General features: G+C 33.6%; 5 protein-coding genes across 5 annotated transcripts; 2 read left to right on the top strand and 3 right to left on the bottom strand.

Moving 5' to 3' along the window:
- Positions 1 to 45,435: 45,435 nt before the first annotated feature.
- LOC123670140 (teneurin-a) lies at positions 45,436 to 90,526 on the top strand. The gene is made up of 23 exons (XM_045603645.1): positions 45,436 to 45,563; positions 52,268 to 52,327; positions 58,294 to 58,541; positions 68,862 to 68,981; positions 69,074 to 69,745; positions 69,845 to 70,039; positions 70,122 to 70,331; positions 70,476 to 70,661; positions 70,768 to 70,914; positions 71,021 to 71,228; positions 75,642 to 75,761; positions 83,034 to 83,198; positions 83,450 to 83,624; positions 83,742 to 83,984; positions 84,095 to 84,322; positions 84,419 to 84,609; positions 84,733 to 84,968; positions 85,112 to 85,840; positions 85,919 to 86,322; positions 86,463 to 88,348; positions 88,444 to 88,597; positions 88,681 to 89,035; positions 89,149 to 90,526. Exons 1-23 carry the CDS (start codon positions 45,436 to 45,438, stop codon positions 90,138 to 90,140), a joined length of 8,052 nt encoding a protein of 2,683 aa, XP_045459601.1. The 3' UTR covers positions 90,141 to 90,526.
- Positions 90,527 to 95,405: 4,879 nt separating this feature from the next.
- LOC123670334 (transcription factor SPT20 homolog) lies at positions 95,406 to 110,171 on the bottom strand. Its single transcript, XM_045603834.1, has 18 exons — positions 110,136 to 110,171; positions 109,789 to 110,037; positions 109,098 to 109,253; positions 108,447 to 108,686; positions 105,420 to 105,641; positions 104,933 to 105,085; positions 104,245 to 104,551; positions 102,751 to 102,890; positions 102,598 to 102,680; positions 102,460 to 102,520; positions 101,400 to 101,648; positions 100,877 to 101,002; positions 100,222 to 100,354; positions 98,858 to 99,090; positions 98,278 to 98,445; positions 97,411 to 97,609; positions 96,799 to 96,915; positions 95,406 to 95,491 (listed from the first exon to the last, which is right to left on the bottom strand). Exons 1-18 carry the CDS (start codon positions 110,169 to 110,171, stop codon positions 95,406 to 95,408), a joined length of 2,958 nt encoding a protein of 985 aa, XP_045459790.1.
- Positions 110,172 to 124,780: 14,609 nt separating this feature from the next.
- LOC123670332 lies at positions 124,781 to 125,556 on the bottom strand. Its single transcript, XM_045603833.1, has 2 exons — positions 125,308 to 125,556; positions 124,781 to 125,104 (listed from the first exon to the last, which is right to left on the bottom strand). Exons 1-2 carry the CDS (start codon positions 125,554 to 125,556, stop codon positions 124,781 to 124,783), a joined length of 573 nt encoding a protein of 190 aa, XP_045459789.1.
- Positions 125,557 to 126,326: 770 nt separating this feature from the next.
- On the bottom strand, positions 126,327 to 127,161 carry LOC123670139 (signal recognition particle 9 kDa protein). The gene is made up of 2 exons (XM_045603644.1): positions 126,787 to 127,161; positions 126,327 to 126,448 (listed from the first exon to the last, which is right to left on the bottom strand). The coding sequence occupies exons 1-2, from the start codon at positions 126,925 to 126,927 to the stop codon at positions 126,353 to 126,355; spliced, it is 237 nt and encodes a 78-aa protein (XP_045459600.1). The 5' UTR covers positions 126,928 to 127,161; the 3' UTR covers positions 126,327 to 126,352.
- A 1,551-nt stretch (positions 127,162 to 128,712) lies between these two features.
- Positions 128,713 to 141,702, top strand: LOC123670137 (brain tumor protein-like). Its single transcript, XM_045603643.1, has 9 exons — positions 128,713 to 128,820; positions 132,099 to 132,267; positions 135,456 to 135,600; positions 135,682 to 137,071; positions 138,088 to 138,368; positions 138,470 to 138,658; positions 139,185 to 139,353; positions 140,379 to 140,611; positions 141,440 to 141,702. Exons 2-9 carry the CDS (start codon positions 132,155 to 132,157, stop codon positions 141,542 to 141,544), a joined length of 2,625 nt encoding a protein of 874 aa, XP_045459599.1. The 5' UTR covers positions 128,713 to 128,820; positions 132,099 to 132,154; the 3' UTR covers positions 141,545 to 141,702.
- Positions 141,703 to 144,179: the final 2,477 nt, after the last annotated feature.

The raw sequence follows: 144,179 nt of genomic DNA, 5'->3' as shown, positions 1-144,179 counted from the left end.
AAGTTAGCGTACTTTAAGTACTACGTCGTTGTTAGTTCCTACGAGCGGACGAACGCATTCATTAATTTCGTAAACAAAGAATTTATCGATGTCGTATAATTTTATGTTCTAAACAAAGGCTCGTCAAACATCCACGTCGCCTCCCTCCTCCCCACGCCGGCCCGATACACCCGCTGTGATGCACTTGTTACCAGCATATGTCTACACGTGCGTTTGTTTATGTTCCCACTGTTTGCTATAGGCCTTTCAGTGTTAAATAAATCTTTGAAATCGATTACTCTGTACACAACCGAACTATTTTAAAATATACAAATGTTTTACTAAACATTAAATTGCCGTTTGCTCCTAAAATTGTCAGTAGTGACGTCATTTAAATAAACTGATATTATTTTAATTGAAAATGTTACATAGTATCGCCATAAACAAGGGTGATGCGGTAACGGTTTTAAAATCAATTGGTCAAAGTCATTTAACGTATTCATACATTGACATGTAGATCCTTAGTATACCATTGTCATGTTAGATCCCCACTGTGCTTCGTGCGCTACATTTAGCCCGTCGATTCTATTGAATAATTTCTTATAACAAACTACCTGTCAACCTCCATCATGAAACAGCACTATAAAATTATCTAAAACATTGCCGTTTAATGGAACAGTCGACTGTGTTAGCAGCCATAGGAAGTGTTTAGGTCAGCGGCGACAAGATTTTAAAGTCATAAAATTAAGTTGCGGACTTCCTGGGGCAAGTAGAACGCGAGATCCAATCCGAGTTTGCAAACAAGAGAAGTTGTGAAGGCGCGCGGTGGTGTGGGCGCCGGGTGCGGCTCGCAAATGGATATCGGCCGCGCCGATAAGATGGCGTCTCCTGCGACTTCTATTTAAACAGACAAAACACTCACAGATTTAATGTTTTATTTACTTATTTTTCTCGAAGACGATTTTAAAAATATTTAAAACAAAGCCGTCGAGACGATTTACTATCGCTAATTTTAACGGGAATGGGTTTTTAAAAGCCTCACCCGTTATACTTTTCCTAGCGAGTGGTGGCCGGATTATAAGAGCTTTTAGCTTTACGACTGCTTGTAGGAGACCACGACATGGTTATTAAGGACTGGTATATTCGACAATACGGGAATACAGTTCCGGTTAAATATTAATATATGAGAATTTTACTCAACTCTACTAGGAATACGGTACTAGTTTCTGTTTGGTCTTGTTTGCTACACGTACCTGTTTTAATCCTTTGAGCTCTCACTTGCCTCCATTTTGCTTGTATATTTAAAGCGATTATTCACGTAAATTTAATAGTATATTAGGTACAGATACTTTTTTTAGGTACATGCTCAATAATTAATTTCTTTATCTGTATTTAGAACAATTACTTTATTATTAGCTGCATACATAGATTTGCTTATGATACATGACTATTGTTAAGTATACTATCACGGATAGACCTATAAATATATAAGTTTGCGAAAGTATTATTTCATAATGTAATCAGTAATTGCTTTAACGAGTCCGCCTTTAATTTGTTAGGCGTTTTAAACGGCTTTACGCATTTGAATCGCAAATTTCTTAGAATATTTCAAGAGGGTCGCTGGCGTTTTAAGGGCATTATTTCTTCATAAAATTCAAGATCTCCATAGGAATATAGCGCAATATTTTAAAATAAGGGTTAACACGGCACAATTTAAACTGCTAAAATATAACCAGATAGAGCATTTTACACTAGCTGTGCCCGCGACTTCGTCCGCATGAAATTTCCGCATGGAATTTAAAAAAACATATTGTTCAGCTCGCAGAGTTAAAAAAAAATATTTGTTTAAATAAAAGAAGCCTAACTTACTGCTTATAACATCGGCTATCTGTCAGTGAAAGTCTCGTCAAAATGAGTCCAGCCGTTTCTGAGATTAGCCGGAACAAACAGACAGACAGACAGGCAATAATTGTGTTTGCTCGCAAACGAAATAAACCGACTTCAATTTCATCGACAAGTAATACAAAACGCACTAGTCGTCACTACCATTTTCGAGGGTTTCTCTCGATTTCTCTAGGATTTCATCATTCTATCCTGGTGTCCATATATATATATACGGTCGAATTGAGTAACCTCTTCCTTTTTTGAAGTCGGTTGAAAATTGTAAAAAATGTCATTTTGGTATATGTACCGTGTATACATCCATATCCATTTAGTAAAAAGCGGTTATTTTAATTAAAGTGCCGGTATGAAAACTGTCACACATACAGATCACAAATTTCAATTTCTTCTGACGTTCTATGAACTAATTCAAAATAAGTGGTATATTTTTACTCTAAAAATCGTAAACAAAATAATAAATTTATATATAAACTGAAAAATAATGAAAAACCTAAAAATAAGCATTTACTTTCTAAAAAACTGGCCAAGTGCAAGTCGAACACGCGGACCGAGGGTTCCGTACAAAAATTATTAAAAATATTTATATTATAAGATGTACTTAAAAATTTAAGCTTTTTGCAATTTTTCCTTTATCTGTGCTATAAGACGTTGCTTTGTACCAAATTTCAAGATTTCAAGATTCTGAGTTCACGGGAAGTACCCTCTAGGTTTTGTTTCCCTTGCGAGTGTCGAAAATTTGCAGCATAAACGACTGTATCTTTTGATTGTGTTGGCTTAGAAATTTGATTTTTTCACAGATCCAAGGACAGTAGACCTGAGTATTTGATTTGAATTTCAGCTTGATACCTCCATGCGTTTCTGAGAAAAAATATCTTGATAGACAGACGGACGTCTAGAAAATATCAGCCTCCAATTCGGACTTGCTATCAACCGAGACAAGACGAAGATGATGATAGTGGACCGGGCTGAACAAAGTGGAAGCAATGTACACAAAATAGCTAATTACGAAGTGGTACAGAACTATATTTACCTCGGCTCCACTATATCAAGTACTGGAGGATGTGGCGACGAAATAAGGCGAAGGTGCGCCATGACCAGGTCTGCTGTGGAACGACTGGGAAAGATTTGGAGAGACAGAAGGATCACCAAGAAGACTAAAGTCAGGTTGATGAAATGCCTTGTGTTTCCAATCTTTCTCTATGGAGCCGAAACTTGGTCTCTGAAACTGCAGGATCGCCGTAAAATCGATACATTAGAGATGTGGTGCTGGAGGCGCCACTTAAAGATCCCGTGGACGGCGTTTCGCACCAACGTATCCATCCTCAGAGAACTTCGTATCAAAGACAGACTATCATCAACTGTACAACTACGAATACTGAAGTTCTTTGGGCACATCTCTAGAAATGAAAACTCGATGGAGAAACTAGTGGTGCAGGGCCAGGTGGAAGGCAAGAGAACACGCGGTCGGACGCCAACCCGCTGGACAGACGTCATCACAAGAGCTACTGAGTCCACCATGGTCCAGTGTACTCGCGACGCCTCCAACAGAGGGAAATGGAAGCACATCGCCAGGAGAACTACCCTCGAAAATATTATCAACCCACCAAACACCCCACTATGTACCTCGTCAGCGCAGCCACGACAACTCTGACAAGAGTGTGCGACTAAGAAGAAGAAGAAGACAGACGGACATCAAAGTGATTCTATAAGGTTCCGTTTTTTTGCTTTTGAGGTACGGAACCCTAAAAACCAAAGAGAACACTTGGGATCCCTGTCAAAAACAGCATTAATATTTAACTGAATACTAAAGTGAAATGAAAATTGAACCTAGCATGAATAATTATGAATGTTTCAATAATTTATTTCAGTATGAATGACAATTTAAAGGTACAGCCAAATTGACGGATACTATCAACACAATATAAATACCATTAGTAACAGCATTTTGATGATATAAAAGTATTATATTAATTAATATATAAAATTATGATAAACTGAAACAGCCGGAAATCACTTCAGCCCATAGCAGTCCACTATTGGATATAGGCCTCCACAAGTTCGCGCCAAAAATGGCGTCAACACATGTGTGTTGCCCATAATCACCACGCCGGGCAGGCGGGTTGGTGACCGCAGGGCTGACTTTGTCGCACCGATGACGCTGCTGCCCGTCTTCGGCCTGTGTATTTCAAAGCCAGAAGTTGGATGGTTATCCCGCCATCGAATACAAAACAATGCTAGCCACTCAATATTTTCAAAAAACTCGATTTTATGAATCCTTTTTACGCAGACTAATTTTTTAACTCAAGTTAAAAAATTTGGGAAATAAAATCATAAATTGTCTAAAAATTAAAAATACAATTTCTATGACTTTTAAAATTGGCTATCTATGTACCTCATCACATATATGTTTTGTTGTTTAAACTGTTGATACGTGATCAGCGACACAGTAATAAGTTTAAAAATACAGAAATAAAATCATTAAACTTCCCATAAGTACTCTTTATTTTTAAATTAGTCTTTATTTCACAAAAATTAAAAGTTGTTTCAATTTGAATGATGGACATCATTTTATAAACGAGCGACAATGCGAGCTGCATTTTAAACAAATTACATCAAAATAAAAGCAGTCGCCATAAATAAACGTACTTTTTCAAAATTGAGTTTAGGTTAAGAGTTAAAAAAAAAGTTTAATTAAAATAGAAAAGTATTAATATGATTCACAAAAAGTTATTTGAAATGGAATATGTAAATCATGAAGTTGTTTTTAATCCTAAATCATAGCGATAAAATTAAAAACTAAATTGTTTGTTTAACATAAAAATATCACAAAAGTATCAGGAACATGTGATTTGTAAAAACCATGTTATAGATTTTAATATATAATATTAAAGATAGTATGTTGTATAATTACGATTACTATAAATAGTAATAGTACTTATACATATAAACAATCCTATTACGCGTTTAATACCCTCGCCATCTTCACCTTTTAAATAAAAATACAAATAATAATATAGGAAACAGTCTGAATAGTGAGCTCATAAAGCCTGCAGCGTTAGTTATCTATTCCGTTGTAGTCAAAGTGGAAAGACTAAGTTTCCCGGGGCGCAGGAAGCATCGAGTCGGTCGGCAATCGGACGCACATCCGCGACGTCACTTTGTCGATCCGTATTTGCCACTTTAATCTACTACTCTATGAGTTCTGCTAAAGGCTGTTTTTATAGGTTACCGCTTTAGATATAAAATTGCTATTAAATATAATTCTGTAGAAGATAGCTATTAAATCTAATTAATCTCATGACCATTGAAATCGTCTTTCAGAGTATAACTATATAGGTGAAAATGTATGATTATTATCTTTATTGTATACAAACAACTCCTAAATTTTTATTATTATATACCTTAGTTTAAAAATTAGATGGTCTTTACATCCGTATCATCGCTATCATCCGTGTCGTGATTTCATTAATATAAATATTTGTACACACGGGCCTGCTAATTTGAGTTAGTAATATTTTTTATATAATAAGCATATTAAATATTAAGAAAAAAATTATTATTTAATATTCTTTGAGTTCAGATATAAATAAAAAGGTGAAAATCAAAATTTATTCGCTTATTTATATATTATTTCAGTGGCTCAGCTATTCGTTTGCTAATAAGATTCGGTTAACGTAATATAAATGCAAAAAACGAAAACTGAATTTTCATCAACGGTTTAATTTTGTTGACATACATCGCATATAACAGAGTTGATGTCAGCAACCCTTTACTTTAGTCCCCGAAGGCGTGGCTCTCGTGGAACAAACAAACGGAAGCGAAATTGAGAGGAGCGCCCGGAACTGGCGGTATACCTTTTCATTACAGAATCCCTTTTTAATTACCACGGTACAAATAAAAAATTGTATTTTTTTATTTCAAGTAGGCGTAATTGAAAAGGAAATTGCCGGTCTGCGCGGCCGCGCGCGGCGTCGAATGAAACTTTAATATAATACATAGAACCCTTTGATGTCCGCATTTCGCTAACATTGAATGATGAATCACTGAAACAACATTATGCATGAATATTGTAAAAAAATATTCATAAATATATTCATTTCAGCAAAGCGGTTGACAGCTAAATAATATTTTTAAAAAATCATAATAGCAGAATTCGTTACAATAACGCCAGTCAAAAAGAACTTCAAAAACAAAATTATTCGCTTATGAGCATAAAGACTTTTCAGAAAAGAAAATGTTTAACCTAAAAGTGTTATAAATTACTTGAGAAATAATAAAAGGAGGAAAATCTTCCATCCGCAAACGTTTTACAAAGATACCCTTGTGTCAACGCAGATAAATGTCGCTTATTGAGCGATCTGCAGTCGACGAAACGTGACTCTAACAATAATTCGACGGAATTTCGTATTATAAATACATAAAAGCAAAATATTAAGGGTAATCAAGGTAAATAAACCGATAATCGTTTTGTATCCTGTATCTGTATCGAGAAAGCAAATCTGCTCAAAACAAGACGTACTGGCTAAATAATATTTTGTACAGTAATTCGGCCATTTTTAAAAGGAATGGCACTGTCTATAAACTATTCTAAGACATCTATACATATAACAATAATATGAAACAGAAATACCAAATTAGTGCAATACATAATACAGTTTGTAAACTAAATCTTATAATTTAAGTACAATATCAAAGTAATCATCTTTCAGTCGATAAAAAACGAATAAGAGTGAATCGGTAAAGGTAAGACATACGGTCATAAGGGAGATAATAAAGCGTTGTATTTTCATTCTAATCCGTAGTCGAGTCGGGATGAGTCGGGGGATTTGGGGGAGGCTCGATATCTAAAATTACAAGCCTGTAGAGTACCTATCTCGAGGTGAGCTCTCCGTTCCTTTATGTTCAACTGCCATTTTCAGACACGGCTTCGTTAAAACTATACTATGCACTTATAATGAATGAGAAGCGATTTCGTAGTAATAACAATTACGTAGCCTCCAAAATCCATTTCTTTGTTTTAAAATCTCTCAGTACTACCCTACAATGTCATATCATTTTATACCTACTTAAAAAGGTTAACAATTTTATATAATCTCGTAATACACAATTTCCATAAAATTTTGTACTCCGACGATCTGGAATTATATTCATACAAATCTCAAACGTGTCTAAAACTCTAAACAAATATCTATCTGTCGTATAAAACATTTTGTGACGAGCGGTGATTGACCCTGCAACTAGAATAGCAATAACCAGCTTTATATATGAAAACTATTAAATAAAATAGACATTAATCATCATTAATAATAAAACTGGCCTTGAATTGACTTTCAGAAAATAAGTTACGCCTCAGCCTGTAATATCCCACGGCTGGGCATAGATCTCTTTCTCCATGTAGGAGAAAGACCAGAGCATAATCCACCACCCTGCTCCAATGCGGGTGGGCGGATATATTCCCTACTGTGAGTAACGATCGCTTTCAGGTGCACATGGACCGACGCTTAGGTACACATGATAACAACCGGGACCGACGGCTTAACGTGCTCTCCGAGGCACGATAGGGAGACCCACAAGGACTGCACAAACACCCAGACCACGGCAAACATCTGTATGGCCAATACAAATGTTTGTCATATGTGGGGATAGAACCCACAATCGTTAGCGCAACAGCCACAAACCAGTGCTGTGACCGTTGCGCCAACGCGGCATCTAAGATAATAGCACGTAATTAACGTGATTATATTCTATCACTATTAGTAACTTCTCTTCTCTTTCCTATTATATTTTTCTTAATTCTTATTATTCTATAATGAGTCACACACATGAGTTCACGCATTTTTGGCGCGAACTTGTGGAGGCCTATGTCCAGCAGTGGACTGCAATAGAATGGAATGATTGATTGATGATTATTATTCTATCATTTTAATATTTACAGAGTTTTATATATCTTTAAGAAACTCTTTAAAAATTTTAATGAAATGAGAACCGAATTTTAATAATATTCTAAACCTTTTTGGGGCATTATTGTAGTGTTTTATGATCTAAATATAACCGCAATGTGGCTGAAGCCATGCCTATCGGGTTGTCAAGGCGTGGCCGTGCGGTCGCGTGCCAGTACAACATAAGGCTGCGCGACTTTATCACTCGCTGAAACCTTATCAAAAGGCACTGGAGCTAAAGTTACGTTCACATCTGCGACGTAATCATGTGTAAATTATTGCACTTAGCTGCATATGAAATAGGCCACTAACACGAAATTAGTCTTTATTATTAGTAATGACATTTTGTAAGTTGCAATATGTTTCTTTAGTTTTTCAATCTTTTAACTCTAAAATAGTTTCCAAAAAATTTTAAAACAATACCAGCTGTGCCCGCGACTTCTTCCGCGTGGAATTTAACAAAATAGTTATTGTTTAGTTCGCAGAGTAATAAAAAAAATGTAATAGAAAAGTACTAAGTTACTCTTTATTACATCAGATATCTGCCAATTAAAGTCCCGTCAAAATCGGTCCAGTCGTTTCAGAGATTAGCCGGAACAAACAGACAGACAGGCAGACGGAGAAAAAATATAAAAATAAATGTTATTTTGGTATATGTACCGTGTATACATCCATACATATCACAAACAGACACTCCAATTTTATTTATTTGTATAGATTCATATCAATTATAATTTGTTTATTGACTTAAAAAGTAGATATAGGTACAAATTTATAGGTAATAATTTTATATTATAGGTTATAATAATTTTGGCGATTATAACCGCTTAGAACAAAGCAACTGAATCGAATGTAATAAAAATCACTTTAACATGAGGCAGCGACGTCAACTGATGTATATCGGCATTGTGACATACGATGCGGCTCCGATATGTGTCACAAGGGAGAAGGTTGTGGCATCGAACCGGCTATTATTTTTGTACGACAATACACAATTGATTGTTCTCTACCATGTCTATGAGTCACAATACAGGTAGTGTAATTTGAAGACGCTATCAGTTTTGTATCTCTCCTAAAAGGATTTTAATTTATGTTCGTAGTACTTTTTTATATTTTTAATAAATCAACGACTAATACAAAATATGAAGCCATTACTTAAAAAAAATACTTCTATAGATGTATTTATTGATTTCAAGCTTTAATATATTTTAACTGAAATACATTTCAAGCTAAGCCTAGCAGATTAAAAACAATAAAACAGTAAGCTTTAATATTATTAATTATTTTTACTAATTCGTTTAAATAAATAAAGTTCTACTCAATGTAATGTTATTTTTAAACTAAAAACATATTTAAACATGTTTACATATAAAAATCTTCTTAATTCATTCAACCTGCGAAGTTTTATAATTACAAGGAGCGTAAATAATTTGAAAGTCTTAATGCACCATATAGAAAACTCTTAATACATTACATATAAAGAGGAAGCTTTTTAAACGACGCTGATGTTTACGGTACTTGATCAGTAGTCCCGGTAAATATCTCCGTCAGATATTATGCACGTTTCGTATGAAACGTTACTAGTGATGCGTGAAAAATGGCGAAAACGCGAGCGACGGAGATGCGTGTCTTTTAATGACATCGTCGATATCTCGCGCCGGGGAGTAAGTTTACACCCCACTTTTTATTATTTCAACTTCACCTTTTATTTCACAATGCGACTTTTATAGCTCTTATGAATTTTTTCGTACAATTAACTCTCACCCTCGCGTAAATGAACGCTTGACAACCGCCTGTTAAGTTCTTTTGTAACCGTAAATGATGTAATTAGTAACACGTAGCGAGCAAACTAGTCCTACAAATTTCATGTGCTATAAATTGTTTGGCTTTATATTCCTGTATACGAAGACCAAATTGATGTGAGACGCATACGTACTCTACTAAATTAATGCTATTCAAGTGTCACTTATAAACTATGCCTAGGCGACACCGTGGTACATTCAAAGTTTCAATGATTTAGTTGGCTATTAATTACTGCGGTCGAGACTATATTTCCCAAGAATTAATTCTTATTCCATGCAACAAAATAATAATTACATAATTTGTGTTTAATAAAAGTATGAAAAATAGAGGAATTAGCAACATTCTCGCAAAAATTTAATCTAAATAAAGTAACTTCAAACTAGTTATCTTCGTCTTCGCATCTATATCTATCTATCTTCCAGTTTTACAATGCCTTCACTAACTTGATGGCTCTACACGACGTTGTTTTTACGCAGCAAGTAATAAAAACAGCTCATTTGTTAGTGATGAATGATAGGAGCGACGTCAAAAACGTAATTGGGTGTCGAAGTCTAGGGCTAAAAGCATACACGTGTTGCCGTAGATCGCCATCTGATAGGCCATTGTCTACGTTTTATCTCAGCAAGCTGTACACAATAAATCGTGCATGTCGCATTGTGTCGGGTTAAGTGATGTACTCCGGTATCGAGGTGCGTGAAATATCGTCCCGGAATGTTATTAGAGCGCGGAATACCAAATCGATCGGCATTCTCCGCACAAATGGTGCTTTTGTCAGTCGGTGTCTAAGTTTGGTAAAAGAAAGAGCCTGACTCGTCGTGGCTTTTGGAAAACCGCAAGACTAAAGATATAAATGGAATATTTAAAAAAAACATCTTCATTTGCCACGCTGTGATTCAGATCTTATTGATGTTATTATTACGTTTATTATTGTTTGTCCTAAATTATGTATCATCCTTAATTTTATTATTAATTATTAAAGATGTTTCATTTGCTATAAGTAAGGGAAAGGGTCTGTATGCGTCTATGCTCGCGTAGTATTATGTAAATGTACCTTTAGGGATAAGTAACATGCTTTTTAGTGTATGTACTCGTAGTTTAAAGCTCAAAAATAAATAACAAAATGATTTCAATTAAAATTATAACCATGAACAAATTTTTGGTTTTCTATAGGTATCAATGTTTTTCTCAAATTCGCTGAAACAAAGATTACAAATCCTATTATTTCGTAAAAATATTGTGGTTCCATCCATATCTATACATATTCACGGATAAGTATAGGTACGTTTTGTAATCTAGAACATCTGTCATATTAGTAAAATTTATTCGTAAATCTTTAAAAACACGAGTGTGCTTTAGACCACACGACTGAAGTAAAACTAAACTTTACTCTTTCGTTCTTTCTATCCTCACTAACTTAAATCTCCCTCTCAAATTCCGTTCACCTCGCCCGATCACAATTTTCGTAACTCTCTCGTTACACATTCACCAGCTTACTCATCAAAACATGCGTGCGTAAAGGAGTTTGACCTCAAACAACATATAATTTCTATTAAAGTTCAGTCAGACTACATAATTATATGTCTACATAACTATAGTCTATACACTATGTACATGACTTATATATTTATTTACTCTTTTGCAGTGATTCATCGAAAATCGAACGCATTGATGCACAACGTTCCTTAGTTACGCCACGTGCCCATTACGTGCTCGACTGCCCGCAGTAGCCTATTATATCGCCTCAGGACATTAATTAGGTGTCTCGCATTAATACGGATGATCAGTAGATCAAATAAAAAAATTACACTGCCTAGTTTTATTAATAATTTTAACCATCTCAATGATACGATATAAATCAACGTTTAAATCATACGAAACAAATGAGGATGTATTTATTAGTGCAAGATTTATTACCTCTCTTATTATGTAACGTTATTTATTCTTCGATAATGAGATTGGATGATATTATGTTTAAAATATGTTAAAAAATCTCATGGACGTTTTACTTTTTCGTGCATTCAAGTTATAAATTTGTCGGTGGTTTTGTAAAGTGCCTATGTTTCCCGCACACACTCAGATACTATTGTAAGCCGTTTCTTATTTTTCCAACTGCACCGTTCACGCTCCATGATAATGGGAATTTTCGAAATTGCAACAACACACGGACACACTTTATCCGGTGCAGAAGCAACCGCTTAAATGTTGCTCTTTTTATGTCTCTTAGTAATAAAGGAATGCCTAAAGTTCTATTATTCACTATCTTTATCCCTCAGCACTAAACTTAGCGTGTTTTTAACAGTTTCTAAAAAAGGTACGCTGCACAATCGTTACGTCAAATTAATAAAACATTGATCGATATCAATATCGAAAGATTTCAAACTTTATATTACAAAAATAATGTAATGTAAATGTTCTAAACTAATGTTGCAAGATGACGACATGTTTTATTAATAGACCAGGTGTAAAAATTATTAGTAGTTGTTCCGGTCATATTTTTGATATAGTCACAAAAATTATAGTGGTCGGTACAGGTACAACGAAAATTCTATACACATCGTAAAATACTTTTTCATTGTATTCAAATTTTACGTAGATTCTGTAGTTTCTGTGAAACACGGTGATTGCAATAAAATGTTAAACAAATTTTCTGTTCCTTACTTCATACATATTCATGCCGAGACTATAGATACAGCTTTTCTTTTCCATTTACAGAAAACAAAAGAATATAAATATTCAAAAATAATCGACCATTCTTAATTTAAATCGTTATTGAACAGACCACCTGTGTATTATTCAAGGAAGCATGGCTTAGTCGGAAACGGAAGCGCACGCGTAGCCATCTGCCCTCTACGACCAAAACATCCTCAATAAACCTTAGAAGTGTGAAACACCTAGAGGGTTTCGGTTGAGTGGTCACTAGCATTGAGAGTCATATTGAACTTCAGTATTACGTATATGATTAACTAGCTGTATGTACCCCGCGGTTTCAGCCGCGTTAATTTGAGGAACGATGAACGAACCATTAGTTTCTGAGATTAGCGCGATCACAAAACAAACAAAGAGTGTAGCAGTATAAGCACGGGTCAGATGCCCCTGGGGGAATTTATGTCAAAATTTTGATGACGAAATCACCGTGTTAAGAGGAACATTTCCCTAGGTTACCACACCTCTGAATGCGCTAGTTTTTCAAAAAAAAATTTTTTTCAAATTTTGAAAAAAATTTTTTTTTCTCTTGCAATATAATATTTATTTGTAATTTTTCTACCAATCGCTAGATACACTAAAGAAGCATTTAATAAGGTACTTTTGAAGTCTTCGCAGCAATTGATATATCGGAATATCACAAATTCAAAATTTTAAAATTTTAAATCTCACGTATTTTAAGAGACACTATCACGAATTTTTTTGTATAAATAGCCCTTACTACGCTCTATAAAATATATTTTTTTCAAAATTTTCTCTAGGGTAGATCAGTGTTAAAAAAAATATTATTACTATCCTGATATGAATAATTGAGGAGCATCTGAGCAAGTAATACTGCTATAATTTTTAAATGTAATTTTAATATTTACGATATTAATAATTATAACAGTAAGAAATTGATGTGCGATTTTTGTTTTTTATGTTTAAATTTTTTTTATAATTCTTAATGATGAACTTTTACTTGTTTTATGCATTAAGTTGTATTTCTACTCAAGAGGCATGAAAATTAAAAGATTATTTTAGCTACGTCTAAAGAAATTCTTTTAGTTTGTGTTTTATTTGGGAATGTTTTATATGAGGTTAATTTATATGTATATTGTTACTATTTTAGTTCTCGGTTTATTGTTACATTTGTTTCGAGCGAGCATCTAGTCGTCGCTCCCAATACGCGACATTTTTATCACTCTGCATTTTTATCAACGAAGATAAATAGCTAAGATCACATGAAATGTTACTATTTAAATACAATGTCACTATGTTACATTACTGCGTTTTCGCCTTTAAATGTTAGTTTTAAATAATTTATTTAAAATTATTTTTATTCAAAATCACAGTATAAAAATATTAGAATCACTATATCAGAATCACTAATATTGAACTATATGGCAGTCAACTTCGTAATAAGATGATTTCGTATCAGCAGACAAAAGAAACATACGTTTAGACCGCGAATTCAAGAAGACAACAAAGTAAACAAACACGCATCAACTTGTCGCGTATTGGGAGCGACGACTAGATGCTCGCTCGAAACAAATGTAACAATAAACCGAGAACTAAAATAGTAACAATATACATATAAATTAACCTCATATAAAACATTCCCAAATAAAACACAAACTAAAAGAATTTCTTTAGACGTAGCTAAAATAATCTTTTAATTTTCATGCCTCTTGAGTAGAAATACAACTTAATGCATAAAACAAGTAAAAGTTCATCATTAAGAATTATAAAAAAAATTTAAACATAAAAAACAAAAATCGCACATCAATTTCTTACTGTTATAATTATTAATATCGTAAATATTAAAATTACATTTAAAAATTATAGCAGTATTACTTGCTCAGATGCTCCTCAATTATTCATATCAGGATAGTAATAATATTTTTTTTAACACTGATCTACCCTAGAGAAAATTTTGAAAAAAATATATTTTATAGAGCGTAGTAAGGGCTATTTATACAAAAAAATTCGTGATAGTGTCTCTTAAAATACGTGAGATTTAAAATTTTAAAATTTTGAATTTGTGATATTCCGATATATCAATTGCTGCGAAGACTTCAAAAGTACCTTATTAAATGCTTCTTTAGTGTATCTAGCGATTGGTAGAAAAATTACAAATAAATATTATATTGCAAGAGAAAAAAAAAATTTTTTTCAAAATTTGAAAAAAATTTTTTTTTGAAAAACTAGCGCATTCAGAGGTGTGGTAACCTAGGGAAATGTTCCTCTTAACACGGTGATTTCGTCATCAAAATTTTGACATAAATTCCCCCAGGGGCATCTGACCCGTGCTTATACTGCTACACTCTTTTTCAGCTATATAATATTAGTAAAGATTGAAATACTGAGGAGTACACATAAGGGCAACAGATCCTTATTATACAAACTAACATTACAGCTAGTTGGTTTGTTTACTTAATGTAATCAAAATCGTTACATTCAATTAAATTTATTTTGGAGAATTGTCATTGATCAAGCTTTAAGGCTATTCAGACTCCAAACTCTCTCAAGGTATACACTATACTTATGACGTAATATTAAAGCTGTGTGTGTGCTGTAGGTAACATGAATTATGAAACCTTTCGAAAATAAAATAAATTTATTTATTAATTTTAAGCAAATGAGGTCTTGAAAAGCTATTTTGAGAGTTATACAGTATTCTTTAAAAATATTTTGTATTAATATGTCGACCTAGCGGAAAATTCAAGTTCAGAAAATTCTTAGGACCTTGACTTAATCTGCACGCGATTCTCAGAGGTTGTTATTTTAAATTTTTATTGTTGCAATAACAATGAGGCGTTCTTAAGGGTAACATATCTTATCATTTAGTCAATCAAAGGTTTAAATTGCACTTATATGTGTAGAAAATTGATAGTTTTTTATCTAAATATAAAATGTAATTTTTTGCATGTAATACTTAAAAAAAAAAAACAAAAAACCATTTGTAGTTTTTCTCAAAGCGTTTATTGCAATTATTGCAACCCAGTTATTATAAGAGTTATTAACGAAAACGTGAACAAACGTATTACGTATTAACAAGTACGACTTTAATATGTTTCCTAGTGTTAAAAGTAAAAAGATCATCAATAGTTTAATCAGTTCAAACGACAAGGCTATTTCAGTGGCTGTATGTTATTCAGCGTCACGTACGACGCGACTCTAGTATGCAAAGGGCGCTCGCAATGCGCCTCGCGTTCCTCTCCTAACTTCGAAAATTGACTTTCTATGGAACTTCTCGTTTCCACGTCAACTTTCCACTTTTACTCCAAACAATATGAACAAAATACGAAATATTTCAACTTTTATAAAATCTATTATAATATTACAATGTTGTTTTGTTACTCTTTTATTCTATTTAACTTTGGTAAAATCAGGAACTACCAAGTAAAAAATATACAATAAAACGTAAATATAGGCGCGGAGGACATATATTTTACTGATACACCAACTTTTGAGATAGATCCTAGCTGTTAACAAATTTTAGCGTCTCATATTTGTCTATTATCTACTCATACTTTTTAACAAAACGTAAACAAAATTTGAGTAAAAATATTTAATGAACAACCAAGTAAATCGTACTTCGGTTTGCTTGCAAATAAATGAATCGCTACAGTATTAGACGTCATTATCGATGGCATTCGACTAAGTGCACCAATTTGCATGTGATAGTGAGGCTCGCTTTTCTAGTACCTTTGTAATACCTATCATTATAGTTAACATTTCTTTTACTTATTGATTTGTATTTTTTGTCTATTTATGCAAAGAATGGCATTCACATTTCAAGACTAAATAAATAATAAATAAAACTATCTACAAATCAACCTACTATTTGTGTTTTGCAATGACTTTTTGTATTGACTTCAATTATAATACTATAGTTTAGTCCTAAAACAAATTTGAAGAATTTGCTTTGTATCTACCTCAGATTAGCTGGTAGGCAGGTAGGATGTCCGATCAAACAGTAAATTCAGCACGTGCGGACCGGCGGGCCGCGCCGATTCGATTTGCTTCGTCGCAATAGTCACACATTCAGCTCCCGATGGACCGTGTAAGTGCTGCATTCACTACCACTATTAATACCACTCCCCGGACCTAACCGGACCCTCATCGAGTTCACTTAATCCTCGATCCGGCAAAGATTGCCCTTCGAACGCGACCGTACCTTGCAAAACATAATAGAGTCTCACTGTTAAATGCCGCATGTAATTTTCGGTTTGCGATTGTAATTATCTATACAAAACGCCGTTACAGGGGAAGAGTTCAATTATCGCGCGACGCTACATCGGATTGATTGATTGGTTTCGACCCTGTTTGTATCCATCAACTTGATAGACACACGACGCCATCGCAATCTATTGTGAATTACTAAACAAGTTTTACATAATAGTGTAATGACATCCCAGTATTGAAAAGGGCAAAAGACGCCTGTGACATTTGTCTCGCATACGATGTACCGCTACACATTATGTGACTAAATGGTACCGTTTTAATATTTTAAACAAACTTCATGTAAACATATTACACAACTGTAACACATACAAAAACAGAATAAATTTTATAAATAGTTTTTCATTTCCATTAAAATAGTAGTAACTACTGAAAAAAATATATAAGAACTGTACTTATGTCGTATCTTCAACTTGTTTGTATTTTAACGTTCTCTATCTACATGACGGACGAGTGGATTCTGTCAGAGGAGTTGTAAAACTAAGGTGGACAAAGGAATTTAACCAATTTAATGTTGTCTATGCCTATTGCCTACGAGTAGTTCTCGCGCTCTTAATTTGAAAATAGGCGCCGTTGTGTAACCCAGGCGAAAATAATATTTCTCAATAATTTCAAACTACTTATGAAGACCATCTGTAGTATAATTTGCCATGAACACAACATTGCCACACTTTGAATTATATTTAAATGGCCGTTAAATAGTCATAACCGACGAATTGATGACACACTTATTATCTAATAAAGAAAGACTACCGCTTAAAGTAGACGTTGATCGCTTTTATTATTTATAACCTAGATTTTTTATATTAATGGTTCAATGAACTTATGGAATACTCGATAGCCGTTTTAGTCGAACATACTGTTACGTAAAATTATCTTAAAAACAAAGGAAAATGTTAATTATATCGATTATACGTATTACCTTGAAAAGTCGAACTTAAAGAGTAAAGTCGAACTTCAAAAATCCAGACGGTCATACAAACATACGATGGGTCGCTAGATTCATCAAAACGCCCCACTTTATGCTGTATATTATTACTGCTTTATAGTGGCAAGTGCGTCACACTTATGTGCTAAATAATGCCCGTAGTAACGTTGCGGGGCTGTGGCGGTAAATGAAATGTTACTTACATTTATCTTGCTCGTTAAAATATTTACGACTATTTACCTTCCAGTCATAAATTTCTGAGTGGATATTTTGATGGCTATATTGTAGTTTGAATCATTACTTCAAACGTGAATTATATATTCATCTTATGTTTTGTTGAGAGACCTTTCAAACTAAAAGATACATTAATATTAATGGATAAAACTCTTGACCCATACAATACATATGATTTCAATGCTAGCTTCTTTTCAGACTACACATAATCTTATTTGAATATACAATTCCACACTTTCTCTGTATAACTATTAGAAAATTTTATTGATCAAAAGGTGTCTTACAACAATATTTTGTAGAATAAAATGTCTTAAGAGTAAATCATATTTAAATTGCTTTCATTCTAAAATATTAAAGTTTTAAAATAATAATGGCTTTAAACTTGTAGAAATATAACTTAAATCAAATAAAAAGGATTATTAATATTATTTGTATTACTTTAGTTTGTGTTTTGGTAACATTATAGTAAAATATATCATATAATATTAATATTATACAAAAGTCTCAGCTACTTCTTCACAGCGGAACCTACAAGCCAAAATATCTAAATGCTATAGTAGCTTCTCACTATAATAATGTAACAATATAAACAAACAGTTGTTTTCAAAAACTGATTCTTCTGATTTAGATCTATGAGAAATTTTTATTAAGATATTTGTAAAAATGTGTATGAATTAAAAAACAATATTAACATATAATACTATCTATATCATATAACGTGTAATCGTAAAATAAGATATTTTAATAAACTCTATGCCCAAATAAGTTTAAAAATAAGTATTTTTCAAATTTTTAAACTATATAAGTATGTAAATTTGAATATGTACCAAAAGTTGATATAAATATTTTTATGCGTTTACACGCAAAATTAATCAAATCACAAAGATCGATAAGTTAAATGTTACGTAGTATAAAAATAGCTTATGCTGTTCAGGGCTTCAGGTGAATAGTTAGTTATGAGAGAATAGGCTATACGTAGAATGAGGGTCGACGGCCATCTTGTATCACGGGGTCAAATTAAATTAACATGCGGTTTGTGCAGACGTATTGTGTTTGTAGCGCAGCATTGTTGTCACCCCTAATTATACAGGTCCGTTGATCGTATGAGATTAGACGAAGGGATTAACGTAATGTGCATCGCCGATTTAAATTACCCTGTATCCAATTACATAAATCAGCCTCATTTTATATTTACCTTTACAAAATTATGGGAAAACGGCAACAGTATTGTATGTCTTCTTCACAGCATATTATATTGCTCATGCTCCATTGTTATCATACATTTTTTTGACTTCTATTCCACATTATATATCATCAATCATTAAACTTTTCAAATTTATACATGGTTAGTTAATAGAAAGAATAATACGTTAAAGCAGTGTTGATAAATCTTTGAACTTTGTTATAAAATTATCGCCTCGCAAAGATGGCAGGGCTAGACGCCACGTCAGCGCAGCACGCTAGGAGTTTAGCATATCGCTTGAGCTCGCTAAATCCCACGACATAATACAGACGTTCGCCCCTAACTCCCTGTGTAAAAGCCATTATCGAACCCTAATACTATTTTAAAAAATGGCCATCTTAAACTGAATGGTCGCATGTTCGCGCACAGACACTTAATAGGATTGGATGGAGATGGCGAAGTAATAAAGCGTGTTCTGTAATGTATTTATAGGAGATACCAGCACAGTTTCGCAGCGCTGAACGCTTTCAAGGTAAATGTATCTTTCGTGATCACCATCAAGTTCTTAATTGAGACTCAGCTCGGTGTCTTGAAAACAAAGCCTTCGTTGAGTATGATTTTTTATAGAAAATGAAAATACTCTTGTCTATTTACTTGGAGTTTTTATCTGCGCTTTCATTATTTCTCAGTTCCGTATAAATTAAAACTTTATCGTGTAATTCAGTTTATGTAAAAAGTTTAAAACGTCGTAGACGCAGACCGCAAATCAAAACATTACTTTTCGCATTCTTGTAAAAAGAACAGTGATTTATCTGTTACACTTTACTATCAAGATTATAAATATGCTACTATATTAAAAACAGTATATTTAATTCACGTAACAACAAACAATATAATAAATAGTTACAATAAACTGTCATAAGATTTTGTATATTTAATAATATATAAACTTAGCTAATTACTAAAATGGAGGTACTAAGTTGCGCTAAACATATTCTACTCGCATAATTAACTCTCGCTAAACTTGCGTAACAATAAATTTTCACCACTTTTTTGTATTAAATAAGTTGATAATTGTATCGAAGTAATTTGATACAAATAAAAAACCTAAATATTTATGATTTTATTCTCTTTTTTATTTTGATGAGCTTAAAAAACTATAAGTACCTAAAAATCTTTTATCGATAATAAATTGAATATTACCAAAAAGCGAATGAAATCCTAAAGAGTAGGAATGAAAGCAAAGAAAGTATAAATAACTTAATTGATTTTTGCTTCAGCGGCATTTGCAAATTAAGGAGACATTCAAAGGCAGATTGGATTTGTAAACATCAAGCGGTAACATTACTCTGATACCAAAATAAACGAATGTAGATAATGGACGGCAGGATCAATACAAAGTAATCGCGAGCGGATCCAATAAGCTCAACCAAAACAACGGGGGGTCACAGCGAACGGGATCGGAGCCGACTACCGAGTACCGAACATGGGGAAACAATATGGCGGCATGCAAATAGCTCGGCCATTATCGCACCTGGGCAGCGCGAGCCGCCCGACGAGTAAACAAGATTACGGGAATTGAATGGCTAATTAGGGAAAAAGAAGCGGCCCCAGTGAGCTGAGTTATCGCACCTCGTCTCTGCCATATTTCACGATGCTTAAGTCGCCTTTATTGTTAGGCCGCCTCTTGTTAAGCTAAAGAGGCTTGTTAGCTTATCTGCAGAAGTCTAGGAGTGCATTAACCACCGTCGCAGCCCCGAGCTCAGATTTAATGCACTACAAATATACTAATATAAATTAAGCTTTCAAGCGGTAATATAACGACGCCCAAAGGGTGCTATTTTTTAATACGACAAAACCCACATATTTACTGATTAATTTGTCACATCGTAAAGAAATATTTTTGATAGAGTTCGTTGCGTGGCAATATACGTGGAATTTTATGAGCCACGCGATGATAACTAAGTTACGCGACAATATAATCCCTAAATGATGTGGGCTGCGGCCACTCTACATCAAATAAGAAAATACTTAATCATTGGTCAATTAATTAATTAGTGACTTTTATAGATAATAAAATAAACATATTTACGAGTTGATTTCGTTAATCCAATGTTATCAGTTTAATTGTGTGTGCCTCTGGCGACGACGGCGCCGCGCCGCTGCCAGCTTTATGTCGCCGACATATCTAGTATATTATGAGGGCGTATTTTAAATTGCTTTTACATTATCAACATTTATATTTCCTATATATTTTTACGTTCCATAAAACTAATTACGCTTAGTGTTATGAACAAGACACGTCGTTAAATATAAACGAATAGTGTAATAGTCGGTAAATGATAATAGTACAACCGTGAGGCAAAACTTGCTACGGTGTTGAGGACTTCGCTTAAATGGGCCAAACAGGAAGTTGCTTGCAGCCGCAGGGTCATTTCGCAGACTTCAATACTTTTTTCTCTTACGCTCTTAAATGTGTTAGTACAGTTACTTCTTTCAGCAAATCTCGACAATGTTAATACTTGCTAAAATTCTAAAGATGAAATTGTATGTATACGGTATGTCTTGTATACGGTACCACACTCGTATTTGGCCCTTTGCAAAAACAATTTTATCCTTTCACTAGTTTACTGTATACGTTTTAAACGTATTCTACTTTATTATTTCAAAAATTAATTCAAATATCTCTCGATTTTCATGACTGTTTATTTAGATTTTCTGATTTTCTATTGTCAATCTGAGAATGAGATCGTGTTAACGTAAGTATTCTGTCATATAAACGAAGTATATATCGCCGTATTTCTTCAAACACATGAAGGCCTAAATTTTTAATGAATACTGCTTGAAAAAAAAACGAAAACTTAAACAAATACATAAACATTGAAAAATTATTACGATACATATTTATTACTAACATTATAAATTATATGAATAAAAGTTCTCGCTGTGTCTTCATCGCGCATCATTTCAAAATATCCATTATTTTATATAAATTACGATTTGACATATTTTGTTCCGCCCTATTAATAATTCCAATCTTTGGTAACTTTAATCACGGATATGATTTAAAGAGGTGTATCCGGTTCGGGCACGCCACCCGTAATTTAATTACTAACATGTAGAGCCTGTCACCGTGCCCACACAGAATCCATTTTCATACAATATTTATGAATAAAACTAACATGGGCTATTTTATGATGTAAACTATGTAATTAATCGATAATGACTGCTGCATTACTAATTTGTTGATACTTTGCTTCTCTTTTTCTTTGCATTTTCTTCTAGATGAAAAAAGAGGTTAAATATATTCTAATTTATGATCGTGTTTTGAACAGTAGCAAGTGACTGTTATAATCACAAAACAGCCTAATAACATAACTTAATGAAAGTTAATTTATATCACATCTATGTTTGGATAATTTATTATCCCCACAGTTTATATATCAATTGATGCTTAAAACGTTTAAATATAGTTTTGCGTTTATATGTATAGAATCATTGTTATTGCTCCAGAATTCGAGGCGTTAGTTCTATTTCATTAAACAATAGTTCTAAATAACCAATTTTATTATACTTTAATAAACAATAAACGCCTTACACTCAACGGCCTCAGGAAGAATATTTAATGTGTTGGGTTTCAGATCAGACAAACATCTACATGATGGATACAAATATTTGCTGTGAGCGGGTATCGAACCCGCGATCGCTAGTGATCTTGATCGCTTGTAATTCTTGATCAAAACAAAACCAACCAACTGAAAAAGAAACATTATAATATTTCTATGTTAATAATATTTAAAAATGAATCTGACAGCTTAAGATTTAATTTGAGATAGTTCTCGCTGGTAAAGCGGTGCGTAACATGAAGAAACCACCGTTTTACGGGACCCGCCTATAGGATGTGAAGCAGCATAGATAGGTTATAGCTTCTAGAAAGAATGTCTGCAGATTCTTACAAGCGAAATTCGTTTCCATGGTGTGTCAGCTTTAAAAACCATAAACTATTTTATTATATAGTTTATTTATTTATTTATTACTTCTTGCATACATATAATAAAACACTTTTACGTAAAAAAAAGGAAAAGAAAACAACAGTACAGAAATAAAATTATACAAAAGTAGTTAAAATGACAGCATGCAAAGGCGGCCTTTTTGCTTTAAGCAATGTCTTCTAGACAACCCCAGGTAAAAGTAGATTATAAGTAACAAAGTGCGGGATTGTGCAAAAGTAGATAAATATAAATAGAATCAATAAATAAAAACATACATACACATATAGAAGAATAAGATAAACATACAAAATCATGAGAATAAATAATATGTTGTATATTGTAAAGTCTTCGACGAAATCTTCTTCGATGATTTTTTTTAAATATAATACGGTATTTTCTCCGAATAATTTTAGTTATAAAAAATAGTTACAAATAATATGAATAAGCGAAGCGTTATTCTTTTTAATCAAAATGTGTTTTACTTAAGCTCTTCTCAATTTTCTAGTTAATAATAAGGCACGCCGACCGGGTTTTGAACTGTAAACTCTTAATTACATATTTTAGGCCCGAAAGTAAGCCTGATTTAAACATATTTAGAATATTATGTATATGTAGACGTTGCTAAGATATAATTATGATCCAAATTTATCGTGCTATTGTAACTTTTTTTTCTAAAATAAAGTTAAACATTGGCCTCTCACACACTGCTATTTTACAACCATACCATTACCAAAGGTAAACTTACCTGGCATTGTAAATACAGTCAAATGAAGATTTGTCTATGTATGTGTATGTGTTTGTGCGTGTGTGTTTTTTTTTTAACTTTAATACATACAAAATCCAAAGTAGCATAATAGCGTATTTAGGTACTTAGCTAAAAACTAAGTTGCGCTATTTACGAAAAGAGTAAGCCCACCGCACGACGGATCTTATTCATAACTTTATGATTTTTAAAAAATGGCGCGAACTCATGTGCGACACATGGTTTTTAAATTTTTCTCAAAACCTAGCCCTTTCTTTTGTGTAAAGATTTACTTCATATAACATCAGCAAGTTAAACCTCAATCAAAGTTTGACCAAACGCTTTGGATCCTATTTACGATTATTAGTACATACAGTTTAGCTATGCAACAAATTTTGTATATATATAGAATCAAAATATAAATTCCATAGTTTTGATATAAACCTCACACTATGGAGATTCAACTTAAGATGTAAATTCAAAATACATAACGTAATCAAGTCGAAGTGGTCTTCAAAACAAACTTTAAACTATAGTTTCGTTTCGGTCTGTGATATCCCACTGCTGGGCATAGGCCTCTCCCCATGTAGGAGAAGGATCAGAGCTTAATCCACCACGCTGCCTGCTTAACGACCTTGTACCCGTGTCGGGCCGGGATAGGAACCCGGTCCTGCTAGACACGGCGTCGTCGGGATTGTTTAGAGGTGAGCCGGACAGTCCCCATGGAGAAGAAGTCTGGCCTTTTCGACGAGGTCAGCCTGTCGCTGGAGGGATCCTGTTGCCTGCAGATCTGGGACCCTCCAATTAAAGAGGCTGAAGGCTCCCGCAGGGGTTTTGTTCGGTATTTCACCCACAAGTGCTGAAGTCGACATACGGTCTAGGAATGCCTACCCGGACATCCTGGATATCACCCGTAAATGGGTTCCCCTGCAATACCAAAAAAAAAGGTATTCCCTACTATGAGTAACGATCGCTATCAGGTACACATGATAACAACCGGGACCGACGGCTTAACGTGCTCTCCGAGGCACGATAGGGAGACCCACAAGGACTGCACAAACACCCAAACCACGGCAAACATCTGTATGGCCAATACAAATGTTTATCATATGCGGGGATTGAACCAGTGTGCTGTGACCGTTGCACCAACGCGTCGTAAAACTATAGTTTAATAATCTGTAATCTGTACGATTCTACGACAAATATAAGTTTGTACACACAATAATTGACATTGCTCTGGTGTAATGCCGCGTGTGCGTTCGACGGGGTTCACTTGGTTACGTTATTATTTATTTATTTACACATAATAATATTGCAAACATTAGGTTCATGCAGATCTTAATAATCTAAGGCGTTTACAAAATTTTGGCTATATCAAATCTTTGGGCTCAATATACCGCTTTGCCGCTCTGCGAAACACAACAGGCGTTGAAAAAAATAAGTGTACAGTTGGGTCCCATGCCAGCACACCATTAAACAGCAATATATACTTGTGGGTCTCCTTACCGTGCCTCGAAGAGCACGTTAAGCTGCCCGTTCCGGTTGCTATAATAAACACTTAACAGCACTCGTTACTCATATTAGGGAATATATATGCCAACCCGCGGTGGATCAGTGAAGATCGGAGCCTATTGCCAGCAGTGGTATGTTAGAGGCTGAATCAATCAGTCACAGACAATATTGTAAAATTTACATAAAAACGACAAACATTGTATTTAATGTAGAAATCACCGGTTCTGAAGTTCAGATAATATTTTAATTTTTTTTTAATCATAATGTGCTTTATAACTTTACATTGTAAAAGTAATTGAAAACCACATTTTAATAACCTAAAATAACAACACATTTATCCATCACACACATAATAATTATACATCCTAAAAACTGCCTTGTTAAAAAATTTATACATGGTCCTATCATTCTTTTTATTGCGGTTTACAATTTTAAATCTGTTCGTTAATTTTTTAAACTTCTTCTGACCCGCGGTTTGGAAAAGCCAAACACTTTGTCTAGAAGAAGGCACAAAGTTTCATAATTTCTTTGCCGAGATAAGAGGCGAAAGTTCACGCAGGAGCGGAGATTTATGACATCACCGTCGCTCCTTTCACTAAATAATAAAAGGCCTGCTGTAAAACGCGGTGGGGGCATAAAACTTTTACGTCCATACAACCCGTTGGAGTAAGTAAACGGAGCATGTAGGGCGCGTCGTGCTCGAATACCAAATCTCCATAAAAGGCAATCAGTGTCTTTACAATAGTTCGTTGTCGCATAAATTGTACGCCAACATATTTCTTACCTTTACCCAGAACTTAACAATATTATCTTTTTAATGTTAATGTAACTTCATACATTAAACATACATAACACATATTTCAAAAAAAATATGTATGTAATATATAATTTACTTTGTCAAAGCATAATAGAAGATTAACGTTATAGAAACAAACGACACTTCATACAACAAACGTCAAACTTACATCTTGATTTTATTTCATCGTGTGCAGAATACAACTTACAAAAAACTTTTTTATCCTCATATTAAATTCACTAATCCCGAAGTCCCATTGAATTATGTTTTATTACATTTTTTACAACATAGATTAGTTTTGTTGTACATAAATAACTGCTGTGAATACAAGAATAACAGCCTACAATTGTATTTTTTTATACAGGAGAACACGAAAAAAAATGCAACTCAAAAAAGTCTTAAAGGTAATATGTCAGATTGGATCATTGAAATTTATATCATATTGTAAAAATCTAAAGTTCATTGTTGCATGTTCTTCTTCTAGTATAAGTTTATACGCTGTACGTGCCGGAGTTCGTTGAAACTTACTACTACAAGCTATTGAATGTCGGCCTTAATTTAAACTTACTATGGCTTATTAACAGAATTAGGAAACTAATTGTTGACTATTTTAAATTAAAATTTTATGAACAGCAAAAAAAACTTGAATCGTTTTATAACTAAAACTTAGCATCTGTATTTCTTCATTGCACCATTACTCCATTCAGACAATGCAAGAACACATATCGGTTTAGTTTCCTATAACATGCACGTTTCTTATGAAGATTCTGCAAACCGTCAAGTAATAATACAAAAACAAAGAACATGTAAACCCCGGGGTCTTATCCTTAAATGAATTTAAACCTACTACCAACAGATAAAACTCTCTCTAATATCTTGACACAACTACAAAAAGAATAAAGCAGCGTCAAAATCGTTCTCTTTTTTAAATTTTGAGGTTTTACATTTATAAATATTTAATAAACTCATTTTTATGTTTAATTTCAATATGGGTTATTCTTGCGTTTCTGTTATCGCGTGATTACTGAAGGGACCGACGGGTGACAGACAAAATTCTTGCTCGACATTATGCAGCGTCATGGGCTTTCAATAGAAATGCTTCGATTACTTATTTTTTATCATGCGACTTTTTTTATGCCCAGTTAATGTCGAACATCCCTGGAGGCTTTGAAAGACATATAGACAAGACATACTATTACCCAAAAACATATTAATCGTTTTGTCTTCTACTGGTGTGCACTTTTGTTGTGTTCTCCATTTCATATGTGGCTTTATCTCATGAACATACATGAAATTATTTTTGATATACGTCTTAATTTTATTACGTACTAGCTGTGCCCGCGACTTCTTCCGCGTGGAATTCAACAAAATAATTATTGGTTAGTTCGTAGAGTTCTAAAATTAAAAAATTAAAATAAAAATAAAATTAAAGTAGCCTAAGTTACTCCTTATTACTCCAGCTATCTGCCAATGAAAGTCCCATCAAAAGCGGTCCAGCCGTTTCAGAGACTATCCGGAACAAACAGACAGACAGATAGACAGACAAAAATTACCGTTTATACATACATATGAATTAATTAAAAGCGGTTATTTTACTATTAAAAACAAACACTTCAATTTTATTTCTTTGTATAGACTATTTGATAGCTAGCTAGCATAAAAATGATAAAATGTAAGAGATTTTAACTAGGAAATTAATATCCAATTTAAATTATTTAATTTTATCGTAGTTAGTACTTAAAGTTCACTGCCTACCGAACGATAACGACACTTCAATTTTTTATGAATCCGTATCTACTTCTTATTCATTTCCTTTCATGATTATTCGATAAACCGTTTAATTTCAAAATAAATTCTGATAAATTGGAGAATACCTATTTATAGAGTTATCATAAGTAGATGTTGTTTGAGGTGGGTTAGAAATCACAATAGTGCGTCGAATTTCGGGTGTAAATACGGAGGCGATCAGATTGGAACGAAGACAATACTTTTACGGCGGGGTGGCGGGTGTAGGGGAGCTACTAGGTATTCGTAATGGTAGATCGAATTTCGTATTTGTTCGTGGAGTCGTTAACAGCACCTTCACGGTTGTTTATAAAGAAAACAGAACCCTTTAGCCCACATAGGGTTCAGGGTGCGGGCGGGAAAACCCGACCCTACCGAACTAACTAAATCCGCCATAAATATTAAAATAAATTTAATATCAACGTTACGAGATATGATTAACCTTGTACAGGTTATGTCGGGGAATAATGATACATGTTCCAAATAAATTTATCCGTAATTGCATATCAGCAATATTCTATTATAAATTTGTAATTGTATTTTTTGAGACAGTTTTCTTAAATATTTAAATCATGTTCATTAGTAGTTTGAATTAACTTGCGTTATTTTTTAACAGGTTATTATAACTAAACTCAATTATTTTGTATTTTTAAATCTTGTAGTAGATGAAAATTCAAAAGAATTTGTTTCAAAGAATATATGTAGTAACTATCATTATCATATCATTGCTCGTCGGTTCTTTGCGTCAAAAACCACAATCTCAACCACACCTTAGCTTCAGATTGAACTAAATGATTCATTTATTATAAAAAATACTATTTAAAAATGCATGAAAATTCTTTTAAAATATTGGGTACATTCAAGTAAAAAAAAAATAATTATATTTATTTCATAGTCACTGATTATTCTACCTAAAATAGTTACGCACTTAAAGTATATAGTAAAACTCATCATACCATTCTTTTTTATTCAGTATTATAAAGCACAAGCAAAACCATAAATATCTAAGAAACAGTTATATACAATACTAGCTACAATTACCTTTTTTAGTATAGATAATACAAAATAATTCTAAAACCATAAAAGAAGTTTACCTAGATTTGAATCACTGAAATAGTTGACATATCTTAAAAATATGACACATGGTAGCCCTATTTATACGTTCAAAGTATTCGTGTATGAAATTTTACGATATCCTTACGTCTTGGTACACGATATGTCCGTGTAGGTACATACCAAAAAGTCGATGGCGCGTGAACGAAAGTCACGCGCCAAGGATTTCGTACCCACACGTCCCGGCTGTCCGTATGCTCGTTTTGCCTGATCATTCTACAGCAGCTTTTACGTACAAACTATGTTTTATTAAAGTCTCAAATTCTAGCTGCTAATAACTTTCCGTCCACTTGCCTTAGGCCTTTCAGCTAAAATAAATCTTCTAAAAGTTTAAAAAGTTTAAATATTTTCCTTAAATATTTTAGCTTAATTAAAGTGTTACCTTTTTTATCTAATTTATATAATTCTCAAATGATTGCAAATTCCCTTAAAACAATTAAAGTTTCTGCTATCGTTCACTGTAAAAGACGCAAACGTGCTAATGGTATCGTAGAGCCTAATTTTGACAATAATGTTTACTCACCTTGCTACACCCAATCTTAAATGTACATAATACTGTATGGCCATTATATACCACATTATCGACGCAGAAATAGTCATAATGGATTGGGCGTTTTATTACGAAATTGGACTCGTAATTTGAATATTATGCACATTGAAAGCTGGTTTGGGGTAGTGCTTTCTGTGTCACTTAAAACAGCATCTTTCTCTAGCGTATCTCTCATCCACTAAAACATTACTATTTATAATTCAAGTTATTAGAAATGTTCGTTATAAAATGTAAAAAAAAATATAATTATTAATAATTACTATGAGTAATTATTTGTTTTCGTATATTTTTACTGCATACTTATATAATTGTATAACATAGTTGATAAAGATGTGTGGACTTAGTGACGCTGTATTTTATCGCACATTTTACTAATTTTGTACTAAAACACAATTTATATATTATTTTTCAAAAGAGTAAAAACAATATAAAAATTTATTTTTAAAATTTTAATTTGTAAAATGACGATTCGAAAGTGCTCTTGGAACCTATTTGAATAAAGCTGTTTTTAATTTTGATTTTGATTTATACTCGTTTTTTAATTAATTACTCTTTTCATAGATTCGTAGAAATATCGACAAGATTATATTAGACAAAACGTTAATGAAACAATAATCGTGTATAAAATCTACATATATTTTTACCGTTTTAAATTTAAAAATCAAATTTTAACATGTCTATTATGTATGTATGGTTGTATGTACGACAACTCCTACGCGACACGAAGCAATAGAATATGATGATCGTAAATGTTTAATTTATGCATATTTTTTCTTCATCAACGAAATCGTAAAATAACTGTCAAATACATCAGTATTACAAGGCAAGCCGATATTGGAACTTGAATTGTAAATAAAATGAATAATAGTATTTCTTACAACGAATAATATTTTTCCATCGTTGATATTTACAGTGTAACATTTTTTCAACAGAGCTGGAGGAGTTTGTCTCATTTATTTTCGCTCATGATAAAAATCCGACATTTTGTGTCAAGGTTAATAATTTTATAATTTAAAGAAGATAGTATAAGTCATCTTTGTTGCGCAATATTGGAGCCATCTAGTTTTTCCTTAAGGATTATTACATTACAAAAAATATTTTACATTAAAAATGCGAGAATACTTATAAAGCTTACCTTACCATAAGATAACAACCGCTCTCGTGTAGTCCTATGCCCAGCAGTGGGGTGTTACAGGCTGAATCTTTTTTTGACTGCGTTTATCTATTTCTGGCCTGTTTTGCCGGTTTTGACGGATGACAGTATCTAAAAGATAAAAGTTTGTAACATATTAATATTTTTTTAATTGAATTATACACAATTTATTAGGTATTTTTATTCGTTTTCGACATGAATCTAAAAGTTGTAGTTTAATCAAATGAAGAGAAACAAGTCCAAGTTCCTTGACACTTTAAAGACTATTCGTTACTTATTTACAAGATAAACTTTATCCACAACCGGCCCTCAGTGGTATTTGTCATGTTCTAACTGATAGATTATTTGCGCAAGGCAATGACAATATATAGTATTTTTACACAGTATAATATGCATACACATTCATATCTATATTCTATATATGTTCATTTTTAATGAATAGTTGGTAATTAAAAAGTCAATAATCTTTTCCGCTTATTGTCATATTTTATGAAATAACTTGACGCCGCGTTGGCGCAACGGTCACAGCCATGGATTGTACCTGTTGCGCTGGCAGTTGCAGGTTCGATACCCGCACATGACAAACATTTGTATTGGCCACACAGGTTTTTGCCGTGGTCTGGATGTTTGTGCAGTCCTTGTGGGTCTCCCCACCGTACCTCGGAGAGCACGTTAAGGCGTCGGTCCCGGTTGTTATCATGTACACCTGATAGCGATCGTTACTCATAGTAGGGAATATATCCGCCAATGGATTAAGCTCTGATCCTTCTCCTATATGGGGAAAGAGGCCTATGCCCAATAGTGGGATATTACAGGCTGAAGCGTATGAAATAACTGATATACCGTCTTTGAAATAAAAGCGAATGGTGTTTTGAAAGCCAGCAAAATCCACGAACGAAATTGCAAAAAAATGCAAATTATTTCTTTTATTAATGATGTCAAGGTAAAAATGAAAATAAAACGAGACGTAGACGATTTAAAAGTATATTTTTCTCATTGAAATTGAAAGTCCTGTTTTCCCTGTATTTCAGCACAGTTTAGTGGAACAGCATAGGCTTTGCACATGCGGTGTCAAGATCACGTCGCTGTAGTGTCGCGCGTCGAGCATCAGCACCGCGCGCCCGCGGGTGACACGCGTCCCTCACCCCGCCACTCTCTACCCCCAACCCTCACACCACGCATGCTCCAATTATAATCTCTTTAGGGATGTACACTGTCGATTTACCCTATCTTTTTCAAATGAAAAAAAAATTAAAGTACGCTTCTTTGAATCATAACATTTCGATTGTCGTAACAGACTTCGATTTTCTCAAACTCGTTGTCGACATCAAAACGTTTTATTTTGAAATAACATCACATTTCATATTAATCTATTGACGATGACATAAGATACAATAGAGATAGAATTGAACACAATATCTGTGATATCTACGCGAGAAACAGACAGAGTTAAATGTGATAACCACCCGCGGTGAACAACTCGATATCTCGACAAGGCATAGGGCTGCATTATCCGATCGTGTAGAGTGCGCGCGCAGTGGCGTCGCGAAGAGGGCATCAAATCGCCTTCGGAGGGCGGCCGGTCCGCGCGTTCCCGCTGTCTACCGCGCGGTCACTCGACTCAACACCTCGGAAGGCGAGAGGTACACTCGGTGCACGGTGCACGACCTGCTCTGCGGTCACTGACCGATACCGTGCGAGTGGTCGCATCGTCTCGACCTCCGCCCTTACCGGTGCACGCCGCGACCGAGGACGCCGTGAGCCCCTAACGTTTTCTGGTACTTTACTGGCACTGGCAGGTAGCGCCACCGATAGCGTGATACTCGACAATTCTCCGTCGCGCCGTTCGATCGTGTGTCCGACTTTAATTTGTTTTTTATTGTTCTTAAGTGTTTATTATTCTCCTAAACTGTGTTTCGTAATGGTATGCTCCGTGTAACACGGCGCACGAGAGCTCTCGTGTATGTGAGTTACGAGCCTCACGGGCATAGCAACATAGCGTGAGTTTTTTATGAACTGCTCCAATTTATTTTATGAATGACAATTTCAAATAAAAACGTACGATTCGCTTGTGTAAAACGATAGCAGTACAAGCGCTATATACACCTACCTATGTTAGCTTTACTCATGTATTGAATATTAACATCTGCTTTTGTAATTTCAAAAGAAAGGACCCTGCCTTTTTAAAAATATTTAAATTACGTAAACACAGTTCTTTCTACGTACCTACATTTAGTTATTATAGTTATGTTAACAACTTTGAATATATACATACATTAGCCTAATATATGCACATCTCTTTAAACAAGATGTTTGTCTCTTTATCTTAAATGACATCATCGAATTCTACGATTATAAAGGTCAACATTTATTAATTATGTCATTATGTTATAAAGGTCAACATTTAATGGTATTATGATTTAGCAAATATTCGTTAATTATTCTACCTTTTATCGGTTACTCCCAAATCGAAAGTACTCTCTGTTCATAAAGGAACCCTTTACGAAATAAAGCTATATAAAAACATAAAATAACTGATACCATACGTTAATAATATAACACAAACAGTTTTCTATTCGCGCAACTTTGTTTCGTGTCGGCAACGTTATCATTATAAAAATTATGCTTTAATTTATAAAGAACATATTACAACGACTAAAATTAATTATACGAATAATGTGAATAAAACAAAACAAAAGAAATTCAAAAACAAAAAAAAAACGATTATAAACTCGAGCCTTAATCGTCCTGATCTGAAATAAAGATAGCCTAATTCTGGAAAAAGCAATGTAATACTTATTTTTATACACTGATACACGTGCGTCGGGACAAATTATCGCCTCAGGCTACAATTCGTAACTGAGCTTCAAAATAAAGACCTTAAAAACTGCTTTATAAAATATTAGAGAATTGCATTTGCCAATGAAATATACGGCACAATATTCAATTTCGATTTTATTTATTGAACTGCAACGGAAATTGAAAAGAACCACGCCATTCGATTTCTGCTTATATTGTTTGACTTGTAGACCGCATGCCGGGTATTTTATATGCACATGAACGTAATCTATTTCAGGTTACTGCTAAGTTTCTTGAATATGTGTTTCGCTATTGGACAAACTTTGAGTTGAGAATACACCGTGTTCCCTACAATCAGACACGTAACCGAGTTGATTCAATAAATAAAGTTTGTGTGTTTTCTCTAATAGAATGTAACTAAAAACAGTAATCCGTTTGTTTGATAGTAATGCTTCTGTAAATAAACATTTATATGAAAAGTATATATATATCTATTAATAGTTATTTTTATATATCTACAATCAAATACTTTAATAATAAAGAAAGGAAAACAGTTTTTATATCCTAACAATTAAAATACAAATACCTAATCATTTTGGATATAACTACCGTAGAGGAATTTTACTAGCAATGGGACATTTGGAGACTGTACTGTAGGTATACAATGAAATTTTATTAGTTTTTACAATATAATCGTTACTCTGTTAGAATACCTACCAAAGGTTTAAAAAAACACTAAACAAAAATTGTTTAGGTTTTTTATTCAATCAAGAACTTTTAAATTATTTTGTTTAAAATTCTTGTTTCTTTTAAATTCTTTCTTTTAAATTTTTAAAATTTACTTATATTCGAACTTACTATCTACCCCTGGATAGCAATATAACAGTATCCACCAAAATTAATTAAAACAAAAGATTGCGATATCAGTTTTCGAATATGCAATTACGGAAACATAAATTTCCCGATAGTATCGACAGAGTCAACCGAAGGATAGCTCTATAGAATTTATAAAAACTTTCCCCCGACTTAATTGCGAAGTCTTTGCAAGCAAAGCAACCGTTTTAATGCAATGGTGATAGCTTGGGGTGGGCCATGTGTGTCAATTATTATGAGGCATTTCATAAAGCGTTTTGTTAGCATGTTTTTAAATGGTAGGGTAAACTTAGATTACAATGATACGTACCTGCACATTATTATCGTTCAAGTGTGCATTAAGATACAAAATAATCACCAGTTCGTTTTATTGCATTTTAAGTTACCAATTTGTTTTTTGTATTTACATAAGTATCGACATAGGATCTGTCGTGTTATACAAACAGAAAATTTAAAAATGATAAATGCTAAATTTACGATTAATTCTCTAATGATAAATCTTTCACAATAGGCCCGACTATTATACGGTATTTATACTCTTGATCGGTATTGGGCTGCAAGAACCTGTTCGTAGCGTATTAACGGCAACTTGAACTCGGACCCCGGCATCAATTAGGTTTGACTTGAACGCAATTATGTACTCAAACTAAATTGCTGGAAAATTTGTCGATACTTAATGGCTAAGTTTTAGTCGTGACACGTAACGAAGATTACTTGCGTTCACACGCTCATACCGAACAGTGACCGAATAATTACAAAAAAAAAGAATTTACCAAAAATACCTACCGATTGTGTCTCGCCAACCGCGACACCTGTTGGTACTAAACAATGCCTATTCAACCTTGCCTAATTTACCTTAATTGAAATTCAAAAATAGAACTAATTATACCTTTCTTCCTCGTTTAAATACAAACAAAGCGGAATAAACGTTCTTCATTTACCATTGTAGATTATCTTAGTCGTCTTTGATCAAAAACCCTGTAAATTCCAACACAGTGTCTTGTCCCTTTATTTTTCCATTCCATCACGTGTTCTAAATAAAACAGCACGCACACATTGTTTGCTATTGCTGGTCTAATGTCCTCGGCTAATGCGCCAGTGGTCCGACAAGAGGACAATTTCCGGGCTCGCCCCTACCTACATATTACGCTCTAGAAACAATTCTCCAAACATTATAATCATTAATAACTGAAAGTAACTATTGATCGTTCTTGACGAATGAAGTAATGAAAACAAAGGCGTGGTTTTTTCTTGTATGAATTTGTAGTGTTTCTATGCCTAACCTGTTTTACTGCTTTATCATTACATAATATAAAACAAAATCGCTTCTCCCTGTCTGTATGCTTAGGTCTTTAAAACTACGCAACGGATTTTGATGTGATTTTCTTTAGAAAATAGAATGATTCCAGAGGAAGGTTTATACGTATAAAACATGCATAATACAGTAGAGTAACATTGATAGTTTTTGCAACTGTGCGAAGCGGGGGCGAGTCGCTAGTTAATACATAATTTGAAATAAAAGTTGTTATAATGATGTTTTCTTGTTTGGTTGTAAAATATTGCCTTGCGTAGATAAAAATTTAATTAACTAACTAGTTCCCAAAGGTTTTTCTCAATCTACCTATCAAATATTGTAACGACTTTAGGCACTAGTTATAAATATCAATGAGAATGAAACTGCATTGATTGTGTAAACTTTAGTAAATGTCTATATTAATAAATGCCAAATGACGAGTCCGGTGACTGGATCCGGTGATGGTAATATTTGAGAAAATAACCGCTCTATTGAAAGAGAGCGTGGTTCTTAAGTGTACGAGTCCTTTGATAATCTGTGTGAAATAAAAGACTTGTTTGATAGACTTCAGCCATTTTAATTAGCTATAGATGCGTTACGGTAAAGGTATTATACAGCTAAAACAACGCTGATTTTTCTTGACCAACTAACTATACGAAAATCAAAAAACTTCGCGTTGTTATGACTTGCAGAATGCCGAGAAAACTCGTAACCGAAACTATCGCATAACCGAAATAAAAATCTATTAGTAACCGTAACATACACTGATATAAAACTGTCGGATAATTTCGTAAGGATTTATCAAAGAGTGTAAGCTGTGCTATGTTTTAACATTTTCCCGGTCAATCAAATTTATTATCATAAATTCAGTAAATATTGCAACTAAATCATTGTGAGATTCATTGCTGTTTTACATAGAGTATTCTGAATTTGTAACAATAACTAATACAATAAATTTTAAGTATTAGCTCAGCGTAAGTTAAGTCAATAAAAATCAAAATCAAAATCAAGTTGTTTGGAATTTCCTTTAAAATCAAATATCTATAACCGAAACTGAAGAATAATTCAATAATTTAATATCTGTAACTATATTGTTAGATCTATAAATATTCGTATCTATATCCATATCCGCAGCTTCACATTCGTAATAACTCTGATTCAAATAGCTAACTAAATGCAAATACAATGTAAAAGAAAAATGACATTCGAATTAAGTAAAAAAATCTTTCAAATGTTTAACCAAATATAATGTAGCTCGACAGATAGCGTAAAACTCGTGGAAGAAAAAGTAGAGAAGATCTACACACATTAAAAATATTGATTAATTGATTACTAGATAATTTAAAATAACAAATTCTATACACTTTGGTCCGTTTCTCCACATGCTAAAACGACGTGTTCAAAATTGAAACTGTTTGTGAGTAAAACGAAGCGTTTTTTGAATGAAGGTACTCGGCTTAATTCAACAAATATAGAAGCTGAGAAATCTATCCCACAAATAAATTTATAGTTCGATTAGAACTTCTAGATTTAAATATATTTAGCTGTTACTTTGATGTACAATTTGTTTTGAAATGTGACTCTCATTGTGGTCTCTTTTAGAAAACTGTCTAAAATTATTACATATTAAAAAAATATTTTATATAACATGTTTTACGCTTCATTGACAGTCTACTTACGTTGAAATGAAAAAGAAAAATTAAGTTATTATTTTTGATTTTTTTCCATATCATCCGGCTGGATTGAAAACGACACCGGATTGCTATACCCACACTCATTACAAATCTACAATATCTACAATTAAATAAGTGTAAAAAACAAATTAAACGTACATTTATAAAATTATATTAGCTTTCAAAATGTAATTGATTATTGTACCGCAAAGTAAAGAACTTGTATAGCATGAACCCTATCTGTACAACGTATCAAATAAAAACCATAACGATTAAACCGCTAAAGTGTGTTCTAAACGAAACAAAAACCACGCTGACAGATGCAGGCCTAATGACAAGTTAATCATTGCAACCCGCTGAAAGGTAGAGGACAAAAAGTTTAAAAATAAAAATTAAGTAAACATTTTATTTGTGGCTGTATTTTGCGAAGAGTGCATTTGTTTTGGATACAGAAATGAATTCAGCACCGCGACGACGGCCCCTTTCAAAACAAGCGCGTCCGTCCGCCTCTGTCGGATGTAATATAGCTCTAAGAGCGTTTGATCTCGTCTTATAAAACTCTTCATACGTCAAATTAGAGGTGAATTTATTTTCTTTAAGTATCTACCATGAATATTATACCATGATCTTTTTTCAAAATAACTGGATTCGTTTCGTAGGGATAACTTCTCAATTGATTTTATCTTTTTTATACTATCTTTTCGTTTCAACATGATAAAATAACTAAGATTTACTTTTGTGCAAAACTACTTAAAAAGAAAAAATGAGATAGTAACAGAAAATGCAGAAACACGTTTTAAGAGCTTAGCAAACTAACGTATGTACATATATTGAAGTGAAAAGACCTCTAAATAACCCACTACTGGGCGAAGCCCTTCTTTTGATTTTTAGGAGACTTTAAGTTTAATTTTATGGTAACATTTTATAAATTATACCACTTATTTGTTGAGCAATAGATACCTATATAAGTTTTCTAAATATATTTGCGACGATTGCGACTCAGTTATAATAAACTATAAAATGTACTTTACAAATTAATGTGATCCTTCTTCTTTATTTTTAAAACATTTTTGTTAGTTATTATTCGTTGACCATTTAATCCTGTCCTAAAATTTATATATAAAAATACGGCGCACGAGCGCCGTTTTCTCCCACGATAATTATAGTAAATATGTGCAGCAAATCACAAACTCCGAAATGAGGCATAAACTAGGAATAAAGTGCTCATGTCGTACCCTTAACTCGTTAATTACGCCTAGAAACTAAATTCACGTGTTGCCGATCCGGAAAGTGAAGAATGAAAAGACTGAGTTGAACTCTCTCGTTCAACAAGAATGTATTCTACTTTGATGTCATTCATACCTTAATTGATTTTTAAGTACTTCTTGTAAAGGGTCCTAATGAAGTGTCTGATAATACACAATATTTTGTAAAACAGCTCCTTCAGCGATCACGCACTCGCACTTATCTGGAGTTTTTTCTTAAAGCAGTGTTGTTTGAACAAAGAGTGTTGAAGTGCTCGCCTCCTCGGGGCATCTATTAAGCAGACAGGAATCGTTTCCCACAGCTCGCTCTCGGCTCGTCACGGAATCAATATCGTCTTTTATTTTATGAAACGTGCTCCACATACACACACACTCACGTGTTACCGTATCTTCCCCACCGCGAGTAGGGCCGCGTCGCACCAGAATATGTGAACTAATAAAAGGAGAATTTCGAAAATTAAAGCAAAATTTCTTCTCAATTGCGTGTGTTTATTCACTCGATCTATTAAATCTTGAAAGCTTTAATTAAAGTCTGTCTTCGGTCGTGATACTAGATTTTCATTCAGTTAATTAACTCAATTATATGAAAATATTATTTACTTTAAAGGAGGTCCTTATCGATAACCTAATATAATATTGATTCTCTTTTTTTTGTTAAATTATTATGAAAAATATAATAAAAGCAAAACGTGGATGAAAATGTGATTAGAATATTTTAAACCTAATGTTTTTTAAACATCCCTGCGACTCTTAAATAGTCCTAATACACCAAAGATCCCGCAGATGTCAAGTGTGCAGCAATTTATTGACATTTTTACGAGAAGTAACTTCAAACCTTTACGCCAATTAAAATAGTTGAGTAATTTTTTGTGGCGTAGCGAGATGGATGCCAAAACACATTTGGGTCAGGAACGAAGATTAATTAGGTTCAAACTATGAAGAGCTCTGTTAATGTTTGTGTAAATACACTGAGTAAAATGTGTTTATTACACTACAACAGCTCTCACACTGGCTCTAGGGCTTTAGAGGTAAACAATGCAGCGTTAATTACAGCTGTGTCATTATATAACATTGTGAAGACAAGCTCAAAATTATTTATAAGCAATAACCTATTTATAACGGTGCTTGATATAACGAACACTTGAATACAGAAATAAAACAGACGTTTCCTGGGTCTGACGTTGAAGTCATACTTTTCATTATAAACTGTTTCATAAAGCTCAACAAATTAAAAAATTAAAATTTCTGGAAATTAAATAGTAAAAAAATTATTACTTATTACGAATTCACTTATTCATAATGAGTTAGAAATACGACAAAGTAGGTAATGTTTTTTCAGATTTATGGTTTTATTCAACATTTAACACTACAGTCTGTCTATACTTCTAAAAAAATATTTTTGTTGCACAAAAAATCTAAATAACTAAAAACTAAAACTAAATCTTTATAACTAATGCCGAGAATTTAAAATTTAAGTAGTGATTAAACTAATTTAATCGCAAGAATTGTATGAAATTCTTATGATTAAATTAGTTTAATCTCTACTTAAATTTTAATTTTGTTTCGTGCAACTCGGCGTAAGTATAAATATTAATTAACGTAAAGATTTGGGTTAAGGACTTATTATTTTTCGTTATAAATCATCCTACGCTAACAATTCGGACTTTAGACAAACAGAAATAAGCTGAAGAATAATTTGATATGCGGAATAGCAAACGAATGACATTCTAAGTTAAAGCTCTCTTTATGTGGGCGTCGGACACAATGTTGGCACGGCAAATTCAATTTAAGACGCCTACAATAATAAACTTAAAACTATCATATGTAAACAATCTTGTTATACTTTAAAATATTCTTAATATTATAAACCACAAATCTGGGGGCACGGTAGTGCCCCCGCCAAGACGAAATAAAAAAAAAAAAAAAAAAAAAAAAAACGAAAAGCACTACCTATCTTTTCTCGAAGTGCTTCGTCGTTTTTTTGAACCCCCATAACTTGGGTTTGGATTATACTAGATAAACAAAATTCTAGGGATATGACGTCAATAGTGAACTTATTAAACATATAAAGTTTCAATTGCATAGCGCTTATACTTTAGATTTAATTGATATCTAAAAAACCCCGATTTCGTCACTCACTGATGATCATCAAAATTCAAAGAGTACTTCCTGAAGTCCCAGAAAGCTGAAATTTGGTATGTAAGCTAGTATTAGTACACAAATAACAAAAAAAATCTAAAACTTGGAACTTTTACCCCCCAACCCCTTAAACTAGGAGATGGAAGTTTGTATGAGACTTCCGCAAATTTTGATGCTAGAGGTCTGAAAATTGATATAGGGACTCCTTTTTATTAATAATAATAATAAAATACATAAAAAATAAAAATCGGTTATTAGTTTATGTCGAAAATTTACATTTTGTAATTTTGGTATTTAAGTTTTGGCGGAGATCACCGTTTGCATATCAGTTCAACATAAAATCAAAAACAGCGTGCTTAAACCGAATATGGTGAAGATTGGATGATATTTATGGTATAAAATGTGTCGGAGGTAAAATGCAACTATAATATTGTCATAAGCAACTTACAAAAAGAAGTGAAATCCCACCAAAAACATTTTCATGTAAAATGTTGCCAAGACGAGATCATATGGCTCGCATTGTCAAAAAGTTATCAGATCTCATGTAGAGACAAGCTTCTAACTCTACACGCCCTAACTCTACACGCCCTAACTTCACAAACTCTACACCTTAGTCAAAATATGTGGCTTGGCCGTTTCGCTACCGTCACGTGGGCGTAAGGTGAAAATTCTTTTCACTGTTTTTTACTTTTCTGTCATACAATAGTTCTATTAAAGAAAAAATAAAAAGAAGAAGAATAATTGATATACATATAATACAAATTAAAATAAAAAGAGAAAATATATTAATATAAATGAGACAGGAAAGTCGTCATCTACAACATCGGCAGCCGGTAGTAACGAAACGGCCAAGCCAGATATTTTGACTAAGATGTAGAGTTTGTGAATTTAGGGCGTGTAGAGTTAGGGCGTGTAGAGTTAGAAGCTTGTCTCTACATGAGATCTGATAACTTTTTGACAATGCGAGCCATATGATCTCGTCTTGGCAACATTTTACATGAAAATGTTTTTGGTGGGATATATTTTTTCTCAATTGTCTATCGTGATTAAGCAAAGTAGTTATTTATACACAGTCATATATATATCTGTCAGAACCAACCAAATTCCTTTCTCAATATTTTTTTCCAGTGAATCAATGAATCGTTACATTATTAATTTACGTTTTACTATGAGTAAAACCTTATTTTATTAACATCTCCTTAACTCGAAAATATTTTAAACCGCGTCAAAATAAATAACAAAAAGTACAAGCCCGCATAAACATGCAAAAGTACACGTGGTATGTAACGGGCACAAGCTTAAGAGTAAGAACAGACATACTGGGTAAAATTTCTCTATCTATGCCATGGGAAAGCATCCGTAGTTTCCTACTCACCTTATAAGAGCAGACAGCTATACCAGATGCCGTACCGTAAAGCAATGACCTCACAGCTATTGATGGATTGCAGAGAATCTGAATAGTCGGCTTATGACTATTTAGATTTCACTCCAATTCATCCCGTGTGTAAATCGTATTTAGAAATAAAGTAAATTTTACATTGAATACTATCTTAAATTATTCCATCATTTAAATTTCATCTATTTTTAATGCTAAATTAGATCCGAGATAGCTCAGCAAATAAAACATGTGAATCCTTACCCTTAAGATTCAATCCTAAACATGCAAGTATTAAGAAAATATAATATATTATTTATAATATTATATGCTCTTGTAAGGCGGTTGAAATAGACAATGAACAGACTTGACTAGCCCGTTTGCACAGTTTGTAGTGGCCCTGCTTTCTGTTCAGCGGGTTGCGGGTTCGATTCCCGCCTGAGTCTGGGTGTAATATAATATTTCTATTTATATATTTATATATGTATTATTTCTATGTATGTTTATAAAAAAAATAGTTATAACAGTCGGCTGTTACCTGTAACACAAGCATTTAATTGCTTAACATAGGAACAGACGACCGTGTGTGTATATTATATGATATTTATTTATTATTATTATTAAACAAAAATATCTAGGACTTATAACTGACGATCGACTAAAATGGACTGAACATTTTAATCACGCATGTGATAAGCTGCGTACTTGGCTAAAAAACTATAATTAAATGAATAATTCCATATAAAATTCTATTAAACCTATAAGCTTAGCTTTAAGCGAAACAACTATATTTTACGGTCTGAGTACCTATGATAGAACATGTAAATCAAACCTTGGTACAATATATAATTTGCAAATAAGAATTATGAAAACTGTAATACCTAAAAAAATTAAAACCTATTAAGAAAATGATTATCACGAGCTCTTTTATTATTGTAACATTATACCAATACATGATCAGGTCAAAAACATATTACTGCTTGAGCAGTTTCATAATGTTGAACATCAACATGTCATCAGGCGTACCTACCAAACACGTAGTGTGTCTCAAGTTGAATTAAAAGTACCGAGTTAAAATAATCTCTATGGCAAACGACTACTATATATCAAATACAAAATTAATAAACGACCTACCAGCTCCATCAAAAAATGAAATTACAAAAATCGTTAATAAAAATAAACATTAAATAATATCGTTCAATGTAAATCACCCCGTGTGTATCCACAAGCTACAGCGACTGTATTATTTTGTGATTGACTGATTTGTAAAACTTGGAGGGTAGTTGTGTAAAAATGTTGATCGCATTGTTACTGTTAAGTTGTTATAATTATGCTATTGACTTATTTTTGATATTTTGAGCATACGATATCGAATGTGTGCGAATACACCAACAATGATTTTTGTCACACCGTTGAATGCTAATGTTTTTAGTTGAGATTCCTTGTATTTTAAATGAAATCAAAAAATTGTTGTTCTAAATTGTAAAAATATTACTTTGTTATCAGCGATTACTGAAAGCATCGTTAAGGAAACTTGTGCCAAAAAATCTGAAATATGATCACCAATTCTAATTGAAACGGTACCGGCGAAATAAGCTTCTAGTTCTAAAATAAATCTTGTTAAAAATTAAGTAAATGCGAAAACAAAACGTTTAGGCGTTTGAATTACTTATAAAAAGCGGAAACATAAACCGAAAGTACCCCTGTTTGAAGGAGCGTAATAAATATTTAAAAAAACGATTGACTGAACAAAGTAACTTTTAAAGTGAATCAATTTTGATTTCCTTAAGAAGACGTCCCAAAACGAAGCGTCCTCCTAACCTGAAGAAAATTCACTTCGTGCCTCTTCGACAAGTAGCGCTCCGGGGACCGAACAAAGTTCAGTCGCAAGGGCTTTAAATTCCCTAATGTTTGTCAAACATACTTAAACCTGTCACGAAGTACTTAAATCAATTTATTATACAGATACTAGAATTTGGAAACATGTTTGTTTAGTTATATATGTATACTTATGTACCTATACGTTTAATGTATGTACATAATGTAGACGTACATGCAAATATCGTGTTCGTTTCTTTTATAAAACCCGAACAGAAAACCGAATCTCTTTTATATTCTCATTCTTATCCACGCGGGTTAATTCGGGCCCATAGGACAGGTTTTACATAATTTCGTCGCGACCCTTTTGTATCGAAGTCGTGAAGTTTGTGCGAATTTATATCGATCGTAGAGGAGCGGCGAGCTAAATTAACAAACATTCAATAAATCATGGTCGGTTATGTAATTTTTGCGATCGTAAATAAAAATTTGAGAAAGGGTAACGAGTTTTTTAAAACAAACATTTCAATGAGTAAAAGGGTAACGGGTGCACGCCTGTCGTATTTGTCATGAACAATGTGTGGGGTAATTGTTTGACATGCAAGCGCCGAGATCAACAGCCGCCACTCCAGCGCGAGGGAACGTAGAGAGTGATATACAATTTACGTACCACACGACCCTACTTACAGCTTGCATCAAATATGTATTTGCCATTTGCCCACAGCTTAGGAGATAACATTTATTCCTCTGTGAATCTACAGCGCCAATATCATGTTTTTCCTTTTCTATAACATTGTCGCGACAGATTTTCATTGATAGTTTCTTTTAATCCTATCTTTTTGATTAATATAATTTATTATGGCCAGATTATTTTAAAATTTATAACCTAAAGGGGAGTTAAAATTATACGATCAATATGTCCACAGTGACCTTTGATTGTACGAGACTTACCGCGACTGTAATTTTGAAATAATTAATAAATATCTCTATATTTACATTTAATATCAAATTTTTAAGTTAGATAAGTTTTTCTCAATTGTTATTGCAAGTCGGTGACTACAATGAATTGGTAAGTAAAATCAGCTTGCACGAAAAAAAAAAAAATCACATCTAAAGATTTTTTGTTCACACTTTACACAAAGCATATTCTTTGAAATAAACTTAACCGCATCACGTCATGTTCAACACGGATCGAGTCGCGCTTTTCAATCGGTTGCGTCAAGTCTATTACTAACAATATGCCGTCTTTCGTATGGTCCGCATTTTTTGTTCGATCGCCTAATAATTCGTCGAGCTTTTATGGCACCTCGGCGCGAGCGCAAAAACTACAAAAAGCTTAGACGAGGGTCGAGTGACTACGGCGGTGCCTACAGTGTACAGTCAGCCGCTAACACTCGCCGCGACCGGTTGCGCGTCCACAACGCGATAAATAAACAATACGAGCAATTTACGTTACATTTCAGATCAAGTTCCTTTTTAAAATTAGTAAATAATCATGTCATCTTTAATAGACTATTAGAAAAAAGTTAAAGTGTAAATAGTTTATTATGTCAATGAACACCAAAATTATAGTGTGGCGATGTAAGTGATAAAGATTGGTAGTGATGTTGGATTCGAAGACCGAAGTATAGTTGTGGAGTGAACTGTTATTCGGCAAGATGACGATGAAATCGCTGAAATATAGTGAGCGAGAGGATATGATGGAGGGGTTTAGCCCGGTACCTCCACCGCTGCCGCGACGCCAGCCTGTCAGGAACATCTACGCGGAACCCTTCGTAGACCCTAGGTGAGTACATACAAAATAATAGTCTTTTAAAACTTAAGCTCAGTTTAATTTTTTCATCGCTGATTAATTTCACAAAAAAGCATACAAATATTAAAAATAAGTTTTCCCAAAGGCACCTTCCACCAAAACAGGTACTAGTATAACAGTGTAAGCATCAGGATTTTTTGTCATTATAAAGCACTTAGTCGCTTAAAGCACTCTTTAGATTGCGTTTAATTTTGAGTTTCTTATATTTTATTTTTATGTTTTAAGTAATTATAAATTTGTAAAAGTAACAAGTTTTCCTAATGAAATATTTCACTCAAAGCAAAAATGGGTAATCCATAAAACACACTTCAAATGTCTTATTAGTTTTGACACAGACTCAAACACACGCACACATACACATACATACATACACAGAGACACAAACACACACACACACACACAGACACACATACACAGACACACATACAAATGGGCGCATATACCACTGATAATGTAGCAATTAATATAATTCTTATTAGAGCAAAATATTATAAATAAGTATAATTATGTGGTAAATATACTAAGTTATTCACGAAAAAGTATCAATTCTCTGCAGTTATTAGAATATTTTTCATTATTTATTGTTAGCGGCTTAATAACATAAAAAAGCGTATTAATGAGAAAGTGTCAGTTAGTTTGACTAGTTGGATCAATTAACGACACTTGTTTACTTTCAAACCCCAAGTAAAGGAAGGCAGATTTCCCCTTATAGTATACAGACGATGTGGCTCTTCAAAGTAATAATAAACTGCCTGAAGCCAGAAAACATCTATTTCATATCGCAGGACTGTATAAACATAACGAGGAAACCCCACAATACTCTAAAGACCACATAGTATTATTAAAGTAAGGCTTTACACAAAACTAATTCAGAAGCACTTACTTATTCGGTATGTCCGTCGGGAGTTTGGAGGTAAACACAATGGGAACGGCTCAAGGTTTTCGTTTCCCAAAATTGTATGAGATAAATGCATTAATATTTTAGCTTGTATTCTACGTAGAATGTATTTAATAAACTAAAAAGGTCCATTTGCTAAGCATCTATTACGAATAGCTATTATACACATATAAAGAACTAATACATACAAGTCAAATTTAAGAATGGGCTAAGAATTTTTTTTCACGCGGAACCTGTTTTATGACCCCTACAGACCCCCCCCCCACATGGAGTGCCATTTAAAGGAAAGTAATTAGAAGTCGAACAACCTGTATATGCACACGTAATGTTTAATTCATAGTACATGAAAGCAAAAAGACAAGCTTTTTACGCTATATTAGTTTTGTATGCTATCACATCTTTGCAATGTATTTATTTTCCTGCATATTCACATCTATGTTAATGATTTTCGGTAGAAATGACAGTATTGTGGCGGATGTGCGCTTCTATATATTCCGTCGTAAATCATATTTTTATACTTGGCGCACATTCTAGCGACGGCGAGCAGCGTGGAGGAGCCGTTACGACCATCTGCGACACCCCAATTCGCTTTTCAGCTTAATTTCGACAGATCCTAGGACGAATCACAATGCCTATTACACGATCTTCATGCAATAACTGATTATAAAAATGAAAACAATGTTTATTAATACTAAATAGTTAAATTATTTTGGTATTCAAAATTATTAGAAATAGAAAAAAAATGTAATTTATTTGGTTGCATAACTTCAAATTAAAATTACTTCTTATATTTTTATGAAGGGACTTTTATGAGTTCGAATTTATTTCAATAATATATGAAATACAAAACAAACAAAAGTAATTATTATAAAATAGATATCGTTAAGTTAAAGGATATTTGAAATGAAAAACATTAATTTATTATTAAATCATGTAATGACAATAATTTGACATGGTACACCGATGATCGATAACGGAAATTATATTTGAGTTCGTATTCCTTGTGTGAAGAATGTAATTTCCTTTACAATGTGTTAACAAGGTCTGAATACATGCTCAAAGCATGTGACGGTTAAGTGCACGCAACAATAGCGGGCAGATAGTATCGAGGGTGCCCTCCGAGGCGTTTCTAACTAAAAAGTCGTCTTAAAGTTTTAAACTAAAAAACTTTTTATTAATTCTTTAGAATAATTTCTTTTTTTAAGTCAAATTATACAAATATAATCTACATACTATTCACACACAAAACCTATAGGACACATTTAGCTTTATAAAGAATTCACGATTAGAAATAAGTCACTCGATGTGATTTCAAATAGATAATATTTACTGAAAATTTGTATTTTTATCTTCAACTCTAAATTACATCTCAACAACTCAGACACTGAGCATATAAATATATCTAGAAACATATTAGATAGAGATCTATCTATCGATGTTTCTTAAATCTTTTAACACTTTTGATCCAATTAAGTAAAACATCATTTATACCATTTAAAGATACATAAAATGACTCGAACTTCTGTTTTCTCTTTTCGCTTTCACAATCATGTGTTATGTAAATAATTGTGTTTGCTGCAACGAAAAAAAAACGACTTCAATTACATCGACAAGTAATACAACGTAGGTAGACGAAAAAATAGTCAAGTAAATACGCATTATCAAATATTACTCCAAAAGTTGTAATCAGATCTCGGTGAAATTTAAATGCGACCACATTCTGATTCCTTATCACGGTATTACCAGGGATATCTCTTTTCCAACAATAAAAGAATTATCAAAATCGGTTCATAAACGACGAAGTTATCCCCAAACATATATATATATATATATATATATATATATATATATATATATATATATATATATATATATATATATATATATATATATATATATATATATATACGGTCGAATTGAGTAACGTGCTCCTTTTTTGCAGTCGGTTTAAAATAAAGATTCGATGTTACAGGGCAACTTACTATTGCAAACTAAGTGTTGTAAAAAAGGTTTTCAGAAACATTGATTACTATAATCACATATTTTAGTTTATTATATCCAACCTTCTACTTAAATCAGCTCAATTATGCACTGGTTGCCCAGAACTTCCTTTTCAATAGTAGCGCAACAATTCAAGTTCTTCTTCCGGATTTCGATACCAAAATGATTAGAAAGAAGAGATTAGGAACACAATACAGTACTTAAACCATTGGTAGATTGTATAATACTTATTCATTTCAATTTATTTTTCGTTCGATTATTCAATCTATAATATATGTAGTATAGACAATTAGGATGCAACAGTAAAATTATTTAACACCATCTATTATATATTTTAAGAACTTGTAATAATATGATAGATCAATCTTAACATCATTAAAACAGTGATAAGTTTTTGGTCTCTTCTTGGCCATAATCGAAATTGTCGAAGGGTGTGAGATTTGATGTAGAAAATTTGTATATTGAAACGCAAGTTTGCCCAAGCAAGAAATAATTTCCACCGAGTCCGGGTAGTGCAAACACCGTTCACACATCAAAGTCCAATACAAACCTGAAACTTAGTTAATAGCGCTTACCTACTCGTATCGCTCGCTTCACAAACGTTCCCTGTCATTTGATTTATTCAACCGATCAAACGCTATCCGTAAACTAGTTACAAGATTTTGTCAATATAGTAAAGCAATATAGCGAACATTATTTGAGCCCGGAAAGGAAAAACCTGTATACAGAAAGCAATCTGATTTCAATTTGATATATGACGTATAACAATAACATCTTTACGAATATTTAAATTCTTTTATCGTAACAGAACATAATGTTTATTCGTTTTATTTATATCGTAGCCCTTTTGAACTTCAATTATAGTATTATCACAATTACACTTGAACACTTCAAAGGGGTATTATCATAGAACATAGTGATAGATTGTTTTGAAGTCTCGGGCAACATCTTATTAATAGGCCGAATAATTAGAGGAAACGTCTCATCAAAACGTTCCGTGTGTCCCGAACGTGCGGTATATGAAAGGGGCACTGAGTGAGCACTGCTCGCAGTAACAACTAACCAATACAACTCGTCCAGGATATTCAATTATCTTCTTTTAACGTTAATGTACGATATCAACACAATCATTTCATTAAACCAAATCTTCGTGCTTCAATCGGTCATAATTGGTCTGTTTAGAAGAATCTAGTAAAGTGACGTCACTCGCATCTGGAATCGTACCACTTAAAAGTTAAGAAACTTTGTACTTATAATAAAGTATAAAAGAAAGATTATGGTGTTTCAAACACTGTAACTGTCAAAACAAACTTTGAAAAAAGAAAAAACCCTAAGCTGGATTATCAAATATTCCACTGTCACGAAGTTTATCATAAATCTTTCAAATAAATGTCGATCAAAAGTCTACATTCCCCCTGAGTTAAAATACTGTCACCAATAATAATCCTTAATACTTATCTTTGCTAGTTTTTGAGAACGAACCACTCTTCGTTTGAATAATTTAGCCGGTGAAGTGAGGCACTGAATACAATGACGCGGCTGTAATAGTTTCCGTTTCGAATAAGAAATGCCTATTGTCTCTACAATATTGATTGACTTTGTTTTCTCTAAGCTCTGTGGATATGCATTGTGTCTCTGTGATACCAACTCCATATGTATGTCATTTTTATTGAGATGATTGATTTATTATAGCTCAACTAAATTACCAGGTCTATAAACTTTGCATAATATAGTAACTATTGAATAATAATCTGTAACCATTGAAAAAAAAGAGTGATTTAGACCAAACGACTCAAGTAAGACTTCTTTAGCTCCTACAGAAATATACGGAACATAACTCTCTCTCTTTCTATCTTCACTAACTTATATCTCTCAACTTCCCTTCGCCTCGCCCGATCACACTTTTCGTAACGCTCTCGTCACGCATTCACCAGCTTACTCCCCAAGTCAAGCGTGCTAAAAAAAATTTTACTTCAAAAATAATAACAATACATACACAAGTTATCAAGTTCCCTTATATCGATACTAGCTTGCCACACGGTTTCACTCGCGTTAATTTAAAGACAAAAATACACAAGTATTTAGTGTGCAACTCCGCGCGGCGTGGTGCGGCGTCGATTAATGTTATACATCTGAATTAAACGCTATAAAAGACAAAGTTAATCTTTATAAAAAATGCCTAGCTGCTATACTGATGCTATAAAATCATCACTTTTTCGATTATTGTGATTATTAAATCGTTGCAGACTTATTTTGAAACTATAACTTCTAAGATATTCATTGATATCAAATAATCTGAAGGACGATTTTGTTCAAAGATACTTATAATACTCACTTCGCAAATAATGCATTATTTTGAAATTAACACTATCATAAAAAAGGTTGTAATGAGTTAACCTTAAGATAAAAAATCATTTTAAGTAGGTTAATGCAGCGTAGGCAACAGAAGCTTTGAAATAAGAATACTTTTTACCGTTTTCGTAACATGCTCTTATGAATGCTGTGCTCCTATTGGTTGTAACGTGATGTTATATAGCCTTTAGCCTTCCACGTTAAATGGACTGTTCAACACAAAAAGAATTTTTCAATTCGAACTAGAAGTTTCAAAGATTAGCGCGCTTAAACAAACAAACAATCACACTCTTCAGCTTTATAATATTAGTATAGATGTTAAAGAGTTCACTGAACGCATCCTTGAATAATCATGAATATCTAAATTTAGCTTATAATATTTTGTCATGTCAGATGCATTCTGTATCAGTGACAGTGACACAGACACTATCGGTAGCATCTGGCACGTCACAAGGATATATTGTAGCTCGTCAGATCACCGGACGCTTATCGACGGAGTATTTTAGTCTAACCCGTTTTAAAATAAACAAACAGTCGATGTCGTACTGTCCGAATAAATACAAACTCACTTTGACACTACCACCTATAAATAACGGTAATGAATAGGCAGCTGGTATGGCCGCGGTAATATGTAATGTCGACGATTCCTTCCCTCGATTTATTTATTTCCTTATTTGAATATTTCTGTCTCCAAAAGTCTATAGGAATATTTTCGTTTCTATAACGTAACTGTAACATTTGAACAAAGTATGATTTATAAGGTATCTACACAAAGTATTAATTATAATAGATAGTACTTATATAAACATGTATTTAACCAATATAAAAACTAAGAGTACTAATTTGAACTAAGATTTACGTTTACGGTTAAATTTCGCTGTAAATGTACATGTTTGCTGAGAGTTAGCTGAGCAGACCACACAGGATGGCTCCATTTGTCTAAGATCAACTCCCCGAGAGATAACAAACGTGCAACGCTCTCTGTTCTACGCCACTCTTATCTAAACACTTTACAGACCATACACAAACAAAACAGCGCTCTAACTCAACTTTTTTACCACGAAACGCCTTTTCTTTTAACCTTTAGGACTTCGCGGTACCGTGTACTTCGCGTGTCAAGCCCCTTTGTTTGTGTCCGGAAATTCATGCATTTTACCGCAACGTGCAGTTAAAGGAAGATATATAAGTTGCTAAAGAAATGTCTTTTCAGTTTAATTTACGAGACAAGACCACTTAACCATAAAACGAAAAGAAGAAATCTATGCGCATCCACTAGGTCAGTAATAAACCAAATGTTTCAAACGAGTCCATGCATTCCGACCAACGAAATTGTATTGAAAGAATAAAAAAAAACCTTTTATGACAAGTACCTAAGATAAAAGCTGTCGACAAAATCTTTCTAATAAAAGTTTTGGTCTTGTCCAAGGTACACGTCATCGGGCGTGACTAACGAATGGCTCGCCCTACAGACCCTAAATTCCGAGTCGTAAGTATCATTGAGACGACAGCGCCGAGCCAGATATCTACGAAGGTTAAATATTTCTATAACTCTAGCCGAAGCCGAATTAGAGACACCAATAATATGTAACAAACGATATATACTCGTATTAATCTATGTAGATTTAAAAGGTTTAAAGCATCGAGGCGTACCCATATTATAATTATAGACGGGATTACAATCAAACTTTTTCTTTTCTTTTTTTTAAATCGTATTTCTCATTAAAAGTACTAAATTAGGTTATTTTTCTTCAACAGCTGTTGAGATACTTTAGAAAGTAGTAAACCATTTTCAGTTTTAACGAACGAATTAATGTATGGTAAAAGTTTAACATAAAACACGTTGAAAACAAATATTGAAACACTTTAAATCATTTTACTCAAAATTTATTCAATTTGAATAACAACAAAATGTTATTCAGATTGTATCCCATTACTGAGCGTAACAGTCGTTAAATGTGTAAATATTCATCCCGCAAGAAATATCAGCTTAACAATTCTATCGATCTACGGGCGGAAACCAATGACCCAATACCCTATCATTTATTTACGCCGGTCAACCGGGGAATGATGCCTCGTGCAACTACTTTAAGTACTAATTGTAGTACTAAGTGAACGAACTATACGTGTTTAATGCGATTATTTATTACTAAAAACAATTTAATGTGATTTCGTTACTAGCTAACATTTCGCACATTTTATAAACCGTTTTTATTCATAATTTTCTTGTATACTAACGTGAGTTATAAGTATATATTTTCTTTATAAATTAATTTTTTATTGCTTTAACGGCGCGGTTTAATACTGGAATCGAAACCGACCATGTTTAATTGATAAAATATTACGCATGGAATTGTCCTTTAAAAAAATTCACGGATCATAAGTTGAACATGAAAAAAAATGGAGATGTGGCCAAAATTCGATGAAATTCAATTGAAAATGGGGTCCTTGCGTATCTTGTGGGACAGAGCTAATGTACTGCAACCGTAAGTTTGCGCCCCATTTATCTTGACTTATTTGCTCGGACTATTTTTACGTTATGGTTTTACATTAAAAAGTGTATTAAATATACTAAGTATATTGCACTTAAACCAAACCTCCCCTTGCTTCTTTGAAAATGTCATTTTTACATTACCTACCACTATTTGCGACTGCATTTTTATTGCATTTTTATTATAACGTGGCTTTTATTTCGAATGTCATGTTAATTGTATACAGGTCTTAAAGTTTTAGAGCTATTCTTTAAGATAGCTGATGCAATAATGTCAGTAATATTTTTTTTTTTGTAAGTTATTATATGGATGACAAAAGTTTATAACATAGTATTTTTCTTTTATTATATTTTGAGACGTTTAAAAAAATAATTAACAGTTGATACTTATGTGAAATATTATGGCTTATTTTTGCTTTTAAATTTACAACAAAACATGCAGATTTTATTCAATACAAGCTAAAAAGTAAGTAGGTAGGGTTGGAATGTGATAGAATTTTTCAATCAAGCAACCGATCAAAAATATTTACATTATAACCCGAGGCAGCAGGGAGGACAATATTGTGGAAGGATGCGAAGGCGCCCGCGGCGGCGGCACGGGCCTTCCGTTTCTTTGTGCCTCCGCCGAAATAATATTGAACTCGGGGTGAAATACGACCGGCCGGCTCGCTTGCGAAACCGTTTTTCCGTTTCGCCGAACAATAGCAGCGTTTAGTCTTCACTAAAGAACTGCGTTTTGCACTGACTCGAGACGCTGATCATTATCTAAAAAATACATTTCCACGCCCATAATTTAAAATACGTTCTAAGTGTACCTATAATTATTAAGTCAGTTTTTAAAACAGATTTTGGCTGATTCTTTTTCATAAACGATAGAAAGATAAGTATCATATCTTAAATATCACTTTACCCAGTGCACGCTATTCTAGCAGAATCTATTGCCTTTTTAAAATTTGCATTTCTTTGGCATTATCTTAATAATATCTTCAAACGACAACTCTGTAATAAAAGGTTATCATCATTGCATACGGGCTCACCGATAGGTATGGAAATTGGAAATCGCCTCTCTTATCCTAGGCGTCTCCTCGTTCGGTTAATGGAAAATTATTTATTACTATCAAGTTTCTGCGCGTGATCACGATTATTTACGTGCAGGTCCCCACAGTCTGCGAATGGACAGTAATTGGCCGCTTATTCAGTATCGCTTCCATTCATTCCCGCGATAATACTGCCCGAGGTGCATTATAAATACAACCGCTTTGTTAGATAGCGCAGCGTGAGTTTTGTTTGAATGTTATTACACGTATCTTACAAAATTTTAAAACACTGCTATGTAATACCTGTATTTAGATTATGAACGATTTAAAAGTTTTACAATAGCCCTTAAACAAAATTTTAGAATTTTTCGAGATGCGTTTTAGTTTACTTTAATATTGAGTACCTATAGGTACATGGTAAAATAATAAAAATATATTATTTTATTTCAGCTAATTTCGTACCGAATATTGCTGAAGGCATATATATAGTTCACCAATTTCATTTATTACTTCCGTCGCGAGATGAATTTCTAGGAAAATGATGTTTGCTAAATTTATCCTTGTGTGCGAACTCAGTAGGCGCAAACCACACTCTCCCATTCATGAATCAACTTCAGCGTTACCTAACAGAACACGAGGCGACTAAAACAAACACGGTGCTATGAGGGTTATTAATAAGAGAAGTGAGTTCAACGATTTCCCGAGTGCCGTATTTAAATTCTGACATCTTGCGTTGGATTGCACAAAATGCGAATTTATTGCTCCGTATTACCTACGCATTTAACAAGACCTATATCAACTGACAAAAGGGGTAAATTTATGAGCCCATTTATATAACACGTATCTTTGATACAGTTACTTTACCATGTAAATACAAATTTAATCGAATGTTAAGTTTCACGATTCTTCATTTTTTTCCGGTTAACAAAATCTTTAATAAGAGGGTCGATTTGACGAATGCATTTAATTAAAATAATCGGTCGTGATTACAGCTAACCGGTAACTTCAAACTATAATTATTTAAATATTTCTATTTATAAAAATGATTGCTTTTATCTTACTACATTTTAAGTTATCTGGAAAAGCGATGTGTTTTTAGTATTACGTCAATCATGACATATTCCCTCTGGCAGCCACATGTAGGTCGTTTAGAAAAGATTGGTTAAAATGATACAATAAATGCTTTTTGTGAGCCGCCCCGTGACGGGATATGTGATTGACAGTTATAATATTACATGTCGATAACGTGTGTACTTTAAAATATTATTAGATTTAAAGTCTAAAGTATTTTCGTAGAAATTATTAAATTTACCAATAAAGTAGAATATTCAAATTTAAATGTTTCGCTACTGAGTACTAAATTTGAGGGCGGAAATTGATAGAACAAGCACCATTGTTACAAATTTTACTTTAAATTGAGGGGCTTTCTTATATTTACACCCGTGACTTGCAACGATCAGATCGGAGGGAGGCGCGCGCCACGAATCGACTTACAAATTCACGGCGATCGATACTACGGACTATTTTTATGAATTTTCTTTCTACATATAATGTTCTCACCTCTTACACTGAGAAGTTGAATGTGCTTATTATAAAATAATAGATATTCTTTTGTTGCCATTCTTCGCTCTGCAATGAGTAATAGTGAAACAGCCTATCTTGTAAATGTATAATACAATGAATTTAACCATTATCACAATCATCATCGAACGTTCGCCAATCTGTTATTAATGTTCCCTATACAATTCTCATAGTAATTACTCTTAAGGCTTCAAACCATCTTCAAACATATAGACAATATGGTGAATAATAAATGACTCATTGTCGTTAACAACTTCACACACTATATATATTTCTGGTACGTTACCGTTTACCGTTCATGGTATTGCAAAAATATATAACTTAATGTATTTTTATGTATATTTTTAAAAAAATACTAGCATTTTATACTCCGTCTGTACATAAATTATAAGTATGCAAAATTTCATACTCCTCCGTCCGCGTAATTTTTGTAAAAAGGGGGTACAAAGTTTTTTCTTCACGTATTAATAAATATAGATATTGTTTTATCTCTATAATATAACGTAGCACTTGCCAAGAAATTTGGTGCAATCATATATAGTTACTCGGCGCGGACCTATATTTAAGGGCACGATGCAATAAAAGCACATCGCTCTTCGGTCCATTCCCGCACGACTGTGCAAGATAAATGGACGGCACAGAGCGACCGCAGTGAAGAAGATGCGTTCTCACGGCCCGTGCCTGCATTTTTCTTTTTTGTTTTATCTGGTTTCCGAGCTAGAGGTCGGCCAGCCTGCTTGAAACTAGAAGTGACCGCTGCACGCGCGATTATAACGATAAAAACTGTGCGACTGTGGCGGGACGCGGACGTCTAACGAGTTCCTATCCGTACCTGTCGTGAGCACGTAGTGCATTCACTGTGTCGCTGTTTTTTTTTTCCTTTCATTCCTTTGACTATTTATGAAAACGGTATTTTACCGTTATCTCCGCATTGATCCTTCCTATATTTATCACTATTACACATTTATTTCACAAAACAACGTTATAGCGATTTGAGTGTATGAACTGCGAAATATCGCTTTAATTAGACACGTTCCTGCACTGCACAGTACCTCATTATTTACCGCTTCATTAGGAGCTCACTCGACGAGAGTCTGTCAAAATCCTAACGAACACCCGTCTGTCGTCCGCTTGACGTAACGCAGTGATGTCCTACAATAGTCACTGTCGTCGACTACGTTAATTGTCTTAGTTCCTCCCTCGCTTACAACGTTTGTTATTCCTTACAATATTTTAACGTGTCATAACTAAAATTACCGTTTTGCCCTAAAGATTCTTTATATTTAGAACATACTTTACTAATAATATACCACACTATTGCTATAAACAATAATGGAGGTTCATCTCATTTTGGTAATGCGCGGAAATGATGTACTTGCTTCGTAATGGCACCCAGAGAGATTACGAACTATAAAAAAGCTAATAACTATTCATGTTACCGAATCAATTTTGTATACAGTTATAAATGGTCGCACAAAGCGATAAGTCCGTACCACGATTACATAACAGTTCTTAAAAACTATCATTCTTCAGGTCGCAATCCAATTGTAGTAATGAAAAAAGGTATGAGATAAATAACGCTAATTTCAACCATTGTAACCCTGAGAAGTTACTGGTTTTACATTTCAGTGATTTTCATATGATATTATCATTAGTCTCTTGCATTTTTATACATCGTTTAATAATGTTTCAACCGTTTAATCTTTCAAAGAAAAATTATACCTAATAACATATATATTTAAAACCTTTTCTGAGTCACGCATCTTACTCGCTAAACAATAACAATTATATATATTTTTTGCTTATTCTTTTGTCTACAGGTCATTATAGTAGCGTCAGTTGGTAAGCGCGTCGGACGTCTCGAGACCATATGTTTTAACTTTAAATTCACTTGACAGCGAGCTTCGGCTAATTGATTAATGGTTTCTTGAGGCGGACATTTCAAATGCCGATTATCGTTTTTTGTCGTTGCAACCCTGATAAAGATAGGATTTGATTACATTATAAAATTTCACCATATGGCGCGGAACATTGATTTTCACCGAACAGTTGTTGCGTTGAAATAGATTCCTGTCATGCAGGTAGATTATTACCAAAAGGTTTATGATCCGCAATTTAATACTTATTTGTAAAAAAAATGGAAGGAAACAGGGTGTGGAATCGGTTTTATATGATATCCTTGCACATGTAATACTTTATTTTAATGAGTATTTTAAGTCAGAGTAAAGAATCAGAGTAAATAATCTACATATTAATGGTCTAAATTTTGTGGTAAAATGAATTTCATTTTTTGTTATTATTCATAATAAATACAAATTTATAATACCATTTTTTTATTCCCGACAGGATGGGCGGTACTGGCATGTCGAGCGGTATGGGCGGCGGGACATTAGGCCACTGCCAGCTTGCCAACCAGCCGCTGGTGATGCCAGTGTTCCCGCTGCGAGCCAGCCAGCCTAGTCCGGTTCCGGTATACTCCCCGTCTCGCTTTCACATAGACAAGCGATGTCAACACCGATGCACGTGGAAATGCCTTGCAATAGCCATGATTTGTCTTTGCGTCATCCTGGCGGCGATGCTCGCCTACTTTATAGGTAAGTTATCTCATGGAAAATTTAGATAAATAGTTTAGTAAAGAAAAATAACGTTTCAATAGGATACAGCACAAACACAAAAGCCAAAGTCACAACGATCACAATATTTGTGATCTGAAAAAGCAAATCTCGTGAACGGTATTTTAATTCAATTTCGCTTCAGCCTGTAATATCCCACTACTGGGCATAGGCCTCTTTCCCCATGTAGGAGAAGGATCAGAGCTTAATCCACCACGCTGCTCGAATGCGGGTTGGCGGATATATTCCCTACTATGAGTAACGATCGCTATTAGGTGTACATGATAACAACCGGGACCGACGGCTTAACGTGCTCTCCGAGGCACGGTGGGGAGACCCACTAGGACTGCACAAAAACCCAGACCACAGCAAACACCTGTATGGCCAATACAAATGTTTGTCATGTGCGGGGATCGAACACGCAACCGCCAGCGCAACAGGTACAATCCATGGCTGTGACCGCTGCGCCAACGCGGCGTAATTCAATTTATCAAATCAAATATAGTGAGAAAGTTAGTTTTTGTGACGTCGATGCAAAACAAAATAAAAATACTAAAAGTTTTCTATAAGCTTAGAAATCCATCTAAATCTCCTAGTTATGTTACCTACCTACGTTATTAAGGTACGCTTTACAACCAAATGACGCAAAAAAATAAAAAGTTTTTAAAAGCAATTATATGATTTCATACTGTTTTTATTATAAGTTATTAATATTATCGCAGTAGAATATTTTTACATATAAAATGTTTAACTTTACTACAGTTTAATGTACATTTTATATACACCTTTTTAAAGTAAATTAAATTTAATTACTTTTTTCGTTTTTTATACGTTCTTTTCAGTTGTAACTTTGTAAAAGAAATAAAATACACAGTAATCTTAAGTAAAAGTTTTTATCTTTAAAAGCAAGAGTAATAAAAATAAGAGAGAAATTCATAACAAAAAAAAATTAAAATGTCTATATGGTGCTGTGAGATCTTCTGTATTTTGTAAACTTTTCCCATTCAATACCATTTCTGGAATTATTGTTAAAAAACGTCTACAACATTTTTAGACCATTACTCTATGTTACAAAGATGCTCATACGTATTTTAATGAACATGAAATAATATAAATGGTTAATGATTGTTAAAACAAAACGGACACAATATTATATTCCTAATATATTATCTTTCGATCGCAGCGGGATGTCAGAATTGTTAGTTAGAAAACATTTTATGAACTCGTTTGGAATGCAGCCTAAACTTTAGAGATATATTTTAATAATATTAGACTACACATATTTTGTTTAATTAATCATACATTATATGATGTCTGTATCGATAATAGATTGTAATTCTTTATCAAAGTATTTACTTTAATAAAGCGGTTTTATCTTTTAAAGAAGGTAGGTAGGTAACCAACCTACCTTCATAACTTCTTTGCACGAACTGTTTTATCAATTATTTAGACGTGTATGTTTTTTATTATTAATACGTATTATTATAATACTTTACAGACAAAATCCTCTAGAGAAACACGTTAAAAGTTTGAAAGTAACTTATTATGCATACAACGTCGTTATAAAATTCAGTGCTATTATTAATGAAGTTTAGTAGGGTTGTGAGTGACAATTAAACAAAATTGTACGAGGAGCACTTCACTTGAACGTGGCTCGCTTTGGCAACATTCCTAATGTAACGAACTTTTATTCATATGTAATTTAAAGGCTAATAGACTAGACTATGCTGTATTCACACTACACTGAAAAAAACGTAACAAATACTTAATGAGAAAATAATTTATTGTAATGACTTACGAATTCGTTTGAAATTTGACATAATGAAAACGCAACAATTTTAGACCATATAAAACTTGAAGCAGAAGCTACATAGTTAAAGCGTATTATTTGTATCACTATACATTTTACTAGCAATACCGGTGCGAATAATTCGCACTAAATAAGTATAATAATTATCACTTTACAAAATTAAAATTGTTTTTTAAACAAAAGTAATAACATTTTTTTTTTAGTTATTGTCGCCGGTAGAGCAAGCAATTATCTATAAAATGTTATATAATTTATGTGGAATAATTATGAGGCTTTTTTTAAAAAGGGAGGCAAACACCTTAAACCTAGCGTATTAATATATGATGACTTATATGATACATAATGACATTCTAGATATATTTTTTCATTTATTAAAGCCCAATACCTTGTTGTACATACGGTTAAGGCCTGCGGCGTTGGATTTCCCCCAATAAGGGACACATTTAATCTTTTCTGATTGGAAATTTATCCAAAAGGAGCTGCGCATTACATAACGTGTCGCCTTGCGGCTACAATCTGCAGACTGCACTTCTGGGTACATACTGCATCGCGGTTATATACTAAATGTATTTGATTCACGTTTTTCTTATATTTTATATTCATAACTAAAACATTCTTAATTTTTTGAAACTAATTTTGACGAAATATTATTATCTATGCAATAAACCATAATAATAAAGCACAATAAGATATTTCGTATGCAAATGAAGCGATCAAACATCGACGTTGCAACGAAAACAGACGTAAACCATTAGACTTTCATCATTCTTTGTTTAGATCTACCAACCGACATTCACAGAGAACGCTATAAAAAAATAAACAAACATCAGAAAAATATAAATGATGCGTCTAACCTGAGGCAACGCGGTGCGTGCCTCGGGGCCCCGCTCCTGTGTTAGCGCGGTTATAAATTATCTTATACTCCACGTCTCTTATAATTTTTCTACAGATATATTATCCAATCGCAATCTCAGTTCGTATCCATAACGACAACTCGTAATTTGTGCAATTTTTTTTATCATGAATCATATATTGAAATTACTTTTTTTAATATATTAAATTGCGAGCACGAGAATATTTTTATACAATTGAAAGCAAAATATTTGTGGAAACAGTAAATAAGGTGTAATTATAGCGGTATGAGAACAACAAAAAGATTACATCAACCCCATTAGCAATGAACGTTCGCTCCGATTCCAAGCTAAGCAAAAACACATTAATTAATGGATGACATATTGTGATAAATTGGAACCGATTTAATAATTTGGGTTCCATAATAAGAAATACATACGTACAATTATAAAAATAAAACTCGACAATCTACTTATAATAAATAATTTCAGTTAAAAATAATACTGACTCATTTCGGAGCCCACTTATGATGAATACTCTTATCGACTAAGGAAAGCGGTGAGTGGTAACTGCAATGTGGGTATTTGTGTTCGTTTATAAAACACATGGTATTACCAAAATATAAACAGTGTCTGAAAGGCTGTTAAGAATATAACCATAGTTATGATTTATTTTATACTGATACATGAGTTATAGATGATTTTTCGAATAAAACTGAAACATATTTCATACAGAATTCTTTGTTCTACATTTCCATCAAAATATAATTAAACATAAAAGAAGCTCGTTGATGACTAACTTTTCATTCACATATTTATTGACACCATTGGATTAACCGCTCTTCTATTTTAAGATAAAACTTCTAACCACAGACGAATTAAAAACATCGCAAAAATAGCATCAAAGTCGAATCGACCGCTGGAAAGATAACTACATTTAACCTACTTACAGTTCACGCATTCAGCCTGATGTAGCCTATAAAACTCACTTGAGATCTTTTGTGTGACGACATCAAAACACATAATATTGCCGAGATGAGCTTATATTTCGATAGCAAATGATCTCTTATTTTAAGATGAAAGTATTTACAAACATAAAACAAATTGTTTACGCTTTTAGAAGTTGATCATTGTATACCTCCTCCTGGCTCGAATTTTATAATCTAACTCAATGACTAATTCCGACATATTTCAGACTAGTTGTGGTTTCAAGTTCTTTTTGTTTTAGATTGATGATTTATAATTTGTAATCTATAATATTAACAGGTTTTATAGCGCAAAAAGAATTTTTAAATCGAACCGATAGAACCTGATTGACGGGTTCTAATAAAAAAAAACTCTTAACCCTTATACTACAGACTAAATTTTACGAACCAGCAATACACAAAATAGCTATTGTACACATACTATGAGTATACCATATCTACATATTTACACGCAATGAGAAGCAAAACATTATGTCGCTAGCTGCACCGCGGAATTTAAGTTGAAATCATTCTATAATAACGAGCAATAATTCATTTTTATTTCTCTTTCTAGTATCCTTCTTCGTCTTTGGCACACTTACCGTATACAAAGATTTATATATCATAGAGATGGCAGCAAAGTGCATTAATAAATTTTGGTACAAACTAGTAATGTTTATCACAACACACACACCTAAATCAAATATTAAAAACTTGTTTTTGATACAGTATCAGATCTAAGTTGTAAAGTAAGGCTTATGTTATCCATATTTCTTTTTTATTTAATCGGTTATAGCTTTTTATTATTACTACTACTTATTAATGTTCGTTATTTTTTGAAAAATGAATCGTCGAATAATTATAGATTTATCAATGTAGTTATTGTAATTATGTTTGTGAATGAGCCCTTTATAAGTAAATTACTATTATGTTCATTTTTTTATTTCCATTGTATTTATACTTAATAATACACATAACACGCTATGTGAAAATTTCTGTAATAAAAAAGGTAATGATTGTCTAAATGTTACCGAATGAGTTCAATTAAATTATTATCTACCTACTTAAAATTTGAAGCTGCATTACGTGCAAAATATGTACAAACTTAAAAATCTCAGTTTCGGAAAATAATTAAGTACATCGAGTTAAAAGATTTTATTCAACTCTGTCGACCGCAAGGAAATCTTTTCCATTGTAAAACACTATATCCACTTAACAGTAATGCAGACATGTTTATAGTAGAGAGAAAGTCCGAGAGTGGAATTGTGGAAAAATAAAACTTACATTTTCTTCATTTCTTAAAAGTATCGTAATGAACCACCTCTGTGTAATATATTTTAAGTCAATGGATCTTATCGTATCGGATCTCGCTTCATTTAGATACACATTAAATTGTAGAGACAGTAGATAAGCCGTGTGTCGCGTATTGATGCGCCGGCACCGCGTCCACTTTAAAACGATATGTTTTTAATTGAATGACTGATACACCTTCCTATCACCACGTTAAGATTTCGTCGATATATTCTCTAATCTAACGAGATGCCACAGAATAAAAGGTGGCATATCTCCTCTATATGCACGAGTACGGCAGTTATTTCTCTCTTTAATCGAGCTGTCCTCATAAACAAATTGATTTTATGTTATTTTTTTTTTAATTTAGTGAAATATTTAGTGTCAATAAATAAAATAACGTTTATTGAGACCATTTATTATTATTAGTGATGGAAACGACAGGTATCTCGAGGAGTTTCTTAATCATGTTATTTTTATATATAAACTACACAATTATTTATAGTTTTATACTATAAACTACGTGATAACTGAAAATAGAAGTTATTTTTATCCATCCTTAATAAGCTTCCTGGTTTTATGGTACAAAAGCTTATAACCAGGAAGTACTAATTAAATTTTACGAGCAAACTTAAAAAACTACGTAATATATGTTTTTTTAATAATGCGGACAAGCTTACAACTTATATTTTGGTTTTATGCAATATGAAAGACTCATTGTCTTTCAATAGTGGCATAACGATTAAAATAGCGACCCTGCCATTGTAACCAGCTTTACAAATGTGCGACGTAAAATCTCATTAAAGTCTATTCATAAATCTTTCGTGTTATTTCAAATAATCATTTAGTTCCAGAAACACAATAAAAATATTTGTCGAACACGCCTCCCGGCTTTCCGGATATCTAACGAATAAAAAGCGTTCTGTATTTTAATCCGACATAAATCTCTTGGTGTACAGTAGTTTTGCCGGTGTAATGAAAAAATGTGAACCATCTGTTGCACCCTTCATTACGTCCAAGCACGATGAATGGGCACGAATATAGCTGCATCAACTTTTTAATGTAATTGAAATTTTGAGGACCCCAATTTTTTATTTAAAGTTCTCTCTCTATAACTGTAGCTAAATGCCAAAATAATATTCGATGCATTCGATGCAGCACGCGCCACATGATTAATTTTTTGTAACATTTTGGTGACAGATTTTTCACCAATTTGTAATTTATGTATTACATAGCTTCGAGTTAATCGAGACTCAAGACTATTTTCTGCTAACTTTGCAAGATGACCGTTATAAAACATTAAAACTACTATTCAAAACAATTATGGCCCTCTACTTATAGACTTGCGTAGATCTGATAAGCTAGCGTTGTTTTATTCTCAACTAGCGACCCGCTCCGGCTTCGCACGGGTATAAAATATAATTATAGCCTAAGTCATTCACTGAAAAAATGATTAAAATCGATCCAGTAGTTTTGATTTATTCACTACTGCCCGTGGCCCGCACGCGTTAACTTAGAGTAAAAGCCGGCCGGAACCTCCGCAAACGCTACGTACCGCGATTTTTAAATCTGTAATATCTTCGAAAATATTCATTTAAATCATTTGCTGTAAAGGGCCATATAGATCTATATTAAATAAAAAATATATTTAAGGTATTTAATTGGATAAGGATTAATGCTGTATTGGTTAAAATCGCTTCGAAAATTAGCCATTATTTGTCGTAAAAAGTAAATGACAAAAAAATGTTATTGTGGCATATCCATAAGAGATAGGTATATACCATCGCGGAGTTTTCTGTAGACCTTTTCAATGTGTACAATACTTAGTACATTATTTTGATAAATCTCGTAGGGTTCAGCCTGCGTTTGCAATTTAAGCGAAAAAAAAAATAATTATTTACGACATAACATTAGAAAACTCAAAAATAACAGTATTTCTTCACTATTTAATGGATGTTATTATACATATAAACCTTCCTCTTGAATCAATCTATCTATTAAAAAGAACCGCATCAAAATCCGTTGCGTAGTTTTAAAGATTTAAGCGTACATACATGTGCAGGGACAGAGAAAGCGACTTTGTTTTATACTATGTAGTGATAGCAAAGCTAATTGTGTAAGTAATTGCGGATACATTTTTTGAATGTTAAGTGTCTATAAACTCTATTTAAGCACTAAATGTATTGAGTTAAACTTTTGAGCACATTTGACGATTCGAATAATTTTAATCTTTAATTTGTGTTTACATACATACATACATACATATACTCACGCCTTTGTGTCTACAATTTCCAAAAAATAAATTCTCATCATAATTTGGTAAATGCAACAGCAAACTTGAATATATCAAATTTAATAAGAAGATTATTAAATTTGATTACGGTAATTTACGACTACAAGCATTGTATGTGAATGTTTTTAAGTTTTTCTATTAAATTTGCAGTTGGCAGAGATAGATTTGTTCTTGTCCACACTTCTTAAAATAGGGCAAACAAGACCTCGACCCTCCGTGAATGTGGATCATATTTACACTAGAAAAGGACGCTATTATGATGTGTCTCATATAATGGAAAGAGATAGGGTGACGCACACGGAGCGGGAGATTTATCACGTGACTAATACCGAGTCAGTGCGACGGCGCGACTCTATCCCTCGGGACTCTATCAAACGAGTTTGCTCCCCCATCGCGCGATGCAATCTATGCTGAATCGTATTACAATAAATTGTATTAACTCGAAAAATACTACAGATAGCAAACATCGTCCATCTGCACACAATCGTCTCGTGCATCGTTCAGACGTATCCGACGACCCTCTATTTCCTCAGTGCCGCTCTATGACGAAAATTTATATATTTTACGAGGGATCATTGCGAAAAGACACATCTTACAACATTGCCATGTATCATTTTTGTGGGCGGAAATTACGTCATCTGCGATCCTATATGTAGCTCAAATGTATTATTAGTGTTTATTGGCTGGAACGATTCATTTTCTTTGAACGTAATATATGGAGTTCATAACTAATGTTTGTTACAAAAGATCATTAGTATATGTTAAAATATATAATTGGTTTAGAGGACAAATTTCGATCGACTGTTAAAATGGTATGCACGCAATAATAACAATAAACTTATCTTACTTTAACAGAACGGGATTTAAAAATCAATACGACTTACCATTTGAGTCATGAATATAAATTACTAATTTATCCATAGATCGATGTGGCGATAAAACTTATTGTAGTTAAGTATCGACCCTCAACCCAGTTAGAGTAAATTGTCCAATTCAGAACCCAAACAGCCAAATGGCGTCAACGCATCGAGATGCTTATCATTTGAATCGATGAGATAAATTGTGCGTCAAGGAATGATGATAATATAATTATTTTGATAAATTCTACTTAATCACATTGTACAAAATACTATTAACAAAATTATAGACGTTGGCTTATATAGTGAATGCTTTACTAATACAAAAAAAAATGTCTTAATGTCCATTCATTTGTAATTGTGTATTATATATTCGTAATTTGTGTAGGTATTGCATTTACTATTTATATTGTATATCGATAACAAAAATATGTATGCTAGTTAATTAGTGTGATTCTGCCTTTTCTGAGCGTCAATTAAACCGTACGAAGATTGACACATGGCTTTTATTTAAGGCAGTGTAACCATATCCCAGCTTGCGTGCACGTTCCAAAACAAAATAAACATTGCATCTTTAATGGGGCAGCAAATCCTGATTCAACAATTCCGGTCGCTTGCGAGCTTTATATAAAAGTAATAAATATATGCAATCAATTCTCTTCAGAACACTACGTTTTTCTTAGTACAAGTTACAACCATTAATAAATAACATGGAAATGGTTAAAGTAAATTAATTATATATTTAAAATGCTTGGACTTCGTGAACGCTTGAATTACTTTTAAGATTTTTAAGTACAAAAACGCAATCTACGTGCTTTTAAACCCGTGCTCCTTTTTATCTAAAGGCGTAAATAATTGTCTTATTAAATTGCTTAACAGTATTTTTGATCGTTAGTAACAGTTAAACAATAAACAGACAACAACAAACCCGGTATCAAGAAATAGTTGGGTGTAAATGAACCACCTACGTGCTTTGGAGCCGCCCGATCCAGTGCAACGGAACCAATTGCTTCGTCACACTGCCACGAAATGCGCCTTAGACTTGCTTCGGTTAATTAAAACTCAACGGGACGGCACGACACTTACACAGCTCATAGATGCATCACTTGAATGTCACATTCTCTAGTGACGTTCTTATTGTATCACATTTCGTAATAACACTCACAATAAGATCATTGGTCAAATAACATTCCAATTTAACTTATGAATGTTATTGATTTGACCATTAGACACATGTGATTGAGGCTGAAATTTGTATTTAGAGAGACTACTATAAACCAGATTTATGATACAACTAGCAGTTACCCGCGGCTTCGCTAGTAGAAATTGATAATATTTAAAAATAGGGGAAAAGTAGTGTGTAATCATTACATAATATGTGGTCTCGGTCTCGGTCGGGTCTTCCCAGCGTGGTAACTATGGGCATAACACATGAGTTCGCGCTATAATGTCTGACGCGAACTTGGGGAGACCTATGTCCTTTCAAACTTATAACACAAAAAATGACCAACGTTTACAAACTTTGACAACTTTGATCCGGCCCTATCGAAAAAAACGTTCTTAGTGGAACTTTACTAACGATAAACTACATCTTAGTCAAATTTCAGTAGTTTCAGCATAAAAAATTAAGGACTTTTATAAAATCTTTCGGAGCTCTTAAACCTTCTTAATGCGGCTCTGTACAAAAGTCGTTCTAAGTAGGCTTCTTTTAACTATTAACAATCTCTCTGCCAAGTGTTAAGATTGTAGCACAAAAAATATTGTATTTTATAAAAATTGTCGAAGGCCCGTAGACTTCTTTAATGTGGCCTAATATAACAACTTATAACTTCAACTAATATTACCTATCTCTCTACCAAGTTTCAAGCTTGTAGCACAAACAATTAGGAACTTTTATAAAGTATTTCGAGAGCTTTTGGTCCTTCTTAATATGCCCCTGTAGCAAAATTAGTAGACGTTTATTAACTATGAACTATCTTCCTGGCAAATTTCAAGTTTGTAGCATATAAAATGAACCACTTTCGTACAAACTTATAAGAGCCCTTAGATCTCTTTAATCTGGCCCTATCAAAAAATCCGTTCTTAGAGGAGGCCTACTAACTATAAACTCTCTCCCGGCAAATTTTCATCTTTATGCGTCTAGCAGTTTTGAGATTTCATGACAAAGCAGTGGCCTAACGATTTTATATATATGTAGATATACCTCAAAAAATTTTATTGTTTGATTTTGTTTCAGCGCTATCGTCAATTAAAACTAATATAGACAATTCTAATTGTATTCTGGTACAAGATGTAAAAGCAGTCACACATTCACATGGAATTCGAGATGCTTTATCGACTTCTTCACCTTCAGATGGTAAGTCTTTTGTTCAAAATATTTGGAGTTGACACACCCACACTTTTTGTTTGGTAATTATGGCGCAAAGTATTAATAAAATTACATTTCAGAATCTATATCAACATCATCACTTGGTGGTTGGTCGACTACTGCTGAAGCGGCACTGGAGTCGGCAATAATACCTCAACAAGCACAGCAAGCTGCACCACCACCCTGGTCTCCAGCGTTAGAAGTGAGAGAGTTTGATGAACTTCACAGCGCTACAATACCAGCTTATCAATTCTGGAGTTCTGAATTTCGCAACAAACAACCTGCCTTTGTTAGTCTTAATTTTACTGTTCCGTGGGGCGCTAATTTCGCTGTATACGGAAGAAGGAATGTTGCACCAAGTGTTACACAATATGACTTCGTAGAATTTATTCGCGGTGGCAGGGTTGATCATAGACTTAGAAAGAGAAGAAGCCCGCACAAACATGAACCAACTTTTGTAGACTTCAATGTGTTATTAAGTACTATTAGCCCATTCCAAAGATGGAACCATACGATAACCAAAAGATCTACAGACATGAGAGTCAATGTAAGCATACTTCAATATCTTGACACGGGAAGATGGTTTATTTCTATATATAATGACGAACTACAACCGCACCATGTTGAAATGATCGTTTCTGAAGCCGAAGGCGTGACAAACTCTTGCCCTGACGATTGCTCTGGACACGGATCTTGTTATCTTGGAAAATGCGAATGTATGGATGGTTTTGAAGGACATGACTGTTCAAAGAGTGAGTTAAAATTAATATTTATTTATTTACCAAAACACATTATACCACCGACGAAAAAATATAACCATTTAACGTTTTTTTTTTTTTTTTCAATTTTAGGCGTGTGTCCTGTTCTATGCTCTGGTCATGGTGCTTATGCGGGTGGTGTATGTCACTGCTCTGAAGGTTGGAAAGGAGCTGAATGCGACATACCAGCGCACGATTGTGAACCAGCTGATTGTTCTGGCCGAGGTCAATGCATAGCTGGACAATGTAATTGCAAAGCTGGCTGGAAGGGGGCCAAATGTGATGAAGGTCATATGAAAACTATTACTATTATTACTTACCTATTAATCCCTTTCCAAATAACTAATAATATTAATGTATTTAACAACAGAGGATTGCCTCGATCCAACATGTGGTGGTCATGGTTCCTGTGTCCGTGGCCGGTGCGTTTGCCGCGCTGGCTGGCGTGGTGCAGCCTGTACTGAACGTGACGCACGTGTACAAAGATGCTTACCTGCTTGCTCTCAAAGGGGTGTATACGATTTGGATGCGGGAAGATGTGTTTGTGATCCATTATACACGGGAGACGACTGTTCTCAAGGTAAAAGAGTAATTAAAAACGGTAAAAAAGGTATTTAAGTAAAGTAGTTTGCAAAAAAGGTTAAAAAAAGTAATGAATTAATTAAAAACGCATGAATAAATATATTATAAAATTATATTTGTAAAATTAAAAATATTCTTACAGTGGTATGTTCGTTGGATTGTGGCCCCCACGGAGTTTGTGCGGAGGGAGTTTGTCGTTGCGATGATGGTTGGACCGGTTCATTGTGTGATCAACGACCATGTGATAGTCGCTGTCATGAACATGGTCAGTGCAAAAATGGTACTTGCGTATGTACACAGGGATGGAATGGGCGACACTGCACTTTACGTAAGTTACGTTGACTTTTTTGTAGAGCAAAACTAACAATAAATCTGAAAATTTAGAAGTTTATTTGAATAATATTTATATAATAACTCGTGATTATAATATTTAGCTGGTTGTCCGAATGGCTGCTCGCGCCACGGCCAATGTTTGCTGGAAGATGGCATCTATCGATGCTCCTGCGCTGACGGCTGGGCTGGTACGGATTGCTCTATTGCACTTGAATTATCATGCAGTGATAATGAGGATAACGATGAAGGTAAAATTTATGTGTTAATATTTACTTCATACCTTCAAGGTCTTTAAAAAATTGTCCCAAATTTAAATTGATTGGTCATTTGACATTGGACACTACCGTTTTGAAGATGGCATGACGGACTGCTCGGACTCTGAATGCTGCAGTCGACCAGAGTGTGCCGAACATATAATGTGTTTGGCTTCCAACGATCCTGTTGAAGTACTGCTTCGTAAGCAACCACCATCTGTCACCGCATCTTTCTACCAACGCGTTAAGTTCCTAATTGAAGAAAACTCTGTCCAGAGTTATGCGCACATGGATGAATATTCAGAAAGGTAAGTAATCCACTTTTGTATAATGACTGGGTAACACCATATCACTTCATTCGTGAAAGATATCGAAACTCATTAAATGCAATCGTAATACAAAAAGCGATATCTTTTACTCGACGACGGCTTAGGATTGACCTATCGGTTTTGCACAGTTATAAATTGATAAATTGCACTTTAACAATATAAGTAGATCCGTATTATCATCTCCATACTTTGTAAATCCGTAATAAACAAAAACTATAATGACATTATGTATTTAGGAACTAGCACCTTTACCAATATAAATCCCATTCATCTTCCTAAACCTCTCCATGGATTTGGTGTGGTTAATTTTTATTTTATAAAAATAATTTTACTACATTACTGTTTATTTTTATGTGATGGAAGTGTTTTGATTTTCCTAATTTTTACTTTGAAACAAAAGCAAATTTATTAATTTATTATTTGCAATCCCGGCATGGTTAAAATGTTTCATATAACTTAATGTTTTTATTTATTAATATTTTTTTAATATTTATTTTTTTCACACCAGATCCGATGTGTTGTGTATTGTCTAATGTTTATCCTTTGTGTGTGTCTAACCCTACCTGTTTGTCTAATTAAACTAAAAGCGTCTACTAATCTGATTAAAGTAATATAATTATACAAAATGTAATCTCCTGATTGCTCAAAGCATTCGAACAGTTTTGTTTGTCTTTCGTTGAATACATAAAACTAATCGAAGTAACAGTCTTCTATGGCTCAAATTATGATAGATTCTATTCAAGAATAACTTCAATTATGAAGTTTTGTGCAACAAATAGTTTTGGGTCGATTAAATTCTTACGTTTCTTTCATGATCTGAGTCTAGCGAACCTAATAAATAAATAAAAAATATTTCGAAATTTTGCAATATTATATACAATACAGTATATTTAATGAAAATAGCTTAATACTATTAAATAACATACATCACGGTTCATTTAAAAATATAATATGATATCTGACAATATCAGAATAAGACAAAGCAAAGCTGAATAAAAAAGTAGACAACCCACCTCGCTTTATATGCAAAAGCGCCTTAAAAGTTTGTTTGCATTAAAACACGAGCCGCTTAACTATTTTATTTGTGTTAAAAAGTCTGGAAGGGTTATATTGCGTTCTGGCATTTGTTTCGTTGAGCCTAAATAAATATAACACTTTAATACCTTTGCGCGCTCACCATCTAGCATGTACTTTTACTCGTGCTATCGTTCGTAATATAGTGTAAAAAATATCTTGGTGCAACCTACGATTGGTTTTTTATTCGATATTACAATGTCAAATCTATTAATGTCAAATTTACAAATAGTGGTGGTGTTGTTCTAATGCAAACGGGCTTTATTTATTAACCAGTACCAATATATGGGAACGATTTGAAACGTAAATTAAAGCAAGTGTTAAAACGCAAGGTAACCAGCGTAGACGAGCGCAATCGGCCGCGCCGGTTGCAAATCGGGGTGGGGTTGCACTGAGGGATGTAGGTATCTGTGTAGTAATCTGTCCTGTCTTTCTGTGTCCCTGTGCCGCCGTGTGTCCGCCACTCCTAGCGAGTTCTGGAATTCCTTTACACCATGGTAAGTGTCAGTCAGCCCGCCCTCGCCCCTCAGTGTTCAGTATCTGTTAACCTATTCCCTTTTGTTGCGATTCCTGCATATGTATGTAATGCCAACGCCCGCCGCTTGCCTTCTAACTGGCATGCGAACGGCGACACTAACGCTTTTCACTTTTCGTTTAATCCTTTGTCTGTATTCGTTTCATTCTCTATGTGTATGTAACATCTGTATGTCTGTCTTTAATGTTCTATGTGGTTGCGACAAAGTCCTTGGATGCCCTGCTGTAAATTATGAGACCGAACAAATCCGTTTTATTTCAAGCAGTATTTGTCGCAACCGCAATAGTATTTTTGTAATATTTGTTCTCGTCTACTGTGCTTATATTATAGCTCACATATACTATGATATACTTTTGTTATACAATATAAAATCTTAGGAAAATCATTTACGCTTTCACGCAAAACGTTAAAACACATTTCGTTAGGGTTAGGACTGTAATATATACAAACCGAAACGCGAAATATATGTCATCAATCGAGCAAATTTCAGCGAACACGCAAAATTAGCTTCGAATAAACTTACCCTTTTATGTGTTCCTTACCCTTTGTCTGCGTCTATCATCTGTTAACCAACCCCTCACCCTATGCCCAGCTCTTTATGTGTTTAGATCCTAAACCTATACTAATCGAAACACGATTTTTTAAAATACTTCGAGTACTCCACAGCCGAGATGATAGCAACTTCGTCGACACTGTACATTACTACCATTGCTTCCATTAACCGGTCGTAAAATTACATTTTAGATCAACGGACAATAAAATTGGTGCAACGACCTTTTGCGACTGTCAAAATTATTAATCTTATAGTGTATGTCTATGTGTGTTATACTTATTTTTTCCAGAGTGTAATTTACAACATTTACATTGAAAACTATTTACGAAAAATCACTCTTTTTATTATTCTAGTTAAAGCGGTTATTACCGCTTAGTCTAGTTGTTTTAAGACTATATTACTATGAAAGGTTCTTCATTCAAGTAATTTATTTTACTATATAGTATTAATTTTAAAAACATACAAAAAGGAAATGCAATAGGTGGTTTTATAGACAGACCTTAAAATGTAAGTATATTTTTTTTCTATACCATCTTACTGTATTCGTCATTCATTTTTCAATAAAAATATCATTACTGAAATTAAGAATTCGCTGTGCTTTTAATATGGTTACATTTCAGCTATGGAATAAAAATAAATATTTATTTATAATTACTTCAACAAATACGAGTATAAATTATAATGTTTAGTAACATCTTGTGAGAAACCTACTAAATTGGATGAATATATTAAAAGACTATCAGTATAAAACTACAAACCTTTTCGGTGTACGAGCTACGCGTGTATCTCGCTTATTAATGCTATATGTTAAAGCTGCTAGTATATTTGGCGTTAAATGATGACTGTTTTATATAATTATGAATAATTAGTAAAAATATTTATTTTTTGGTATTTTCATTACTTTAACACTTTGGAAAAAAATATAAAAATTTTGTAATTTAAAACCTAATTTGCACCAATTTTCTTGTCAAGAGATGGTATTTAACGTAAAAACTAAGTTAAAAAATCCTGTTGTATCAAAAATATTGACTATTGTTTGTGTGGCAGCTGTTACATGCATACTACCTACATACCTATCTAGACAGACTTCCGTTTACATAACTATAGACACATTTAAAAACAATCATTAACATGGATGTAAATGGAAGTTTCAACTAGATATTTAGCTAATCCTGAAAAGAGAATGTGCAATGCTAATACTTCTTATTTTATTTTTTCAATTTTTATTTTCATACTTCACTTTCACAGATTTGATTGCAAGTTATAAAAAGCGCATTAGCACGATAGCCTCAACCGATATTATTGAGGAGACGCAAACGACGATATGATTCACATTAAAACCGTTAAAACATCACTTTATATAGTATTTTAAATAAAATATGTCTAACGTTGATAAAATGATCAAAACAAAAAAAAAATGTACAATTTAAAATAAAGTTCATACAATTATTACGTACTACACCAAAACCTAATGCCTAATGAATAGTTATTATACAGTAGAAATTTTATAAGTAAAGACTTAAGTACATTCTTTTCTTAAAAGCCCTTCTAAATAGTAAATTAACGACTACTAATTTATTTTTTGGCTGAATATAATAAATGTACAAAAAAATTGCTTTTATTTATCTTTATGCTGGAAACTTAAAATTCACTTTCTTATAATCTAAAAATAAAAATATTTTAAATTGAAACATTTATTTTTAACGACTTTTACGACGATTAACGATAAGTTAAAAAAAAAAAAAAACGAAGATTGGTAACGTTGAAATCTCTCGAAATGAACCTAGATGCCCAATTAATCTTACTTTTACGTGTTGAAACTCTTTAGATATACGGTCTTTCAACTCGTTTAATTGCTCAAACGATCGATGTAAACTGTAAAGATACTTTTATTCTAGTAAAAGTAAATTTTAATTATTTTAAACGCGTTATTTTGTTAAAGTCGAGAATGTAATTTAACTATGATTTTATAATATTTTTAAAACTTAATAAAATGATTGCATGTATAGTATTTAATTCGTATAAGTCTTAAATATATCTAATCATAAAGATCATGTTTCATTTTTGAAAGAATTAAAAATAAACTTTGATTAATAAAACAAATAACAATAAAACGAATTGTTAAGCCACATTTACACGGTTAACGGTAATTAAGCATGTAACGTGTGAATCATATCGCCGTCTGCGCTGTGCTCTGCCGACACGAACTGATAAGCGGTGTGATGTGCAGCCGAGTGTCGGTGATGCGGGGGCAGGTTGTCTCGCCGCAAGGGCTCGGCATCATCGGTATCAGGGTGTCCGTTGATCGTGAGGCGCGATTTGGGTTCACGCTCACTCGGCAAGGTGGATGGTGAGTATTATTTGGTAAAAGTAAATTTATTTTGTTAACTAACTTATTTTATTAATTAAATTTTGTTACGTTAATAATATTTTATATAAATTTGAGATTTATTAAACTTATTAAGTTCGGTTGTTAAATAATGGTTTCAGTAATTTATCCTTAACAAGAAACTGTTTCAATTTTTTTTCTAAATACGTAATAACGATGTAAACAATTGTTTAATATAAATTAAGTCAATTTTATAATTTATTCAATACAGAGAAACAACGATTTTATTATTGCTAAAAGTAAAAAATATAATTAACGTAAAGGTTGTTATAATTAACAACTTATAAATAACAACCTAAATATATTGTAGATCTCAATTTTTTTTTAAATTGACTAAATTTAACTCGAATTATTTAAAAATAAAATAAATTATTCCTTTTGCGAATTAATTGCACGTAAGTCATTCAACCCTAAATGTTCAAAAGAAGACAAGTCTGACGTCGCCAGGTGGTAGAACACGTGCCGTCGTAAACTACAAAGCACTTATACGTTATACTACATACATTAAAAACAATGAAAGTGCAGCTTGCACTGAACCCGTTAACCTTCTCCCTTTACACGCAAATACGGCATTAAGTACCTACTTTGCGTAAATATTATCACGACGTCACTAAACAATTGTAAATGTTATAATTATAGCAAGAAACATGCATGGCGTTAATATAAATTTTATTTTTAAATTCTTGTATATCTTAAAATTAACTTATATTTTACACACAGAGTACAAAATACTACTATATACTATATAGTACTAACATGGAGTAAAAGTAAATACTTGTACTCGTCACTTACTTGTACTCGTCAAGTATATCGTTCGACAATTTTACCAACAAAAACAAAATTGACACTTTATTTAACAATTCTACTTCAAGTACAATATGTAGTGCGATGAAAAATATGTAGAAATTATATAAAATAAGGAATTAAAATTTGTATATATTGAGAATTTAGCTAAACGGAGCTTATTTATGCGGATTTGTCATCATCGAAATCGATCGATCCTAAATACGTACATCCTATAAAACAGAAACTAGCCAAGTTCTGTACAATACTTTGAAAGTTTCTTCGGAAAGTTATTTAACAGATATTGAAATTGAATTGACTGTTTGATGGTTTTTCATCAGTATCTCGACAGAGTCTTACTCCAAAATCTGTATTAAATCAAATAAAATTGACATAGCTTAAGTTAAAACTTAGAGCTAGGACACTGGATACTCTTTATCTGCAAACTCAGCACGCATTCCTTGCCAGATCAATTGCGGGTATATGTAGCTAGTTCAAAAATATGAATGTAGGAAAGTTATTGAATCTACAATCCAATCAACAATTATTTTTCGAATCGCGTGCCGTCAATCGTTTAAAGAAGAACTAACAATCATTACAAATGTTTGATCTAAACAACCGTGTAGAGGTCATTAATTTTCCGTTACGGTCATTATGAATTCCTTACACTTAATCGAATTACATAACACAAACTACAGGGATATTTAACGAAATAACACACGAATAAAATTGATATTTGTTTATCTTTGCTTTTATGAGGCTTAATAAATACATTGTGTACACCGTCCTTTTAAAGTAATTATGCTACAATGACCTCAATTCGTTAAAAGTATTACAATTGTACAAGGGAATATAGTAGCCACTGGCAGTTCATGAATATGGTAATTTCTAATTCCCAAAAAACTTGTGAAAATAAAGTAAGACAAAGCTTTTAACGAATACTTAAGACATCGTACTGTATACTGACGGTTATAATTACTAGATTTAGATAATAATATCAATTACAATACGATACAAACAGTGGAAACAAATAAGTTGAGTAACCTTTTTGAATTTCACTTATTTTTATGTATATTTGTCATGTAATAAATATAAATAACGTTTTCTCTCATTTTTTTACTTTAATATAAAAAAGTCACTATACACTTACATACATCTTTAACTTTACACTTTTAATAAAAATAAATCAAAAATATATTCATAGTTTATGGTACAAAATCCTTACGGACTTGTATATCTTCACAATGTAACTGATTTTATGGCATATATTTTTATATTAGGTACTATTTATTTATTTAAAAAAATATTCTACATACATATGTATATATTTGGATATATCAGTTGTTTTCACCTCACTGTGTAATTATTCAGTTTTTTTTACAATACCCAGTTAATTTTTACTTATTATGTTTCAACGCCATACTACTTTTATAGGATACTGCTATGAAATGTAGGTACCCTTGTGATATAATTCTTTTGTATATACAAATATATTTATCGCGGATCTCCTAAAAGCTAAATCGATTATAATGCTATTTATATGAGTAGATCCCGGTTAAGAAAAATGTATTTTCTTAAACATGAAATAGACTTGATTTGAAATATACGCCTGTAATTTTGTAGTGTCGGATAGTGTTAATAAGTTAGAAGCAAATTTAATAAAAATTTCTACCAAAGACAGAGAATTTATTCACTTAAAAACATCAACACAAAGGTCAGGATTTCCATTTACGAGGAGGGTTTATAAATCCACTCCCACTTAAAAAGTTCACAATGAATTAGACATAGAAATAATAATTTAATAGTATTGTTGAAAAAAAAATATATAAAGATTATACATTTATACCGGGTAATTAACATCGGCTTTCGATTTAATTAAAAATCATCAAAATCGGTACGCCCAGTGCAGTTATGCGGATTTTTTAGGGTTTCCCTCGATTTCTCTGGGATCTCATCATCAGATCCTGGTTTTCTTATCATGGTGTCACACTTAGGGTGTCTCCTTTCCAACAAAAAAAGAATTATCAAAATCGGGTCATAAACGACGAACTTATGCCCGAACGTACATTAATATATATATATAATATGTAGTCGAATTGAGTAACCTCCTCCTTTTTTGAAGTCAGTTAGAAACAGAGGTTACCCAATAAGACAAAAAAAATTCGCGTAAATTCGTGTATATTATGATCTTTGTGTAATTGTAAACTAAAAATAAAAATATTATGGAATGTTATTTCGACAAGCAAAAAGCTTAAATTGTCCACAATTAAGAGTTTTTGAGCTTGTCGAAATTTAGTCTTAAGTGGGCTTGTTTATTTTATAAATATATAACATATGTTTAATAATTGTTTGTTCTAATTAAATAATAAAAAATAACTTTAATGCATTAGCATTAAATAATAATTAATAATATAATAGTATATATATAGGTATTAACCTACAAGTAGAATATAATAAAATAAAAACAGAGAAGAAGTACTTATTATATTTTGCCCGGAAGGAAAACATTTGTTTTACATCAAGTTTTAGAAGTAACCTTTATTTTATAAAGCATCGTATCGTCTCTGACATTCACACTTATATGATATTTTGTTACTGAGTGTGTTCGCACAAAGCTTTTAACTGACGCAGTAAAAACAGTAACTGCAAAAAGAATCCAATATGAAGCTAAAAACGATATTAATGATTATTATTTTTATAATTTTAACTGTAGGTTTATAATTATTGAAAGTACTTAAATTTCTATTTGACAAATGAATATACATATTTTCATTTTAATTAGGACAATTTAAATGGAATTTTACGTGTCACTACCAACGAGAGGGTTGCTCTAACGATAAGTAGTAAAATTAATTTTAATTTATGAGATTTATTTTTATTGTTTTTAGTCATTCGTTTGTATAATATACTAACTTAATATACATATTTATTTATTAACTAGCGACCCTCCCCGGCTTCGCACGGGTGCAATGCTGATACTAAATATACTACAGTGTCTTTGTTTATAGTGTGAAGCTAGCTTATAGCATGGTTATTAACATAATAACAACAACATTCAAATATGCGTCTTTAGATTACACGTTCTTACAGAATGCGTTGAAGAAATAAAGGTTCACTGCTTGTTCTCCGTAGGTGATAGCGTGATAATATGTAGCCTATATGTTGACCCGACTTCTTAATAATATGAGTGCCAAATGTGAAGTAAATCCATGCAGTACTTTTTGAGTTTAGCCCGGACATACATACAGACAAACAAAAAAACAGACAAACAGACAAAAATTCTAAAAACTTTATTTTTGGCTTCGGTATCGATTGTAGATCACACCCCAAGTATTCTTTTAAAAAATATTCAAAGTACAGTTTTAACTTTCCTACCATTTTATTATATATATATATATATATATTTATATATATATATATATATATATATATATATATATATATATATATATATATATATATATATATATATATATATATATATATTAGGGCGTTTTCATTGTTATTATTTAAACCTAAATAGTAAGAAAATAAATTTAAATATTTAGTTGGATATTTTAGTCGTTCCTAGCCGTTGTTATTATTATAGCTGTTGATAGCCATGATTACTCGTTATATGTAAATTATTCGCTCACACGGATTAGAACGGCAAAGCGAATTCAAGTTCAAGCTCCAACCCTTCGCTTCAATAGCTAACAGGCTTAAGCCCAGTAGTGAGGCGCTTACAAGTTATCCAATTAAGTCAGTTCAGATTTTTCTTAAAGCTTTTATATAACTTGCAATGTACGTCTTTATGTATATTTGTAGGGTCGAATCTTGCAACTCAATTCTGAAGCATATATATTGAACCAGTTGAGCTGAAGTTTTGTATACCTACATGTTTAGTTTATATCACAATTTAATTTGTCTATGTAAATAAACAAGCAAATTAAATAACTTGATCAAATGATTAACTGATCGATTTTAATTTTTAAAACTTTCAAATTACATAAATACGAGTACTCGAATCTCGCGACAAGCTTTTATATAACATAGATTATGTAATGGTGTTATATGTTGATAGTGGACGTTTATTTTAATCTTTTAAGCACTTTTAAATAATATAATAGTAATTATAAAATAATTAATAAAGCGCTTTTTTTTAAGTTTTTTACACGTAATTTATTTAGTTTGCATCACAAGGTTCAACTTATCAAAAAACTTATCAAAACGTAGAATTTGTGTAACACCACATAAATAAACACCAAATTATTAATTTTTTAGTACGATGGTATTTTACGAAACCGTAGCAAGCTGGTTCTCATACTAAAATTCGATGTGTCACAATATATTTGATTATTAATATGTAACTAGTTATACTTAATACTAAAGCGGAAAGTTCGTTTCCAATTGGTTTGATTTTAAATCAGGGATTTATATCGTCAAAATCGAGTTTTTTCAAGAAAATTAAGGTAAAATCTTCAATGCACTACGGTAGAACAAGTTATACCATATTACAATTTAAACATATCTGAATAATTTACTTCTTGTTAAGGAAACTGAGATTCAGGCCGATTTTTTTTTTATCGTACACTATTAAAATCTATATGTATAAATGAATGTTTGTCTGTATGTCCTTTATATAATCGTAAACTATGCATTTGATCATGTCATGATCTTCAGTAAAGTGTTGTGCATGAAACCACAAAGGCTTCTGAGTTGGTACGACAAAAAAAAAAGACAAAAAATCGTTACAGTGCGCGCAGCTATATTATGGTATAAATAAAATTCTCGTGTCGCGGTGTTTGTAGTTAAACTCCTCCGACACGGCTTGACCGATTCTCATGAAATTTTGTGTGCATATCGGGTAGGTCTGAGAATCGAACAACATCTATTTTCCATTTCCCTAAGGTTATAAGGGGGGGGGGGATTAGACTAAAATAGTAGTTTATGCAAGTGTCATATAATGAAGGGTATTAAAACACTAGTGTGAGTTTATGAAACGAGTGCAGCGAGTTTCATAATAGTAACGAGTGTTTTAATACCCGTGTTATATGCAGTTGCATACACTACTTTATCTTCACTAATGCAATTAATCAAACAACAAGAGTAAAAGCTGACAATAGTTTATTTATAATAATTGTTCAAATTTTGGATGGTACAATTTTGAAAGTTAATGTTAATATTGATCCAGCAGCTGTAGCGGTCGCGGGGCAAGCAGTAGAGCTCGTAGACGGAGTCGGAATAAGTTATTATATTCTTTTTCATATAATTTTCTAGATTTTTCTGGCAAAAGATTGTGAGTTAATTTTGTTGCCAATTCTAGAATATCCGGAGGCGTACAAATATCATCGTCGCTATCCATTTTTAACTTTTAATTTATTAAATTAAATTCACGCGTACGTGTATTGTCACAGTGATTTTGCCGCCATTAAAATCTAACCAATGAGAGCGCAGCTACACGCATGCGCGCGATGTTATAATGAGATTTTACGATATCGATGTGGATATTATACCATCATGTGAAATTGCTTAAATTGAGTGTTTTGTTGTCTGCGCTATAACAGTAGTAATTATAAGTCAAGTATTGGAAACATAAGTAGAATGTTACAACATTAGTGTAGATAAAATTATTTAATTGTTTTCCGATTAGCAATATAATTAAATTCGTTAAAAAAAAATTGATGATGTTTACGCTGATTTTATTTTATGCAGAACTGTGAATAGACACGCGTATTAAGAAATGGGTCCGATAAATAACTATTTGCCTATACAACAAATGCCTTTTTTAACACACACGGTCGTCTGTTCCTACGATAAGCAACTTAATGCTTGTGTTATAGGTAACAACCGGCTGATATACAGACACACAGGTAACAGACTCGAGGCGGGAATCGAACCCACAACCCTCGGAGCAGGAAGCAGGATCACTGCAAACTGCGCCAAAGAGGTTAACATTACCTCTGACGTCACTAAATAAAGATCGACGCGCGGGAATCCTGCTTCTTTTCATGCTTTAACCTTAAATATACACCCGTTATGTTTAAAATTTATTATAAAACGACTTATACTTACTGACTTATAATGATTAGTATTTGATCTACTTTTATTTAATCAATCGCATTACTTGACGCGTGGCGGGGATTCCTGCGCGTTAAACTTTATTTGGCGATGTAAGAGGTAACGTTATCGGTATCGTTACCAACCCCGTTGAACGGGCTAGTCCTAATTAAAAAAATAAAAAATAAACGCCTGTTTCACCGGTTGATGTTATAAAGAGTAGATTAAACTGATTTTAATATTTAATAGAATGCGTTAAACAATATACTTATTTAATAATTTTAATTATAAAATAATTATTTTGATTATACTTTATATTAAAAAAACTGATTTAAGACGAAACATTTATCTGCTTTATTGTTTAAACGTAGTTTAAGAATTATTTCTAGTTTTACTTTTGTAACTTGCTAGGTTCGACGTGCTGGTGAATGGAGGAGGAGCAGTTACATTGCAGTTCCAGAGATCACCATTCAAGCCACTTCGAAAGACGGTGTTTGTACCATGGAACCAAATTGTAGTATTACCACCTGTACAGATGGAGTTAAGCGATGACAGCATCAAAGTACCTACACCGAGGTCAGTCAACAAAGTATTAACACAAGTTTAAAAAGGCAATATATGTCTATTAAATACATATATTTACTTTGATTTGGTTTAAAGTTGTTAAAAAATATTTTGTGTTATCTTAAAAGCAAGCTTTATTGATGTACATAAAACAAAATTAACATAATATATTACATAGTAATCTTATTCAAAGCCGACATTCCTATTCAATAAAATATTAGCAAAAATTATTATAAAAAATAATTTTCTTCTTTATCCTTTAGAGCACCACCTCGATTGGATTGGTCACCCATGCCTCAATGGTGGGAGTCGGAAATTCCGCCATGTAGTGCGCACGATCACGAACGTCTCAGACCTGAAGTAGTAGCGATGCCAGCACTAGCTGCACCAGCCATTTCATCCCCCACAACATCAACTGTCATATATCCTGAGGCACAGGTAAATAAGCATTTTTACCATTTAATAGTAATTAAGGTTTTTTTAAATCTCATTTTATTAAATTTTTAAGTAAGCTGGGACACATATTACGAATTTCATTCATTATTTTTTCAACAGATTGTAAGCGAGTCTATTGGGATACCTGGTTCATCGGTGAAACTAACTTATCGTTCATCACAAGCAGCTGGATACTTATCATGTGTACACATCCAATTGACCCGAAGAGTGGTGCCGGCCTCTCTTACTCGGGTGCATGTACGCGTCGAGATCGAGGGCTCTTTACATACCCACACTTACGAAGCCGATCCAGACTTGACACATGTTTTTGCTTGGAATAAGAGAAATGTCTATAAACAAAAGGTATATAACTGCAATTTTTACTCTTAGATCTAAAAAGAAATATGATTAATTTAAAATGTGACAAAAAACTAAATAAAATTAAATAAAACAATAAACATGAATTATTTTAGGTATACGGACAAGCACAGGCTAAAATTTCAATTGGCTATGAATATACTACGTGTTCGGCAATTGTATGGGAAACGCAAACTGCAACTTTAACTGGTTTTGACGTTGATATTTCTGATATCGGTGGTTGGGGCCTAGATATACATCATCATTATAACTTCCATGAAGGAATTTTACAAAAAGGAGACGGTGCTCTGTTACATTTAAAGCAATATCCCCGAACTGTTCAGGTATTAAACAAGAATTTTAACTGAATTAACGTAGAATTTTTATAGTATGTATGCAATATGTATGTATAATAACTGTTATTATAATTTTAATTTTAGGTGGTAATGGGTACAGGGCTTCAAAGGTCCTTAAATTGTCCTGATCATTGTAATGGCAAAGCGGCTGATTCGCGACTTTTAACACCAACTGCACTCACTTCGGGACCTGATGGATCACTATATGTCGGGGACTTTAATCTTGTACGACGGATTACTCCGGAAGGAGTCGTTACGACTGTGCTTCAATTAGAGTAAGTACTAAAAAATAAAATTTATTAACTTAAGTTTATCGCATACAATATAAATTCAGAATTTTTAAACTGACATTTATTTTCCAATTCTAATTACCTTTAAAAATTAAATTTCATTTTCAGAACAACACAAGTTGCATATCAATACTACATCTGCATATCGCCAGCAGATGGGTATCTTTACATATCAGATTCTGAAAGACATCAAGTTAGAAGAGTCGTAGTTCTAGACAAAGTACGAGACCCTGCAATGAATTCTGAGCCTATAGTCGGAAATGGTGACCGTTGTGTGCCAGGAGACGATTCCAACTGCGGTGATGAAGGACCTGCTATAAACGCTAAATTGGCCCATCCGAAAGGTAATCTATATAACCTTATAAAGTCAACTTAAAAGATTATCCTGATTTTCTATTTGATTTATATTGACCCAATAAAGTATATTTGAACTGAATTATCAATATGCTACAAACAAATTTTATAACCTTCATTTTTACTTTTTTAGGTCTTGCTATAGCAGCGGACAGAACAATGTATATCGCAGATGGAACAAACATACGTGCTGTTGACCCAAGCGGAATAATCCACACGCTTGTGGGACATCACGGACATCACAATCATTGGTCCCCCGTACCTTGCCGAGGTGCCATACCACCTTATGAAGCTCAGTTACAATGGCCCACTGGTGTGGCTTTATCTCCTCTAGATGGATCGTTGTACTTTATAGACGACAGAATTATCTTAAAATTAACAGTTGATATGAAAATAAAGGTGGTGGCTGGTCAACCATCACATTGTCGACTTGGAAGTGATGGTAAACCAATTGTCAAACCCACAAACAGAACAAATACAGAGTTCAGGGAAGATTCTAGTTTAGGCACAATTCAGGCATTAGCATTTGCACCAAGTGGTATTCTATATGTTGCGGAATCCGATGCTAAAAAAACAAATACTATCAAAACAATAGATCCATCAGGAAAAATAATGCACTTTGCAGGAAAAGTGCAAGAAAACTTTAAAGAACTTAGTTGCGAATGCAATACGTCTATTTCGGCTACTGTTATACCAGTAAATCTTCGCGAAGAAGGTGCAGGATGTCCTTGTCGACTAAGTGTTGCAGTCGGGGATGAGCCTCCAACTAACACAGAGACTCTGCTGTCATCGAATGCCAAATTCCAAACAATATCTGCTTTAGCTGTGACACCAGATGGTGTATTAAATGTGGTAGACCAAGGTATTTTATTATACAGTTTAAAAAATACGTAAAATTTAAAAGTTTTTATATTAAATTTATTAATATGTTGTTACACAGGTTCACTTCACATTTTGGCACTAAAACATTATTTACCTTCACACGATGAAAACGGTGAATTCAGAATACCTTATCCTCCTACATCTGAAATTTATGTATTCAATCGTTATGGTCAACACATAACAACAAAAGATTTAACTTCTGGAAAAACTAGATATTCGTTTTTGTACTCAAAGAATACTAGTTTTGGAAAGTTATCAACAGTAACAGATGCATCGGGTAATAAAATTCAACTATTACGGGATTATAGCAACATTGTTAGTTCAATTGAAAATACACAAGATCATAAACTCGAACTAAAAATATCTGGAATTGGATATTTAACAAAAATTACAGAAAAGGGAACGTCAGAAATTGAATTGGATTATGACGCTAACACAGGTTTACTAAACAGCAGATCAGGGGTGTGTATTAATATTACAGTTAATAATGTAGTAATAGTTATAAGATATTTATTTATTTATTTATAAAAAAAACTTATACTTGGTCTCTAATTAGATATTCACTATAAATAAATAAAAACATACTTTATTTCGTTTTTCAGGCTGGTGACACAGCTATTTACAATTATGATGAACTTGGGCGTGTGACTAGAATTATAATGCCTTCAGGGGAACAAGTTCACATAACTTCGGGACTTGCTAAAAACTATGGACTTGCAGTTACAGTATCAAATCCAACAAGTAATATTCCAGTAGGTGTGTCAAAGAAATGCGAGTACGTCCTGCACGGACAATCTTTTAAACAAATAACAATCAACAACGGAAAGCAAATAACGGAGGGGCGAATTTTTACTAATAATACCTTAGTGATTGACACTCCGTGGTCAGGTAAATTCGAAAGCATAGCAGCATCCAAGCATCCATTACTTGAAGCCGCTTTACCAATTGAAGCTGAAATGCTACATATGTGGTCACATCAAACAACAACCTTTGGCGATGGATTAATAAATAATATGTATTCATTGTACACACTAGTAGGTGATGTTAGAAATCCACAACAAACCCTAAATCGCGAAATTTGGGTTAACGATTCAAGAGTTTTAATCATCGAGTTTGATCAATTTAAGAGCAAGGAAACATTCTTTAATGCAGATCGAATGCCTCTATTTACAATAGCTTATGATGTTGCTGGATTACCACTTTCTTTCACACCTCATGGTGCTGGAGTACCTCTTAACATTTCCTATGACAGATTTTATAGAATTAATGGCTGGAAATGGGGTGTCAGTGAAGAAACGTACAGTTACGATCCACACGGTATGCTGTCAGAAATAACAAGCCCACAAGATGGTACAAAGTTCATTTATTATAACGAAGGCAACCTTGTTTCCAAAATAACGTTAGCAAGTCAAAGGCATTTCAAATATTCATATGATAATAGTGGTGGTCTTACTCATGTTATTCTACCATCCGGAACAAATCATTCGTTTAGTGTTCAGCCTTCTATTGGCTTTTTAAGAGTCACCTACACGCCACCTGGATCTTTAAAGAAATATTTGCAACATTATTCTCACACAGGAGAACTTTTACAAACAGTTTTCCCAGGCGATGGCGCCCGCATCATATATCGTTATTTCACAACGAATAAAGTGTCAGAAGTTGTGCATGGTGATGGCCAAACTCAAATTCATTATTCAGAGAACAGTGGACTACCATCAGAAATATTACATGTAGATCGGGATGTCGATTATCGCTGGGAATCTACTTATGCTGGCGGTTTACTTGTAGAGGAAAGACTTGATTACGGAGCTAAAACTGGATTAAGTAACGCTAAAATAATATACGAATATGACAATAATTATAGAACAACATCTGTCCAGGGTCGCATTGGTGGTCAAACCCTAATACCACATCACATTATCTATAACAGTAAAACTGGCGCAGCTGAAGTTTTAGGTCAGTTTACAGTTTCTAAACAAAAATGGAATGAAACTTCCGTATACGACGGTATTGCCATGTTTTCTAGAACCTTGAATGATCAGTTCCTTGAAAAGGAAATATCTGTTAATATACACAGAATGGAAGCATTTAGAATGGAATTCGCATATGACAAACATGGTAGAATAATTCAAACGCGAACGCATACCAGAAACGTAGGAGTCAATACCTACACCAATGTTAAAAATTACACGTGGGATTGTGATGGTCAATTAACTGGAGTAGAAGCGCAGGAACCCTGGGGTTTTAGGTATGATGATAATGGAAATATGTTATCATTAACCTATAGAGGAAATACAATTCCAATGGAGTACAATGACATGGACCGTATCATCAAGTTTGGAGAAGGTCAATATCGTTATGATAGTCGAGGGCTTGTTTCTCAAAATGCGAGGGAAGAACGATTTCAGTATAATGCTAAAGGTTTACTTATAAGAGCAACGAAACGAGGAAGATTTGATGTTCGTTACTATTATGATCACCTTGACAGGTAATATTATAATACATTCAATAATAATAATAATAATTTTTGCTTTTTTATACGTACAAATATTTACGAATCTAACCTTATATATTACCTTATAGATTGTCAACCAGAAAAGATAATTTCGGAAATGTAACCCAATTCTTCTATACAAATAAGGGAAAACCACATGAAGTCAGCCATATTTATTCACCACGTGAAAATAGATTCATGACACTTGTTTACGATGATAGAGGCCATCTTATTTATACTCAGGTAATAATATAGATAATCTTAATATAAATTATAATGTGTAGCTTAAAACGAAAAAAAATACTAAATATTTATTATACTTTTAGGTTGCTCGTCATAAATATTACATCGCCACTGATCAGTGTGGAACTCCAGTGATGGTATTCAATCAATATGGAGAAGGCATTCGAGAAATAATGAGATCTCCTTACGGTCACATTGTTTATGATTCCAATCCATACTTATACTTACCAGTAGATTTTTGTGGTGGATTACTAGATCAAGTAACGTCACTCGTACATATGGCGAACGGAAAAGTGTACGATCCTCTTATAGGACAATGGATGTCCCCGCTTTGGGAAAATCTTATAGAAAGAATACACAATCCAACGCAATTACACTTGTACAGGTTTAATGGAAATGATCCCATAAACGTGCGACCACAGAACAAGAAACCAGCAGGTACTTACTATTTATATTAAGAAATTCATTTAGTTTTCGACCTTTTTTTGATAAACGCACGCCTTGCGTAAAGAAAGGTGAAAACTTATACTAATAATGACCTCATTTTTCAGATCACTTATCTTGGCTAGCCTTACTAGGCTATGATACCAAGAGCCTAGCACCACAACTATATCCGGATGAACTACCTGGAGGATCAATATTACCAAGTATACCTCGCGGCCGCCCAGTATGGGGCACTGCGCCTGTTGACAGTGGGCCAGGAGTACCAGCGGCTATGTCTCTATTGCCGAGCGTCACAATCGAGTCAGGCTTCTTATCCCATATGTCAAACAAGAGAATAGCCGATTTTAGAAGTCTCTCAATACCAGCTATGTCCGCATTAAAATCTGATGCTCTCAATCTTGCCCCTAAAAGAATCGGTTCCGACTCCGAACCACCTTTCGGACGAGGTATTCTGATATCTCGGAATTCACGAGGACGAGCGGTTGTTACCACAGTACCTTCAGCTAATGCTATCTATAGAGACGTATACACCTCTGTTTTCAATCGATCTCATCTGTTACCGTTCTCTTTCGTTATTCACGGGGACCAGCAAGATGTATTCTACTTTGTAAAGGAGGATACCTGGCGAGCGGCTGACGATAAACAACAATTGAAACGTATGCAAGGAAAACTAAATGTCACCTTCCACGAAGTAGCGGAAGGTGGCCGGTCCTACGCCGATGTAAAGATTCACGGGCAGACGAGCATAGTAAACCTACGTTATGGTACGAGTGCCGAAAGAGAAAAACAACGTCTACTGCATCACGCCCGGGCGTCCGCTATACGTAAGGCTTGGCACAGAGAACGCGAAGCTCTACGTGCCGGTTTAGGCGGTTCCTTAGATTGGTCAGCTGCGGAATTAGATGAAATTCAAAAGGCCGGATCGGCTGCGGGCTACGAGGGAGAGTACGTTCACGACGTGGCGCGTTACCCAGAGCTGGCCGAGGACCCGTATAACGTTCGATTTGTGAAGAAGCGCTCCGACCGCGCCGAGCGGCGAAGACGGAAGCGCGAGGACTGCCGCGCGCCGTGGTGGCTCGCCTGGGACGACCTCTGCTAGTGACGTGTCGCCATCCATATGCCAAATCGTATGAATGTAAATCGATGTGTGTGAACGATGAGGGACGTTTGTGTGTGTGCGTGAAATATATTTTGTAAATAGTCTCTATTCATTGTTAATTGTTGATGTATGTATGTACGGTAGATGCGAATCCCTATCGCTATGTAAATATTAAATTTTAATTTGCAGGGAGAGAATGGACCTTTTGAGAGGACTGATATTAAATAAATGTAATGTATGTAAAAATAAGACGATCTATGTGAATATGAAATTATTTATACTTATTTATCGGTAAAAAGCTTCAATTGTGTCCAATGTTCTTATAAAATTTAGATGAAGACTATTTGAAAGAATAATAAAAAGCATACTTTTTTAACCAAATCAAACTGTAGTTTTAATGTAGCCTAAATGAGACTGAACACAAACCTATAAAACAAAACAATTAACTGTCTTATTATTTCAACACTATTTTCTAATTTCAATGCCTTTAACTATTGTGTATTAGACCATTTTTTTAACTATGTATAATATCAAAAATATAATGTTTTAACATAAATACTTATAATCAATAGACTATATATAATAACTGAATATACGATAGATATAATAACTGATAGAATAACTGAAGCATTTTTCAAAAATGTTAAACATGAGAGACATAATACCTTAACAGCTATACCCAATCATTTTTCTATATTTAAAATGAAATAGGAAAGTCAAAAAACAATAGGTTCCTATTTCTGTTTAGAAATATAATATAACCATCAAACGAAAACAAATCGAAGTAACAAAACGAAATTTGTGTAAAAGTTTTTATTCGAAACGTCAATCTCTGAACAACGTAGTCGAGTTATTTTTACAATATCAATTTATACATAAATCCAAGTCAACGCATTCATATAAATTTTATTATACAACGTCATAAGCGCAACATCGCTTATAACGACTATTATATTTACAACGAACTACACATAAATCGAAGTAATTAAGTCGACACTGGAAACTTTATACAGTTTAGTGACAAAATTGGATTATTTGTATAAAACATCTTTATTGAAAAATATATATACAATTTATCATAATATCTTATAATAGAAATTTACATTTCAATAAAGTTCTGAGATTTTGTATTATAAATACATAAAATCCCTACATATTGAGCTACATGTCCATAAACAAATGAGATCAACAATTCGCACGTTTATTTAACTACGTTTAATAGACATCGCTATGTGTTAACAGCAACATTCAAACAAATTATTGTTTTTTATTACAATAAAATTAATATAGAGACGCATTAATAGAGTGCTGCAAATACAACACTGTTAACAGTTAATATCGGTATATACAATGATTGTGTAAAAATATAATTATACAATAAAATCTTATTCCTTCCTGCTTTAATCATTGACATATACGATATTGTGCGCGTTAAATAAAATAACAATAAAAATAATATTTTTCTATAGTAAATTGATAGGTAGTATAGTGTATTTGTGCTAAAAAATTGTGACTCATCGTTTACGCCCCTTCACCATTCAGATCTAAGCAAACTCAAAAGGAGTGATCAAGTTTACTTAAAATTTTTTTGGAGGAAGCCTTTTAGACGGTATGTTTTTTGTTAATTTTAAAAAAGGAATACTTGTCTCACCCAATCCTAAAGATACTTCTAAAGAAAAACTAGATCAATATTAATTCGTAGCAGAACTACAAATGTAAGAAACACTATGACCACATGGTCAGTGTAGAAAAAAACACGAGACCTTAGTGATGTTATGGAACCCGCAGAACAGAATTAATAATAATAATAATAATAATAAATACTCTTTATTATACCCTATAAAGAAACGTTACAAAAAAGTAATACATACGAAGAAAGATACAAAGGCGGTCTTATCGCTAAGAACGATTTCTTCCAGACAACCTTAGGGTTATACGACAGGGCGTATAAAATGAAAAGCGGTAGGGAAGTGTACAAATAGGTGATAAAGAATTGGCGTGGAGTTTACAACCTATATGATACAAAAATAAGTTAATATACTACATATAATATATACATCCACATATACATTTATATATATACCTTACATATACCTTACTTCATACATTTATAATATAAAAATGAGTCGCTGAATGTGTTGCTAAGCGCAAAACTCGAGAACGGTTGGACCGATTTCGCTAATTCTTTTTTTAAAATATTCCTTGAATTACGAGGATGGTTCTTACGGAGAGAAAAATTCAAAAAAAAAAATTAAAATTTCCTGAAAAAGTCTAAAAACAACACTTTTCTTTACTCCCATACAAAAGATTTGTGATAATACTTAAAAGTCAATTTGAACTTTAATACCATACGATAAAGTTTGTGTTAGGCGATACGAAATTCGCCGGGTCAGCTAGTATACTATATATATTACATAAACAATACTACGTAATATATTGCAGAAATGATATTTAAGAGTTATTTATTATTATTATTCTTTTGTTATAAATGTTAATGAAAATTCTAAAGATTTTGATAAAATTTTAAAAGAATTATTTACTTGATATTAATGTTTTGAAAATACTGTGTAATAAGAATTTAGCTTTAATATTAATGGTTTAATTTTAACCCCAACATGACTACCCTTTACCACGAAGTAGCACTGATGAATCACTTTTTCTTAACGCAAATAAACTATAAGTGAATGATTTACTATTATATATCACAAGATACATATACAACGGGAATTTTCTCTAAAAGATCTTATATAGAAAATATTTCTTGCATTATAGGACTGTATACCAAAAGTATCTTAATTTCATATAAGCTGTCTTCATAAACAGTTTTATTATAGTTCATGTCGACCTCATGACTACGTGCGACTAAATGACACCTGTGAACATTTCTGCCCTCCAAAAATTTAGCCACTGATAATTAATTTTAGTATCTCATACAAACAACGAAAAAAAATGTTAGATCGTGCGAATTATTTCGAATGCATAATTTTTTGCATAAAATTTCCACAACATAGTTTTCAAATGTCATAAGTATAATAAAAAAATATTTTTAATTGACAATTTTGTAATATAATAACGTAAAACTGATTTCAAGTATTCATGCGTTATTCAATTTAATTCATAGTCAAGATTAAAGCACAACAAAACATACTAAGAGAGTCTAGGTCCAACGATCAAACTAATTTCACGCGGTACAGTATCCGACCTTTGTAAAGAGTGGCTAATTTCGACTTCGTATCAGTCAAAGATCCCAAACAGACCTTCCTTATTTCTAATTGAGAAAATATATGCAATATACATCGTAGTATGAAGTCAGTCAGTCAGTTCAGCTTATCGCAGTCCACTGCTGGACATAGGCCTCCACAAGTTCACACCAAAAATGGCGTGAACTCATGTGTGTTGCCCATAGTCACCACATTGGGCAGGCGGGTTGGTGACCGCAGGGCTGGCTTTGTCGCACCATTTCTAAGCCAACAGTTGGATGGTTATCCCGCCATCGGTCGGCTTTTTAAGTTCCAAGGTGGTGGTGGAACTGTGTTATCCCTAGTCCCCTCTTACGACACCCACGGGAAGAGAGGGGGTGGCTATATCCTTTACTACCGTAGCCACACAGCTATGTATACACTAATATTACTTTATTTTATATATTTTGTCCTTAAAAAAATGAGAAATGTCTGGAGCTGGGATCTTACACTATTAGATCTGTCATACGAAATTCTGACAGTCCGATACGTCTCATAGGTAATATGCGTCAGAGACAACGCTCTACGAGGTTGAAATTAGCCGATTGTCTTTTTCTAAAGGTCGATGTGCATTATTTACGGCCGTGTACTGTACGAAAACTTAAACAATTTTAAAACGAAGACCAAATTATTATGTGACGTACGTTATAAAAGATAAAATATATCATCGTTATGAATGGTGTATATTATTTAGTTTAATATAAAAAGTTCTAACTATAAAAAAGAAATGAATAGTAGAAAAAATACACATTCAGTTTATCTTAATCGCGTCAATATTGAATAAAAATAACCCTTAGACGGAGCAGACCGGTTTAAACAAATCTGTTTTACCTACAAAATCTTCGATGTTCGTTTAAAATCACAATAATAAAAATCCATTACATTGCAAACGACAATATCATATCTTAAAACAAGTGTCAATCCCTTCATAAAGTTACATTTTATTTAACTATGTACAATTGTAGCATTAATAGGTACTAATTGAACACATCGCAAAACTTAACATCCAAAGCGTCTCTCACTCTTTCATACTTGCCATCCTGTGATGAAATTGAGTATATTACATATTTACAAACTAATTACATTGTACATAATTTTACTTATATAAAGGTAGACACAATTTATTAAAACACTACACGGACAAAATAAATCAATAAATAATATTACTTTACTGTAAATAATTTAAGACATCAATTGAACTATTATTGAAATAATTAGACGTGTGAGTAAAAATGTTAAACTGTCCCTACCTTTATATCAATTGCGCGCAGTTACTATAATACTGATTAGCACATTTAAATATATTACAATCGGCCACTAATTATGTCATCACATTAAGTACAACATTATTATATTCAAATACGAAGGCGTATAATTTCATTTATGTTAAAATATCAGTATTTACAAACGCAGCGGCAATTGTACTTTTCGATATTAAAATAACTATTAATTTACAGTCGTTACAAACATTTCTAACGAGATATAAATTCTTTTCATTTCAATAATCGACTCTCTCTCTAACCTTCTAAATTACAGGTAAACGACGCTTACAATTTAGTCACGTTCATGTCATGATCTAGTTCCACGCATTTTAATAAAAATAAAACATCGATTTCGTTTATAAATAATTTGTGACTCATATATATATACATATATACATACATAATTATAACATATATGGCGACAAACAAATGATGAATTACACGATAACACATTAAAAATTCTTTGCGATAAACATTTCATTTATATTTAAAAGATGTAATTTTTTAAGCGTGCATTTCTACTACATTTTTCTCAGTCTCAGTGGGAAACTCGTGGTAACGTTACGTATTTGAGTCCTATAGTTATCGAATGTTCGAAAGTCTAATTCTTTCTAAACTATACAAGAAAAGTTCTGCTAGAATCGCATATTGCACGCAGCTCAGTTTCACTTTGTCACTTAACTTAATATATAAATTTCTTCTAATACACAAATATTTACACTTAATTTTACTAAATCGGCAGTGAGATAGAATTTCAGTTTTTACTATGAACTATCAGTATTCGATTTCCGGCGCACTTGATGCGCATTTAGGGTCTGCGCTTGCGTTTGTGTTATAAACTGTGTGGTGCCTGTAACAAGACATACATTTTCTAAATGAACCATTTTATATCAAACAGCCAGACGGATAAATGGTAAAACATATAATGTAATTTTCGCGAAATTTCGCTTATTTACAAACCGCTAAATAACAAACACAAACGCTTGAAATTTAACATTTCGTGAACAAAACGAACATTTTCACACGACTTCAAAAAACGAAGAAAATTTTCAATTTGATTGTTCTTTAAATGTATATTAGAGCATAACTTTTTACTCGATGCACCGATTTTGATGATTCGTTTTATTCGAAAGCTTAATTCGAAAGCAGTGTTGTCGTGTAATTCCATTTAAATTTAAGATCTGACGAGTATTTTTGAACTACACCTTATAAGACTATTAAAAACGTCACACGAATTTAACGATTTTTTTTACCTCTCTTCCGTCTTTATCACAGTTTATGACTTCACAGATCTTGCAATCTTGTTCAAATATCATGTTTTATTACTAAAATTTAAATATATTTTGAAATGTGATGTCACAAATATTTTAACTGTTTCCCCCCTTCGATACCCCTTTCGGGGCCCTTTAATGTGTGACGTAATTTATGGACGGCCCTTTACTTGTCCGATGTAATTTTAAAGTCGGTTTTTTTTTCGTTTGCGAGAAATACAATTATTTGAATATCAATATATGTGTGTATATATTAATGTAATAATTCATTAGTGTCCTCGTTTCCTATATTCATCATTCATTATCATCATCATCATTTCAGCCTATCGCAGTCCACTGCTGGAGATAGACCTCTTAGTGTTTTGCCCATAGTCACCACGCTGGGCAGGCGAGTTTTTGACCGCAGGGCTGGATTTATCGCAAAGAAGACGCTGCTGCCTGTCTTCAGCCTGTGTATTTCAAAGCCAGCTGTTGGACGGTTATCCCGCCATCGGTCGGATTTTTAACTTCCAAGGTGGTAGTGGAACTGCGTCATTCCTTAGTAGCCTCTTACGACACCCATGGGAAGAGAGGGGGTGGCTATATTCTTACTGCCGTAACCACACAGCAACTTTTGTTTATTGTTCTAGAAGTCTTTGACAAACAGAACCTTAACAATGGTCAAAGTTCTAATTGAAATGAATTATGATCGAATGTCGAGTAGGGGGCGAACAGTAGTCACTAGTCAGTTGTCAGCGGTCAGCGGTTAACGGTCAGCGGTCAGCGGTCAGCGGTCAGCGGTCAACGGTCAGCGGTCAGCGGTCAGCGGTCAGCGGTCAGCGGTCAGCGGTCAGCGGTCAGCGGTCAGCGGTCAGCGGTCAGCGTCAGCGGTCAGCGGCACACCGACCGGCGGGCTGCAGCGCGGCGCGCGGCGGGCGCGGCGGGCGCGCGGGCCGCGGCGCGCGCACCACCTGCACGGTGCCGCCGCGCACGCCGCCTTTCACGCCGCTCGACATCAGTTGCGCTGAGGGACAAACGTTGCTCATATATTTTTGTCTAATGTTTACGCGGATTTCGCTAATTATGATGAAACGACTTTTTCGGATTTTATCGCGGCTTATTGGGTATTTTTACATGCCCGTCACGGGAGGACTTCGGCATGTAAAAAACCTAATAAACCGAGATAAAATCCGAAAAATTTGTTTCATTATAGTAACCGTGGCTCATGTTTATTTTTGACGACTGGCACTTTGGCTGTATTTTATGGCTGTAGCGCTGGCATTCGCGGATTCGTTCCCCGTGCATGGCACACATCTGGTTTACCCGTACAGAAGTTTGCGCAACTGCCACAAACCAGTGCTATAACCGTTTCGCCAACGCGTTGTCACACACATTTTTTTACTTCCTATATAATTTAAAACTTTATTTTAACGAATCATCACCATATAAAAAATTTATAACATTAAAAATTGATAGCATAAATTAAAAAATCCGAATAGTATGAAAAATAATAACTTACCAATGGGCAAAGACAGTACTGAAGGTTGGTTTGTCAGTACTACGGATGTCGTCGGAGGAACCGAGACCAGTAGTCCACTAGGCGCACCCGACACGTTGAGAGATAACGATATCGGCGCCGACAAACCCGGTATTTGTACTTGTACGTTCTGGAGACCCTGAATACTCTGCAGGCCTTGTAATGATGTAAGACTTAAACCCTGAAAAATCGCGTGTTAATAAAAATTATTTTATTTTATTTTATTTATTTTATTTTATTTATTTTATTTTATTAGGATAGCTTACAGCTTATTATAACTATAATTAATACAGAATATGAATAAAAAAAGCTAATAACAAGCTACCACATATAGAAACTAAAGAAATCTATATAATGCTAAATAAGAATAGTTAGTTACCAAGTCGATATCAACATTATGCAACTTTACTTACAAACATCAAAGTTAAAACTTCTAACACCGTGCTTCCAATGAAAAAAATAGAAACTGATTTATGGACTACTTACTATTTACATATGACGGTTCTGTAAAAACTATGTATTTCAAAGTTTACCTACTAGGAACAGAATTCAGACATTTATAAAAACTGGGTCGCCAAACGAGCGTATGGCTCACCTGATGTTAAGCGATTAACGTAGTTTATAGACATCTGCTGCACCAGAAGCATCGCAAACACACGGCCGTCCCTACCCCCTATTCCCCAAGGAGCTCTGGTCACCTTACTGCTTAAAAGCTGTATTATTTAGCTATAATGTAATCTAATGTAAGGTCGAGGTACTACCCCAGTCGGGCTGCTCCATATTTAAAGCACGATAATCTAGCTGTGCTATTGTTTAGAGGCCTTGCCCAGCAGAGGCAGCTGTAGATACCTGTAGATGGCACACGGGCTGCGGCTGCGGCTGCGGCTGTGGCTGTGGCTGCGGCTGCGGCTGCGGCTGCGGCGGCGCGGGCTCGGGCCCCATGAGCCGCTCCAGCAGCGCGCTCTCGCTGCTCGACACGTTCGTCGACTCGCTATCGCGCGGGTAGCCGCTCATCACCTGCGGCCACGTCACACTTTTAATGCAAACGATTCTTCGAATTGTGACTTTGTGACTGTCGATAGCGCCTGTCATAAGACAAGCACTATCTAAAACGTTATCGATTGATTTCATCACTTAAACAATTGAATGGAAATCGCTTCATCATTGGTGATTTAAGTAAAATTATAACTAGTAGCGGTAGTTTAATAGTAAGATACCTGAGTGTATAGTTTATGAATTGTGTACCTACGTGTACAGTGTACTATGGTAGCTGCGTGTACAGTGTACAGTTGGTACCTGCGTGTATGTACAGTGTCAGTTGGTACCTGCGTGTACAGTGTACAATGGGTACCTGCGTGTACAGTGTACAGTGGGTACCTGCGTGTACAGTGTACAGTGGGCACCTACGTGTACAGTGTACAGTGGGTACCTGCATGCAGCGTGCAGAGTAGGGCGGTACCTGCGTGTAGGTGGGCGCGGTGTGCGCCACGAGGCGCGCGCCGGCGAGCGACACGGTGCGCGCGAGCAGCTTGTGCGTGTCGAGCGCGTCGCCGGCGGGCGCCATGGCGGCGGGCGCGCTGTTCAGCAGGTTGAGGATGGTGGCGTTGCTGCTGGCCGGGCTGGCCGTGCTCACCACCGCCTTCGCCGCGTTCTGGCTCGCCGCTGCAGACACCGCGACGGATTACTCTTATTACATTCATTTATCTAAGGCATTTGACTGTGTTCATCACAACACATTAATCAGGAAACTCAATCACTATGGCATTAAAAATATCGCACTAAAAATTCTGAGTTCTTATCTTAGTGATAGAACTCGGAGGGTTGAAGTGAATGGTACTAAGTCGTCTGGGTCTCATATACAGATGGGAATCCCACAAGGCTCAATTCTTGATCCATTCTCGTTCTTAATATACATAAACGACCTACCGTATTTAGTAGAGAAGAAGCATGAGATTGTATTGTTTGCTGATGATACTTCATTAATATTTAAATTACGTAGACAAGAAACCAACTATGACGATGTAAACAATGCTCTCTCTGAACTGATGCACTGGTTTAGTGTGAATAACTTACTTCTCTATAGTAAAAAAACTAATTGTATCAAATTTCCTGCTCCAAATGTAAAACAAATCGATATGAAACCAAAACTCAATGGTGATAAATTGAACTTAGTTAACTCGACCGTTCTTCTAGGAATCACCATTGATTCAAAGTTGCAGTGGGGACCCCATATCTGTCAACTGACGGATAGACTGAGTTCTTCAGCGTACGCGGTTAAAAGAATAAGGTTGTTAACAGATGTCGATACAGCTAGATTAGTTTACTTCAGCTACTTCCATAGTATAATGTCCCCAACCAGCATGTCTACTCAATGAGCAAATCAACGGACTCTGCCCTACAATACAATACCAATAAATCACTATCATATACACATTATGAGATGAAATACTTAACTGATTATTGATTATGACATACACTTGCAAGGCGTTAACAAGAAGCAATTTGGATTTGTTATCACGTTGTCACTTCTAATTATATACTTTTTATATCTGCCACGAACCCCCTATTTTATTCGATACCAAATGGTATCGGGGCAGAATAAATAAGACAATCGACCGAACTTATTATCATTATAATATCTCAATGAATCTCTGAATAATTATCTAATGAATAACTCTAATCTAAATCTAATCTAATAAATAACTCTATCAATATTAATATATACATATAAAAATGGTAACTTTTAACAAGTATAATTGTAATAAGTATGTATGTGTTTGAAATTATTATTACCTTGTTGAAACTGTTGCGCTGAATTCATAAGACTAGTGACAAGCGCGTTTATGGCCGGATTTGTTGATCTTGGTTTTGTTATTGTCGCCTTTTGTTGAGCTGTCGTTGTAGTTGTATACTGTATGCTCTGGACCTACATCAATTATTTTTGTAAAAACATTTAAAAATATGCTACTTCTAAAGAAGTAGACAAATATATAAGTAATTATAGTGACAGGAACACAACACTTCATTAGATTATTTAGAGCATTATTTAGCTGTGATCTTCTGTCACCGAAGACGAGCAGCAGTCTTCGGTGCGACAAAGCCAGCCCTGCGGTCACCAACCCACCTGATCAGCGTGGTGACTATGGGCAACACACATGAGTTCACGCCATTTTTGGCGCGAGCTTGTGGAAACCTATGTCCAGCAGAGGACTGTATTAGACTGAAGTGATCTTCTGTAAGGTTTAGATACTTCCCAAGTTGGAGCAAGATATTTTATGCCTACCAATAAAGAGAAATATTATTATATTTTTCTCTTTATTATATTTTATTTCTCTTTAAATATTATTATAGCTTAAGATAATATTATAATTAGCTTATAATAATTTCACAACAATTCATATATCATTTTATGATAAGCACATTAATTAATATATTAAAAGTTACAGACCTGTGAGGTTCCAGCAGAGGACATGAGTGGATGCTGTATGTGTATGATAGCAGACTGCATCTTTTGAGGGTTGAGTGGTTGAGGTGGATTTGTTAGCTGTTGCGCTAGTAACTGATTCGTTGAAGCCTGGACAGCAAAAAAATGATTATAGTAATTCATCTTTAAAACTTTTTAAGAATTGGTCAGAAATGACATATAAAAAGTTTTCGCACAAGACAAAAACCATATTATACAGTCTTATTTTAAAATATCCAAGTATCTTTAGTTAAATTAATTTTACAATTACTGATATTAAAAAATAAAAAATATCCTAATTTTTTCCTATATTACTTGTACTTGTATATGATATGATATTGACTACTAATCCAAAATGTTAGAGAACTTCTAACACCTTTTAAACTATTAAGTTTTATCAAATCAGATTAAAGTATTTAATACTATCTATACCTTGTAATTTAGTGCATTATTTCGCTTTGTCATTAAAATTAAATCGTATAACATGTTAAAGTTGGATGAATTTTACCTGTGGTGACAATCGTGGTGTGGTAGGAGACGGTTGTTGCTTCAAAGCCGTCTCAACAGCAACATTAGCCCCCACGTTGACTACGTTCCCTACTGGCCCCACTGTACCAACAGCCCCCGCTGCCCCCACTGTCCCCACCGTAGCCACCGGGCCTACTGTCCCCACTGACCCTACTGCACCCACTGTTCCAACAACTGTACCAACTGCGGTCACACCACCGACGTTACCCACTTGCTGTAGTTGAGCTTGCTATTGGAACGTAATGATTAAATTAAGTATAAAATTTATAGTGTTTTTTCTTTAAAGAAATAAAATTGAAGGAAAAAAATAAAATTATGTGGTGTCATGGGACACCAGGTAGGAACGAAGTTCCTTCGGATAGTATAAAAGCAACACAATTTGAAAAATAAGTTGAATTTTATATACCTATATTTTCTAGTGCTTGAGATTTTTTTAATTTTGTTAATTGGTTTTTAATTAAGTACATATAAGTACCTATTTAGGAAATTTAGTACTATAGAAAATAACAAATACCGTAAAATAAAATAAATCAAAATAATAATAATAATAATTTAAACTATTAATTGAAATAAAAAAACATGTCTTTATTTATTTTTGTCGACAGTAAAAAATTAAATAAATAATTTAAAAAAAGTTTACTTTTAATATTTTAGTTTTACAAACGTCATATTATACAGTCGTGTGAATGATATTACGTCTGTACTGTTATGTTACGGTTTACGTTATATATTTTTCTTACGGTTTTAGTATCACATTTGTTTCAGTTCGGTCGCCCAGCCAAATGTAAAGCCTGCCGTAAGAAACTTCGTTCCAATAACAGAAAAGCAGTCTTAAACAGTAATAAAATATAATTTTTATTTTTTTCTAAAAATCACCATTCAACAGTTGTAATTAAAAGATATTAAAATGCAGTGTGATCTTAAATTTGCTCAATAATAACTATGCAGTGTAAAATTACAATAAAACTCCATTAGACACACATTCTCAAGGGACTTTTAATATATTGCGTACCGATGTATGTTTTATATTCTATACTAACCAGTATGGGTAGCTGCCTTGCATTCGTGTGAGCATTGGGAGTTGCCGCGATGGCAGATGTTCTGTAAATTATAATGCATAATATATTCTATTTATTCAATATCAATGTTTCCTCAATGATATTAAAAATGAAACTTACACTACTGGCACTGAGGTTGCGTGCGTTTGTATCGTGGAACTATTTGCTTGTGCAGATCTTTGTTGTAGTAATAACTGTTGTCCCTGCTAATAAAAATATATTTTTTAAAATGTCCTCTCGTTTAATTTTCCGTATTATTAATCGAATAATTACCATTTCTCTCATGCCTCCCGTGAATGAGACTCTCGGTAACTGTCCAGGAACAATGTGTTTTATCCTAACCGATTTCCTCCCTTCCTCTGTGAATATCTCCGTGAATTGCTGTATGTACTTATTTGCTTGCAGTCGTGACCCTGTTGTTTATAAGAATATTGTACTGCTCAAAAACATGTAAGGTTTTACCTTTACGTATGATACAGTATTTTATCAAAAATTTATGGAAAGAATTACTGTTGTCTAAGCTAAGAAAATTTGCCCCTTTGTCGCTCAAATGCGTAAGTAGGTAACTCCTTCACCTCTAAAGTGACTAATTTTTGGAATTCCCTACCCACTAATATCCGTAAGCAGAAACTATAAAGAATTTTAAAAATCGTTCTATTGGTATATTGTTTCTATGTGTATGTTTGTATGTATATATTTTGTATGTATTTATGTACGTTTTTGTGTATGTATGTATATGAATTTGTATGTATCATTTGATGTATGAATATTATATTATATAACTATGTTTAGTATTTTAAGCTGATTTCAGGATGTGTTGCATCTTGCATTTTGTTTGCGCAATCTTCCCGGCAAATTTTACTAAACTACTTTCATTAAAGGTTGCCTGGAAGAGATCGCTATAAGCTATAAGGCCGCCTTTTCATACTTATTTGTTTTGTATCTAATGTTTCTTAATTGTATCTTCCTTTTTGTGTGCAGTAAAGTTTTGATAAATAAAAAAATAATTGTGTTTGCAAGCAAACGAAGAAAAACCGACTTCAATTATATCGACAAGTAATACAACGTAGACTGTAGACGAAAAAATTGTCAAGTAAATACGCATTATCAAAGATTACTTCAAAATTTGTAATCAGATCTCGAAATTCAAATGTGACCACATGATAAACATCGGCTTTCTATTAAATTAAAAATCATCAAAATCGGTACACCCAGTAAAAAGTTATGCGGATTTTCGAGTTTTCCTCGATTTCTCTGGGATCCCATCATCAGAGCCTGGTTTCCTTATTATGGTACCAAACTAGGGATATCTCCTTTCCAACAAAAAAAGAATTATCAAAAACATATATATATATATACGGTCGAATTGAGTAACCTCCTCCTTTTTTTGAAATCGGTTAAACATAAATAAAAATCTTCAATTATTAAGGGAATGAAGTAGTAACAATATAATACAATCAAACATGTTTACAGCAAAATATTACAAAACTATATGTCATAGTCCATTTATAAGTTTACCTTTAAGTAATTCCAATTCGGTTATTTTTAAATTACAAAATAATGTGAATCAATGTTATGTTTAATTAATATTTTTTATACTTACTTAACTTTTTTATAGTTAATTTAAAAGCCTCTTTGAAACTGACAACAAACATTTGGGTAATCTGGAAGAAGTGGCTGATTGGCCATAGGTCCACCCATTGTACTTCAAAGTCAAATGTGTAAGCTAATAATGTATGGTGTCCAAAATAAATTTAAAACACTTACCTAAAGTAAACCTACATGCCGCACCATTCCTCTCGCCTTCAACGTGATCTCTATCCACATACAACTCCCCTAGGAACTCTTGATCGGACGGCCGCTGTAATATCGAAAGCTTTATATGGAAAAACCCAGGACCATGAGGTGATGTTCTTTCAGTCTCCAGGATATATTCCTCAACTAGTTGTGGATGGCAGTCGTGTGTGGGTCTAGGCCTTTCATACGCACGTGCTAAGCGTAAAGGTCCACTTGGTTCGGAAGGTAAAGCAAGCGGTAACGGCTCCATCTTTGGAGGTTCTATTGATTTGAAAACCTGTAAAATAAAATAAATAAAGAAATATAATCATTGAAACGAAATGTATCTCCGGAAGTTTTGTCAGTTTGAACATGTTTAGCATTAGAAACATCCTTTTGCTTGCGACAATAAAACTCTTAAAATATATAACTGCAAAACTTTTCATGCAGTATGTATGCTGTAGTATTTTTTTGTGCTATACGAGAATCAACATCAACAAATATTTAACTCCAAAATTAATTTATTTGTACAAGGAAACAATTAATTTTAGAAAATTTCTCAAAATCTATTTTCCACTATGTTTTTGGTTAAGATATAGTTTTTAAAGATTACTTGTAATATATTATAAGTAATCTTTAATAAAAGATAAATGTGAATATTTTCATGCTACATTATTACCTCTGGTGGTTTCTTAGGAAACTTTGAAGTGAGTCGTGTATGTGGAACAGATTGTCTGCTGTTTTTCGCTCTTTGACGATGTATTAATTCCAGTAACTCTAATCCATGGTAATGCGTAAATTGGTCCAATTTTCTTTTTCTATTCACAGCCACCTATGACAAATAAGTAACACTTTAGTTAGAGGCTCTCATATGCAAACAAAGAATAAATAATAGAAATATGAAATCTTAAAAATTATATAAATTTTTCTAGTGGACTAGGATTGTGCTTGATCACTTGCTTGCCTAAAAACCATCACTTCATCTAATGCATGTAACACCGGAACACATGTTTGTAATTAAAATAAATGAAAATATGTTAATATTTGTTTGAATATCTAGGTTCGAGTATCTTACATTGATTACTGCTTAAATCTCACTGATTCTTGCCAAATATTGGTAAAATAAGCTTTTATTCTTTGGCAAATAACTGAATCATTTAAGTTACCTGAGAGAATCGTTTTGCTTGTCGTCGTATTCGTGGTGTGTTGAAGAGTCGTGGAGCGGCGTGTAATCTTGCTGCCAGTAGGCCTACAGCGGGACGGGGTTCTAAGCAAAGCGGTGGAGCTGCAGCGTGAACTAAAGCAGCCTCCACTGCTTCTAGCGCCCCCCGTTCCTCACCCACCCAACCACAACGACCACCGATGCACATCGCGTCTGTTATTATACTCTGGAAATAAAATACTTGTATTATTTTTTTCTTCTTAATTAATTCTAAGAAGCCATTTCGTCCGTTGGCAATTCAATTTGTTCAGAGCTTTATTCCCTTTTTTATTATAAAGTACCCTAATTTACATAAGCTATCTGCCAGTAAGTCTTATTTAAATCGGTGTAACCGAGTGATGCACACGGTGTACGTCATTGATCCTCTATTATAACGCTCTGAAAAAAATATAATATATATATTTTAGTTGTTACTTGTAAGGACAGTTTTTTATCGTTCTGCTACCTAAATATTATTTTATTTTCGTGATTAACTTAATTTAACATATTCATTGCCACAACAATTAGACAGATGTTCAATACTTCAATCGTACACCATACATTTAGCCTCAAATACGCCAGACATGCCCGCAGCAATAGAAGCGACTACGTTAAATTTTATGCTATCACCAAACTTTTCAGTAATTTTTCACCACATAAACATAGAATTGCAGAAAATAGATGTCCGTGTAATGACGATTTATACTCTACGTATTTTTCCACTAATTTGTTTTTTTTTTTTAATGGTTCATGCCGGTTCTATAATCATCGTAAAATAATAAGTAGTATAATTTATTGTTTACTCGTAAACGAAAAAAAAAAACCAACTTCAATTGAATCAACAAGTAATACAACGTAAGTAGACCAAAAAATAGTAAAGTAAATACGCAGTATCAAATATTACTCAAAAAGTACTCATCAGATCCCGATAAAATTTAATGGGTCTACAAGACAAGTATCAACTTTCGGTTAAAACCGAATCATCAAAACCGGTATACTCAATGAAATGTTATTTAGTATAATTCAACGTAGATCGACGAAAAAATAGTCAAGTAAATACGCATTATTAGATATAACCCGAGAAGTAATTGTAGGGACCACACGACATGCACTACCTTTCAATTGCAAAAAAATACTAAAATCCACCCAGACAAAAATTCTGAGTTATATAAAAACGCGACACGTTGGCGCAACGGTCACAGCACTGGTTTATGGCTGTTGCGATGGCGTTTGCACGTTTGATCCCCGCACATGACAAAAATTCGTATTGGCATACAGATATTTACCGTTGTCTGGGTGTTTATAAAGTCCTTGTAAGTCTCCCCACCGTACTTCGAAGAGCATGTTAAGCCTTCGGTCCCGGTTGTTATTATGCACACTTAATAGCGATAGTTACTCGTAGTAGAGAATATATCCGCAAGCCCGCATTGGAGGAGCGTAGTGGATTAATCCTTCTCCTACATGGGGAAAAAGACCTATGCCCAGCAGTGGGTTATTACAGGCTGAAGCGATACATAAAAAAAAAATATAAAATAATCATGATATACCTTTTTAAATTCCTTGTATTGTGCCCTTCAATTTGATACCCATATTGTAGTATTCGAGAAAAAAAATTTTTTTTCATTAACTACAATGGCTTCGCGCAGCCGCCATGTTTGATTTTTTTTTTAATGTCACCTATCTAAGAACACTTGGGCAGCTAAGACGAACCTAACGATACCTCAATTATGTAAATCCGTTCAGTGGTTCTGGAAATATGAGGTAGTAAAGAATATTACATACAAACATACATACATACAAGATACGCGCGAAAAACATAACCCTTCCTTGGCAGTCGGGTAAAAATACAATTGAATTGAGAACCTCCTCCTTTTTTATAAATCGGTAAAAAAGTTGTTCACATACGTCGATTAAAGTATAGTAAAAAAAAATAGGTACAAATAAATAACAAATTTAGATATTCCATCCACCCATACTGAAATATTTTATTTTTACAGATATTTGATATGATAAATATTTCACGCGAACGAAAATAACCTTGATCAATTTTATGATAGTTTTGGTTCATATATTGAAATTCATCTCATCATTCATCATTCTCCTTGAAAATCATAACAAAAACAAGAATTTAACTAATTTTTTTTAATACTTGTTGTAAGACTTGTTGATAATAAATACTTATGATTTCTAAAAAAAAAGTTTAACAATATATGACTAGTGAACACGCCTGACATGGTCATGAACAAACTGAAGTAAAAAAAAGCAAGAAATATCCTATATAAAATCTAGAACCTCTAAATAATACTGCTTTGAAGCAGTGTTGTGTTCCTGTTGGTGAATAAGGTGACCAGAGCGCTTGGCGGGAAAATAAGAGGTAGGATTGACAACGTGCTTGCGATACTTCTGATGTTGCAAGCGTCTAGATTCTAGAAGCTATGGTAATCGCTTACCATGAGGTGTGATAAAAGTACTAAGCTGACCTGGCGAGCTTCGTACCGCCATATTATTTTTTTTTATTAAATATAAATGGCATATATCAAAATAAAATATAGCCTATCTTACAAGTTGGATCAAACTGCATATGGTGTGCAAATTTGATTAAAATCGGTTAAGTAGTTTAGGAGTCCATAGCGGACAAATAACAAGATGCGTAATTTATATATATTAGGATAATAAAGTGAAACAGACAGACAAGTTAATACAGCTCTATCAAGTTTTTTTTTTATTCAAATCAATTACTTTTTACATGCAAATAGAGAAATATAAAGATACCTAATAACAAACCCTACACATAAGACATCATGAGTAAAGGCTAGGTATATACAACAGTATATACATTTTTTAGGGCAAGCTGCTACCACATTAGAAAGCGGAAATATTTATTTACATAGTAAATTACATAACTATTTTAAATAACTATGACAATGTTCTTTATTTTTTGTACAAAATATCATAAAATTACCTCATTAGTTGGCCTCAATCATAAAATTACCTGATTAGTTGGCCTCAACAGTACATGATGTGTATCACATACAAAACTTGGGTAAGCCTGCCGATAGTCTCTTATTTGAGCTATAATGCAACCAGAATAGAACAAACAAGAATGTTCGGTCTCCAGAAGATCTAGCAGCACAACAGGTAATTCCTCATTATCTATATAACTTAATAGCTCTTCCTCTTCATATGGCCACCTTGGAGTTTCTATCAGAGTTTCTTCATGACTTGATGATGCCTAAAATAAATATAAAAATTTGAAAATTCAATTCCTCCTGTTTTATAATAATGGAACATCCATTATCAGTGATAGTGTGATGTTTTTACTTTTTGTTAGTTCTGAATAATGTAGCTTAATAATAGTAAGAGGATTAATAAAATATGCTAAGAAGTTTTATAGTGAATTATTTAAACAAATTTTTATCTTTATAAAGTGTAATATAATTTTCAAAAATCATTTTTATACTAATTTTATCAGAGGAACAATTCATAAACTATGTTTATGTATACTAATATTATTTTATGAGGGATTAATCACAAGAATAATATCTAACCCTTGGTTATATTCTCTAATGACGTTTATTAAGTACAGGTGATGACTTTTTATATTTCAATTTATTGTAGATATATTCTATATCTATATACTTACATTAACATCTGGCGGCTGAATGACCTGTGTGTTCCCATTAACTTTCAATGAAAGAGAGTATCCTTTATTGCCCGGGTACAGATTTATTATTAATGTGTTTAAGTTATATGTCGCTAGTAACTTTTCTAATAGGTAAGAAGTAGTTTTTAGCCCTTGCTGAAATTATAAAAAAAGTATCGTCATATAAAAAAAAAATTAATTTAAAAGAAATTATGACTTGCTGAATTTTACAAAATTTATTATATTTAAACAAATTTCACATAAAATAATTTAAACAATTCATTTTTAACTCTTATCGTGACCCTATTTTATAAATTGGCTAAATATTTTAAAGTTAATTAGTATGTTTAGTTACTTTTTAATTTTTGGAAAAAAAAATTAGAATAATTTAATGATAGAATAACTTATCATTTTTAGCTTTTACCTATTAAACCTCACAATGCCATTAATTTCTTAATATTAAGCAGAATATTATGAACATCAATGTAAAGTAAATTATAGTACTTAATATTTAAAAAAAGGAAAATACAATATTATTTCATAAAGTAAAAATAATCAAATGTTTTATATAATAAAACTTACAGACTGAGCAGTTCTCCATTACGTACATATATTTATTCAAAATGAAAAATATAAATGTTTAAAAAATGGTCTTAGATAAACAAATACAACTATTTAAAAAATCACTCACATAGTTAGCTTGTGAAGATTCATCTCTGCTGAGCTCATTATATAGTTCATGAAGTTTTTTAAATAAATCAAACTTCTCGATACTTTTCGCCGCTGAGCTGACTGAATTTCTTTGAAACTTCATTCTAGATTCATCAACAGATTCTGCTAGATGCATCTTTTCATGGGTCCAAGTCATTTTATGATCTGAGGCACCACTGTCAAATTGTGTTAGGTTTGTATTCACATGTTTAGCCTGATTAAGTATTATCTAAAATTAAAAACAAAGAAAATATAGTTAAATAAAATGTTAAAAGCAAATTATCACTTTAACAGAAAAACAATTCATAAAATTATTGTACCACTTGCCTCTGCTTCCAATGCCGCGTGAATTAAACCATCCATAATGTCATTAATTAAAAAGAAATATATAAGTGGCAGTTTCGTTTTTAAATATACTATTTCATTTTAACAGTTTAGACTTGAGTATTAAGTCATGATTTATAGAAAACTAATACGCTTTATTTATGTTTCACACTGCATGACAGTAAAATAACATGTCCAATGTCCATCAACATTTTTGACAGTTCTATGTTCTGTCGAAAGTTGATAGTAATAGTGATTACAAAGGAAAAGCTTTTAGTTTACCGATATTATTACATAATACTTTGATAAAAAATATAATTTATATATAAAACATTATACATATTTACAATTCACAACTTAAGAACTAAATATTTACAGATAGTTTTGGTATAAATCATGTTCGCGTGGAATTGTGCCAAGAATGCTGGCAGCATTTCCCCGTTGAATCCCTATGCCGATTCTCTGGGCAAAAAATGCACCAGCCCTCTTGTCACCAGTGGAGGCAATAAGGCGAGGAGTTATCTCATTTAATTTTTTTTTAGCACTGCTACTCCAAGATCCAAGTGTTTTGACTGTAAACGGCACAAAGAAGTAATTTGGAATTAGTGACGAATATTTGTGCTGTTTCGTGGTTTCAGCTGCAACTCCGGCTTTTAAGGCTGTTTCCCTGACATGAGATAGAGCAAGTGTGTCAACACAGGTTGCGTCCCACAAAAGCGCCCGTCCCCTTTCCCAGGGAACCAACGTCAATCCATCAGGTCTCTTGCCATCATTGCGACTAATTCCAGTAGGCTCGATAAGAGCAGGAACGTCGATGGTGGCAAGAGCTCTGTTTATGGTATCGTTTAGGGAACCGTGGCGGGAAAACGTACTTGAACTCTTATTACAGGAAAGGCCGTGTAGTCCGAAAGAATCGACCTCTTTTCCGCACGGACATCTGTGTTCAAAGCACAGGGAGACCGAGAGCAATTCTAAAACTTTCATTGTCTAAAAGTGTCCCAAGATTTTTTGACGGCATTGCGTGTAACCAGTGACCTGACTCTTTATTTGACACAGCTAAAAGCCTGAGACGGTTTTTGTTACTTGTAAGATTTTGCGTCAAACTTATATGAGTATTGTGAACTATTGGTATATCCCAAAGTTTTTGTTTTGTAACATCTTTCGGGATATCGCCATTAGGACACATTAACTTCAAGTTTTCTATTGCATCTGTAGCATCTGTAATTTGGACTGAATTAGATTTAAAGATTGTAACGTTGTGCTGGAACGTTACTCTAATAAATAAGATCTTGTAGTAAAGGTTAAGTTTTTTCACTTTATTTTTATCATGCTTCTACTTGTAGCGCCATCTATCGGCATTTTTCAACACTTCGTGACTATTTGTGTTTCATATCGGCGTTTTTTTCTCTAACAGACTTGATAGATGCCGCTGATGTTTTTTGGTAATTATTGATCTTTCTTTAATAAAATCAATTTAATTGTAATTAGAAATTCTAAATTTAATATTCCTGTCTACTCCTTAAATTATAAAATAATTTAATATCTAAATTTAAACTTAAATAATTTATAAAAATACAGACTATGCTTAACACATAGACTTTTGCTTGTCAATATTCCCGAGCGCGGGAAGGAGCGCCTTGCTCGCGTGTCTTTGCTTCTTTTTCTTTGCACTTCGTTGCCGCCGAACCTCGAGACCTAACCTCGACCCTAACTCGGCTTAAATCCCGCTGGGGTAAGTTCTCATGATATCTATTATAATTACATATTGCTGGTGTTCTTAACTTAACGAGAAAATTGTAATTATTTATTATTTTGCTAATTGTGACACTGGTTTCTGAATTGTTCTTTTCCTGACTCGGAACTTTCTTCGTTCCAGGATTTATTTTTAGATTTATATCTTTAATTATACTTTGCTACAAATCGAGTCACTGCCCTCGATTAATAACGGGCTGACTGATTACCGGCATTTACACCGGTGGAGATCTCCGCCGGTCATCGGACGAAGACGGAACTGAAGACCATCATCGCCGGGAATTAGTCAGGCCAGTGTCCTTCCATTTTACTTTCTAAGGTACGTTGTCGCGGCGTGGGCCAGCTAAGGAAATAAAGGCTGAAAATCAGGTGCCTAACGCGCCTGATTCCGAACCTACCCCGTTTTCTGACCGCGTGCTACTAAAATTTTATAGCTTAAAAAAATAGGTAAAAAAACTTTTTAAGTTAAACGGTTTTATGTTAAACATACATTGCAATGTTTATGGTAAATGTACTAAAAACCAAAAAATAATAAAATAGATACAGTCGTGGAATTATAAACATATGCATAGACTAGACTAAAATAAAACCGTGGGGCACGTCAATTGTCTACAATCGTTGATTAAAATGTTTGTTTTGTAATATTACACTATAATTAGGCAGTTGTTCAACCGACAACGATGGACGTGTGATAAGTAGGGCTAGAATGTGGAAACAAGCTAGCAAGCTCGATTATAAGCGAGTTTTAGGGTTTCATAGTGGTGAGCGAGTAGTACTTTTATCATATGTTTTGTCGATTAAAGACAAACTACGAGCAGTGAAACGATTCCTCGCCAGCCAGCAGTGTGAATGTTCAACGATAAACTAGTTGAAACATCTCTTTTATTTACATGGAGTGTATAACTATTGGAATTTCCATGAGCAAGAAAATAGTAAGTAATTTCCTCACCGTCTGCGGGCCAACTGCCTATTTTAACGACGAATTAAACGATTCTTCTATCGCACATTAAGTCGATAATTTGTAGACAATTGACGTGCCCCACGGTTTTATTTTAGTCTAGTCTATGCATATGTTTATAATTCCCACGACTGTATCTATTTTATTATTTTTTGGTTTTTAGTACATTTACCTTAAACATTGCAATGTATTTTTAACATAAAACCGTTTAACTTAAAAAGTTTTTTTACCTATTTTTATTTTCTAGTTTTTAGTTTTTATTTCGCATTCTGTTTAATTCATTTAGTGCTTCATTATTGCAAGGCCCATCTTAAATATTGAGGTTGTATAGTGCACTGTATTCTTCTTGTCAAGCCCTTTTATTTGATACCCATATTGGTGGGATTGATAAAAAATTGTTATCAGACATTTGGTAGCGGCGGCCAGCTTAGATTTCAATTTTGCATAGTAAATTGTATTCTACTTGTTGAGACCTTTCATTTGATACCCATGTTGATGGGATTGATAAAACCTAAGTTATCCGCCATTTTGTAGAGGCCGCCATCTTGGATTTTAATTTTATATAATACATTGATTATACTGGTTGAGCACTTTCATTTGATACTCATATTGATGGGATCGATAAAACCTACGTTATCCGCCATTTTGTAGCGGCCGCCATCTTGTATTTCAATTTTTTATAGTATATTGTATTCTGCTTGTTGAGCCCTTTCATTTAATACCCATATTTATGGGATTGATAAAACCTACGTTATCCGCCATTTTGTAGCGGCCGCCATCTTGGATTTCAATTTTTTATAGTATATTGTATTCTGCTTGTTGAGCCCTTTCATTTGATAACCATATTGATGGGATTAATAAAACATAAATTATCCGCCATTTTGTAGCGGCGGCCATCTTGAATTTATAATGATAATGAATAAACATAATTGTATTGTCACCAAAATCCAAAGTGTATACAAAATTTCAGATTAATCGGTTGACAGGAAGAGGGTGAAATTTGAATTACTAAATTTGACCCAAGAATAAAAAATAAAACAAACGGGGTGAGCTAAATAAAACCGTTTAAAAATTAGTTTATTATTCTATTTCTACAACTTCTAAAACTACAAAGCGCGGCAGTGGCGCCCAACGTGGGGCTATGGTAATAACATTGGCCACCAGCCGTAGTAAAATGCTTTGTGTCGTCAGTATGAAGTGTCAAACCAAAAGAAAGTAAGTGAGAATGAGAATTATTACCAACAATAGTGACTGAAGAACCAGAATCCAGTAAACCACACAGATTATGGTCACAGACCTGAATAGCAGCATAAGGCCTAGTATCATCATTAGGAGGTTTGTCGAAGATTGATGTAATGAAATAGCTAGAGAAGTAAGTCTTGACTGTACTAAGCCAATTTTTCCAGTCAGCCTCATCAAAGTTGTTAGATATTTTATTATTAGTTACAGCAGTTTCATCGCAGCAATCCCCAGTAATTAGTTTTTTTGGTTCTGCTTAGAATGACATTTAGTGCAGCTAGGGTATGTAACATTCAACGTACCGCATTTAAAACAAATGGGAAATCTATCAGCTTTACACTGAGACAAGGAATGTTCAGCAGTACGACAACGAGGACAATAAGTTTGTTTTCCCCTAGGGGCAGAAGTGGAAATGGCAGATACCGTAGGTCTCTCCTTATGTTTAATATTGAAACCGGAATTATTATTATGATTTTTATAATTAAATTTGTTGAAGTTATAATTTTTAGAATAGTTATTATATTTTTGAGGATAATAATTAGTTTTATTAGAATTATAGTCACTAGATTTCGAATATGCTAGGTCAGGAGCTAATGTATCAGATGAGACTCGAGGAGGTTCTTTAAATTGTGAAGTTAAACATTTAATTTTCTCAAGGTTTCTACATAGTGTTCTTAGATTATCAATAGTAGTAATGGATGAAGAATTAGAAGCCAATACACCAGAGTAGCAAGGTCTAATATTATGTAATAAGATATCTAATTTTTCCTGTTCGGAGATAGTCCTAGTTAGTCTAGAGAATAACTCTGACATCTTTGCCAAATAAATAGTAATATTTTCAGAATAACCCTGTGTCCTATTCCGGATTTCAGACATTAATCTGTAGTCATGATCAAAGTGACTGAAATCCTCCTTAAGCAAGGTGACCAGCTCGTCCCAAGAATTTACAGAAGAACTAATACTGCGATACCAATGCAAAGCATCACCCGTAAAGAATTCAGTAGCAAAGGTTAATAATTTAGTAGAGGGTATGTTTCTTACAGAGCTATACTCACTCACTCTCTGCACAAACTCATGCACACATGACTTGCCATTGAATTTAATTTTTTGTAGTCCGCTTAGTTGCGTGTGGTCACAATATACTGATACGTTTGTAGGCTCTGTAGTAGATTGTAAGCTAGCTGAAGGCTCTGAGCTTGTAGTAGGGTTACTAGATTTACCTAACATATTAACTTTATTAAGCAGAGTTGAAAAAGTTTTTGTTAAAGACTTAATTTTGTCAGAATATTTAGGATCCGAACAATCTATGCGCTTAATACGATGAAACAAATGGTGACACAAGGCCCTAGTTCGTTCAAAAAGATTTGAATCAAACCTTTCCTCTAAATTTTTAACACGAGATAACAATTCCGACAAGGATGAAAGTGCACCTGTGATATCGACCTCGGGGTCAATACCCGACTCACAAATGTCAGTAGTGGGAATAATAGGAGTCAATTTATTTATCTGTCTACGCAACCCTAGTACGGTTGAAGCAGGTTCCTCGCCTCTGATTAATACTTCATAGTTTAATTCATTTTTGTTTAGCAAAAAGAATTTAATGGGGTATGTTTCCATGACATCTAGCGATCAAAACGATTACTATTAAGTTATACAAAACAATAAGATAACTTAGGTTACAGAAATCTTAAATAGTTAAAATTTTAAAAGTTATAGAAGTTATACAAATCGCAAATAGTTAAGATTGTCGAATAATAGATCAGCTGTTTACATGTAAGTATAGTTAAATGGTGTTCTTTACAAAGTATGCTACCTATTACCTACACAGAATTACGCTTAGTGACAAATAAAATGTAAAAACAACGATAGAAAATTTATGAATTCGGAAATGAAACTAATTGTAGGTAGTTGAAAAATTTTTGTAAAAATAAATTGAATTTAATAGTTATTACCATAGCTCCGCGAACTAACACGTATTACAACAATTATTAGAGTTTTGTAGTAATTTTATAGTTTTAAAGCGATATGTTAAATAACTACTTAAAAATTTTGACGTATAGCACGGCCGATTCGAAATAACAAAATATTGTAGCAAATTATAACATACGAAACAAATATACAATTATAGGAAATATAGTGACAATTAAACAATAACTAAGCAAATAAATAAGTACGTACCAGTTCGCTCGGCGATAGGTCACCTCACGTTCACAATGCAGCAAGTGTAGGTAGATTAGATTTACACAAAATACGAAAAAATACGCTATCACAACGTGAGCAGGCCTTAGAAATTACACGTTAAGGGTGCCACTGCCGCGCTTTGTGGGTTTTGGGGTTGTTGAAATAGAATAATAGACTAGTTTTTAAAGTTATGAATTTTAATAGCACGCGGTCAGAAAACAGGGGGTAGGTTCGGAATCAGGCGCGTTAGGCACCTGATTTTCAGCCTTTATTTCCTTAGCTGGCCCACGCCGCGACAACGTACCTTAGAAAGTAAAATGGAAGGACACTGGCCTGACTAATTCCCGGCGATGATGGTCTTCAGTTCCGTCTTCGTCCGATGACCGGCGGAGATCTCCACCGGTGTAAATGCCGGTAATACTGGACAATATACTGGTAATGCTGGACATAGGATACTGGACATACCCAAGTTTGCGCCAGACTAGGGAATGCATTCCCACGGATCCGCAATCCCGCAAATACGGGATTTCGCATATAATTAGCGGGATCACACCTGCGGGATCCGCAAGATTTGCAAGATTTTATTTTTTCCGGCATGAGTTCGTATAGCAATATGTACGGCACGAACAGTGTTTCATTTCGTAGTATAATTATACTATTTGTACCATTATTTAATTTCTTGTATTATCTAGTATCGTAAAGCAATTATATTACGCGAAAATACCATAATTGTACCTTCGGGTCGATTGTCTTTATTTAATTGGTCGAACCATTTTGTTTTTATTGTTTAACATTCAATATAAAGAAATTATTTATCAGGCAATAACGAATCAGTCGTCAAGAAGTTCCGGGAATTCCCTATGTAATGTTTTGTCAAGTAATTTGTATACCGTACTTGTGGAACTTGTGGAAGCCTATGTCCAGCAGTGGACTGTGATAGGCTAAAGTCATGACGAAGGATACAAATTTCTGTTTTACTACATAGGTCGTTGTGACCAAGTAGGATGCATGTATTTTATGTATGAGTGTGAGTGAAACGATGAACTGTTCAAATCAATCCATTTTTGATTACTGCAAGTTTTTTACGTTTTTTTATCACGAAATCAACGAAAAACGAAACGTAGTATAATTTTCGACAAATAATATAATTTAATTTAACTTCCTTGTAATATAATTTTCCGAGGGTCTGAATCCAGCCTTTGGCACGAATGTATGATAATAGGGTGATCCCCAAATCAAAATACATACCTACCTAGTAGAAAAGTGAGTCGAGAACGAGACTAACCTAATTTAGATTTTTGTCATTATTTCTGATCAAAATATAATTTTACTATTTGTTTCTTCTAAGTAAATTCTATTGCTTTATTTACTAACTTAGAAAATAATTTTGTGTACTAATAATTCTAAAATATTGTACAATCCTGCAAATCTTGTGAATCCGCGGGATTGATAGTCTCAATTTTGCGGATTTGCAAGATTGTCTTTTAGGTGCTGGATTGCATTCTCTACGCCAGACATTATGGTGCGAACTTGTGTGTTTTGCCCATAGTCACCACGATGGGCTTGCGGGTTGGTGACCGCAGGGCTGGCTTTATTGCACCGAAGACGCTGCTGCCCGTCTTCGGTCTGTGTATTTAAAAGCCAGCAGTTGGAAGGTTAGCCCGCCATCGGTTGGCCTTATAAGTTCCAAGGAGGTAAGTGGAACTGTGATATCCCTTAGTCGCCTCTTACAATTTCGATTCAAATCCGCATCAACCTTTAATATTTATTTAGTGTGCGGTCACAGAGGCCGCTGAAATATTTTGTTTGTAGAATAAATAATATTTTTCATATAACATTAATATTAACGTTTTTGCTGATAAAAAAAATCTATATAGGTATATCTTTAAATCTCCGTCTCATACTTCTTCTTATTACTCTAATTTCTTCTCTGTTAAAGCTATCCAACTCTGGAACTCTATCCCTTTTCCTAATAGACAAGCCCAATCTCTATGCAAAAAATATCTTAAACTACACCATTTGTCACTAAAGTATTATCATGATAATGATTATATATAATAATAATACGTCTATTATTATATATAATCTATATGTATTTTATTGCAAAATATTCTAATTCACACACCAAATATTTGTTGCAGTTTCAGTCCCATACCCATAGAGCAAAACGGAGGGGAGTAACCATTGCGTTTGTTACCGATACAAAACTGTCTGCCATTTTTTGCGGGGGGGAAAATTACACACATGCACACTTTATCTAATTCCCACACAAAAATAATCGTCTCTCACTACGAAACTCACACATATTAAATTAAAATCACACTTACATTTTTCACACACCCATAGATACATTCTGTGTCATTACAGTATAATGACCAATAATGACACGCCGCAACTACACGGACAAGTTGCTTACAGCCATGGTTGTAACAACTGTCGATATGCATTATCGATAAATTCAAGTATTCGGTTAGGGAAATAAGGTTTTTAAAGTGATACAAAGGTAAGATGTTATTATAAAAATAGACTTAATTTATTATATACTACAAATCAAACATCTTCATGTAAAATAAACGATTATAAAGAGTAAAGATTTGATTGTTTGTTTGTTAGCATTGAATAGGCTCTGAAGCTACTGGACCGATTCAAAAAATTATTTCACCGTTGAGAAGCTACACTATCCTTGAGCGATATAGGTTATACTATATTTTCAAAAATATTAGGGATCCTTACTAAAGCTCCAATAATGTAACCCAAGGGATAAAAAAATAACCTAAAAAATTCCTTACATTGCGTGCGCTGCAAAAACTAATGATAATAGAAATATATAATGTAGTAAGACTTTGTACAACACATCATTATCTACAATAATTGTATTTGCTCGCAAACGAAAAAAAAAACTGACTTCAATTATATCGACAAGTAATATACGTAATATATATGCGTTATCAAAGGTTTCTCAAAAAGTTGTTATCAGATCTCGGTGAAATTTGAACGCGACCACGTGATAATTTCTATTAAATTAAAAATCATCAAAATCGGTCCAGCCAGTCAAAAGTTCTGAAATAGCATACATAAAAAAATACAATCGAATTGAGAACCTCCTCCCTTTTTGGAAGTCGGTTAAAAAGTGTCGTGACAGCATATGTCTATTATAATTATGTCACAATACGTTTGGTGCAACGTTGTTGTGCCAACAATGCCAGTCTACAATAAACGATTTAAAGTTAACATACATTTTGAAGAGTTGATGATGTACACGGTGATGTCAACGAATCAGGAATAGGGAGCGTATCACTAATGGCATCATAAGATGATAGATTGAATGATTTGTTGATGACTCTGAAAGGATGGACATTGTTAATTTTCAAAGTTGATAAATCTAAGCTTCATTTCACTACTATGACTAAGGTAACCATATCTTGATTACCTTGTACATGAGACAAAAAAAAACTTACGGGACAAAAACAGTGTGGCGTTAGTGTTGGTTTGGTGTCTTCGACTAATCCTTCTATTGTTCACCAACACTTGAAAGTTAGTGGTATTGATATGATCTGAACAAATTACACTATTTTTTGTGGGCGTCCAGATTAATCTGTTATTACAATTTTTTTCCATGTATCCCTTAATTTTGGATTTTTAGAAAACCTGCCAAATTTTTATATAAAACATTATGGTCGAAGTTCACATTAAGTAATTCTAGTAAAATGTATTAATACTCATAATACGTGTATTATATTTAATTTAATGCAATTTTATTATATAACTATGGTTATTAAAAAAACCTAGCAATATAATATTTTACATAAATCAAAATCTCAAAAATGTCTGTCTCCTCTTTTGCCTTTGCCGTTTTTATCGATAACCATCTACAAACAAACCGGTAACATCAGTCGCTCGACCGATCCGCATATTGTATGTGGGCGAGCGGCCTGTGTTGGTAAACAAATCGAGTCAACACGACCGATAATATTTGTAATTTTTATGTTTAAAAAAGGCTTAAAAGAAGTATACAAGTAATAATGTGATTAAAAAATACTTACGTATGAAAGGTCAAGGTCAACGCCATGTTTTAGTAAATTTGACATGGCCGATTTTTTTTTACAGCAAAAACAGAACAATTTGGCATTTTTTGAAGGACGTTGATTCAATCGCGCAACTAGATTTGGTCTAGTGATCAGTGCGGCTGCAACTAGTTTTATTGTATGCATATGGCCATTTGGCCTTATACCTTGACAGAGGGGAACACCTGTACATGGCTACTCCCCTCCGTGTTGCTCTTTGCCCATACCAAAAGGTCGGTAGCTACGGCAGTAAAGAATATAGCCACCCCATCTCTTCCCGTGGGTGTCGTAAGAGGCGACAGTTCCACTACCACCTTGGAAATTAAAAAGGCCGACCGATGGTGGGATAACCATCCAACTACTGCTTTTGAAATACACAGGCCAAAAACGGGCAGCAGCGTCTTTGGTGCGACAAAGCCAGCCCTTCGGTCACCAACTCGCCTGCCCAGCGTGGTGACTATGGGCAATACACATGAGTTCACGCCATTTTTGGCGCAGTCTTGTGGAGGCCTATGTCCAGCAGTGGACTGTGAACGGCTGAAATGATGATGATGATGATGACCTAAAGGTTGTCTGGAAGAGATCGCTCTTTCAGAGATAAGACCGCCTTTGTACATCTTACATTTTTTTATTATTTTGTTGTTTTTTTAATGGTATACAATAGAGAGCATTCTTATTGTTATTATATTAGAACAAATAAATACAAAAAAAAAATGTTAATCCACAGTAATTATATATTTATGATTATGAAGTATGAACCACCATAAACTTTTTAACACTTACCTACATTTTGGTATAGTAAACCCACATTGTTTGAGTAAAATCCTCTGCCCTTATTTTTTGTATGAAATGGGATGTGAAATTTTTTTAGGTATTCTAACGTTTAAAGCAAAATATCAGGTTATCATTAATCTTTAAAAAGTTTCGTAGTCTCCGTGCGGTCACAGAGACCGCTGTTCGACTTTGAACCTAAATTAGTCTAGTCATAAACTTAACTACACACTACTTCAAAATTATTTATTACTACCACTTACAACTTACAACGTTGGTGTTAGCGGTATGTTGGTGGGGAGACCCAGTGAACATTGTAACATGTAGGACTGTAGGTACTAGTTTCGAAAATCACAGCGGTTTGTGAGACCGCATGCCGGTAGTTAAAGATTATAAAATAATTTCGAATTTTGAAGTAGTTACTATAATTAAACACTAGCTGTGCCGCGACTTCGTCCGCGTGGAATTTAACAAAATATTATTGTTTCAGTTCGCAGTTATAAAATAAATAAATTTCCAAAATAAAAGTAGCCTAAGTTACTCCTTAGGTACTACATCAGCTATATGCCAGTGAAAGTCCCGTCAAAATCTGTCTAGCCGTTTCAGGGATTAGCCGGAACAAACAGATAGACAAAAATTAAAAAATAATTAAAATATTTTGGTATATATACTGAGTATGCATCCATACTATCCAGGAGGCGCAGGGCCAGACGAGTAATAGTGTCATCGTCATCCAGACGAGGAATGGGAGGCTGCGAATACATGACAACGTTTCGCACGCGATAGTTGCGGTGACTAGACACACCAAGGCCTGTGTCTACTACACCGACGACAGGGATGACGCGATCTGTCTTTTCGTCACGAGGGCGGCGGAGGCTACAGAAAAAGACATCCTCGAGACAATTTCAAGATGGCGATTCATAATAGAGACATCGCCATCTTTGAGTGTTCTCGCGATGTCAAAGTAAAATGCGAATAGGTTGCTTTGCTTGGGTGCAGTAGGTGGTGATATAATATTAAAAAATATATTTTTAAGAAAACGTTTACGCATGTAATAATGTAAGATCAAGTTAGATATACGTATATTATTACTAGGAAAATGTGTTGTTCGTTAGATAATGGAAGACATCAATAAATAAAATACCTCTAACAAAAAAGAAAAAAAAAATTAAGGAAAAAAAAGAAATATATATATAATAATAATAAAATATTCTTATTATTGTAAGAAAAAATCATAAATAATTTTTTACATCTAGAATAAACAATATATAATAGTTAAAAAAAAAACATTTGTATCATACGTTAGAATAAGAACAGGTCGGTGGACTAACGTCTCTATTGGAGACATTATTTAGACGGTATTTAGAGGAGCACCAGCTGATTAGCGATCGCCAATATGGCTTTCAACGGAGTCGCTCGGCTGGTGATCTTCTAATATTCTTAACTCACCGATGGGCGGAGGCGGTTGAGAGCAAGGGAGAAGCGCTGGCGGTTAGTTTGGACATAGCGAAGGCCTTCGATCGGGTGTGGCATAGGGCACTTCTAACAAAGCTACCATCCTATGGGCTTCCCGAGAAACTATGTAAATGGATCACCAGTTTTTTGACAGACAGGAACATCAAGGTCGTTGTTGACGGTGCATGCTCGGACCTCAAGTCTGTCAATGCTGGCGTTCCCCAAGGCTGTGTACTATCACCTACTTTGTTCCTCCTGCATATCAATGACATGTTACAAACTAGTGGCATTCATTGTTATGCGGACGACAGCACCGGGGACGCCTTATACACAGGCCGTCCTAATATTTCTCGGGAACAAGTCGATGAGTGTCGGAACAAACTTGTGTCTGAAATCGAGTCTCTTTTAGCCAAAGTCTCGCAATGGGGACGACATAATCTGGTCCAGTTCAACCCCATTAAGACACAAGTTTGCGCGTTTACCGCAAAAAAATCACCCTTCGTCGTTCCTCTCGAATTTGAAGGCACTCCCCTAACAGCCTCAGCCAGTATTGGGATACTAGGCGTCGACATATCGAGCAATGTGCAATTTCGTGGTCATCTGGAAGGAAAGGCTAAACTAGCCTCGAAAAAACTTGGTGTGCTCAGTAGGGCGAAGCAGTATTTCATGCCCTGCCACCGCCTACAATTATATAAGGCACAGATCCGGCCCCACATGGAATACTGCTCTCACCTATGGGCTGGGGCGCCCTAGTACCAGCTCCTTCCATTTGACCGTGTTCAACGCCGAGCGGCTCGAATCGTTGGCGACAAGATTCTCTCCGATCGGCTCGATTCTTTGGCGCTGCGTAGAGATGTCGGGTCACTGTGCATCTTCTACCGTATTTACCACGGGGAGTGTTCTGAGGAATTGTTCGGACTAATACCTACAGCAGAATTCCACCACCGGACATCGCGTCAAAATTCAAAATTTCATCCACATCACCTCGATGTCTGGAAGTCTACGACAGCTCGATTTTTGCGCCATTTTCTGCCACGCACGACCCCTCTTTGGAACCAGCTACCACCTACGGTATTTCCGAACAAATACGACCTAGGGACCTTCAAAAGAAGAGCATATTCCTTTTTGAAAGGCCGGCAACGCGCCTGCTAATCCTTTGATGTAGCGGGTGTTTGTGGATGTTGTTTTCACTTACCATCAGGTGAGCCAACTGTCCGTTTGCCCCCTCTTCTATAAAAAAAAAAAAAAAAAAACATAAATAATGATGTTGCCGAGTAACGCCTACCTTGATTTAAAAAAAAGTTGCATGTTTTAGAAATAAAAAAGGACATGGGTTCAAAAGCCCGTGGATGTATATTACTTACATAAAAAAAAAGTATGCATCCATATGCATTTACTAAAAAGCGGTTATTTTAATATTACAAACAGATCCTCCCAATTTTATTTATTTCTATACATGATGAATTACCGCAATCGATTATAGAAGGCATTGGGTAGGTAATAAATAATTGGCTTGATTAGTCGTTAACAGATATTATTCAATGTTTCAAAAAAATATCCAGTAAAAAAGTGTGTGTGCAATTCACACACGGCAGACTATAAGTGTATAATATATGCGGCAGACTTTTGAACAGTTTGAACCAGTTTGAACAGGACAAAGCGGAACGCCTAACTTACGCGTTTGGAGCAGTAATGTATTCTATCTCATTCTCTCCTATACATTCACGTGTTTGTTTCTTCGCTGTGACGCATTTTTGTTACATCGAGTTTCAAATCACGATTTTTACGAATGAAAAGTTTTACCCTACAAATTCCTAAAATGAATTTATTAAAATTAACAAGCAAATCAATCTACTTTTTGAGTTTACTAATAAAAAATCGTAAATTTCTTTAAAAAGCTTCAAAAGCACTTTTAATTGTCATTTTTGTAATTTTCAATACATTTATAAGGTTAGTGTGAAGTTATCAGTAATTAGGAAGACTTTGTTTTGTGTCAGTCCTAGACCGTATGTCAGCCTCAGGACTTGAAGGTGCAATACCGACCAAGCCCCTGCGGGAGCCTTCAGCCAATTTAATTGGAGGGTCCCGGATCTGCAGGCAATAGGATCCCTTCAGCGACAGGCTGGCCTCGGCGAAAAGGTCAGACTTCTCCCCAACGAAGCCGTATCTAGTAGGATCGGGTTCCCATTCCGGCCCGACACGGGCAAAGGGGCGTTACTGGAGGCGCATTAAGAAGCGCCTCCTACGCACTCCCATTTGTCACCACTCACCCACTCGTCATCTTCTTTCTGGGACATTACTGTCTCGCAGAAGGAGACCGTCGCCTTCCGGGACTCGTCATTGCCAAGCATTGCAGTGATGACGCTCGGGAGTGACAAGTCCCCTCCGAGGACTGTCGTAGGAACGCGACGCAGTGCCACCCATCTCGAGCACACCTCGAGGGTATACTGGGCCGAGTCCACCTCCGCGCCATAATAGTGACATCCAGTCGTCGGCTCCCTCTGGGCCGTCCGACACAAGTAGTCACTAAAGCAGTCGTGCTCGGTGAGAACCTGCGTCAGACGGAAGGTGAGAAGGGCTTGCGCTTACGAGCAATCAGCGGCAACCATAAGCGGTGGCTCAAGGACCGGGCGCAAGGCAGTCTTTACGCGTGTGCCATATGGCTGCTCTGCCTGGTCCTCCTCCCACCTCCGCATTAGTACTTCTTGCCTCATCCGGCGCACCCGTAGAATTCCGAGCTCCCACGGGGGGTCACCGGCTCGAGCGGTAGCCGCAGCCTACGATACCGTACAATACCCCGGATCATCCCCAACACGATGATGCTCTGCGCCGATCGCAGCGTGGCCTTATTCCTCGCAGTGAGGCGATCCCAAACCGAGGCACCGTGCATCGTCATACTCTGGCAGACTCCGGAATATAGCTGCCTGCAGGCAGCGCTGGGTCCGAGGTTCAGGAGGCGCCTGCCCAGTGCACTCGCCACCTTCACGACCTTTGGTCCCTTCATAGCGAAGTGTAGGCCGAAAGTCCACCCTCCGTCAAGGATGAACCCGAGATATTTGATTTGGGAGCTCATCCTGACCTTCCCCTCTCCGATCTGCAGGGTAGCCCCCGATGAGGGTCCCTTGCATCCGGTCCCACAGGCTTTGGTCTTATAAATTCTGACACGAAGCCCAAAACTCTTTATGTGGCTACTCACGAGGTCGAGTCCGACCTCGGTCAGCCGTGCCACCTCCTTGTAGTCTCGTCCCTGTGAGTAAACGAGAGTGTCATCCACGTAGCAGATGACATTCATCCCAGGGAGGAGATGGCCTCGAAGGACCCAGTCGTACCTAATGTCCCACAGGATCGGGCCCAGCACCGATCCCTGCATGACACCGCAGCCGACTCGCCGCTACTCCACAGACCCCGACCGATTCTCGAGCCCTACTTTCTGATCGGAGAGATACACCTCCAACAGGTCCCCCCGGAACTGGGCAGACCACGGGCAGCAGTTAGTAACTCGGAAGACTGATTTTTGCAGACAAGAATCAGGAAGAAACTCAGCTGTTAAATTCATTGCCTGCATTTAACAAAAAGTGTGTGCATCACACGGCAGAAGTGAAACTTCTGAAACATAGCAAACAAGAAAAAAATTTCATTGAGAATCTATACTAATACTATAAAGTTGAAGAGTTTTGTTTGTTTATTTGTTTGTTTTCTTGTTTTGTTGTAGCTTCATATTTTTCAATCTAAAATAATAAAAAATATAATGATTTACAAAGAAAAAGACACTGCTATAAATATTATTTTATTTAACTAGGTTAGTTATCATTTGAAGCCATATGTCTTATTAAATTCGATATAAAATTATCAATTTTTCTGACATCCTGTTGAACCTCTGTTTTGTATTGAAGACACTGAAAAGATTACAATTAATATATTCAGTAAAAACTTACACATTTCACATTTCTATAAAATAAATTATAATAAAGCTAAATAAAATTGAAAAGATAAACAACATTTTTAATAGAATAGCCTGTTAGTAGGCATTTTATCTTTGGGTATACTTTACAATAATAGAGTGGGATTAGGTTTCCAGTTATGAGTTTATTATTTAAAATATTAGGACGAAAATATAAACTCAAGCAACAGAGTTCTGGATAAGCTAATTATAACAGACTGAATTAATTTAATTTATAGGAAAAATTACAATTTCAAGTTATATGGAGTATGTCAGTATAAAATATTACATTACCTTTTTGTTATCGGTTATTTTAACTAAAAATACTCCTTTAGAATGAGAGTATTTAATGCTATAACGTGTATTTAAAGGATCTCTTAAGTATAACATCTCTGCTGACTTTTCAAATTCTTCCCAATTAGGTATAAAAGTCATTATGAAGTGTAATAAAATATAGTATTTTTCACTTTACATTAATATAATGGTATTGATAGTATTTTTTAATCAACTATTAATTGTAACTAATTTAGGATAATGCGAGATCGTGTAAGTCGTAGACACAGGTCGTAGAAGATCATAGAGTAGAATAAATATTTAAAGGAAAGATAGAAGTAATAACTTAATATCATTAATGTCACTTGTCAAGAGTGAAGCAGTGAATCCACAGACATATAAGAGGAATATATATTCCTCTTATATGTCTGTGAGTGAATCATGATCTTGTCTCTGATAAACGTACAACTTAAAGTTAAATATAAACTATGGAGGGTTCTACCCTCCATAATATAAAATTATAACCTATTTAAAATGCTTACAAATTATAGTCGTTGTAAATTAGTATTATTAATGCTACCTCTAATTGTATTCAAAATTTTATATATTTTTTAAATTTATTCTCTAGATTTTTTATATTTTAAATAATTTAATTTAAAAATTTCATGTAGATGTAACAAAAAAATTAAAGTTGGTAAAATACAAAATTTAAAAAAACCTCTACGGAAAAAATATGTCCACAATACTCTTCAAACTGCTTTCTGCTTCGAGGGTTGTAGGTTCGATTTTCACCCCAAGTCTGGGTGTAATATAAATATTTATTTATATACTAGCTGACCCGGCGAACTTCGTATCGCCTAACACAAACTTTATCGTATGGTATTAAAGTTCAAATTGACTTTTAAGTATTATCACAAATCTTTTGTATGGGAGTATAGAAAAGTGTTGTTTTTAGACTTTTTCAGGAATTTTAATTTTTTTTTTCGAATTTTTCTCTCCGTAAGAACCATTCTCGTACTTCAAGGAATATTTTAAAAAAAGAATTAGCGAAATCGGTCCAACCGTTCTCGAGTTTTGCGCTTAGCAACACATTTAGCGACTCATTTTTATATTATAGATGTATAATTTATAAGTATGTTTATTGAAAAAAAAAATGTAGCTATACCAGTCGGCTGTTACCTATAACTCAAGCATTAAGTTGCTTACTTTAGGAACAGACGACTGTGTGTGTGTATTGTGTAGATATTTATTTATTTACTAGCTGACCCCGCAAACGTTGTTTTACCATATATCTTAATAAATTCCTCAATCCCTCCCCCGTTATAACTTAGGGGGATGAAAAATAGATGTTGTTCGATTTTCAGACCTACCCAATATGCACACAAAATTTCATGAGAATCGATCAAGCCGTTTTGGAGGAGTTTAATTACAAACAACGCGACACGAGAATTTTATATATTAGATTATTATTATTAAGCTGCTGATTCCATTTTATAACAAATGTGAAAGATTGTATAAAAACTCGCATCGAACTTAATTCATCCGTTCGAGTTTTCGAGTTATAATACCACAAAGTGACACACAAACAGACATTGGCGTCAAAATTTCTAGTTCTAACATCCTCCACAAAATTTTTGTGTAATGATAAAACAATTAAACATCTATTTTAGTTTATTTTACGACTATATGATAATTATTTTACAGAATGTTTTAGAAATATAAAGTTGTGTTTTAGCGCTTAGCAGAAACAAAGTTGTTTTTAATTCTTGCCATAACAAAAAAAAATATTAACATTTTAAGCGCAACCCAACGAAGAAAATCAATACCTAAACAGTGATGTATTCATTCGTCTTTTTAAAATGAGAATGTGACAAAACATTTCATTTAAAACTCATCGAAGAAACTATTTTATTTAAATTAAAAAAATATATCTATTGAAGCTTGATGCTCATTTTTTATTTATTTACATAGTGATGAAGATTCTCATAGTTACGGCGTGGTAGAACATTCTGCGTGTTTGAATATCGCCCTTTCCGCGAAATATTACTGTTAAAGGTTAGTACATCTTTTAAATATATATTTGTTAACTATAATTTCGATCTCGTTTCTTAAAACCATTACGCAGTGGACTATCGACCTTCGCCATTGTCTGCAGCGTGCATGGTGCATTGCGTTTATGATAGGTACTTCAGTATAGGTATGTAGATACCTTCAGACTATAGATACGTTATAAAATTCTTTAATTTCGTATCTGTTCTAATGCTTTATTTATTAAAGAATAAACAAATCTACTCTTTTATTGGTTTGGTTCTTGTGTAACAGAAATTATGAATTCAATGACAATGAGAAAAATTTGAACACCTTTACTTCGTAAAGAACCCTAATCGATTTTAAATAAGGTATTGAGAAGACAATTTTGTTGAAATATACTAATAAATGGAATAACCTGACGTTTCTCAAAAAAATAATTAGTTTTACAAGTCTAGAATTTTGCTTGTAACTAAAATTTATTCTTATTTAAAAAAAAATCCATTTATGTCTAGTAGAAGTACTTTATAATAAATGTAAGGATTACTTTTAATATTAATTATAAAGTAGTTTAAAATACAAATAAAGTTTATTATAATAATGATGGACAATTAAATTAATTTGGATTTAATGGGTCTTCCATAAGTAATGTACATAATACATTTAATATAAATGGGTATCTATAATAGAACAGCTCTGTAGTATTTCTTTTATTAATATTATATTGCAAATTTGAAATGTTTGAAATAACCGCAAAAAATCACTCCATATTGTTTAAAAAAATATTAATTGTAAAAGCTTAACTATTTTGTCTAATGTGTCCATTTGAAATAATTTAAATAAAGTTTTCTTACAATTATATATCTATATTTTAACTTAAAGCACACTTAGTATTTCTTAAATGATAAGAACAAAAACCTTAATCCAGAAATCTGGCCTACTGTGTATTGATAAGGGGCCATCCATTTATTATGTGAGCTATTTTTTGATCAGTTTAGACCCCTACTGTTCCCTTATGTGAGATTGGCGCTAAAAATATTTTAAACTAAATTTTTATTATTCGGTAAAATAATAAACTGTTCAGCTATACTATAGCTAATTTAAATTAAATAAAATTCAAAGACAAAGACAGACATAGACATTCAGACAAAAATAACACTTTTTTATTTTTACTCAATCCATGTAGACTTGTTACTTTTTCGTGTAATATTTTATATTTCTTGAAGTTGAGATGAGATTTTCGAATAACCCCAATCCTTGGTATAAATGAGATTTGGTGAGATTTCATTAGACCCCTCCCCCCATTCTGAGCTCACGTAATTAATGTCCCCCTAATTATACAGTTTAAATATTTTTATTTGAGATTTACTGTTTTTCTATTGGTATTTTCTTTCAGCACTAATAAGTTATATAAAAATAACTAGGAATATAAAATTATGCCTTTTTGTATTGAATTTTGTGGTCTCATTTTGAATACAGAATAAAAATTTAGCTTATGTAAATACTATAAGTTGTATCAAAATAATTATTTGTTCTTAACCAAATAAAAAAAAAATGTTGACTAACATGGGCAAATTATAAAATGAGAACATCATCAAAATAGTCAAAGGCAATACACATTGTTAGGGAGAAGTCAAAACCTAGGTACTTGTCAGATTTTGTTTAAATTTAATGGAATGATAAGCTTTTGAATAAAATTAAAATTACCAAAATTGGTCCTCAGTAAAAAGTTGAGAGGTAAAATAATGTCAAATTAAGAATCTCCTCGTTTTTTAAGTCTGTCAATAATTTTTAAATGGAAAATTATGAGATATTTACTAGTATTTTAGATTTATATCAAACTACACCTCTTCTTTTCCTATCACTAGTTAAAGAAAAAGAGTTAGTATTTGTTTGCTTCATCAATCCGTTTGACAGTAATTTGGTATGGGGGTAAATTGGCTATACAAAGATAGCTGTTTATTTTTATATTTGTTAGTGTTGGTTTTAGAAGAAATAACAGCATTTTTTAAATATGGTTCTTCTACAGATGAAAAATATTTAGTACTGATTTATAAAGTACAATTAGTATTTAGTTTAGGCTTTATTTGTTAACGACACTACTTCATGATTCTTGTTATGCATAGCAGTACAGCAATGTTTGTTACATGCCATTATCTATTTTAAAATAAAATTTCCATTTAAATGTAAGCTTTGATAAGAATTTGTGTTCTGACGTTTAAATTAGATTTTCCTTAATGTGGGCCAATTTATATAGTGAATGTACAAAACATTTAATTTGTGCTACTAATTATAAAGAAGAAAATATTTTTGTACCCTATATTGTTATATTAATGTATATTATAATATTTTATTAAATAACCAAGTTCAACTATTACTAGATTTATCAATTTTAATTGAAGAAACAATTATCTCTATATAGTTATGTATATATTAGTATAATGTAAATGTAATAAGCTCATTAAAAAGGTAGCTTAATGGTATTGCTGTCAATTTAGATAACTTTTTGTATAATTTAAAAGTGACATACATAAGTATAGCTGAGTGTATCGCTTCAGCCTGTAATTTTAACTTATTATATTATTTTAAATTATTATTATTAAACTGTAAAGCCACTGCCGGGCATAGGCCTCTTTCCACATGTAGGAGAAGGATTAGAGCTTAATCTACCACGCTGCTCCAATGAGGTTTGGTAGATATATCCTACAATGAATAACGATCGCTATCAGGTGTACATGATAGTAAACGGGACCGGTGGCTTAACGTGCTCTTCGAGGCACAGTGGGGAGTCAGGATCTCCTGTATAATAAGAATAAATTTATTTATGTCCATTGCTCCCTATGTCATGTTTATATTTGTGGTGAAAAGGCATATTGTTTATTTAATCCTACATTTTCGTAACCTTTGAAATAATCATATGTTGTCATTAGAGCATATAAAAAAATGTGTAAACATATTTAAAAAATACAGACATTAAGGTCCTCAGACATGGATGACTTCATGTTTGTTAATATGCAAAATAAATCTTGCATCATAATATTTATTGAATACAAATAGCCTTATTAAATTTCCATAGTAATTTTAAAAGCTACATGATAAAAATAAATCTTGTATATATTTTTTTGTTAGTTGGCTTAAGAGAAATGCGCAAATTCTGTTTACCAAGCTGATGAAGCCAGAAAGAAAAGCAAAAGAAATGTAGTGTCTTGAACTGTCAATAAAGAATAGGTTTCTAGTTCATTAATAAGCATATCCCTATAATTAAATATATAACTATTATTTCACAATATATTTTTTGCTTTCAGATTATTGTTGATTGAGGTAAAAAATATACATTATACAACACTAATTATAAGTTAAAATGGAAGAAATTAATGGCGAGCTTTATGGGGATGGTCTTGTTAGTCTCGGTGATGAAGGGTCTTTGGAGTCTACTGAAAATGGAAACCAAGAACAAAATTGTAAAATTTGCGAGTAAGTAACATTTAAGGACATTGTCAATAACTTTTAGACAGAAGTATAAAGAATTTTTTTTTTAAATCATAGATTGCATAGATTTTTTTATTCAATTCTTAATGGGCTATTTGACAATGTGAAAAATAAAGTGTAAATTACCGTATTATTATCAGTATATATTATGAGTTTAAAAATGGTTATTCTTTAATGTAAGTCGGAAAAAATAATTAATTAATTTAAAAATCAATAAATACAAATTCATTTTTTTAAGCATATGTCACGTGACACAGAAAGTTCCTGATTGGTCGGGTTTATGATGACGTCACTTGCTTGTAACCGCATTTAGCTGCTTGTGTTTATATGCTTTCGAATTTGTTTTAAAAGATTATCCTATATTATCCATTGTTTTTGTGTGATTTATTTGCGATATTTTACAAATTCTGTCAGCTTTATCATGGACAACGATTTTGTAAAAGCAGACAGCAGAAACCTGCCCCAAGTCGACGCAATCATGGTCGGATTATTTTTCAAAAATAAATCCGATTTCTTTGCTTCGGAACTAAATAATTGTGTTTGCTCGCAAACGAAAAAAAACCGATTCCAATTACATCGACAAGTTGTAGTAGTAGTGTGTCGTAAAACGTAAGTAGACAAAAAAATTAACAAACGCACTAGTCGTCACTTACGATTTTCGTGGGTTTCCCTCGATTTCTCTGGGATTACATCATGAGATTATAGTTTCCTTATCATGGTACCACACTTGGGATATCTCCTTTCCAACAAACCAAAAAAAAAAAAGAATTATCAAAATCGCTTATCGGTTATCAAAACAGCAAAGTATAGTAACAGTTCAGCAGTAACTTAAATTATATCATAAAAAAGTAAAATAATTATGAACTTCACCGCAAGCAATAACTTTTATAGGTTATATTATAAATGATGATAGAATCTTTTTATAAAATTTTGATTGACTTTTCTTTGTCAGGAACAAAAAAAAAAAAAAAAAAGTTTTCGAAGTTTATTCACCGAACGGAATAGTTTTATTTAAAACTCCCAAATATAAATTAATTAAAACAAACAGTCCAAAATTATCTTCAAGTTCAGAAAAAGTACTATATTTACTTTAATTTTTTTCAATCATATTAATATATGTTCATGTATGTTGATGCCAATATACATTGGCTTTTTTTACTATTAAGCGCAAAATATTCTGCAAACATTGCATTTTTTCAACATCTTCATTTGTGCATGCAATGCCCGTACTGGATTCAGACACCTTTGATGGAGTAGCTGTAAGTGATGAAGAATCGTGTTGTAAAGGATTTTCTTTATATAAAGATACATCACTCTCTGATTTTTCATCATCCATGAAGTTGATCCTTTTCTTTATATTAATAGCACTAGATGACAAAAGCATGAATTAATTTACAATAGAGAAGTGTAACTATACAAAACAGTAGGTTTGTGAGGAGAAATAGCTGTATCTCTTGTTAGGAACTTAGTTTGCACTCTCTTGCTTCTCATACGCACTTTATTTCTAAAATGACACTCGACTGATTTTTCAACTATTACAACAGGTTCTGTTAATGTACTTTTCTCACATTTTTGGGATAATTCTGAAATAAAAAAGGATTTTTAATTTATAAGTAATTTAGAAATTATATGACATTACTGTCTTAGTTAACTCGAATAAAACTCTGGAAGCATAGAAATAATTTCAGTATGACGTAGAGGCTAAGTTTGCATACTTTTTGTACAAGCTTCGCGGTGATGAGTCGACTGCGGTAGCAATAGGCTCATCATTGTTTATTATAGGTTTTTGAAGTTCTTCACTTTATTTAACAAGTCCCATTCTTTGCCCTTTTTCATTCTTTGCAGATATGGAAGTACCAGAATCATGCATTCTTTTAATGCGATCTGGTTGGCAATGAAATTTAGAAGGCAAAACTTTATCTTTTAAAATTATTTTCTGGCTGAAACCCATTTTGTACTGGTAGTAATTTGCCATGTCATTTTCCATCTGTAACAAACAAACAAGTTTGTCGGGACCTTTAAGTGTAATGCTTTTTGAAATCATAAGTCTATAGTTACAATTTGTAATTAATATTATGGAAAACAGCAGAAATATTGTAGCAGTGAAGTGAGTTGCAAGAGACATTCTCTTAAAAACATTAGTGGTATTATAACCTCAAATCAATACAACCTATTTACATTAAGAATGTAATAAATTGTTAAAAATATACAAATATTATGTTTACTTCGAAATCATCTTCACAGGAGAAAATATTTGTACTATGCGCTATGTAATGATCCCTCTGAGAAAGTTGGAACCACTTTCGCCGCACTTTGACATTCTTTGGAACACTTACGAATAGTTTTTATGGAGTTTTTATCGACGTATTCGTACATTTTAGAACTGCACACCATTTGTAACTCATTTTATTACATAAATTACTGTTATAATAACTTCTTCTTCTTCTTTTACTTTGGCTCTCGAAGGATTTGCCAATATAAGTCAAGTTTAGTTTACCCTGTTATAATAACACTTTCGTTTTATGTTTGCAACAAATGTATGTAAATGACAGGTGCCACAGATCGAACTACAAGCAAGTGACATCACCGACCCCGTTGCAGCGCCATATTGTCAAAATAGCGTATTGGCGAGTTATTTAAATGTTGTACTTTTCGTTTGATATTTTTCAGCAAATATGTACAAGAATTAAAAAAAAGCTATTACTGCGTTTTATAATCTCTACTAAATAATATAAAATGGATTTTGAAAATCAGTCAAATAGCCTATTAAAAATAAATTTTTTGATACATTTTATACATATTTTTCTGATTAATAAAAAATTTTTGATTAAAATATAACATACTTGTTAATTTATTTTCCAGATCATTTATACATTTATTTTTAAATAATAATAAAAAAGTAGGTTATTTCTAATTTCAATAAACATTTTTTGGGTTGTCACAACTTTACCCAAAAAACTATGCATAGTATCTGAAAAAAATTTCAATTAGACAGTTGAACCAGTCTGAATTTAATATTGATAAATATAATTACTGCATTAGATTATTTTAACATCTGTTAGTGTTTACAATATTATTATCTGTAATAAATAAATAAAAAAATTACTTTTATATCTTCTATATCTTTGAAAATGTGTGAATTTCGATTTGATTGTTGTTTTATATTTTTGCAGCAATAAGTTATGCAGTCCTCGGGTATTGTCTTGCCTTCATGTATTCTGTGAAGTGTGCATTGACAAATTGATGGTAAATGAAGCTGGAGATTCACTTAAATATGATTTGGCGGTTGAATGCCCTCTATGTAAACAAGAAACTAAGGTGGTAATTATTTTTTTTTTAAGGTTGGTATTTTAAGTTTAAATGCTACTAGCAAATTTATAATAATTTTTTCTTATGCAGATTCCTGGAGGTGGAGCTGCATCATTACCATCGGATTATGTGCTCACCAATATTTTGGATGTTTCTTCTATGGATCAGTCAGTTGTTTGCACTTGTTGTAAGAGTAAAGAGCCAGCTGTTGCTAGATGCACTGATTGTTCTCATTTCTTATGCTCGAACTGCAACTCCGCACATGAGTTTATGAGATGTTTTGAAAATCATCGCGTCGTTCCATTTGACGCTCTACGATCATCTAAAGAAAAAACAGCTGTGCATAAACCAATCTTCTGCATGCGTCACGCTGGTGAAAGTCTCAAGTTTTACTGCTGCGAATGTGAGGTAGGGGCTTGCACGGAGTGTTTAACTGTTGACCATAAAGTTGGTGAGCATCGTTGTGAGCGCATTGTTGATGCGGAACCAAATCTCCGTGCTGAGCTCAGAAATTTTATTGTTGAGGCAAATGCTCGCGCAGTAGCCGCTGGAAGTGCTTCAGCTAGACTTGATGACGCTTTAGGAGATTTACAACGACAAAGAGATGATGCAGCAAGTGTTATTAATGAAGCTTTCCTCGCATACAAAGCGGCACTCGAAAGACGCCGTGAAAAAGCTTTGGAAGAACTAGAAAGACTGCACAAGGAAAGAGAACTCAAAGTGATGGATCTGTTTGATAGAGTTGATAAAACTGTTCAACGTATAGATTGTGCTTGCAAATTTGCTGCGAGACTTCTGCGAAGAGGAGATGGTACCGAAATTGTTATGTTAAAGAAAATTGTTGCATCCCAGTTTGCACGTCTTTTGGAAGGTGCTCCTGAATTTGACGTTGATTATTCTGTGGAGTTTGTTACGAAGATGGAGAAATTTGATTCTATAGCGGAGGAAACATTTGGAGTTTTCCGTACTGAGGCTACCAAAGCTGAGGAAAGAAAACGAGCTAGTGAGTCCTCAGCAATAGTTTCAATTGCATCAAATGCTCATTCACCGGCTGTGTCAGTGACAAATGCACCAGTTTTTGATGATTTTCCTTTGGGAAATGTTCGTCGAGTTACGGGTGCGAATAGCATGGTTGGGATTCCTGGCGTTGGTGGAGTACCTTCAATAGGCGTAGCAGGCGTTAGTGCCGTACCGGGCGTCGGAGCCGTTGGTAACACCAGCGTCATACCTGGAGTTGTTAACGTCAATAGTGTTTCCGGTGTAAGCGCTGTTACAGGTGTGGGTTGTGTTCCAGCTTTGCCATCTATGGTCGAATATAATTTGCAGCAACTTGCCAGTATTGCTGAAAAGGAAGTTCCGCCGCCACCTCATGCATCGCCGGCTCCATCTTTTACCCTCGCTGAGTTGCTTGCTGGAGACCTTAACTCTCCTCAAGCTTACAATAACTTGCAAGCACTTGCCAAACTTGGATTGAATACTGGTAAATGAAATAATTATTTTAAATCTAATGTTTTTATCATAGTGCATCAATGCAGTTATCTTTTTTTAAAGCAAAGTATGGTAACATTCTTTACCATTTGACACCACTTTTGGCATATCAATTACAATAAAACAAATGTAATCTGTTATATAGTACACGTCATGGCTGTAACCGTGACGCCGCGTTGGCGCAACGGTTACAGCCATGGAATGTAGCTGTTGCGCTGGCGGTTGCGGGTTCGATCCCCGCACATGACGAACATTTGTATTGGCCATACAGGTGTTTGCTGTGGTCTGGGTGTTTGTGCAGTCCTAGTGGGTCTCCCCACCGTGCCTCGGAGAGCACGTTAAGCCGTCGGTCCCGGTTGTTATCATGTACACCTAATAGCGATCGTTACTCATAGTAGGGAATATATCCGCCAACCCGCATTGGAGCAGCGTGGTGGATTAAGCTCTGATCCTTCTCCTACATGGGGAAAGAGGCCTATGCCCAGTAGTGGGATAATACAGGCTGAAGCGTAGTATATAGTACACATATGTAACATTGTACTAGTATTTAATTACAAGTAATACGTATGTGATCAAATGTTACTCAATAACTGCAAATATTGGTATAAAAAAAGTTACTGCAGTCATCATTACAGCCTATACAGTCCACTGCTGGACATAGGCCTCCACAAGTTTACGCCAAAAATAATGTGAACTCATGTGTTTTGCCCATAGTCACCACGCTGGGCAGGCGGGTTGGTGACCGCAGTATTGGCTTTGTCGCACCGAAGACGCTGCTGCCCGTCTTCGGCCTGTGTATTTCACAGCCAGCAGTTGGATGGTTATCCCGCCATCGGTCGGCTTCTTAAGTTCCAAGATGGTTGTGGAACCTTGTTATCCCTTAGTCGCCTCTTACGACACCCACGGGAAGAGAGGGGGTGGCCAAATTCTTTAGTGCCGTAGCCACACAGCACTACTGCAGTGCAATGCACCAATTAAATGAAAATAAAAAAAACTTTATTTTTACAGAAGTCAATGGTTTTGGTGGTGTTAGTGGTGTTGGTGGAATTGGTGGGGTAGGCCCACGTGGTGTGTCACCAGGCAGACCTTTGCTGACAGCTGCCGAAGAGGCAGCGTTGGTTGCGCCACCAGCTCCGCTCGTTCGAGCTACCAAGGCAACTCCCATGCATATTAGATTTAAATTCGGTCAGCTTGGAGGTGGTAAAGGCCAATTTAACTCGCCTCATGGCTTCTGCTTAGGCAATGACGAAGATATAATTGTAGCAGATACTAACAATCATCGTATAACGGTAAGTAATTAAATGCACACTGCTACAGATATTTTTATTTGTGATCTACAAATAAATTATAAAAATTACTTGACTCATTATTATATTTTGTCATTTTTTAGGTATTTGATAAATCTGGCAATCATAAATTCAATTTTGGAGTAGCTGGTAAAGAAGAAGGTCAACTTTGGTATCCTCGTAAAGTTGCTGTAGTCCGAGCGACTGGAAAGTTTGTGGTCTGTGACCGTGGCAACGAAAGATCACGCATGCAAATATTTACCAAAAATGGACATTTCTTAAAGAAGATTGCTGTATGTTTTGTATTTTATTTAATTAATAATAGATTATTGTTATTCTTTGTATTACTGATAACTCAAAAGCATCTCAAAAGATTATAACCCTATAAGTATTGACTTAGTACTAAGTACCTATAAACATAATTAGTGCTCATCATCAATATGATCGTGGCTACAAATTCGGGTAGTCGTTTTTGAGTAGTAAATTTGTAGTTAAAATTAATTTTATGTTCATTGTGAGGTGTTAATATTTCACAAGAAATTCTGATATATACTAAAATTATCACACATCAATTTCTGGTGGAGCAGAATGGCAAATCAACTTTTCCTAATTTTTTTTTATTTTAGTTTGAGATTAATTTCAGTTGAGCATATGTGTGACATTACGAGGTCACTTTTGGTAATTAAGTACTAACACTAGTTATTAAGCTTTTGTTTTTAACTTTTTATTTTTACTAACAATATTACCAGTATTATTGTTTATCCGAGTAATAAACAAAGCACCCAGTGGTAAATAGTAAATATTCAGTTTTGTTTCTAGGTGCGATTCATCGACATCGTCGCTGGTTTGGCTGTCACAGCTGAAGGACTCATTGTGGCTGTCGATAGTGTAACTCCAACAGTCTTCATCTTATCTGAAGAGGGTGATCTCATGAGTTGGTTCGATTGTAGCGAATGCATGAGAGAGCCATCGGATATCGCAATTAGTGGTATGTTTAATAATGCTTTCAAGAAAAATTAAAGAATTATTATTAGAATGTTGACATTTGTATGTAAGTTTACTATACATCTACACCACCTACCCAATTTTGATAATAAGTTTCCTTTTTATGTCTGGGTTGTGTGGAAGAAATGGCTAATTAGCCTTAAGTCCGCCCATGGTGCTTTACTGTCTGTAACTATCTGTATGCTTTGTTTATAATATATTTGTGGTGTACAATAAAGTATAAAATAAAAATAAATAAAATAAAAATGACAACAATGACCTCGTCATAAAACTTTTAATAAAAGTAGGAAATAAAGTTTTTTTTTTTATATAAGTTATTTACATTTCCACCAGCAAATTCTTTTAATTTAATAATAAACAAATAAATTAATAAAATCTTGAGTCCTTGAATGAGTGAATGTACAAAATGTTTTGTCTAATAAATGGGCTGATGTATCTGATCAAAATGATTGACCATTCACTAACAGTTTTTTTAGGATACAAAATCTAAATTGACAACAGATAATTGAGATTTGAAATTCAGGTGTAACACTGTTTTGTATTTTTTATCACAAAATTTATCTTTAAAAAATTCGTCTGTGTAGAAATTGTGAGAAAATCTACATATTTCAAAAGTATTTCTGAAACTTGATATGTTCATCACACCAGTGGGCGATATTCTAGCGATGCTATTATTTTTGAATTAAATTATATAATCATTTGGTGTAATGTGCATGTACCATGTAGGCGCTCACATACCGGTTATTGTGGGTTCAATTCCCGCTCGGGATAGATATTTAGTATATAATAAAAAGTATTTGTGCAAATATTTCTTTCCGATCTGGTTATCTGTCCTTGTGGGTTTCCCCGCCGTGCCTCGCAGAGCACGCTAAGGAGACGGTCTCGGTCGTTAGGGTATATATCCGCTAACCTGGAGTGGAGCAGCATGGTGAATTAAGCTCCAACCCTACTGCTACTTAGAGACCTATTCCCAGCTGCGGGATGGAATCATACAATACTTGTTTTTAGGCAAAGAGTTCTACGTGTGCGACTTCAAAGGTCACTGCGTGGTTGTTTTCGACGACGAGGGCAGGTTCCTCCGTCGCATCGGCTGCGAGAACGTGACCAACTTTCCCAACGGCATCGACGTGTCGGACGCCGGGGACGTGCTCATCGGCGACTCGCACGGGAATAAGTTCCACGTCGCCGTGTTCTCGCGGGAGGGCGTGCTCGTCACTGAATTCGAATGCCCCTACGTTAAGGTAACAAATTAAATTTCTCACAAAAGTTTCTCAGTTGACAAAAGCAGTGTTTAAAAAGTTATCGTACCTAAAGAGGGTGCATGTGAGACTCCCTTGCTGGTGCTCGATTGCAACGAATAGTCATGCGTTGTCAAAAAGACCTTAGATGACAACCTGCCACTGTCTTAGTAGAATATGAGACATCTGCTTATACTTTTCTTAATTTTTAATCAATTGCTTAACAACGGATTAGCAAAAACCTCACTTATAAACACTATTTAGCGTTAAGAAGTCGTTAAGTAGTGTTTAAATAGCCATCAAAATTAAACACTTCCGGGACATAGTTTAACTCCTGCTAAGCGGCAAGATGGCGGATTTCACATAAATCAGCTGTTCTATAGTGACGTCTGATCTACATACTTGTGTTTGTTAGAAAAAAAAAAAAAAATTATCGTTCTTTGTTCGTTTCTTAACTAAGTAACAGCTAATCAACGTTTATAAGTAAACAAAAGTTAAACATGGATTTATAGCTTAAGAGCGGATTAACTAAGCGGTGGCTAAGTATTGCTTAGCGAGATTTTTATAAGTAAGACCGTTAGAGTTTGTCTCAGTAGGTCTCACTAGGCACTAAATATAATCATTCCGAACTGTTCTCGAAATTGTCAATGAACATATGTTAAAATTTAAGAGGCCATGGTTAATTGTAATTCAATTTTTAAGAGTTAAACCTCTGAAAGTGTATTGTCTGGACACTTTTCCAGATATTTTGTATTGTTTTCTCTTTGTACACAGTGTGTGAGAGGAAAACTAGTTTTATACATATAGTAAATATTGTATATTTTTTTTTAGGTTTCTCGCTGCTGTGGACTGAAGATAACATCTGAAGGTTATATCGTCACTCTGGCTAAGAATAATCACCATGTTCTAGTCCTCAACACCCTTTACATTGTCTGAGGAATAACTCAATGGCTGTAAGTCTGCTTACTACAAGATCTCACATTTATTCCTTATATTATTATATTTAATTGCTGATTTTACAAAGTTTAAATTTTTGCTAACACAGTATTTGACTTTGTTGTTTTGTGTTTTCCATTATAGTTTCATTTTATCCATTTGTGGTGATCTGTTGTAATTCTCTTTTCCTCTAGTTTTTTTTTATGTTGTGGAATTTGAATTCAAGTTTGTAAAAGGCATCACTGCTAATGGATGAATATAATTCCCAAAGTACTAGATACTTTTCGTTTTTGGTTAATTTCATCTCACATTTTTACTATGGTTGCATTTAGTTTATAATAACAGACAATCCAAAGTTTAGGCTAATATTTCTTTTTTTTTACATATGTTATTATCCAGTCATATGCATGTAAGAAGAATTTTCATGAAAGGAATTTGATTGTAGAGTTCTCATATTTTGGATATTTTCGATAGTATTTTATAGCTGAAACGATTAATCTATTTAGTTAATAAATTAATCAGTCATTCGCAAACGATTGCTTTTTGTCTCTAGATAGAAAAGATGTCGGCTGGTTATAATCGCGTGGTTCAAAGCTCACGTGTGATTTTCACTGCCAGATATGATTAGTCTATGATCAAATCGAAGTATATTTGCATTTCTGACCATTGACTGGAGTTTCGATTATGTTTCTAAATCTAGCAGCTGGTATGGTTCCTAGTTCGAGTGAAGTTAATAATACATGTCAATTAGAGGTCTGCGTGGGAGTGTCGCCTCATTACCTTTTGTCTTTTTTTACATCATAACATATTCGATAATACATTTTGCCTTCAGAGATTACAGTATTGGCAGTTTAATGATCTCTGCAGTCTGTATTCGGATATATGAATATTATGTCGAACGCACAATTGAGTTTATTATTAACAAAATTTTATTATTACGACCAAAGGAGGCGACACTAAAATAACGTGCCATCTAGTTTAGGTTAATCGCGTATACAATATTATATATTGTCCGTTAAAATATATTTACCATTTACAGATTTCTTGTGTCTATACAAAACGTTTTTTCATGTACTCTTGTTTTTTAAGAGCCTATATTTCACGGGTAGGCTATTAACATGATATATACGATTTGGTTAATTTAAATTTATCTGATGCTAATTATATTGGAAAGCCATTGTTATTAAATTTAAAATAATTTTGTACAATGTAAAAAGTGAAACGAAACTGTTTATGTGGCATTTTCGTGTATATAAGAGGAACGCGAATTGATTTTTTAAAGAATTTTATTCAAATAATGTATAACATTTTATACTACGTGGGAAGATCGTCAGAAAGCTGCATAGTAATTTCAATTTTAACTTATTTGATCGTCAAATATTATTATAGAATAATAAAAATATCCATGAATGTGCCATTATAAACAAATTTTATTTCTACAAATTAATGCGTTTAAAATTCGTATACAGTTCGCCAAAGTATATATTTTTATAGCTATCCACATTTAATATTCAAAATTGAGATTCATAAAATTTTTAGGTAGTAGAACAAAAAATGTTAAAATTGTGGTTAGTAGAGTAAAATTACATTAAACACTTTCATGTAAAATATTTCTTTGTTTATCGACTTTAAATGTCTGATGTATAATTAATATTAAACTTTGATAATAATATGGTTATTAGACGTATAGCAATCGTAATGACATTTAAAATTTTACTTGTAAAGGCTTTCGTCTTCCAAAGATTAGAAATTTGTTTTGTTATTATTTTTATATATTTTTAAATTAATATTACGTAACTGTGGTTAACGTCTTTACCGAATTAGAAAACGAAAGTCTTATATTTAATGTCATTATCGATTTGCAATACTAATGTTTTTTACTGAAGTACTTAACCAGACCACCTAAAATTGTGTGTGATATTTAGTATACAAATTGTTATAATTTGCTCTCTAATTTCAAGGATCAGTCAAATTAAAAGACACAAAAGAATCGTTGTAAGTAATTCGAAATATAATTTTTGGATAATTTAAGTTCCTGTATTTCCTATACATTAGAATGTTAAGCTTTTATGCAATTATTATTTTATGTTGAGGTAATTTTAAATACAGAACCAATACGGTGTATTGCTGAGCCATATTATTATCATTAAAGAAAAAAAAAGTAATAATTAGCAATTCACTAGTAATATAAAGTGTAATTTAATGTATGTACTTAATTAGATATATTTGTTTTATTTGTTGTATATTGGAACAGTCCTAAAACATTGCAACGTTTGATGTGATATAAGCAATAATAGAGAGACAAAAATACAATAGAAGACTTCAACCGATCGAAAGACCGCGGCCTGAACTGGGGCGAAGGAGCGCTGGTCTGTTCCAGTGATAAGTTAAATTTTGACGTTGAGTCTTAAATCCTCTTTTATATTAGTGAGTAATTTTTGGGTTTATTTTTCTTATTGTTTTTAAGTTATTTGTTTCAGGATTTTTGTCCCGATAGTATTAGGGAATTTTATTTTCTTTATTTTTTAACTTAGGTTATAAATGAGTCATTACCCTTCGTGGATGATAGGTGTGATTAATACTCTGATTTTGTCGTTTAACTGTTTCGTTTTAAAATATGTTCCGGGCCTATATT

The sequence above is a fragment of the Melitaea cinxia genome, chromosome 4 (assembly GCF_905220565.1).
Source record: "Melitaea cinxia chromosome 4, ilMelCinx1.1, whole genome shotgun sequence".
Lineage (NCBI taxonomy): Eukaryota > Metazoa > Arthropoda > Insecta > Lepidoptera > Nymphalidae > Melitaea > Melitaea cinxia.
This window is presented reverse-complemented; position numbering and strand designations above follow the sequence as displayed.

Excerpts from the sequence above, each read along its gene's own strand:
- LOC123670137 (XM_045603643.1), top strand. The coding sequence starts at position 132,155 with ATGGAAGAAATTAATGGCGAGCTTTATGGGGATGGTCTTGTTAGTCTC. Across the intron at positions 135,601-135,681 it reads TATGTAAACAAGAAACTAAG|ATTCCTGGAGGTGGAGCTGC; the intron begins GTGGTAATTATT and ends TTTCTTATGCAG. Across the intron at positions 140,612-141,439 it reads TCGAATGCCCCTACGTTAAG|GTTTCTCGCTGCTGTGGACT; the intron begins GTAACAAATTAA and ends ATTTTTTTTTAG.
- LOC123670332 (XM_045603833.1), bottom strand. The coding sequence starts at position 125,556 with ATGAAGGGACCAAAGGTCGTGAAGGTGGCGAGTGCACTGGGCAGGCGC. Across the intron at positions 125,105-125,307 it reads TGCGGCTACCGCTCGAGCCG|GTTCTCACCGAGCACGACTG; the intron begins GTGACCCCCCGT and ends CGTCTGACGCAG.
- LOC123670139 (XM_045603644.1), bottom strand. The coding sequence starts at position 126,927 with ATGACTTTTATACCTAATTGGGAAGAATTTGAAAAGTCAGCAGAGATG. Across the intron at positions 126,449-126,786 it reads AAATAACCGATAACAAAAAG|TGTCTTCAATACAAAACAGA; the intron begins GTAATGTAATAT and ends TAATCTTTTCAG.
- LOC123670140 (XM_045603645.1), top strand. The coding sequence starts at position 45,436 with ATGACGATGAAATCGCTGAAATATAGTGAGCGAGAGGATATGATGGAG. Across the intron at positions 83,985-84,094 it reads GAAATGTCTATAAACAAAAG|GTATACGGACAAGCACAGGC; the intron begins GTATATAACTGC and ends GAATTATTTTAG. Across the intron at positions 88,349-88,443 it reads TATTATGATCACCTTGACAG|ATTGTCAACCAGAAAAGATA; the intron begins GTAATATTATAA and ends ATTACCTTATAG.
- LOC123670334 (XM_045603834.1), bottom strand. The coding sequence starts at position 110,171 with ATGGATGGTTTAATTCACGCGGCATTGGAAGCAGAG. Across the intron at positions 108,687-109,097 it reads TTCAGCCGCCAGATGTTAAT|GCATCATCAAGTCATGAAGA; the intron begins GTAAGTATATAG and ends TATTTATTTTAG. Across the intron at positions 98,446-98,857 it reads ACTCTGCACGCTGCATGCAG|GTGATGAGCGGCTACCCGCG; the intron begins GTACCCACTGTA and ends ACGTGGCCGCAG.